This window comes from Coregonus lavaretus, assembly GCF_964263955.1.
Source record: "Coregonus lavaretus genome assembly, contig: HAP1_SCAFFOLD_997, whole genome shotgun sequence".
In the NCBI taxonomy this organism is placed as follows: Eukaryota; Metazoa; Chordata; class Actinopteri; order Salmoniformes; family Salmonidae; genus Coregonus; species Coregonus lavaretus.
In genome coordinates this window covers 1,278-145,456 of record NW_028161006.1, presented here as the reverse complement: position 1 = coordinate 145,456, position 144,179 = coordinate 1,278, and the positions used below count along the sequence as shown (strand labels likewise).

Sequence of the window (144,179 nt, the reverse complement as noted above, 5' to 3'; positions counted from 1 at the left end):
CATGTTGCAGTTGACATCAAAATTAAATTATGTGTTTAGTTAGTTGAACATCTGTAGATAATTTGTAAGAAACAAAAATATATAATAAAAAATTGAAGTTAGTTATACCAAATCAGTTTCCCCAAAACTCCACTTCCCACAATACATCACTCAGCCTTATGGAGGTGTGAGGTTAAGTAGATTCTGTCCAAACTCTTTCACATCCCAGACTTCTAAAGGAATTACTTTAATGTCTAATAAGTACAAGATGTGAGGCCAGGTCATTCTAAATGAGACGTTCGATAAGGAGAGTTAACGAACGCAGTCATAAGGCAGATACAGAGTCACCCTAATGAGAGTCTAATTAATTAACTCCATTAACAGAAGCCCAAAAAAGTATTTTAATTAAAATGAGAGACATAACTTACCTGGAGTCTCAGATAGTGACACATAGGCTACACTCGCTCTTTCACACTCTCTCTATTTCTCTATAACTCCTCAAATGTGTCTCACTCCATCGCTTCCTGTCTTTCTTTCTCTCCTCCTGGTTATGATGTATTGGACCTTTTAGCAGTAGTTTCTCTGAAGTCATTATGTCGTGTGTGTGTGTGTGTGTGTGCTCAGATTTATTGCTAGTATACTAGTGTGTGCCTGTGCTCGTGGTCATGTGTGTGTGTGTGTGTTTGTGTGTGTATGTGTGTGTTTGTGTGTGTATGTGTGTGTGCCTGTGCGCATGCCTGCCTGCACCACACTGTTCCCATGTCTCCATTTGGCTCTATTCCCAGTGATGGGCATATGCCCATGTCATCTTCTGCCCTTCAGAGGATTGGCCTAATGTGGAAATCAAGGGACAGTGAAATATGGAGCACTCCCACCAGCCATTTTTGACTTTGATTAACATGTTGTATCAACCAATTAATCAGTTTGCAGTGCAAATGATATCCTACTTTACCTATAAGCACTGATGGAGGAAATTACACTTTTGAACCCTGTGATTGGCTGGATTATCATAAACTGGCAATCCGTGACCCGTAAACTAAATCAGTGAGCCAATGAGAGCTGTTATTAGCTCTTCCATTGGGCCATATCCATTTGATTGATAGCTCATAGTAATCTTATATCGGAGTGGCTGCAGATCCGACTTTTCCCTAAATATCCCGAAGCTTCTGCAAATGTGTGGATCGCGGATAACGTTCTGTTTATTCTCTACATACGCACAATCTCTGCTCTACGCGTAGCGAACAGGCTACTCTGGTGAATAAAGAGATCAAAGCTGAATCAATGTCTGCAAGATCACATAATAATAGTATTCTACATTAACAGAACCGAATATAATAGTATAATATAACATTACTGTAAGACAAAAACACCACCGCATTTTTCTCTAATGTGGCCGAAACTCAACATCGCACGCCCACTAGGCAAAATACAGAGGCTATGCTACAAATTGTTAACACCATCTGCTCTAAAATGCACTCACAGCATAGTCGTGGTCAAACGTTTTGAGAATGACACATGTATTGGTCTTCACAAAGTTCGCTGCTTCAGTGTTATGAGATATTTTTGTCAGATGTTACTATGGTATACTGAAGTATAATTACAAGCATTCCATAAGTGTCAAAGGCTTTTATTGACAATTACATTAAGTTTATGCAAAGAGTCAATATTTGCAGTGTTGACCCTTCTTTTTCAAGACCTCTGCAATCCGCCCTGGCATACTGTCAATTAACTTCTGGGCCACATCCTGACTGATGGCAGCCCATTCTTGCATAATCAATGCTTGGAGTTTGTCAGAACTTGTGGGTTTTTGTTTGTCCACCCACCTCTTGAGGATCAACCACAAGTTCTCAATGGGATTAAGGTCTGGGGAGTTTCCTGGCCATGGACCCAAAATGTCGATGTTTTGTTCCCCGAGCCACTTAGTTATCACTTTTGCCTTATGGCAAGGTGCTCCATCATGCTGGGAAAGGCATTGGTCATAACCAAACTGTTCTTGGATGGTTGGGAGAAGTTGCTCTCGGAGGATGTGTTGGCACCATTCTTTATTCATGGCTGTGTTCTTAGGCAAAATTGTGAGTGAGCCCACTCCCTTGGTTGAGATGCAACCCCACACATGAATGGTCTCAGGATGCTTTACTGTTGGCATGACACAGGACTGATGGTAGCGCTCACCTTGTCTTCTCCGGACAAGGTGTTTTCCGGATGCCCCAAACAATCGGAAAGGGGATTCATCAGAGAAAATGACTTTACCCCAGTCCTCAGCAGTCGAATCCCTGTACCTTTTGCAGAATATCAGTCTGTCCCTGATGTTTTTCCTGGAGAGAAGTGGCTTCTTTGCTGCCCTTCTTGACACCAGGCCATCCTCCAAAAGTCTTCACCTCACTGTGCGTGCAGATGCACTCACACTTGCCTGCTGCCATTCCTGAGCAAGCTCTGCACTGGTGGTGTCCCTATCCCGCAGCTGAATCAACTTTAGGAGACGGTCCTGTCGCTTGCTGGACTTTCTTGGGTGCCCTGACGCCTTCTTCACAACAATTGAACCTCTCTCCTTAAAGTTCTTGATGATCCGAAAAATGGTTGATTTAGGTGCAATCTTACTAGCAGCAATATCCTTGCCTGTGAAGCCCTTTTTGTGCAAAGCAATGATGACGGCACATGTTTCCTTGCAGAGGAAGAACAATGATTTCAAGCACCACCCTACTTTTAAAGCTTCCAGTCTGTTATTCTAACTCAATCAGCATGAAAGAGTGATCTCCAGCCTTGTCCTTGTCAACACTCTCACCTGTGTTAACGAGAGAATCACTGACATGATGTCAGCTGGTCCTTTTGTGGCAGGGCTGAAATGCAGTGGAAATGTTTTGGGGGGATTAAGTTCATTTTCATGACAAAGAGGGACTTTGCAATTAATTGTGTTGTGTCGAGTAAACGTTGCTAATTATGCTGTGTGACCAAGGAGAACCGCTGACGCTGTATTTTCATCATAAAGGTTTATTCATAACAAAGGGTTACAGCGTCGATTTACAGATACCTGCAGATACCTGGAGAATAATCGCCCCATCTCAAATCTGATTATTCTGCTCTCCTTTGTCTCAACCTAGTATTTATAATCTTTACCCTGTTGTGGGTGGTTTCCCATACAGACCAATCACCTGTCTCCACACAACAGACTTCCTCTGTTCTATGGTGTGTCCCCACAAAACTGCTCCCCAGATGCTCCCTCTAAGCTGAATAAACATCCTCTCAGGTTCCACTTTGAAAACATTAGCAAAGTCATAATTCCTCAGATACTACATATTTCCCCCCTTCGAGACAAATTAAGTCTCGAAAACAAAAAGAATAGGATTATGACAAGTAACAATCTCTCTTATTGAGTACCTTTAACAATAAACCAAAAACAAATTTTTCTATGGAGTGTAAATACATTTCTATGAAATATGAACAAATCTTTATGGAGTGTGAATACATTTCTATGAAATATGAACAAATCTCTATGGAGTGTGAGAGCGAAAAACCTGTCTGGCAGCCTTTTTTCCAAATATCCATCCATCAATCAAGACAGTAAAATTCTCTCACGGCCCCTCTGCCCCAGGCAACCACCTAAGTACTCCAGATCAATTCATAAATCTTTATCAATGCCTTTGAAACTATGATGCAATTAAATACACATGAAAGCCTCAGCAAACAAAATACTATGAAAAAATTTCCACACTCAGGCTGGTCGACCCATCGAACCCTCCTGTGGATTCTCTCTATCCCTGCCTAGACTCCATATCCCTAAGCATTCACGAAATAAACAAAAACATCTGAGATCCCCACATGTACCCAATAACAGCAAATATCATTCTACAAAAATTAATACAGAAAGAATATGACACAAATTATATATTACACATGCAAATATGTCTATATATCATTGCAGACACTGGAATGTAGTCCACTACACTTCATCTCCTCAGCAGTGTCGACTTCCAATGCATCGTTGATGATGGACTCTGAACATTTCCACACCTTCCTTGTTCCACCTCCTCCAGTCCCTTCATATTGTCCTTTCATATTGTCCCTTCATATTGTCCTTGTTTGAATATTTGAATCCCCTCTACATATTCCCCCATATGCTTCTGGAAGAAAAGAAAAGACCAAACAGTATCTTTTGCAAAACAACACATTGAAATTAAAACATCAATATCAACTAAGAATATAAAAATGATATATAAAATGATATATAAATGAATCACATTCTATTTCCCCCCTTTGATTCATCACAAAATACTAAAATCACCCTAACATTTAAAAACATTTGGAAAATGATCGGACATTCAAAATTGATATCTATCTATCAATACTCCTTTGAGTCTTGACAGAAGGTTAAACCCTCTTATCGTTTCATTCGCAAAACCCTTCAAATTATAGGTAATATTATCTATGTTATCTTCTCAAAATGTTACACCATACCATGGAAAAATCCCCACTTCTCTCTTAGACTTATCCTCCAATGATAGGCTTCCCAGACTATGAAACTTCTCTCTTTCATAATCAGATTTATCTCTTTCCCCTTGCTTCCCCTCTTTTAATTTTAAAACCTCATATGGAAGCTTCAACATGTAACAACATCCTATCCATCCATAGGTAAGAATATATACTCTCTCACCACAAACCCCAGATGTTTCTCTAAAATCCCCAATAGTCACATTACCATTCAAAAACGTATCTCCTTACTAAATGAAACCTCAAAAGTTACATTATATTTCTCATTACTAACCTTATGTTCCTGCTTACCCCAAATCATCATATAATCATCACCATCTGATATTCCCCTAAACATCCCTTTCCATCATATGTTTTATTAGAACAAAAACAGCTTTTAGCCCTCACTGGTTTCCTCTCCAATGCTTCATAAAGCGCTGTTAACTGATTTTCCTTCCTATCTAACAAATTCACATAGGTTAATTCATTTAACCAAGAACACTTAAACCTAGGCCTAAACAAATGTTTCCACCACGACATTATTGTATCTGTTAATGATTGTTGCTGATACAACATCCCTTATAAAACATTAGATTTACACATACTTGATAGAAATTTTGCTACCTTCTAAAATTCAACCCCATTTTCTTTATGCTGAAATTCTCAACAGACATTTACCCTCAAGATTCCTCACTTATCTTACAGAATGAGTTAACTCCTTGAACTAAAGATTCCTACCTGCCCATCCATCTTTAATTTCCAAACAGAAGAATCAAATCCATATGCCTTCCATTTAGTTTCTCTCTTCCCTAACGAACTGTATTGATCAGATATATCTTCTCGTCTTCCATTAAAATCAAACAACTCATCCTGTACCTCCATGATAGTATCCTCCCTCTAACATTACTCAAAATAAGTTAGCAATCACTCATAACCCTCTTTAACTTCATATCGTTCTACAAAATATACTTCCTTTCACTAGGTGAAACAGCTTCTACTTCTTATCCTCATAACAACACTTCTTCTCCATAATTATCTCTCCATATGAGAGGAACATCACCTCTACACATTCCTTCTCTCACATCTACAAGGAAGATGAACTGTACCACCCATCCTAACCCTAATGACAGTCTTTTCCTCTAAAATTGGTGCTGGAGCGATTGGCTCCCTTGTAATCAAATGTTATATATTTATAGCTTTAATAACTGTCAATGTTGAAAGAGTTAAATTGCTTCTCACTGTTGTTATAATATGCTGAAGTGTTGATGTCATTGTTGTTGATTAATCTATTTTCCCTAAGGCTTTGAACTCTTTACTTGTATTTCCATCTATCACCACTAGTGTCAAATTATTTCATTATTTTAGACTATGTAGCTTATGGTTTCCTCCCTATTTTTTTCTTCCCCAAATTAATTAATTAATCAATTAATTTATTCATCAATTTATTTATTCATTTTATTTTATTTTACCAAATTATTGATTAGTGGCAATCTTACCACATCAAATCAGGAAAGTAAATGAAAGTAGTCAACTTCAGAGCAATCCAAAAAATAAAGACCTATAATCCTGCAACACTACAGTACTCACAAACCAATTGCTTAATAAGCACCCAATTACCTTAATTTTACAGAATAATGTCAGTACTCGATTCCCCTCATATCTAATCAAACCCACTCATGCACAAAAACTCCAATATGCAATTCTTATTTTCATCAATTGATCAGTCTTTTGCCAAGTCCTTGTCAAATTGTCATAACATCAAATATGCTAGGCACACAAAATATCCTGTATGGGAAGGTAGGTTTTTGTAAATAGAACAGTACTAGCCTTGATTTTGACTTGATCCTGTTGCAGCAGACTCTGTCGCGTCACACCCTGTCGCGTGATGTACACGTCAGCACTTCCGCTCTCTCTCTCTCTCCTCATTCCTCTTATCGTCTCTCATATGACAGAATAACAAAGAAACAGACAAGAATTTAGTAGTTTATGCAGTCACTGAGTTATTACAACATTTCAATATTCCTCCGTTCACATTCGCGCTAAGAATTAACTCAGGAATAATATAAATAGCTCAATAACATTGTATTTTATTTATTTAATTATTTTTATTTTTTAATCCGTCGACATATCTCTAGTTTATCAATTCGATAGGTCTCAAGAAAACAGTTTACTCTTCAAACAACAGCCGATGTAACAACCAGAATACACTATTAGTCTAACTCTTCTCCTCTCTCTTCGTCTGCGTCTCCCCACAGAGGAGTGTAGGCAGGGGAGTGGCATATTTGCCCTACGTAACTCTAGTCATAAAATCACGCGCATGCGTAGTTCAAACATCAATACGATTTCACAGTGGATGGAGCTCTCTCCCAGCTCTCTCCAAGCCAGACAACAGAAAGTTAACAGTCCCGCTGTACTTCTTCTCTTTTACCCCTCATAGACAAACAGTAACACTTAACAGAGCTCACAAACCATAGGACACAAATCCTACACTATTCTATAGACAATTTAAGAGGCTCAATCCATACCTATGGACCTCTAAGGTAACATGTAGCATGTAGCATGTATCATGTATCATGTAGCATGTAGCATGTAGCATGTTACCTCCATTGCGCCGTATAATTCCTTTGTTCTCTAAATTTTTGCTACCACGAGTTCCGCGGAAATTCAATGAGCGGTCACATCAAACATATACTTCGTCAACTATAAGATGAGCGGTAACTTGCAATCGAATATATATACCACAGCCTCAAGTCCCCTGGACTCACCTAACTACACCTAACGTGTTATTAGGATTTTTGGCCCATCATAATGATCGCCTCCTTTAAGAGGGCTACCGTAGATTCGCAATGTCCTAATTTGTACACATTTATCTTAGTTCCTGGCCTTATCTTTATTCTTCAATAGTTATAGACACTCCCCCTTTTTGCGTTGTTTACCAGCGCGAACAAATTTAGAACGGACTCCTATCCCACAGCATATCAGCAACGCACACGCAAGTTCTTTAATGGTGCATTCATTCAACGCCGACACACAGACACACGAACTGACCAGAGCCCAAAGTAGTGACAAAACTCACCCTTATCTGCCCGACTCCGGAGCGAAAGTCAGCTCGGCGCCCATGAATGGAACGCTGAGACAAAACGCAATTCCTTCCCAAATTCCTCGTCGCCATTTTGTTGTGTCGAGTAAACGTTGCTAATTATGCTGTGTGACCAAGGAGAACCCGCTGACGCTGTATTTTCATCATAAAGGTTTATTCATAACAAAGGGTTACAGCGTCGATTTACAGATACCTGCAGATACCTGGAAAATAATCGCCCCATCTCAAATCTGATTATTCTGCTCTCCTTTGTCTCAACCTAGTATTTATAATCTTTACCCTGCTGTGGGTGGTTTCCCATACAGACCAATCACCTGTCTCCACACAACAGACTTCCTCTGTTCTATGGTGTGTCCCCACAAAACTGCTCCCCAGATGCTCCCTCTAAGCTGAATAAACATCCTCTCAGGTTCCACTTTGAAAACATTAGCAAAGTCATAATTTCTCAGATACTACAATTGCAAGTCATCTGATCACTCTTCATGACATTCTGGAGTATATGCAAATTGCCATCATCAAAACTGAGGCAGCAGACTTTGTGAAAATTAGTATTTGTGTCATTCTCAAAACGTTTGACCACGACTGTACATAATTCAAAACAGCACTGTTGGCTACTTCGAAACAACAGTGTATAACTCAAGAAGATCTAAATGCATATCCCCATGAAACTGACTGAGTTTTATGCATAATAATTACATTAAAAAAATAAAAATAAAACTGATGACCATGCTTCATAATGTTTCTTACACAAGACATGTGTTAGTAAGATGTAATGTGGGATATTGCAAAATGTCATTACATTTTTGTGACCTGAGTCTTTCAACCAAAATATCAGATGAGACAAATATGTTCAGCTGCCCCTTTAAGGGTGGGAGGTTACCATGGTAACGGGGCCATTCGAGTCATGTCAGTGTGTCTGTGTGTGTGAGGTCTGGGGTGTGACTAGTAGCAGATGGCGTCTCTTCGCTATCAATTGAAGCAGCAGACTCAAACTAACATTGAAAAACAACCGTGCTTGTGAACAAAACAATGTAAATAGCCATAAAACAAGAGGACAAAGTCTCACTTTGTAGACTTGAGTAAATTAGACAAATTTGTATGCCTGTGCGCAGCGCCTCCAAAAATGAATCAATCATCACTTCACTCAGTGTGCACAGCTCACCTGCCAGACAGTGTTGCTGCGCGAGGTGGGATACAGGATTCGTATTTCTTTGTGTGATTAGCAGCTATGAAACAAAACACCATTCAAACAACAAAACATACTTTTTCTGCTATAAATCGCAACCCTCACATGTTCTCATACTTGACATAAAAATAAATAAATCCGCAAATGCGAATGTAATGTTCGCACTGTAGAGACCTGCAAATTGAACACCCGCCAACGTGGCTGGTGAAATAGACATTTTTACCTTCATTTGGCAGGTGGCGGGTGTTAATTTTAAGCCCTGGAAGGAAACCACAATAATGTGTGCTTAAAGTAGAGGTAAAGAAACACATGGAGAACGTGATTCACACATGTGCAGAAGCTTCGGAACCTTTAGTCCTGGGAAAAAGATAAGAGAAAAGTCAGATCCGCAGGCCTATATACATGTAGTTAGATTCAGAGGCCTCATTAGCTATTAATAATGTTCACCTTTAAACCCTGAGCCTACAGCTATTAATAATGTTCACCTTTAAACCCTGAACCTACAGCTATTAATAATGTTCACCTTTAAACCCTGAACCTACAGCTATTAATAATGTAAACCTTTTAACCCTGAGCCTACAGCTATTAATAATGTTCACCTTTAAACCCTGAGCCTACAGCTATTAATAATGTTCACCTTTAAACCCTGAACCTACAGCTATTAATAATGTAAACCTTTAAACCCTGAGCCTACAGCTATTAATAATGTTAACCTTTGAACCCTGAGCCTACAGCTATTAATAATGTAAACCTTTTAACCCTGAGCCTACAGCTATTAATAATGTTACTTATTTATACATTTTTTGTGTACTTTTTACCCCTTTTTCTCCCCAATTGGTAGTTACAGTCTTGTTCCATCGATGCAACTGCCGTACGGACACGAGAGAGGCGAAGGTCGAGAGCCATGCATCCTTCGAAACACGCCGCCCTGCTTCTTGACACACTGCTCGCTTAACCCAGAAGCCAGCCGCACCAATATGTCGGAGGAAACACCGTACAGCTGGCGACCGAAGTCAGTGTGCATGCGCACGGCCTGCCACAAGGAGTCGCTAGAGCGGGATGGGACAAGGACATCCCAGCCGGCCAAACCCTCCCCTAACCCGGACGACGCTGGGCCAATTGTGCGCTGCCTCATGGGTCTCCAGGTCGCGGCAGGCTGCGACACAGCCCAGGATCGAACCCGGAGTGTCTGTAGTGACACTCTAGCACTGTGATGCAGTGCCTTAGACCGCTGCGCCACTCGGGAGGCGCTAGTAATCATGTTAACATTTGAACCCTGAGCCTACAGCTATTAATCATGCTAACCTTTGAACCCTGAACCTACAGCTATTAATTATGTCAACCTTTGAACCCTGAGCCTACAGTATATCCTTTCCATTGAATACTTCCAGAACTAGAATATATATGATCCTGTACCCTTATTACTCCGAACCTACACCCCTTTCTCGTTGAAATCTCAGAGTGGGACGATATGGTAATCACAGGTCTAGGATCAGCTTCCCCTCCCCCAATCCTAACCTTAACCATTTGTAGGATAAACAGAAACCTGACCCTAGATCAGTGTATAGGGGTAACATAATGTATTTGTGTCCCACTGTGTTAATAAAATAAAATAAAATGTTATTTGCCACATGCACCGAATACAACAGGTGTAGACCTTACAGTGAAAAGCTTACTTACAAGCCCTTAACCAACAATAAAAGTAAAAAATAGATAAGTAAAAAATAAAAATAACATAATTAAAGAGCAGCAGTAAAATAAAATAACAGTAGGGAGGCTATAGACAGGGGGTACCGGTACAGAGTCAATGTGCGGGGTAATTGAGGTAATATGTACATGTGGGTAGAGTTAAAGTGACTACGCATAGATAATAAACAGAGTAGCAGCAGCGTAGAAGAGGGGGTGGTGTGGGGTGGGGGTACAATGCAAATAGTCCAGGTAGCCATGATTAGCTGTTCAGGAATCTTATGGCTTGGGGGTAGAAGCTGTTAAGAAGCCTTTTGGACCTAGACTTGGCGCTCCGGTACCGCTTGCCGTGCGGTAGCAGAGAGAACAGTATATGACTAGGGTGGCTGGAGTCTTTTACCATTTTTAGGGCCTTCCTCTGACACCGCCTGGTATAAAGGTCCTGGATGACAGGAAACTTGGCCCCAGTGATGTACTGGGCCGTATGCACTACCCTCTGTAGTGCCTTGCGGTCGGAGGCTGAGAATTTGCCATACCAGGCGGTGATGCAACCAGTCAGGATGCTCTCGATGGTACAGCTGTATAACTTTTTGAGGATCTGAGGACCCATGCCAAATCTCCTGAGGGGGAATAGGCTTTGTTGTGCCCTCTTCACGACTGTCTTGGTGTGTTTGTACCATGATAGTTTGTTGGTGATGTGGACACCAAGGAACTTGAAGCTCTCAACCTGTTCCACTACAGCCCCATCGATGAGAATGGGGGCGTGCTCAGTCCTCTTTTTTTTCCTGTAGTCCATTATCATCTCCTTTGTCTTGATCACGTTGAGGGAGAGGTTGTTATCCTGGCACCACATGGCCAGGTCTCTGACCTCCTCCTTATAGGCTGTCTCATCGTTGTCTGTGATCAGGCCTACCACTGTTGTGTCGTCGGCAAACTTAATGATGGTGTTGGAGTCGTGCCTGGCAATGCAGTCATGGGTGAACAGGGAGTACAGGAGGGGACTGAGCATGCACCCCTGAGGGGCCCCCGTGTTGAGGATCAGCATGGCAGATGTGTTGTGACCTACCATTACCACCTGGGGGCGGCCCATCAGGAAGTCCAGGATCCAGTTGCAGAGGGAGGTGTTTAGTCCCAGGGTCCTTAGCTTAGTCATGAGCTTTGAGGGCACTATGGTATTGAACACTGAGCAGTAGTCAAGGAATAGCATTCTCACGTAGGTGTTCCTCTTGTCCAGGTGGGAAAGGGCAGTGTGGAGTGCAATAGAGATTGCATCATCTGTGGATCTGTTGGGGCGGTATGCAAATTGGAGTGGGTCTAGGGTTTCTGGGATAATGGTGTTGATGTGAGCCATGACCAGCCTTTCAAAGCACTTCATGGCTACAGATGTGAGTGCTACGGGTCGGTAGTCATTTAGGCAGGTTATCTTAGTGTTCTTGGACACAGGGACTATGGTGATCTGCTTGAAACATGTTGGGATTACAGACTCAGTCAGGGACATGTTGAAAATGTCAGTGAAGACACTTGCCTGTTGGTCAGCGCATGCTCAGAGTACACGTCCTGGTAATCCGTCTGGCCCTGCGGCCTTGTGAATGTTGACCTGCTTAAAAGTCTTACTCACATCGGCTACGGAGAGCGTGATCACATAGTCATCCGGATTAGCTGATGCTCTCATGCATGCTTCAGTGTTGCTTGCCTCGAAGCGAGCATAGAAGTGATTTAGCTTGTCTGGTAGGCTTGTGTCACTGGGCAGCTTGCGGCTGTGCTTCCCTTTGTAGTCTGTAATAGTTTGCAAGCCCTGCCACATCCGAGGTGTGTCGGAGCCGGTGTAGTATGATTAAATCTTAGTCCTGTATTGACTCTTTGCCTGTTTGATGGTTCGCCGGAGGGCATAGCGGGATTTCTTATAAGCATCCGGGTTAGAGTCCCGCTCCTTGAAAGCGGCAGCTCTACCCTTTAGCTCAGTGTGGATGTTGCCTGTAATCCATGGCTTCTGGTTGGGGTATGTACGTACGGTCACTGTGGGGACGACGTCATCAATGTACTTTTTGATGAAGCCAGTGACTAATATGGTGTACTCCTCAATGCCATCGGAAGAATCCCGGAACATATTCCAGTCTGTGCTAGCAAAACAGTCCTGTAGCTTAGCATCTGCGTCATCTAACCACTTCCTTATTAACCGAGTCACTGGTGCTTCCTGCTTTAGTTTTTGCTTTTAAGCAGGAAACAGGAGGATAGAATTATGGTCAGATTTGCCAAATAGAGGGTGAGGGAGAGCTTTGTATGCGTCTCTGTGTGTGGGGTAAAGGTGGTCTAGAGTTTTTTTTCCTCTGGTTGCACATTTTACATGCTGTTAGAAATGAGGTAGAACGGATTTAAGTTTCCCTGCATTAAAGTCCCCGGCCACTAGGTGCGCTGCCTCTGGATGAGCATTTTCCTGTTTGCTTATGACCTTATACAGCTTGCTGAGTGCAATCTTAGTGCCAGCATCGGTTTGTGGTGGTAAATAGACAGCTACGAAAAATATAGAAGAAAACTCTCTTGGTAAATTGTGTGGTCTACAGCTTATCATGAGATACTCTACCTCAGGCGAGCAAAACTTAGAGACTTCCTTAGTATTAGATGTTGTGCACCAGCTGTTGTTTACAAATATACACAGACCGCCACCCCTTGTCCTTCCGGATTCAGCTGTTCTATCCTTCCAATTTAGCGAATATCCCGCCTGCTGTATGTTATCCATGTCGTCGTTCAGCCACGACTCTGTGAAACATAAGATATTACAGTCTTTAATGTCCCGGTGGTAGGATATTCTTGATCTTAGGTCGTCCATTTGTTTTCCAATGATTGTACATTGGCTAATAGGATTGATGGAAGAGGCAGATTACTTGCTCACCGTCGGATCCTTACAAGGCACCACGACCTACGTCCACGATATCTCAGTCTCTTTCCTCATGCGAATGACGGGGATTTGGGCCTTGTCGGGTGTCTGTAGAATATCCTTAACGTCCCGACTCGTTGAAGAAATAATCTTTGTCCAATACGAGGTGAGTAATCGCTGTCCTGATATCCAGAAGCTCTTTTTGGTCATAAGAGACGGGTGGCAGAAACATTATGTACAGAATAAATTACAAATAACATGAAAAAACACACATAATAGCACAATTGGTTAGAGGGCCGTAAAACGGCAAGACATCTCCTCCGGCGCCATTTTCCATCAGTGTTGCGAGTTAGGTTGTGTCCAGGGCTGCAGAAGTAATGGTTATGTCATCTTAGGTTATGAGGTATGTCCTCCTCTGTGGAGCATAGTGCTACAATGTTTTTATCTGAGAGTGTGGTGGGGACCAGGGGAGATAGCAGGGGGGAATAAGGACATGCGTTGGAGTTTAGAGGACATCTTGCCACTTGCAGTTATCTGGAGAGAGAGAGAGTGAGAGAGAGAGAGAGAGAGAGAGAGAGAGAGAGAGAGAGAGAGAGTGAGAGAGAGAGAGAGAGAGAGAGGAGAGAGAGAGTGAGAGAGAGAGAGAGAGAGAGAGAGAGAGAGAGAGAGAGAGAGAGAGAGAGAGAGAGAGAGAGAGAGAGAGAGAGAGAGAGAGAGAGAGAGAGAGAGAGAGAGAGAGAGAGAGAGAGGAGAGAGAGAGAGAGAGAGGAGAGAGAGAGAGAGAGAGAGAGAGAGAGAGAGAGAGTTAGTGGGGTGTAGGGGGGGGGGGGGGGGGATACAGGCTAATTAAACTAGTAGAAATTATTATTGAGCGCTTACTGTCAATGGTATGGTGACACTATCCTCTGTACACCACACTATTAAAAATCAATTTCAAGACATTTGTGGGAAATCCTATATTATATTTATGGTCAGTATAAATTGGTAGTAAAACATTGAGAATGTATCTGGCTTATACCCAGACACTAGGGAAGATGAGGTGATTGACTTAATATGACAGAAAGTAAGTGACTTTGAGCGCTATCTTCATAGCTATTGTGTGTGTATGTGTGTGTGTGTGCCGTGTCGTGCGTGCGTGTGTGTGTGCATGAGTGAGTGTCTGTCTGTCTGTCTGTGTCTTGAGCCTAATAGACAAAGTTTACATGCCACACTAATAATTCGATATTAAACTGATTATGGCAGTTGGCCCAGTATGGGCATTAGTCATGTAAACAACTTACTCTGCTTATTTAATTGGCGTAAGGTCAAAATCAACTTTAACATACGCAGATTAAGAAAACTGGTTTTCTGATCAATATTTTGATGATTAGGACATGTAAACACCTTAATCGGTGTTCCAGCGGTGTATTTGATCTGTGCATGTGCTAGCAGAGTTTGGAACATCTAAATGTATGCATCTTAGAAGTAGTTTTCACATACAAAATGTATACTGTATGTCCAAACTCAGAATGAAATATGCTTCCCAAAAATAACATGGCTGCTGTGGTAGAACGTTTATTTTGATTGCCTGAAACAGAGTAGTTAAGGGGGCTAAAGCCCAGAGGATAGTCCCCTGGGGAGATTCTCTCTCTCTCTCTGCTAGTCTGAGCTGCCTGTCTGGGCTTTTAAACAAGGGCTCAGGATGAAAACCAAGAAATAAGCTGAACTGGCCTTTTAAACCAGACATCAAGTTAGTTCAAGCAACTTTGCTCACTGTGTGGGCTGTTATGCGTCATCCTTTACATACTGTGCTGTGCTGGGAGGTGAAAGTGTAGGACTGTAAAGGTGTGTTTTAATTAGTTTTATTTTACCAGGTAGGTTGACTGAGAGGAACACATTCTCATTTACAGCAACAACCTGGGGAATAGTTAAAACGGAGAGGAGGGGGGATGAATGAGCCAATTGGAATCTGGGGATGATTAGGTGGCCATGATGGTTTGGGGGCCAGATTGGGAATTAGCCAGGACATCGGGGTTAACACCCCTACTCTTACAATAAATGCCATGGGATCTTTAGTGACCACAGAGAGTCAGGATACCCGTTTAATGTCCCATCTGAAAGACGGCACCCTACAAAGGGCAATGTCCCCAATCACTGCCCTGGGGCATTGGGATACTTTTTTTAGACCAGAGGAAAGAGTGCCTCCTACTGGCCCTCCAACACCACTTCCAGCAGCATCTGGTCTCCCATCCATGGACCGACCAGGACCAACCCTGCTTAGCGTCAGAGTCAAGCCAGCAGTGGGATGCAGGTGTGTGTGTGTGTGTGTGTGTGTGTGTGTGTGTGTGTGTGTGTGTGTGTGTGTGTGTGTGTGTGTGTGTGTGTGTGTGTGTGTGTGTGTGTGTGTGTGTGTGTGTGTGTGTGTGTGTGTGTGTGTGTGTGTGTGTGTGTGTGTGTGTGTGTGTGTGTGTGTGTGTGTGTGTGTGTGTGTGTTTGCGCGTGGCGGTTTAGTAGAATTACGACTAGAGTTGTCCTCTGCTCTGACTGATGATAATGGTCCCAGTGTTCAGTGAGGTGTGTAGTGGTCTCTGGTTTTGGATAACGTACACACACACACACACTCTCTCTCTCTCTCTCACACACACACACACACACACACACACACACACACTGTGGTTTCACTGCTCTATAAGGAATGGAAAAATCCCCCTGCGGCAGAGCACTACAAAGTGGAGAAGGGGTGTTGAGAGAGAGAGAGAGGCTTCACTTTTTGACAGCATCCCTACATGGGCAAACATGTATGGAAAGTTTTGTTTAAATTAAAAGGGAGACTGTCAAAAAGTGATTGTATTATCTATAGTTCTAGGATTTCAATAGGTTTCCTATGGAGGATTGACAGTATAAATTAAAACAACAGATATTCCCATTCAAGTCAACATTCTCTGATGTGTGGACCTCCAACCATCTTTGTGGTACCATTTGAAAGTAGACATTTCTATTGTTTTCCCATTTTAGTACATCTATCAGCCAAAACATGACACCCACCCTGTATACAAGAGCATGTTGTGTCTCAACCAATGGCGGGCACAACACAAACACCTCAGATGATGTAAATGGGGTCTAAGCTACAACATATGCGAATAAGAAAAAATCTGAGTTTACAATTTTAAGGTAAAAAAATGACCAACCATTTTAATTTTTTTCAAAAATGTATAAAACAGTTTCATCAACCTTGTTTGTAAGCTTTAAATTATATAAATCTCAACCGTTCATCTTTTCCAGTGATGGTTGTCTCAAGGTGTGGTGGGGTATGCAAAATAGGTCAAATTTGAGCCCCTTTATCTCTTGAATGTTCAGGTCCAAAAAGTCACTTTTTGAGCACTTCTACAATGGGCAAATAAGTATGGAAGGTTTTGTTAAAATCATAAGGGGTGCTGTCAAAATGTGATTTAATTCAAATGGAGTGAAGGCGCTGGTTCATGGGGATAGATGGTGAAGGAGAGAGAGAAGGTTCAAGAGGATAGACAGAGAGAGACTGTCAGAGAGAGAGAGAGAGAGAGAGAGTTTCTGGCAGAGAGTGGGGATTATGTTGCTATGTACAATTGGGAGAGGGAAGGTTCAAGAGGAGAGCGGGAGAAGGAAAGCAAGCGCCCAAATTGACTGTGTGACTGTGTACTGATGTGTTGATGCAGCTGGATCACTCTTAGCCAATCAGAACCCCTAATTTCCTTCCTCTCCGTCATACCGGCCAATAGCTATGGTTTTCTCCACACCATGGGGCTTGGAGTAGAACTTGTCCTTAGGCACAGATCTAGGATCAGATTACGCTCCCATATCCTAGACGTGACCATAAGTGAGTGAACGTGCTAAACTGCCACCAGGCCTTTGTGACTGATGGCACATAAACAAGGAAGAACAGCTTTTTATAAACTCTGCTTCTGAGCAGACAAGTGCTCCTCTCTCTCTCTCAACATCTCTCTTTCTCCCTCTCTTTTTCTCTCTTTTCCCCTTCTATCCCTTTTTCTCCATTCAGTTGAGGCAGTGTTCAGTGTGTGTGTGTGTGTATGTGTTTCCGTCCTTTTGAATGTGTGTGTGTGAGGTGAGCAGTCCTGACTGGTAGACTGGAGCGGGGTCTTGTGGTCTTGGAGGAATAGCACCTCCAGTGTGTTGCCCTTTCCTGGAACCAGACTAGAGGAACCGTACTGTAGGCTCCAGAGACCTACTAGGACAGTAGAGAGACTGTCTGTACTAGCTGCTGGAACGTTCCAGACTGAAATGAATTCAGTTAGGCTACAGCACTTGTGATGAAGGTATTTTGAATTAAATTACCTTGAAATCTTAGTAAATTAAGTAAATTATTTTCAGATAATGGGCAACGTTTTCGGAGTGCAAAAGAGCACAGATCTGTGCAAAAGAATACTGTAAACCTCATTATAATAATGGCAGCGTGAGTTCATTAGAAACTAAAATGACGCCCGATGTCCAGTGTAGGGACCTAATTTATGCTTTTACCGAGAAGTTCCCTTACCGGAAAAATATAAAGTTCTAGTTCTAGTTGAATTGAGTTGAGTTTTGTATGTATTTCATCAAGTGATAGTGTTGGTTTTGTAGATGACAGCAGTTGAAAGTACTCAAGTCTTTTCAACAAACATTTGACACAGGTCTTGTTTCCAGGGAAACTGGACTTTTATAGATGCTCGGCCAAGCTGACAGAACACACGCACACACGCACACAAACACACACGCACACGCACATGCACACACACACAGACACACACACACACTATTCAGATACACTGTCAGTCTGGGACTTTGTCGAATCAGCTTGGCCCAGAGTAGACATTTTCACATCTCGCTAACTGTCAATATGTCCTTGTCACAACCGATAAGTATGAAAGCAAAGGGAGTGTAAAAAAAACACAGGCATGCAAAAAATTGATGGTTGACAAGGTTTTCAGATCACTAAGATGCTAGCCTGGTCCCAAATCCACCTGAGGAATCCATGTAATAACAATACACATCTATGTCTCTGGAGGATTCCTCCAAAAGCAGAACACAACACCGCAGCAACCCGAACAATCTTAGTCAGACATTTTGGATCTTAAATAAGGCTTGATTTTGTGTACTTTTCCCAACCTTGTAAAATGTACTAATGTGGGAATAACTATATCCAGCCCATTTATTAAAATGTCCAGGCCTACATGTTACAGTAGTTTTCCCTCGGTTTTAATAACTGATCATGGGTGGTTTTTAATGAGCATTTTGGCCTTTCTAAAACCTTTTCTCAGGGGTATACTCTCAAACTCTCTTCTCTCTCCTCTCTCTTTCTCTCTCTCTCTCAATTCAATTCAATTCAATTTGCTTTATTGGCATGACGTAACAATGTACATATTGCCAAAGCATACTTTGAAGATTAAGTAATATATTTACAATATTAACATTATCAAAATAATTATCTCTCTCTCTCTACTCTCTCTCTCTCTCTCTCTCTCTCTCTCGCTCTCTCTCGCTCTCTCTCTCTCTCTCTCTCTCTCTCTCTCTCTCTCTCTCTCTCTCTCTCTCTCTCTCTCTCTCTCTCTCTCTCTCTCTCTCTCTCTCTCTCTCTCTCTCTCTCTCTCTCAGATCAATAAGCTTTAATAGAGCAATGATATAAACTTTGGCAATGCAGTTTTACACATGTATTGTTTCTTTCACCCTCTCCATCTCTCTCTCTCCCTCCTTCCGTTTGACACTCGTCTGAAGGGCTGAGGGAGAATTGGAGTGCTGCTAAGCTTTCCCCCAGCGTAGGTCATTAGAGAGAACAGACCAAAACTTTCAGATTGTTAAAGCAGCCGGGACTTGGTGTTTTGCCCCCGGGTAGCTTTTATTAAATAGGAAGTTGATAACTCCTACTATTATAGGTCACTGCACTGTTATGATGTGAGGCTTGAGTGAGGTTAGTCGGGATATTGCAATTTAGCGCAGAACATTTTCTTTCTTTTTTTCTTCTATTTTTCTTTGCTCTTTGTCCATCTCCCTCTTGCTTTCTCTCTTCTTCAGCTGTCTCTCACTGTCTCTCTCACTCACTCTCTTCATCTCTTGTTCTGTCCATTTATCTTTTTTTCTCCCCTCCTCTCTTTCAGCTCTACCTAGTCTTAACATGTTATTTCCTCTCAGACAAAGTCGTCTCTGGCTTTGAGCCAATTCTGTATTTAGAAAGATTGAAAAACGTTTATTTCTTTGTTTTCAACAGAAGATGAATGATTGTTACTTTCTTTCTTTCTTTCTTTCTCTCTCTCTCTCTCTCTCTCTCTCTCTCTCTCTCTCTCTCTCTCTCTCTCTCTCTCTCTCTCTCTCTCTCTCTCTCTCTCTCACTCTCTCACTCTCACTCTCTCTCAGTAGACTGCTAGTGGTATGCCATGCTCCTAAACGCCCATTGAGGGTCTCAGAGCAAATACAGGCCCCATTTAAGAGGTAAAGAGACTTCAACTGAAACCTGTCTCAGCAATTGATTTGAGCCACCGCTTTGCTTACTAAAGTCACTATAGTTATTAGAATCTCTACTATAGGATACTACATTTACGTTTGAGTTACATTTCACATTGAATGGGCACTCACAGACAATGAGAAATGGAGGGTCCAACCATTGTTAGAGATTGGAAAAATCTACCATTGCTTTTTCCATTACATTTTCCTAGTCAATGGACTTTGCCCAACTCCTGTCCCCAAGCGCTATTCTCAACACGCTTTTCTCATTCTCTGTCTGTCTCTGTCTGTCTGTCTCTGTCTGTCTCTGTCTGTCTCTGTCTCTCTGGAAGGCAATCTGTTAATGTCCCTAACAGACTCTAGATATGTGATCTCACAGACTTCGAGAGAATGAAGAATGGCCCTTGGTGTTTTTCTCATTCAGTGCTATAGTCATTTTATATTTAGTTCAGACGTTTGGCTGAATGTTGACCCCTCCATCTCGTTTCATTCTAGTGCCTTGCGGTGCTGCCGTAGCGTATGTGTTTTCTGTGTATTTCTCCAATGGGGTTTTAACAATAAAGGACTTTTTCATATGTGTTGTTGAGCTAAGGCATCTAAGGCAGCATTAGCCTGAAAACAGTGGGGAGCCCCAGCGTGAATGCCAGTGAGTAATGGTTCACTGTAGTTCAGGCTTTACTGCCGCAGGAAGAGAGGGAGCCCAGATCTTTAATTACAGTAACGCACCAACAATCAACACTACAGAATATCTGCCTTGGTACCATGAGTGAGATGGGAGCGAGAGGGAGGCCTTCATCTCTTCGCTGTTTCTTTGTTTTGCTCTTTCTTTACCTCTGTTTCTTGATGTTGCCTGTTCTTTCTTTTTTTTAACCTCTTTCCTTCTCCTTCTTTTTTATCTGTCTTTCTGTCTCTGTCTTCCACTCTGTCTGTCTTTCTGTCTCTCTTCTTTCTGTCTCTGTCTTCCACTCTGTCTGTCTTTCTGTCTCTCTTCTTTCTGTCTGTCTTCTACTCTGTCTGTCTTTCTGTCTCTCTTCTTTCTGTCTGTCTTCCACTCTGTCTGTCTTTCTGTCTCTCTTCTTTCTGTCTCTGTCTTCCACTCTGTCTGTCTTTCTGTCTCTCTTCTTTCTGTCTCTGTCTTCCACTCTGTCTGTCTTTCTGTCTCTCTTCTTTCTGTCTGTCTTCCACTCTGTCTGTCTTTCTGTCTCTGTCTTCCACTCTGTCTGTCTTTCTGTCTCTCTTCTTTCTGTCTCTGTCTTCCACTCTGTCTGTCTTTCTGTCTCTCTTCTTTCTGTCTGTCTTCCACTCTGTCTGTCTTTCTGTCTCTGTCTTCCACTCTGTCTGTCTTTCTGTCTCTCTTCTTTCTGTCTCTGTCTTCCACTCTGTCTGTCTTTCTGTCTCTCTTCTTTCTGTCTGTCTTCCACTCTGTCTGTCTGTCTGTTTTCTCCACACTGTGTTGTATAGACCAAGGCCTGTTAGTGAGATTGAGGAGAGATCCAGAAGTTTCTGAGTCTGGTGTGTGTCTCTCACCTACACACTTACATACACACACACATGGGTGAACACACACACACACACACACACACACACACACACACACACACACACACACACACACACTGAGACCCCTTTTTCTGGTGGAAACCAGAGCATTGACCTCAGTTCCACAGTGCTGAATGTAACAGGTGTTATTGTAGGGGTTAGGGTCTCTGAAGTCCCTCTGTCTGCCATTTAGCTGATCTCAAATCTGTCTTATCAAGTCTTATCAAGTGTTATGGCACAGGGTGGTCATCCACTCCTTGTCTGACTGGATAGTGTTTTGTGCCATCTTGCATTGTTATCCCATTTGCGTGTGTGTGTGTGTGTGTCTGTCTATCTGTCTGTGTGTCTGTCTGTGTCTGTGTCTGTGTCTGTCTGTGTCTCTGTCTGTGTGTCTGTCTGTGTGTCTGTCTGTGTCTCTGTCTGTATGTCTATCTGTGTCTCTATCTGTCTGTCTGTCTGTCTGTCTGTCTGTCTGTCTGTCTGTCTGTCTGTCTGTCTGTCTGTCTGTCTGTCTGTCTGTCTGTCTGTCTGTCTGTGTCTATGTGTGTCTGTCTGTGTGACTGTATATGCATGTGTGTATTGGTTTGTATGTGATTCCGTACCTACATACATTATGTGTACAAGAGACACATATTTCTCAGCAGGCAGCAGACATTCAGTTTAACTGGACCTGCAGACATTCAGTTGTAGATCCTACGCCTTGTAAGCTTGCTCTGCTGTTAATTTTAAAGCTGTGGAGCTGCCATCAGGCTACAGAGAGAGAGAGAGGGAGAGAGAGGTGAAGGATGGATGAGGAAAGGGGAAGAGGGGAGACGTTGATGAGTGTGTTTGTATCAAAGTCACGCCATGCTGTGACACAAATACCTTTGGCCTAATTCTCAGGTGCTGCATGAGTAAAAAAAGATAACACTTTATTTTGGATAGTCCACCATTAGATGCAGTAAAACAATTCTGTTGACTTGCATGACTTAATGTACAGCGTATTATTCAGAAACTATCCATTTAATTACAACTGCATTCAACTATTATTCAACCATAATGTGTTTTGGTAACTGGCTCCCCTTCAGTATATTGTGACACCCTCTCTTCTCACCTCACTCTCTCTCCATCTAGCTTCTATATATCTTCTTGTACTGTTGGTTCCTCTTCTCTTGTTAGCTAGCGTTCTCCACTTCAACTCCTCTTCTTTTTCTCATGTGCACAGATGGAGTGTGAAATTCCCAGCGGACTAATTTAGCATTGCCCCGCTCTCAGCATGGAGCATTTAACACACCTTCACACTCTCACAGTGCAAGTATTCTCTCTTCCTCTGTCTTCCTCTCTCTCTCTCTCTCTCTCTCTCTCTCTCTCTCTCTCTCTCTCTCTCTCTCTCGCTTTATTTTTATTTATTTTATTTTATTTTATATGCCATTTAGCAGACGCTTTTATCCAAAGCGACTTACAGTCATGCGTGCATACATTTTTGTGTATGGGTGGTCCCGGGGATCGAACCCACTACCTTGGCGTTACAAGCGCCGTGCTCTACCAGCTGAGCTACAGAGGACCACAGCTGAGCTACAGAGGACCACACTCGCTCACTCTCTTCCTCTGTCTTTCTCTGACATGTGCCTCTCCCTTCCTCTATCGCTCCCTCTCATTATTTATCTTTCTATACTTAGTAGACATGCCTCACACACACACACACACACACACACACACACACATACATACATACATACAGCTAGCCTTTACAGTTGGCCTTCCATTGCTAAGTATTTTCTGTGCGCTAGTAGCCACTAGCCAGCGCTGAGCTAAAGGCTTCTCGTAGGTCTGGCATCAAGATCAATGGACATAATGTGTTCTAATGGACCCTCAGGAGGACTTAGCCTTGGGGGCTGCTAGGAGGGGTGATTCTCACAGCACAGAGGAGAGGCTAGCCTTGAGCCATAGGTCACACATGCATGCACAAAGGTGCGCAAACACACACACACACACACACCCACGTAAGTATGCGCACACACACACATATGCACACACACACACATACAGTGATGGAAAAAAGTATTTGATCCCCTGCTGATTTTGTACGTTTGCCCATTGACAAAGAAATTATCTGTCACGATCGTCGGATATAGAGGACCAAGGCGCAGCGTGGTTGGTGAACATACTTATTTATTAAATGATACACGAACAAAACAACAAATCGATACGTGACGTCCACAGGTGCAAAACACAAACCAACACGGAACAAGATCCCACAAACACTGTGGGAAAACCACCTGACTAAATATGGTTCCCAATCAGAGACAACCAGCAACAGCTGATACTCGTTGCCTCTGATTGAGAACCACTCTGGCCAACATAGATATACAAACTAGACTAGACACAACGAGCACAAAACATAAACTCTACACACCCTGGCTCAACTTAAAAGAGTCCCTAGAGCCAGGGCGTGACAGTACCCCCCCCCCTAAAGGCGCGGACTGCGACCGCGCCTAAACATCACCGAACAGGGGAGGGCTGGGTGGGCATTCCTCCTCGGAGGCGGTTCCGGCTCCGGGCTTGACCACCACCCTCTACTAACCCCCCCGTAGTGCCCCTGGTCAGGTCTAGCCCCACTGGCTGGAGCTGGACTGGACTTCGGTGGAGCGGATTGCTCAGGCTCCGGTGTGGAGCAGCTGACCCGTACCTGGCCAGGCACTGGTGAAACGGGCACGGGCTGGCGATGCGCACCACAGGTTTGGTGCGGGGAGCAGGAACAGGCCGGACCAGGCTGGCGACGCGCACCATTGGCTTGGTGCGGGGAGCAGGAACAGGCCGGGCCGGGCTGGCGACGCGCACCACTAGCTTGGTGCGGGGAGCAGGAACAGGCCGGGCCGGGCTGGCGATGCGCACCACAGGTTTGGTGTGGGGAGCAGGAACGGGCCGGGCCGGACTGGCGACGCGCACCATTGGCTTGGTGCGGGGAGCAGGAACAGGCCGGGCCGGGCTGGCGACGTGCACCATAGGCTTGGTGCGAGGGGCAGGAACAGGCCGGGCCGGGCTGGCGACGCGCACCATAGGCTTGGCGCGATGGACAGGAACAGGCCGGACCGTACTGGGAACACACACCACTGGCCTTACACGGGGATCAGGAACGGGCCGGACCGGACTGGCAACACACTTCAGTACCTCTCGCCGTGCCTCTACATTTTCCTTCCCTCTATACACCAATGGCTCCCGTAACCCGGTGGCCTTCTCTCCTCGTCCACCAACTCGCCCCTTATCTGCCTCCAGTGGCCCCGTCGTCCCTGCCATGTGCCCCCCCTAAACATTTCTTGGGGGTGCCCCTCGCCTGTCCGACGACTGCCCGGTTGGCGCCGCTTCTCCTCTCCTGCCTGGGCACGCTGCTTGGTCCTGTATTGGTGGGATCTTCTGTCACGATCGTCGGATATAGAGGACCAAGGCGCAGCGTGGTTGGTGAACATACTTATTTATTAAATGATACACGAACAAAACAACAAATCGATACGTGACGTCCACAGGTGCAAAACACAAACCAACACGGAACAAGATCCCACAAACACTGTGGGAAAACCACCTGACTAAATATGGTTCCCAATCAGAGACAACCAGCAACAGCTGATACTCGTTGCCTCTGATTGAGAACCACTCTGGCCAACATAGATATACAAACTAGACTAGACACAACGAGCACAAAACATAAACTCTACACACCCTGGCTCAACTTAAAAGAGTCCATAGAGCCAGGGCGTGACATTATCAGTCTATAATTTTAATGGTAGGTTTATTTGAACAGTGAGAGACAGAATAACAACAACAACAAAAAAATGTGTGTCAAAAATGTTAGAAATTGATTTGCATTTTAATGAGGGAAATAAGTATTTGACCCCCTCTCAATCAGAAAGATTTCTGGCTCCCAGGTGTCTTTTATACAGCTAACGAGCTGAGATTAGGAGCACACTCTTAAAGGGAGTGCTCCTAATCTCAGCTTGTTACCTGTATAGAAGACACCTGTCCACAGAAGCAATCAATCAATCAGATTCCAAACTCTCCACCATGGCCAAGACCAAAGAGCTCTCCAAGGATGTCAGGGACAAGATTGTAAACCTACACAAGGCTGGAATGGGCTACAAGACCATCGCCAAGCAACTTGGTGAGAAGGTGACAACAGTTGGTGCGATTATTCGCAAATGAAAGAAACACAAAAGAACTGTCAATCTCCCTCGGGCTGGGGCTCCATGCAAGATCTCACCTCATGGAGTTGCAATGATCATGAGAACGGTGAGGAATCAGCCCAGAACTACACGGGAGGATCTTGTCAATGATCTCAAGGCAGCTGGGACCATAGTCACCAAGAAAACAATTGGTAACACACTACGCCGTGAAGGACTGAAATCCTGCAGCGCCCGCAAGGTCCCCCCGCTCAAGAAAGCACATATACAGGCCCGTCTGAAGTTTGCCAATGAACATCTGAATGATTCAGAGGAGAACTGGGTGAAAGTGTTGTGGTCAGATGAGACCAAAATTGAGCTCTTTGGCATCAACTCAACTCGCTGTGTTTGGAGGAGGAGGAATGCTGCCTATGACCCCAAGAACACCATCCCCACCGTCAAACATGGAGGTGGAAACATTATGCTTTGGGGGTGTTTTTCTGCTAAGGGGACAGGATAACTTCACTGCATCAAAGGGACAATGGACGGGGCCATGTACCGTCAAATCTTGGGTGAGAACCTCCTTCCCTCAGCCAGGGCATTGAAAATGGGTTGTGGATGGGTATTCCAGCATGACAATGACCCAAAACACACGGCCAAGGCAACAAAGGAGTGGCTCAAGAAGAAGCACATTAAGGTCCTGGAGTGGCCTAGCCAGTCTCCAGACCTTAATCCCATAGAAAATCTGTGGAGGGAGCTGAAGGTTCGAGTTGCCAAACGTCAGCCTTGAAACCTTAATGACTTGGAAAAGATCTGCAAAGAGGAATGGAACAAAATCCCTCCTGAGATGTGTGCAAACCTGGTGGCCAACTACAAGAAACGTCTGACCTCTGTGATTGCCAACAAGGTTTTTGCCACCAAGAACTAAGTCATGTTTTGCAGAGGGGTCAAATACTTATTTCCCTCATTAAAATGCAAATCAATTTATAACATTTTTGACATGCGTTCTTCTGGATTTTTTTGTTATTCTGTCTCTCATTGCTCAAATAAACCTACCATTAAAATTATAGACTGATCATGTCTTTGTCAGTGGGCAAATGTACAAAATCAGCAGGGGATCAAATACTTTTTTCCCTCACTGTAATGAGTCTGGGAATTCTGCCATTAGAGAAGTCTAGGTGGTTGGTAGCTGCTGTACTTAATTACAGCTACTGATAACAGTCTGCTGTAGCTTACAACAATTCTAATTTCTAAAGTGGAAGTTGGGAGAGTTTTATTCGGGTGGTTCAGTGAAACAATCATAGTTTCTGAGGTGGAAGTTGGGAGAGTTATATATTTATTTATTTTTTGGTGAGGGAGGCCTGCTCTCTCCTTTCCCTGATGTTCAGTGCATTTCATCCCGATCTCCTCTGCATTATTGTAGCCATCTGTTGCAGCCTGTCAACTATGCCTCTGCCTATCCCTGTTCTCTCCTCTCCGCACAGGCTACACAAACGCCCCACACCGCGTGGCTGCTGCCTCTCTAATCTGCTGGTCCCTGCACGCACCCCTCACCTGGAGTTCCAGGTCGCAGGCAGCCTCTGGAACTGCCGTTCTGCTGCCAACAAAGCTGACTTCATCCCAGCCTATGCTAATCTCCAGTCCCTCGACTTCCTGGCGCTGACGGAAACATGGATTACCACTGAAAACACTGCTACTCCTACTGCTCTCTCCTCATCTGACCATGTGTTCTCGCATACCCCGAGAGCATCTGGTCAGAGGGGTGGTGGCACAGGAATCCTCATCTCTCCCAAGTGGTCATTCTCAATTTTTCCCCTAACCCATCTGTCTATCTCCTCATTTGAATTCCATGCTGTCACAGTCACTAGCCCATTTAAGCTTAATATACTTGTCATCTATCGCCCTCCAGGTTCCCTTGGAGAGTTCATCAATGAGCTTGACGCCTTGATAAGTTCCTTTCCTGAGGATGGCTCACCCCTCACAGTTTTGGGGGATTTCAACCTCCCTATGTCCACATTTGACTCATTTCTCTCTGCCTCCTTCTTTCCACTTCTCTCCTCTTTTGACCTCACCCTCTCACCGTCCCCCCCTACTCACAAGGCAGGCAATACGCTTGACCTCATCTTTACTAGATGCTGCTCTTCTACTAATCTCACTGCAACTCCCCTCCATGTCTCCGACCACTACTTTGTTTCCTTCTCTCTCTCGCTCTCCTCCCACACTACTCACTCTGCCCCTACACAGATGGTAATGCGCCGCCGCAACCTTCGCTCTCTCTCTCCCACTACTCTCTCCTCTTCCATCCTATCATCTCTTCCCTCTGCTCAATCCTTCTCCCTCCAATCTCCTGATTCTGCCTCCTCAACCCTCCTCTCCTCCCTTTCTGCATCCTTTGACTCTCTGTGTCCCCTATCCTCCCGGCCGGCTCGGTCCTCCCCTCCAGCTCCGTGGCTCGATGACTCATTGCGAGCTCACAGAACAGAGCTCCGGGCAGCGGAGCGGAAATGGAAGAAAACTAATCTCCCTGCCGACCTGGCATCTTTTCACTCCCTCCTCTCTACATTTTCTTCATCTGTTTCTGCTGCTAAGGCCACTTTCTACCACTCTAAATTCCAAGCATCTGCCTCTAACCCTAGGAAGCTCTTTGCCACATTTTCCTCCCTCCTGAATCCTCCCCCCCCCCCGCCCCCCCCATCTCTCTCTCTGTGGATGACTTCGTCAACCACTTTGAAAAGAAGGTTGACGACATTCGATCCTCGTTTGTTAAGTCTAATGACACTGCTGGTCCTACTCACACTGCCCTACCCTATGCTTTGACTTCTTTCTCCCCTCTCTCTCCAGATAAAATCCTGCGACTTGTGACTGCAGGCCGCCCAACAACCTGCCCGCTTGACCCCATCCCCTCCTCTCTTCTCCAGACCATCTCCGGTGACCTTCTCCCCTACCTCACCTCGCTGATCAACTCATCCTTGACCGCTGGCCATGTCCCTTCCGTCTTCAAGAGAGCGAGAGTTGCTCCCCTTCTCAAGAAACCAACACTCGATCCCACTGATGTCAACAACTACAGACCAGTATCCCTTCTTTCTTTTCTTTCCAAAACTATTGAGCGTGCCGTCTTTAGCCAACTCTCTTGCTATCTCTCTCAGAATGACCTTCTTGATCCAAACCAGTCAGGTTTCAGGACTGGTCATTCAACTGAGACTGCTCTTCTATGTGTCACAGAGGCTCTCCGCACTGCTAAAGCTAACTCTCTCTCCTCTGCTCTTGTCCTTCTAGACCTGTCTGCTGCCTTTGATACTGTGAACCATCAGATTCTCCTCTCCACCCTCTCCGAGCTGGGCATCTCCGGCGCGGCTCACTCCTGGATTGCGTCCTACCTGACCGGTCGCTCCTACCAAGTGGCGTGGCGAGAAGCTGTCTCCGCACCACGTGCTCTCACCACTGGTGTCCCCCAGGGCTCAGTTCTAGGCCCTCTCCTTTTCTCCCTATACACCAAGTCACTTGGCTCTGTCATATCCTCACATGGCCTCTCCTATCATTGCTACGCTGACGATACACAACTAATCTTCTCCTTTCCCCCTTCTGATAACCAGGTGGCGAATCGCATCTCTGCATGTCTGGCAGACATATCAGCATGGATGACGGATCACCACCTCAAGCTGAACCCTGGCAAGACGGAGCTGCTCTTCCTCCCGGGGAAGGACTGCCCGTTCCATGATCTCGCCATCACGGTTGACAACTCCGCTGTGTCCTCCTCCCAGAGTGCGAAGAGCCTAGGCGTGACCCTGGACAACACCCTGTCGTTCTCCGCCAACATCAAGGCGGTGACCCGCTCCTGCAGGTTCATGCTCTACAACATTCGGAGAGTACGACCCTGCCTTACACAGGAAGCGGCACAGGTCCTAATCCAGGCACTTGTCATCTCCCGTCTGGACTACTGCAACTCGCTGTTGGCTGGCCTCCCTGCCTGTGCCATCAAACCCCTACAACTCATCCAGAATGCCGCAGCCCGTCTGGTGTTCAACCTTCCCAAGTTCTCTCACGTCACCCCCCTCCTCCGCACACTCCACTGGCTTCCAGTTGAAGCTCGCATCCGCTACAAGACCATGGTGCTTGCCTATGGAGCAGTGAGGGGAACGGCACCTCTGTACCTTCAGGCTCTGATCAGTCCCTACACCCAAACGAGGGCATTGCGTTCATCCACCTCTGGCCTGCTGGCTCCCCTTCCTCTGCGGAAGCATAGTTCCCGCTCAGCCCAGTCAAAACTGTTCGCTGCTCTGGCACCCCAATGGTGGAACAAGCTCCCTCACGACGCCAGGACAGCGGAGTCACTCACCACCTTCCGGAGGCATTTGAAACCCCACCTCTTTAAGGAATACCTGGGATAGGATAAAGTAATCCTTCTACCCCCCCCCCACCCCCCCAAAATTGTAAAGTGGTCATCCCACTGGCTATAGGGTGAACGCACCAATTGGTGAGTCGCTCTGGATAAGAGCGTCTGCTAAATGACGTAAATGTGCCCTTGAGCAAGGCACTTAACCCTAATTGCTCCTGTAAGTCGCTCTGGATAAGAGCGTCTGCTAAATGACTAAAATGTAATGTAAATGTACCTAGGAAAACATATCTAACCCTACTGTAGATTTTTGGGTGGATTTTGATGTCAACAGTAGACTGATTGGGCGAAAGGAGGTTAGGATATCTAGACCTAACTCCATATGAATTGATTACTTATTACATTTTGCAGTCTTGGGCTGCATCAGAATAGTCTAAAGTGGCTTCCTCTCCTTGTCTCCTGTCCTTCTTGATAGTGAAAAGACTTCATGAGTTTCCACTAATTCCATGAATTGGCGTTTAGCGGTCAAAGTCTACATTTGGCCATAATGGACTGTAATGTAAACGACACCAACCCATTATGGCTATGTATGATGATGTTTTGATTAACTGTGGTTATTGCAGGATATGAGCTCTGGTTTATAAAGATATGATGAGGACATTAGGTTGTGGCTGCAGTAATGGGATGCCCAGGCCTCCTGTGCCCGCTGTTTGCACCCAACTGGCACCACCGGTCTGGCAGCGAAGGAACAGCTGGTACCAGTCTGTCCTGACACACTCAGAGACTAGGGTTCTGGATAATTACTGCTCTGTTCTGGTGTGTGTGGTGGGTAGGCAGGGGGTGGCACACACACACACACACACACACACACGCACACACACACACACACACACACACACACACACACACACACACTCAGATATTTTATCTCTCGCAAATGTCAACACACTCTTGCATATGCACCACACCCACATAGGCACTCATATACATAAACATGCACACTCATATATATAAACATGCACACTCAGATACAGTGGGGAGAACAAGTATTTGATACACTGCCGATTTTGCAGGTTTTCCTACTTACAAAGAATGTAGAGGTCTGTAATTTTTATCATAGGTACACTTCAACTGTGAGAGACGGAATCTAAAAAAAAAATCCAGAAAATCACATTGTATGATTTTTAAGTAATTAATTTACATTTTATTGCATGACATAAGTATTTGATCACCTACCAACCAGTAAAAATTCCGGCTCTCACAGACCTGTTAGTTTTTCTTTAAGAAGCCCTCCTGTTCTCCACTCATTACCTGTATTAACTGCACCTGTTTGAACTCGTTACCTGTATAAAAGACACCTGTCCACACACTCAATCAAACAGACTCCAACCTCTCCACAATGGCCAAGACCAGAGAGCTGTGTAAGGACATCAGGGATAAAATTGTAGACCTGCACAAGGCTGGGATGGGCTACAGGACAATAGGCAAGCAGCTTGGTGAGAAGGCAACAGCTGTTGGCGCAATTATTAGAAAATGGAAGAAGTTCAAGATGACGGTCAATCACCCTCGGTCTGGGGCTCCATGCAAGATCTCACCTCGTGGGGCATCAATGATCATGAGGAAGGTGAGGGATCAGCCCAGAACTACACGGCAGGACCTGGTCAATGACCTGAAGAGAGCTGGGACCACAGTCTCAAAGAAAACCATTAGTAACACACTACGCCATCATCGATTAAAATCATGCAGCGCACGCAAGGTCCCCCTGCTCAAGCCAGTGCATGTCCAGGCCCGTCTGAAGTTTGCCCATGACCATCTGGATGATCCAGAGGAGGAATGGGAGAAGGTCATGTGGTCTGATGAGACAAAAATATAGCTTTTTGGTCTAAACTCCACTCGCCGTGTTTGGAGGAAGAAGAAGGATGAGTATAACCCCAAGAACACCATCCCAACCGTGAAGCATGGAGGTGGAAACATCATTCTTTGGGGATGCTTTTCTGCAAAGGGGACAGGACGACTGCACCGTATTGAGGGGAGGATGGATGGGGCCATGTATCGCGAGATCTTGGCCAACAACCTCCTTCCCTCCGTAAGAGCATTGAAGATGGGTCGTGGCTGGGTCTTCCAGCATGACAACGGCCCGAAACACACAGCCAGGGCAACTAAGGAGTGGCTCCGTAAGAAGCATCTCAAGGTCCTGGAGTGGCCTAGCCAGTCTCCAGACCTGAACCCAATAGAACATCTTTGGAGGGAGCTGAAAGTCCGTATTGCCCAGCAACAGCCCCGAAACCTGAAGGATCTGGAGAAGGTCTGTATGGAGGAGTGGGCCAAAATCCCTGCTGCAGTGTGTGCAAACCTGATCAAGACCTACAGGAAACGTATGATCTCTGTAATTGCAAACAAAGGTTTCTGTACCAAATATTAAGTTCTGCTTTTCTGATATATCAAATACTTATGTCATGCAATAAAATGCAAATTAATTACTTAAAAATCATACAATGTGATTTTCTGGATTACAGACCTCTACATGCTTTGTAAGTAGGAAAACCTGCAAAATCGGCAGTGTATCAAATACTTGTTCTCCCCACTGTACATAAACATGCACACTCATATACATAAACATGCACACTCATATACATAAACATGCACACTCATATACATAAACATGCACACTCATTCCATTACTCATACACTCACCACCTCAAAAAGCACATTCACTTTTCAGCTTCAACTTCCCTATTGTGCAAAACAAAACTATTAGTCACCACAAACACATTTCCACAAACCAACATGTCATGGGACAATGCACCTCAATGTTGCTGATATCCTGTTTGCTGGAAATAACCTACTTTATCTCTCTGGCGTGTTGTGTGTGTCTGTGTGTGTGTGTGTGTCTGTATCTAATTCTGTGTCTGTGTGTCTGTGTGTGTGTCTGTCTGTGTCTATGTGTGTGTGTCTGTGTATGTGAATGTGTGTGTGTGTGTGTGTGTACACACCCCTTGCCCTACAGCAACCCCTCCTGCTCCTTTTGTCCATGACTAGTTGACTCAGCGAACTCCATTTCCTCTCATCTCATCTCCTCTTGTTTACTCCACATAGCACTTTAGCTCCAAAGTCATTTTTAACTTTAAATACCATCTTGTTATTGCAGTGTTTTCTGGCCCAGTGTCTACCTACTGTACTTTAAACCAATACATTATTCCTGCTTTACAGGAGAATACATTGCATCAGCAACTATGTTGACAGTAATAGCCTTTCAGCCCTCCTATATGGGCCCTCACAGCAACAATATTACAGCCTATTAGTTAGCTATCTGGCTGACCCCACTGCTAGAGGCAGTGGTGGTGGATGGTTATCTATTCTAGTCTTGGTCAGTCTCTGTCTGGGGTACAGCAGATCTCCTCTCTTTCATGCTTCCTTTCTTTCCCTTCTCGTTATCACACATTTTCTCTTGTTCGTTCTCTCCAACTCTCCTCTTGAACCCTCTCTCTCTTTCTCTCTCTCTATTTTTCTCTCCCATTCTCTTTCTCTTTCTCACACACACACACACACACACACACACACACACACACACACACACACACACACACACACACACACACACACAATATCTCTCCCCGCTCTCTCAGCACCCGCTCTCTCTCTCTCTCTCTCTCTCTCTCTCTCTCTCTCTCTCTCTCTCTCTCTCAGTCTCTCACACAAACTCTCACGTCGCCCCTAACCCTGTTTCAAGGAGACCCCCTAGCAGCTGAACAAATGGAGAGAGGTAGAGGGACTGAGACTCTGAGGGAGCACCATCTGCCATAGGCCTCATAAGGGATACTTGTTAGGGGTACACTCGTTAGGGACAGCCAGCTAGCCAGGCCAATCTGTGACCAATGCTGTGCGTGGTCGTATGTATGTGTGACGTGTGTGTGTGTGTGACGTGTGTGTGTGTGTATGTGTGACGAGTGTGTGTGTGCTCTTTCATCAGTGTACTCTATCAGTCTTCCCTAGGATAATCTGATTCCCCTCTTCCTACCTCCCTCCTCTCCCTCCCCTCATCCCTCTATCCCTCCCCCCCTCCATCCCCCCTTCCCTCCCCTCATCCCTCTATCCCTCCTCTCCATCCCTCTATCCCTCCCTCCCCTGCCTCCCTCCCTCCCTCCCTCCTCTCCATCCCTCCCTCTATCCTTCTTCCCTCCCCTGCCTCCCTCCCTCTATCCCTCCTTCCCTCCCCTGCCTTCCTCCCTCCCTCCCTCTCTCCTCTCCATCCCTCTATCCTTCTTCTCATCTCTTTATCCCTCCCTCCCTCCCTCCCCTCCATCCCTTCCTCCCCTCCATCCCTCCCTCCCTCCCTCCCTCCCTCCCTCCCTCCCTCCCTCCCTCCCTCCCTCCCTCCCTCCCTCCCTCCCTTCCATCCCTTCCTCCCCTCCATCCCTTCCATCCCTACCTCCCTCCCTCCCCTCCATCCCTCCCTCCCCTCCATCCCTTCCTCCCCTCCATCCCTTCCATCCCTCCCTCCCCTCCATCCCTCCCTCCCCTCCATCCCTTTCTCCCCTTCCTCCCCTCCCTCCCTCCCTCCCTCCCTCCCTTCCATCCCTTCCTCCCCTCCATCCCTTCCATCCCTACCTCCCTCCCTCCCCTCCATCCCTCCCTCCCCTCCATCCCTTCCTCCCCTCCATCCCTTCCATCCCTCCCTCCCCTCCATCCCGCCAGGAAAGGTATTGATCCCTCCATCCAGGATGCCTGTGCAGAAATGTGATGTGAGGATAACAGGCCTAATGGTATATTCAGGAGCCACCTTGGCCCCTCTGCCCACCACACATGCACAACATGCTGCACATACACACACACACACACACACACACACACACACACACTAACCACATCCACACTTCTGATACTGGTTTTTAGTTTTTTTTGTGTTGAGTGAGTCTAACTTTGGTGTGTCAATAAGCATGTGGATGTAAGGACACGGCGTGTGTTAATATTAATATTGATACAGGTCAGGTATTTTGTATGTTAGTGGCAGATGTGCGCTTGTGTTCGTGTGTGTGAGTTGAGTGAGTGCACGTGTGGCCAATTTGGCCAGACATGCTGCAGACTGTGAGAGTGGTGTGCAATAGCGTTAGTGTCCGGTGTTTTCCCGTGTTTTAGTCTGCTCTGAGTGTGGGCTGTATCATGTTCACACACACACACACACACACACACACAAACACACACACACACACACACACACACAGTATTCTCTTACAACGAGTCAAGCATGGGAATATCACCACACCACAGATGGCTGCAGTGCAAGTCCCAAGGCCAATTGGAGTGAGGGGAGAATGTGTGTGTGTGTGTGTCTGTGTGTGTGTGTGTGTCTGTGTGCTCCTTGTTGTTCTATACTCTTTATGGATGGCACACACACACTCACATTCCTAATGGATCTCAACCTGACAGTCTCATAAAGAGATTCTCCGTATACTTTTTATACTTTTTAGCCAGTAGTTCTGAATGTAGCACTCACGAGCCAAAAGTGGTCCCCAAAAATTGCGTACCACGTCCCATTTGTGCAGATATGTGCTCCACATCATTGCTCTCTCTCTCTCTCTCTCTCTCTATGCTGTGGGTGCATTATGTGCGTCTTGCTAGCTGTCACTCATGACACCACACACTGACACATATACTGACACCACACACTGACACCACACTGAAAGCACACACTGACACCACTAACTGACACCACACGGACACACACTGACACCCAACGGACACCATACTGACACACACACTGACACCACACACTGACACCATACACTGACACACACACTGACACCACACTGACACACACACTGACAACACACACTGACACACACACTGACAACACACACTGACACACACACTGACAACACCAACTGACACCACACGCTGACACCAAATACAGGCACCACACATCCGTAAAGGACAGGGGGCAGACTTCACAAGACTCTTTCTCTCAAATGAGGAGGATGATGAAGGCTTTGATCAGAGTAGCTTGGTGGGCCACGATCCATCATTCCTAATATTCACATTCCTATTATTCACATTCCTATTATTTACATTCCTATTATTCACATTCCTATTATTCACATTCCTATTATTCACATTCCTATTATTCACATTCCTATTATTCACATTCCTATTATTTACATTCCTATTATTTACATTCCTATTCCTGTGTGTGTGTGTGTTTGAGCATGTGTGTGTCTGCACGTGTGGGTGTTTGCGTGTGTGCATGGGTGTTTGCACCCATGTGTGTTCTTATGTGTCGAAGTGTAAAGTTGAGTGGGTTGGCGTGTTTCAGTTTTAAGTGTGTGTCAGAAGTGTTGATATTGAGGACAGTGGGTATACAGAGTGGGTCATATGACCTCAGTCTTTGTTGATATGTGTGTTTATGGACCACTAATCTAGGATTACATTGTATTAGTCTGTTTCGGGCTGAGTACAGTGACTTAGTTTGTCGCTTTGTTTGTCGACTTAGTTTGTCGCTTTGTGTCAATAGCAAATCTCTCAGATGAGTTAGATCTTTCAACGTGTTATGACTATTTATTCATGTATTTTTAAAATGTTACTTTGTGTAAAAGTAACTGCCCTTATTCCACTAAGAAGTAAACAACAGGAACAGGAGAGACCGATAGAGTATCTACAATGATGATCTCACCAACCATCATCACTACCAGGCTCATGTTACTGTTAGACATATACATTCCATGTCCTGAAATGTGACTCTCTCACTACCTTGGCTGGATGTGTACATGTGTACTCTGATACTCCTAGTGTGAGTAGCTTAGTAGTGTGAGTAGTTTGGTTTCAGTATTTTCTAGTTTTAATACTGCTTTTGATACTTATCTTGAAAAGGGTTTCTCTTTGTCTAAATAACAGAAATGTTGACCCCATCCTTGTCACGATCGTTCATGAACGAGAAGGACCAAGGCGCAGCGTGATATGCATTCATATTTATTTACGTACTGAACACACAACAAAACAACAAACGAAACGTGAAGTCCAAGGTAGACAAATAACATACCTCACACGGAACAAGATCCCACAACCCACTAGTGCCAACAGGCTACCTAAGTATGGTCCCCAATCAGAGACAACGAGCTACAGCTGCCTCTGATTGGGAACCACCCTGGCCAACATAGATCTAAACGATCTAGAAACGAACATAGACAAACCCAACACAGAACATACACACCCTGACTCAACAAATACCAGTCCCTAGAGTCAGGGCGTGACAATCCTCATATGAATTCAGAGGATTTTACAGACGAATGGAAAAAGAGGCGGAAAAAACGTCTTCAGTCTTGATAAATCCCCTTGGTATTCAGTGAATATTGCATTGACCTGATCTGTTCAATAGAGAGAGAAAACATGTCTTCAGTCTTGATAATCCGCTATGTAGTGATGTCTGCAGTATTACATGTGTCGATTTTACCTGTTGTAGATGCTGACGTCAATCACTAAGTAATGATATAATTTTGATGATTGTCTATATGTTAAAGAAGGTAAGATGCATATTAGCTGATCGGGTCCTATTCTGGAGGGCTTTTGGAAAGGTCTTTAAATCCTAGGTGATGCATGCACAGGTGTGCGCAATCACAAACACACACACACAGACACACACACACACAGATATAGGTAAAAGGTTAGAGGTGAAGACAGATTGAAGACAGGTTTCTATTTCCCATAATCCTCTAAGGCACTAGACCTGAAGAACAATCCAATTAGAATCATCTTTGCTTGAATGACGTACTTTCACTAGCTATCACTAGCTTATATATCCATACATATGTATTGGCCTCTCATTGGTCAATACTAGCATCAGCAATCCAGGGTTTAAATACAGAGCATTTGGAAAGTATTTAGACCCCTTGACTTTTTCCACATTTTGTTACGTTACAGCCTTATTCTAAAATGTATTATTTCGGTTTTTTCCCTCATCAATCTACACTCAATACCCTATAATGACAAAGGAAAAACAGGTTTGTAGACATTTTTGAAAAAATAAAATAAAAAATGAAATATCACATTTACATAAGTATTCAGACCCTTTACTCAGTACTTTGTTGAAGCACCCTTGGCAGCGATTACAGCCTTGAGTCTTCTTGGGTATGACGCTACAAGCTTGGCACACCTGTATATGGGGAGTTTCTCCCATTCTTCTCTGCAGATCCTCTCAAGCTCTGTCAGGTTGGATGGGGAGCGTCGCTACACAGCTATTTTCAGGTCTCTCCAGAGACCGGCTTCAATTCCGGGCTCTGGCTGGGCCACTCAAGGACATTCAGAGACTTGTTCCGAAGCCACTCCTGCATTGTCTTGGCTCTGTGCTTAGGGTTGTTCTCCTGTTGTAAGGTGAACCTTCGCCCCAGTATGAGGTCCTGAGCGCTCTGGAGCAGGTTTTCATCAAGGATCTCTCTGTACTTTGCTCCGTTCATCTTTCCCTTGATCCTGACTAGTCTCCCAGTCCCTGCCGCTGAAAAACATCCCTCAGCATGATGCTGACACCACCATGCTTCACTGTAGGGATGGTGCCAGGTTTCCTCCAGACGTGACGCTTGGAATTCATGCCAAAGAGTTCAATCTTGGTTTCATCAGTCCAGAGAATCTTGTTTCTCATGGTCTGAGAGTCCTTTAGGTGCCTTTTGGCAAACTCCAAGTGGGCTGTCATGTGCCTTTTACTGAGGAGTGGCTTCCATCTGGCCACTCTACCATAAAGGCCTGATTGGTGGAGTGCTGCAGAGATGGTTGTCCTTCTGGAATGTTCTCCCATCTCCACAGAGGAACTCTGGAGCTCTGTCAGAGTGACCATCGGGTTCTTGGTCATCTCCCTGACCAAGGCCCATCTTCCCCATTTGCTCTGTTTGGCCGGGCGGCCAGCTCTTAGTGGTTCCAAACTTCTTCCATTTAATAATGTATTTTTTATATTTTTTATTTTACCTTTATTTAACTAGGCAAGTCAGTTAAGAACAAATTCTTATTTACAATGACGGCCTACACCGGCCAAACCGGGATGACGCTGGGCCAATTGTGCGCCGCCCTATGGGACTCCCAATCACGGCCGGTTGTGATACAGCCTGGAATCGAACCAGGGGGTCTGTAGTGACGCCTCAAGCACTGAGATGCAGTGTCTTAGATCGCTGCGCCACTCAGGAGAATGATGGAGGCCACTGTGTTCTTGGGGACCTTCAATGCTGCAGAAATGTTTTGGTACCCTTCCCCAGATATGTGCCTCGACATGATCCTGTCCTGGAGCTCTACGGACAATTTCTTCAACCTCATGGCTTGGTTTTTGCTCTGACATGCACTGTCAACTGTGGGACCTTATATAGACAGGTGTGTGCCTTTCCAAATCATGTCCAATCAATTGAATTTACCACAGGTGTAGAAACATCTCAAGGATGATCAATGGAAACAGGATGTACCTGAGCTCAATTTCGAGCCTCATAGCAAAGGGTCTGAATATTTATGTAAATAAGCTATTTCAGTTTTTTGTAATACATTTTGAAAAAAATCTAAAAACCTGTTTTCGCTTTATCATTATGGGGTATTGTGTGTGGATTGATGAGGATTTTTTATTTATTTAATCAATTTTAGAATAAGGCTGTAGAATAATGCACTGCATATATAGCACTGGTCTGTGTCTCTGCACATAGACAATCATATAATAAGAGTAAAATAATGCATACAGACACCTACAAAATAACACACAGGGCATTTACACACATTCTCTCTCACTTTCTCTCTCACTCTCGCTCACACACAAACAAACACATACACAAACACACACACAAACACACCAGAACCAGGTCTTGATGAGGTTGGTCCTTTGCGTAATGTAATATATTCCAGAGCCATGTATTATGTGTTTTGCAGCGATGCAGCATGCTGTCTCCCATCTAGATGGGCTCTGTAATCACTTAATACACAACCGTCCAGTGATTAACATCATTAAGATACAGGAGATAAATAATTATGCAGAATGATAATTAAAACTCCACATTAGGAATGGGGAGGTGTGTGTGTGTGTGTGTGGGGGGGGGGGGACTAGATTTTGCAACTAGCTCTCACGGTCAAACGTCAAATTTCTAAGTTGTTGCGAACGTCAAATTTCGAAGTGTTTAAGGTTAAGTTTAGGTATTAATCTGAATTTTTAAGGTTAGGGTTAAGTTTAGGCATTAACTCCGAAATCTTAAGGTTAGGCATTAACTCTGAATGGTTAAGGTAAGGATTAAGGTTTGGGATACGCTTAAAACAAAAATCTCAAAAATAACTTTCTATTACTGGATATGAGCTTGCAACCTTTGGAATCAGAGGCAGATGCTTACACCCATGCGCCATCCCCAACATCCGAGCAAAACAGAAACCTACTTTAAGGTAACAGCGCTCACTGTTGCCCCTAGTGGTGGTTTCTACGTCATCTCCCGACATCCTCAAGACATGGATGGACGTCGAATACTGACTTGTTTCATGGGTGACCTGGCAGAGATTTTGTGTGGGAGCGTTAGCTTCCTCTCTCTCTGTCCATCTGTCTTCATCTGCATCTACGCAAATCACACACAACCTCAAACAGTAAAAATTAGGAAAACAAATGGTAACATACTCTGTCACACACACAAACACACACATACACATCTTCTTCACCATACTGTACCAAATTTTGGCAAGGCATTCTCTGAGTGATCGCTCATGCTGTCTCTTTGGGGTTTTGCCACACTCTAGAAAACAAGCGAGTGGACCTGAGAGAGCAAGACAGACAGAGAGAGCAAGACAGACAGAGAGAGCAAGACAGACAGAGAGCAAGACAGACAGAGAGAGCAAGACAGACAGAGAGAGCAAGACAGACAGAGAGAGCAAGACAGAGAGAGAGCAAGACAGAGAGAGAGAGCAAGACAGACAGAGAGCAAGACAGACAGAGAGAGCAAGACAGACAGAGAGCAGAAGAGAGGGAGTGAGAAAACCACCGATAGAGATGGGAAAAGGAGAAATACTCTTAACACAGTATTGCAATATGTCGACATCGTCCCCTTGCAGTCCCTAACACTATCAATGCTTTAGAGAGGCCAAACTCAGGTGTTGAGCCTGTGTGTCATCATATCTGTGACCAAAGTGGGATTTTAACATAGTTTCCCGAGCTTCATGCTATTAGACAGTCTATCTCATATCTACACTTTCATCTCTCTCCTGGCACTTTACTCCCTACTTTCCTCCCTACTTTCCTCCCTGCTTTCCTCCCTGCTTTCCTCCCTACTTTACTCCCTACTTTCCTCCCTGCTTTCCTCCTAACTTTCCTTCCTGCTTTCCTCCCTGCTTTTCTCCCTGCTTTCCTCCCTACTTTCCTCCCTGCTTTTCTCCCTACTTTCCTCCCTACTTCTCTCCCTTTCTTCCCTGCTTTCCTCCCTACTTCTCTCCCTGCTTTCCTCCCTGCTTTCCTCCCTGCTTTCCTCCCTGCTTTCTTCCTTACTTTCCTTCATGCTTTCCTCCCCGGTTTCCTCTCTGCTTTCCTCCCTGCTTTCCTCCCTACTTTCCTCCCTACTTTCCTCCCTGGTTTCCTCCCTACTTTCCTCCCTGCTTTACTCCTTACTTTCCTCCTTACTTTCCTTCTTTCTTTCCTCCCTACTTCCCTCCCTACTTTCCTCCCTGCTTTCCTCCTTACTTTCCACCTTACTTTCCTCCTTAATTTCCTCCCTGCTTTCCTCCCTACTTTCCTCCCTGCTTTCCTCCCTACTTTCCTCCCTGGTTTCCTCCCTACTTTCCTCCCTGCTTTACTCCTTACTCTCCTCCCTGCTTTCCTCCTTTCTTTCCTCCTTACTTTCCTCCTTACTATCCTCCTTACTTTCCTCCTTACTTTCCTCCCTGCTTTCCTCCTTACTTTCCTCCCTACTTTCCTCCCTGCTTTCCTCCTTACTATCCTCCTTACTTTACTCCCTACTTTCCTCCCTACTTTCCTCCCTGCTTTCCTCCTTACGTTCCTCCATACTTCTCTCCCTGCTTTCCTCCCTACTTTCCTCCTTACTATCCTCCCTGCTTTCCTCCCTACTCTCCTCCCTGCTTTCTTCCCTGCTTTCCTCGCTGCTTTCCTCCCTACTTCTCTCCCTACTTTCCTCCCCTGGTTTCCTCCCTACTATCCTCCCTGCTTTCCTCCCTACTTTCCTCCTTACTATCCTCCCTACTTTCCTCCCTACTTTCCTCCCTGCTTTCCTCCTTACTTTCCTCCCTACTTTCCTCCCTACTTTCCTCCCTGCTTTCCTCCCTACTTTCCTCCCCGCTTTCCTCCCTACTTTCCTCCCTGCTTTCCTCCCTGCTTTCCTCCCTACTCTCCTCCCTGCTTTCCTCCCTGCTTTCCTCCCTAATTTCCTCCCTGCTTTCCTCCCTACTCTCCTCCCTGCTTTCCTCCCTACTTTCCTCCCTACTTTCCTCCCTGCTTTCCTCCCTACTTTCCTCCCTGCTTTCCTCCATTCATTCCTCCCTGCTTTCCTCCCTGCTTTCCTCCCTACTTTCCTCCTTACTATCCTCCCTACTTTCCTCCCTACTTTCCTCCCTTCTTTCCTCCTTACTTTCCTCCCTACATTCCTCCCTCCTTCCTCCCTACTTTCCTCCCTGCTTTCCTCCCTGCTTTCCTCCTTACTTTCCTCCCTGCTTTCCTCCCTGCTTTCCTCCCTACTTTCCTCCCTGCTTTCCTCCCTACTTTCCTCCCTACTTTCCTCCCTACTTTCCTCCCTGCTTTCCTCCCTGCTTTCCTCCTTGCTTTGCTCTTTACTATCCTCCCTACTTTCCTCCCTACTTTCCTCCCTGCTTTCCTCCTTACTTTACTCCCTACTTTCCTCCCTGCTTTCCTCCTAACTTTCCTTCCTGCTTTCCTCCCTGCTTTTCTCCCTGCTTTCCTCCCTACTTTCCTCCCTGCTTTTCTCCCTACTTTCCTCCCTACTTCTCTCCCTTTCTTCCCTGCTTTCCTCCCTACTTCTCTCCCTGCTTTCCTCCCTGCTTTCCTCCCTGCTTTCCTCCCTGCTTTCTTCCTTACTTTCCTTCCTGCTTTCCTCCCCGGTTTCCTCTCTGCTTTCCTCCCTGCTTTCCTCCCTACTTTCCTCCCTACTTTCCTCCCTGGTTTCCTCCCTACTTTCCTCCCTGCTTTACTCCTTACTTTCCTCCTTACTTTCCTTCTTTCTTTCCTCCCTACTTCCCTCCCTACTTTCCTCCCTGCTTTCCTCCTTACTTTCCACCTTACTTTCCTCCTTAATTTCCTCCCTGCTTTCCTCCCTGCTTTCCTCCCTGCTTTCCTCCCTACTTTCCTCCCTGGTTTCCTCCCTACTTTCCTCCCTGCTTTACTCCTTACTCTCCTCCCTGCTTTCCTCCTTTCTTTCCTCCTTACTTTCCTCCTTACTATCCTCCTTACTTTCCTCCTTACTTTCCTCCCTGCTTTCCTCCTTACTTTCCTCCCTACTTTCCTCCCTGCTTTCCTCCTTACTATCCTCCTTACTTTACTCCCTACTTTCCTCCCTACTTTCCTCCCTGCTTTCCTCCTTACGTTCCTCCATACTTCTCTCCCTGCTTTCCTCCCTACTTTCCTCCTTACTATCCTCCCTGCTTTCCTCCCTACTCTCCTCCCTGCTTTCTTCCCTGCTTTCCTCGCTGCTTTCCTCCCTACTTCTCTCCCTACTTTCCTCCCCTGGTTTCCTCCCTACTATCCTCCCTGCTTTCCTCCCTACTTTCCTCCTTACTATCCTCCCTACTTTCCTCCCTACTTTCCTCCCTTCTTTCCTCCTTACTTTCCTCCCTACATTCCTCCCTCCTTCCTCCCTACTTTCCTCCCTGCTTTCCTCCCTGCTTTCCTCCTTACTTTCCTCCCTGCTTTCCTCCCTGCTTTCCTCCCTACTTTCCTCCCTGCTTTCCTCCCTACTTTCCTCCCTACTTTCCTCCCTACTTTCCTCCCTGCTTTCCTCCCTGCTTTCCTCCTTGCTTTGCTCTTTACTATCCTCCCTACTTTCCTCCCTACTTTCCTCCCTGCTTTCCTCCTTACTTTCCTCCCTACTTTCCTCCCTACTTTCCTCCCTGCTTTCCTCCCTACTTTCCTCCCCGCTTTCCTCCCTACTTTCCTCCCTGCTTTCCTCCCTGCTTTCCTCCCTACTCTCCTCCCTGCTTTCCTCCCTGCTTTCCTCCCTAATTTCCTCCCTGCTTTCCTCCCTACTCTCCTCCCTGCTTTCCTCCCTACTTTCCTCCCTACTTTCCTCCCTGCTTTCCTCCCTACTTTCCTCCCTGCTTTCCTCCCTTCATTCCTCCCTGCTTTCCTCCCTGCTTTCCTCCCTACTTTCCTCCTTACTATCCTCCCTACTTTCCTCCCTACTTTCCTCCCTTCTTTCCTCCTTACTTTCCTCCCTACATTCCTCCCTCCTTCCTCCCTACTTTCCTCCCTGCTTTCCTCCCTGCTTTCCTCCTTACTTTCCTCCCTGCTTTCCTCCCTGCTTTCCTCCCTACTTTCCTCCCTGCTTTCCTCCCTACTTTCCTCCCTACTTTCCTCCCTACTCTCCTCCCTGCTTTCCTCCCTGCTTTCCTCCTTGCTTTGCTCTTTACTATCCTCCCTACTTTCCTCCCTTCTTTCCTCCCTGCTTTCCTCCTTACTTTCCTCCCTACTCTCCTCCCTGCTTTCCTCCCTACTTTCCTCCCTACTTTCCTCCCTGCTTTCCTCCCTACTTTCCTCCCTACTCTCCTCCCTGCTTTCCTCCCTACTTTCCTCCCTGCTTTCCTTCCTGCTTTCCTCCCTGCTTTCCTCCCTAATTTCCTCCCTACTTTCCTCTCTACTTTCCTCCCTGTCCACAACTTTTTAGATTGCTGGCATAGTAAAAAGAACAGAGGGAAGGTGGCATGAATAAGTAAGACAAGATAAGAGATGCACAGATTCATACACACACATAACCACACACACACACACACACACACACACACACACATACAGTACACACACATAACCACATAGACAAACACACATAAAAACAGTACACACACGTATGCACTTTACATACAAACAAGCTCTACCATAGCTGTCAGCATAGATGATTCCACCCTCGGTCCCTTTTTGATGATGTAATATTGCATGATTTTTGATAAGCTTTATCCCAGATGGATCACTTTCCACAGATTTGGCACTGCCTCTCAGTAGGTAGTGTTTACAATACATTGGATTGTCTTTGTACCTTTCCAGCTTTGTACCTTTCCACTTAAAGTGCCTGCTGTCAGATATATCCCATCTCAAGCCTGGGTTGCTGTACGGTTAATGAGGTGTGTATCAGGGCTAGGTGCTATCAGGGATTACGCCAGGGTTTAGGTTCTGATAGCGTTAGTGAAACATGAGTCCCATGTTTCATGGGATTTCGCTTTTTTCTGCTCTCTCTCCCATCCGCTTCAATGTGACGCGATGTCCAGAGCTGCATGTGTGCCCTTAAGCAAGTACGTGCGTGTCCCGTATGTTTGTGTGTGTGTGTGTCCATCCCAAGGTGTGTGTATGCATGTCTTGTACTGTGTGTATCCATGCATGGGCATGTACAGTTGAAGTCGGAAGTTTACATACACTTAGGTTGGAGTCATTAAAACTCGTTTTTCAACCACTCCACACATTTCTTGTTAACAAACTATAGTTTTGGCAAGTCGGTTAGGACATCTACTTTGTGCATGACACAAGTAATTTTTCCAACAATTGTTTACAGACAGATTATTTCACTTAGAATTCACTATATCACAATTCCAGTGGGTCAGAAGTTTACATACACTAAGTTGACTGTGCCTTTAAACAGCTTGGAAAATTCCAGAAAATAATGTCATGGCTTTAAAATATTCTGATAGGCTAATTGACATCATTTGAGTCAATTGTAGGTGTACCTGTGGATGCATTTCAAGGCCTACCTTCAAACTCAGTGCCTCTTTGCTTGACATCATGGGAAAATCAAAAGAAATCAGCCAAGACCTCAGAAAAAAATTGTAGACCTCCACAAGTCTGGTTCATCTTTGGGAGCAATTTCCAAACGCCTGAAGGTACCACATCCATCTGTACAAACAATAGTATGCAAGTATAAACATCATGGGACCACGCAGCCGTCATAAAGCTCAGGAAGGAGACGGGTTCTGTCTCCTAGAGATGAATGTACTTTGGTGCGAAAAGTGCAAATCAATTCCAGAACAACAGCAAAGGACCTTGTGAAGATGCTGGAGGAAACAGGTACAAAAGTACCTATATCGACATAACCTGAAAGGCCGCTCAGCAAGGAAGAAGTCACTGCTCCAAAACCGCCGTAAAAAAGCCAGACTACAGTTTGCAACTGCACATGGGGACAAAGATCGTACTTTTTGGAGAAATGTCCTCTGGTCTGATGAAACAAAAATAGAACTGTTTGGCCATAATGACCATCGTTATGTTTGGAGGAAAAAGGTGGATGCTTGCAAGCCGAAGAACACCATCCCAACCGTGAAGCACGGGGATGGCAGCATCATGCTGTGGGGGTGCTTTGCTGCAGGAGGGTCTGCTGCACTTCACAAAATAGATGGCATCATGAGGAAGGAAAATTATGTGGATATATTGAAACAACATCTCAAGACATCAGTCAGGAAGTTAAAGCTTGGTTGCAAATGGGTCTTCCAAATGAACAATGACCCCAAGCATACTTCCAAAGTTGTGGCAAAATGGCTTAAGGACAACAAAGTCAAGGTATTGGAGTGGCCATCACAAAGCCCTGACCTCAATCCTATAGAACATTTGTGGGCAGAACTGAAAAAGCATGTGCGAGCAAGGAGGCCTACAAACCTGACTCAGTTACACCAGCTCTGTCAGGAGGAATGGGCCAAAATTCACCCAACTTATTGTGGGAAGGTTGTGGAAGGCTACCTGAAACATTTGACCCAAGTTAAACAATTTAAAGGCAACGCTACCAAATACTAATTGAGTGTATGTAAACTTCTGACCCACTGGGAATGTGATGAAAGAAATAAAAGCTGAAATAAATAATTCTCTCTACTATTATTCTGACATTTCACATTCTTAAAATAAAGTGGTGATCCTAACTGACCTAAGACAGGGGATTTTTACTAGGATTAAATGTCAGGAATTGTGAAAAACTGAGTTGAAATGTATTTGGCTAAGGTGTATGTAAACTTCCGACTTCAACAGTACTTGCGTGGGTGTGTGTGTGTCCGTCCGGAGAGGGGGCATCTGGCAGCGAGCAGCAGCAGTATAACCCTGCTCTCTTTTATTAGAGAGCAGCGGGAAGAGGGGAAATGAAAAAAAGGAAGGAGGAATGGAGGAGGGGAGGAATATGAGTCAGAGCAGCTTAGAGAGGGAGGTCAGTGACCTGAAAACACCTGCTCTGCATCCCAAATGCAGTAGTCCAGTACTTTTGAGGCTGTCCCTGGCAGATTTATATCACACAATGAATCTACTCTGTTGTTCGCAGTATATCCTTGCAATATGTCATAAATATATGTATTATGTTATTCGTATGCTTTCTGAGAACAGTAGCTCTGACCTTGACAATCTGTCCTGTTCCTAGTGGATTTATGACTGTGGAGACTCACGAGAATCTCATAAATATTTATTTTATATTTCTATTACATTTGTGTAGAGATAACTCTATCTTGCCATTAATCCATTCCTAGATATAACTTCTCTATTTCTAGGAGATCAGTGGAGGCTGCTGAGGGGAGGACGGCTCTTAATAATGGCTGGAACGGAGCAAATGGAATGGCATCAAACACATGGAAACCATGTTTGATGTATTTGATACCATTCCACTTATTCCACTCCAGCCATTACCACAAGCCCGTCCTCCCCAATTAAGGTGCCACCAGCCTCCTGTGATGGAGATATACTCAGCCTTATAATGTAATGCACACAAGAAAATCTATTTTTCTGTCAGGTTGTGTAGCTGTCGAGACTGTTAACACAATCTATTAAGTCATGATTACACATTACACTAGCCTCATGACAGAGATGTTACCATTCAACATCAGCATCATACCAACTACAGTAACATGTCTTCTAGACCAGAGCTCGCTTTAGCCTGGTCCCAGATGTGTGAGTGGTGTCTTGGCAACTCCTATGGTCATCGTCACGCTAAAGGAGTTTGCAAGACAGCACACACAGGTCTGGGACCAGGCTACTGTTGCTTTGGCCAACAATCTGTGGGTTCAGTGAGGTGATTCGTCCATTATGATCGATACGTATCATTCCAGGCCATAGAGCCTATTGATCAAGCTGTTAAGATGGGTAATGACTTGAAAAGTGCTCCAGCAGGACCACAGTAAAACACTGCTTTAAAAGCTGCATAAAGTCACCAAGGAAGTACTGTCCTATGTTGTCCATGTGTTCTCTCTGTATGTCTCATAAAGAGCATATAAAGATGCCATAGGGTGACATTTATAGTTGTGGTGTGTCGTCAATGTGTTTGTGTTACCTGACTATCCAACTGTGTCCCATATCTTTCCTCTCTCTCTCTCTCTCTCTCTCTCTCTCTCTCTCTCTCTCTCTCTCTCTCTCTCTCTCTCTCTCTCTCTCTCTCTCTCTCTCTCCTCCAGCCCTGTTTATTTCTCTCTTTCTTCCTCTCTCGCTCCCTCTCAAATTCCAATTCTAACATGCTTTGTTGGCATGAAACAAGCAGTGAATGTATTGGCCTTCAAGGAGTCAAAACCATGTAATATTTTGCAAAATTGCAAATCACAGAAGAAAGTTAATAAGATTCAAGGAAACTCTTAACACTTTTATTTAACAAACCTCTCTCTCTCTCCTATCTCTCTCTGTAGGTGATGTGGTGGACATTTACCAGCGGGAGTTTCTGGCCCTGAGAGAGCGTCTGCACTCTGCCGAGCAGGAGAACCTGAAGCGATCCAAGGAGCTCAACCTGGTGCTGGACGAGATCAAGAGGGCCATCGCCGAAAAGCAGGCCCTTAGGGACATCAATCGCACCTGGGCCAGCCTCTCTGGTAAGAGGACAAACTAATTAGAACCAGTCAGAACCAGAAAGAGTTAGTCAGAACCAGTCAAAATCAGTCAGCGCTAGTCAGAACCAGTCAGAACCAGTCCGAGGTAGTCAGAACCAATCAGAACCAGTCAGAACGAATCAGAATTAGTTGAGCGATTTTCCACCAATCAGTAACAATTTAAGTAACTGTATGTCTCAATCAATCAATCAATTATATTTATTTATAAAGCCCTTTTTACATCAGCAGATGTCACAAAGTGCTATACAGAAACCCAGCCTAAAACCCCAAACAGCAAGCAATGCAGATGTAGAAGCACGGTGGCTAGGAAAAACTCTCTAGAAAGGCAGAAACCGAGGAAGAAACCTAGAGAGGAACCAGGCTCTGAGAGGTGGCCAGTCCCCTTCTGGCTGTGCCGGGTGGAGATTATAACAGTACATGGCCATTAAGGCCAGATTTTCTCCAAGATGTTCAAACGTTCATAGATGACCAGCAGGGTCAAATAATAATCACAGTGGTTGTAGAGTTTGCAACAGGTCAGTACATCAGGAGGAAATGTCACTTGGCTTTTCATAGCCGGGCATTTAGAGGTTGAAATAGCAGGTGCGGTAGAGAGAGAGAGTTGAAAACAGCAGGTCTGGGACAAGGTAGCACGTCCGGTGAACAGGTCAGGGTTCCATAGCCGCAGGAAGAACAGTTGAAACTGGAGCAGCAGCACGACCAGGTGGACTGGGGACAGAAATGAGTCATCATACCAGGTAGTCCTGAGGCATGGTCCTAGGGCTCAGGTCCTCCGGGATGGGAGGGAGAGAGGGAGAGATGTACACATACATCTATAAGAACACAATACACAATTTAGACTATTGCTTAATTTTACAACTCTCTGTAAGGGTGGACTATCCACAATACATGGGTGAACGTTCCTAAAGTAAGACTAACCATTCTAAAAGGATGGGCTGCACTCTAAATGAACCCTTCTGTAATCAATAAGCAATGCTGGTCTGTACATTATATGAGTAGTTGTGTTTTAACTAATACATGAGAATGGTTTGCAATCAATACGTACAATCAATAGGTTCAGTCAGTCAGAAAGGATTAGGTTGAATTATATATGAATGGTATATCCAGTCAGTGATGTCAGAATGCAGAATGCTACTCCGATGTATATTAATGACCCCCTCAGTAGCATCCATTCTCTTTTTTAACCATAGCAATTATGACTTCTGACCTGTTCTTTTGATCCGCTTCCGACCTGTGTGTGTGTGTGTGTGTGTGGGTGTGTGTGTGTGCATGCTCCGCGTCTGTGCATGCATTCGTCCGTGTGTGTGTGTGATAGATGAGACCAAGCTGAAGCTGTGGAACGTGACAACCAGTAAGAATGTGCTCCAGTTGCCCAGTATCTTCCATCACCTGCCCCATCTCCTGGCCAAGGAGAGCAGCCTGCAGCCTGCTGTGCACGTGGGCCAGGGACGCACCGGGGGTCAGTACACACACACATGTTCATCCCCATCCTTTCTTGGTTTCACCTCTTCCCACCCTTCCTCTGACAACAGTACCAGTGTGCTCTGTCCAGCATTGGTTATTTTTCCCTTCAGCACCTCCCTCTCTGGCTCTCTGCCCCACTTTGGCTGTGCCAGTAGCCCAGTAAGACTTCTCCCTCCCTGGAGAGATAGCCTCCTGACCCCCTCCCCCCCATAAACCTCCACTCCCCTGGAGAGGCCGTCCAAACTCTCCAGACAGTCAGCTAGACTCTCAGAGGGGCCAATAATTAATCTGGTGTGTGTGATTTATGTTTAGGCCACCAAACCCCATCTAAATGGATTACGCGGGCCAAGTCCATGAGGGTACCTCGTAGAGTGCTAGCCAGGACGTTACCATTAGCTCCCCTCTAGTAATTGGAGTACGTTTTATGGCCGTTATAAATGGAGAAGACAGCCACTAGGGTCTACTTATGTTAGCTCACAATGGGAGAGGAGGGGAGGGTGAGGAGCAGTACAGGGTTGTCGAATCAGCTGTTGCTGCACCAACACGGCTATTGACTTGGACTTCCTCCCTATGGGAATGGGAAGTTGGTAAAAATACCTGAATTGTAGTTTGGCCTTGACTATGTATTCTTCTCTTGCTTTTCATCACTCATTGCAGGGCATTGTTATTTTTCACTTGGATGTACAGAATGTGTTGACAACATTGTGCTATTGTGCTTGTAAGACCTTCCACTATTCTCCCATACCCCTACTCCCTCCAGCCCTTCTCTCATTTCTCTCTCTCCTGGTCTAGTTAGCTTTCTTTCTCACCTTCTCTTCTCCCCCCTCTCTTCTCAGCTTCTCTTCTCCCCCCTCTCTTCTCACCTTCTCTTCTCCCCCCTCTCTTCTCACCTTCTCTTCTCCCCCCTCTCTTCTCACCTTCTCTTATTCCCCCTCTCTTCAGAAAACAAGTGATTCTGTCTCTGTTGTGAAATATATACTGACTGGCTCATTCCACCCAAACTAGCACATCATTGGTTCCTTCCCTCCCTGTACTGACTGTGATTGGTTTGTGTGTGTGTCTGTCACAGTGTCGATCGTGATGGGCGTGCCCAGTGTGAAGAGGGAGGTCCACTCGTACCTGACGGACACCCTCAGCTCTCTGATGACAGAGCTCAGTGCGGCAGAGAAGGAGGACTGTGTCATCGTGGTCTTCATAGCTGAGGTGAGATAAAACCAGAGATGTTTGTGTCTGTTTGTGTTCTGCTCTGACGTCTCGACCCTCTGTAGTCCCTTCAGGAGCTTCTGAAGTGAACTCTGTTCGTGTGTGCATTCGTGCGTGTGTGAGTGTGTCTCCACATGTATTTGTATTTATTAACGATCCCCATTAGTTCCTGCCAAGGCAGCAGCTACTCTTCCTGGGGTCCAGCAAAAATAAGGTAGTTATACAATTTATAAAACATTACAATAAATTCACAACAGATTTCACAACACATTAAGTGTGTGCCCTCAGGCGCCTACTCTACTACCACATATCTACAACACAAAATCCATGTGTACTTGTGTGTATAGTGCGTATGTTATCATGTGTATGCATGTGTCTGTGTCTATGTTTGTGTTGCTTCACAGTCCCCGCTGTTCCATAAGGTGTTTTTTATCTGTTTTTTTTTTATATCTAATTTTACTGCTTCCATGAGTTACTTCATGTGAAATAGAGTTCCATGTAGACTTGGGGACTGTGAAGAGACCTCTGGTGGCATGTCTTGTGGGGTATGCATGGGTGACCGAGCTGTGTGCCAGTAGTTCAAACAGACAGCTCGGTGCATTCAACATGTCAATACCTCTCACAAATACAAGTAGTGATGAAGTAAATCTCTCCTCCACTTTGAGCCAGTAGAGATTGACATGCATATTATTCATGTTAGCATATTATTCATGTCTGTGTACATCCAAGGGCCAGCCGTGCTGCCCTGTTCTGAGCCAATTGCAATTTTTCTAAGTCCCTCTTTGTGGCACTTGACCACACGGCTGAACAGTAGTCCAGGTGCGACAAAACTAGGGTCTGTTGGACCTGACTTGTTGATAGTGCTGTTAAGAAGGCAGAGCAGCGCTTTATTATGGACAGACTTCTCCCCTTCTTAGCTACTGTTGTATCAATATGTTTTGACCATGACAGTTTACAATCCAGGGTTACTTCAAGCAGTTTAGTCACCTCAACTTGCTCAATTTCCACATTTTTCATTACAAGATTTAGTTGAGGTTTAGGGTTTAGTGACTGATTTGTCCCAAATACAATGCTTTTAGTTTTTGAAATATTTAGGACTAACTTATTCCTTGCCACCCATTCTGAAACTAACTGCAGCTCTTTGTTAAGTGTTGCAGTCATTTCAGTCGCTGTAGTAGCTGACGTGTATAGTGTTGAGTCATCCGCATACATAGACACATTGGCTTTACTCAAAGCCAGTGGCACGTCATTAGTAAAGATTGAGAAAAGTAAGTGGCCTAGACAGCTGCCCTGGGGAATTCCTGATTCTACCTGGGTTATGTTGGAGAGGCTTCCATTAAAGAACACCCTCTGTGTTTTGTTAGACAGGTAACTCTTTATCCACAATATAGCAGGGTGTATAAAGCAATAACACAGAGAGTGTTTTTCCAGCAGCAGACTATGATCGATAATGTCAAAAGCCACACTGAAGTCTAACAAAACAGCCCCCACAATCTTTTATCATCAGCCAATCATCAGTAATTTGTGTAAATGCTATGCTTGTTGAATGTCCTTCCCTATAAGCGTGCTGAAAGTGAGTTGTCAATTTGTTTACTGTAAAATAGCATTGTATCTGGTCAAACACAATATTTTCCAAAAGTTTACTAAGGGTAGGTAACAGACTGATTGGTCGGCTATTTGAGCCAGTAATGGGGGCTTTACTATTCTTAGGTAGCGGAATGACTTTTGCTTCCCTTCAGGTCTGAGGACACACACTTTCCAGTATGCTTAGATTGAAGATATGGCAAATAGGAGTGGTAATATCGTCCGCTATTATCCTCAGTAATTTTCCATCCAAGTTGTCAGACCCCGGTGGCTTGTCATTGTTGATAGACAACAATAATTGTTTCACCTCTTCCACACTCACTTTACAGAACTCAAAATTACAATGCTTGTCTTTCATAATTTGGTCAGAAATACTTGGATGTGTAGTGTCAGCATTTGTTGCTGGCATGTCATGCCTAAGTTTGCTAATCTTGCCAATAAAACAATTGTTGAAGTAGTTGGCAATAGAAGTGGGTTTTGTGATGAGTGAGCCATCTGATTCAATGAATGATGGAGCTGAGTTTGCCTTTTTGACCAACATTTCATTTAAGGTGCTCCAAAGCTTGTCATTTGTCTTTGTTTCATAGTGTAGTTTCTTCTTCTTTTTATTCAGTTTAGTCACATGATTTTTCAATTTGCGGTACGTTTGCCAATCGGATGTGCAGCCAGACTTATTTGCCATTCCTTTTGCCTCATCCCTCTCAATCATAACATTTTTAGTAACTGAGATAAGCAATTTCATAAATGTGTCAAGTGCAGCGTCTGGTTGCTCCTCATTACACACCACGGACCAACAAATATTCTTTACATCAACAACATAGGAATCACTACAAAACTTACAGTGCCTTGCAAAAGTATTCATCCCCCTTGGCGTTTTTCCTATTTTGTTGCATTACAACCTGTAATTTAAATTGACTTTTCTAATTGGATTTCATGTAATGGACATACACAAAATAGTCCAAATTGGTGAAGTGAAATGAAAAAAACAACTTGTTTCAAAAAATTCTAAGAAATAAATAACGGAAAAGTGGTGTATTTACCCCCTTTGATATGAAGCCCCTAAATAAGATCTGGTGCAACCAATTACCTTCAGAAGTCATATAATTAGTTAAAGTCCACCTGTATGCAATCTAAGTGTCACATGATCTGTCACATCATGTTGGTTAGGACATCTAAGTAATTTTTCCAACAATTGTTTACAGACAGATTATTTCACTTATAATTCACTGTATCACAATTCCAGTGGGTCAGAAGTTTACATACACTAAGTTGACTGTGCCTTTAAACAGCTTGGAAAATTCCAGAAAATGATGTCATGGCTTTAGAAGCTTCTGATAGGCTAATTGACATCATTTGAGTCAATTGGAGGTGTATCTGTGGATGTATTTCAAGGCATACCTTCAAACTCAGTGCCTCTTTGCTTGACATCATGGGAACATCAAAAGAAATCAGTCAAGAACTCAGAACCTCCACAAGTCTGGTTCATCCTTGGGAGCAATTTCCAAACGCCTGAAGGTACCACGTTCATCTGTACAAACAATAGTATGCAAGTATAAACACCATGGGACCACGCAGCCGTCAAACCGCTCAGCCTGTTTTGAAAGGCCCCAGACTCTGCAACACCACTAAGCAAGCGGCACCATGAAGACCAAGGAGCTCTCCAAACAGGTCAGGGACAAAGTTGTGGAGAGGTACAGATCAGGGTTGGGTTATAAAAAAATATCTGAAACTTTGAACATCCCACGGAGCATCATTAAATCCATTATTAAAAAATGGAAAGAATATGGCACCACAACAAACCTGCCAAGAGTGGGCCGCCCACCAAAACTCACGGACCAGGCAAGGAGGGCATTAATCAGAGAGGCAACAAAGACACCAAAGATAACCCTGAAGGAGCTGCAAAGCTCCACAGCGGAGATTGGAGTATCTGTTCATAGGACCACTTTAAGCCGTACACTCCACAGAGCTGGGCTTTATGTAAGAGTTGCCAGAAAAAATAAGCAAAAGGCATGTGGGAGACTCCCCAAACATATGGAAGAAGGTTCTCTGGTCAAATGAGACTAAAATTGAGCTTTTTGGCCATCAAGGAAAGCGCTATGTCTGGCGCAAACCCAACACCTCTCATCACACAGAGAACATGTTTTTATCAGTAGGGACTGGGAAACTGGTCAGAATTGAAGAAATGATGGATGGCGCTAAATACAGGGAAATTATTGAGGGAAACCTGTTTCAGTCTTCCAGAGATTTGAGACTGGGACGGAGGTTCACCTTCCAGCAGGACAATGACCCTAAGCATACTGCTAAAGCAACACTCCAGTGGTTTAAGGGGAAACATTTAAATGTCTTGGAATGGCCTAGTCAAAGCCCAGACCTCAATCCAATTGAGAATCTGTGGTATGACTTAAAGATTGCTGTACACTAGCGGAACCCATCCAACTTGAAGGAGCTGGAGCAGTTTTGCCTTGAAGAATGGGCAAAATTCCCAGTGGCTAGATGTGCCAAGCTTATAGAGACATACCCCAAGAGACTCAAATCAAATCAAATCACATTTTATTTGTCACATACATGTGTTTAGCAGATGTTATAGCGGGTGTAGCGAAATGCTTGTGCTTCTAGCTCCGACAGTGCAGTAATATCTAACAAGTAATATCTAACAATTTCACAACATATACCCAATACACACAAAACTAGTAAGGAATGGGATTTAAGAATATATACATATATGGACAAGCAATGACAGGGCGGCATGGACTAAGATACAGTAGAATATTATAGAATAGAATGCAGTATATACATATGAGGTGAGTAGTGCAAGATATGTAAACATTATTAAAGTGACTAGAGTTCAATTTCTTAGTGGCCAGTGAATTCAATTAGCAGCAGCAGCCTCTAATGTGCTAGTGATGGCAATTTAACAGTCTGATGGCCTTGAGATAGAAGCTGTTTTTCATTCTCTCAGTCCCAGCTTTGATGTAGCTTTACTGACCTCGCCTTCTGGATGATAGCGGGGTGAACAGGCAATGGCTCGGGTGGTTGATGTCCTTGAATAAATGTTTGGCCTTCCTGTGACATCGGGTGCTGTATGTGTCTTGGAGGGCGGATAGTTTGCCCCCGGTAATGCGTTCGGCAGACCGCACCACCCTCTGGAGAGCCCTGCGGTTGTGGGCGGTGCAGTTGCCGTACCAGCCTGTGATACAGCCCGACAAGCTTTCCACCTTCTCCACTGCAGTCCCGTCGATGTGGATAGAGGGGTGCACCCTCTGCTGTTTCCTGAAGTCCACGATCATCTCCTTTGTTTTGTTAATGTTGAGTGAGAGGTCTCATCATTGTTGGTAATCAAGCCTACGACTGTTGTGTCGTCTGAAAACTTGATGATTGAGTTGGAGGTGTGCTTGGCCACGCAGTCATGGGTGAACAGAGAATACAGGAGGGGCTGAGCACGCACCATTGTGGGGCCCCAGTGTTGAGGGTCAGCGAAATGGAGATGTTGTTTCCTACCTTCACCACCTGGGGACGGCCCGTCAGGAAGTTCAGGACCCAGTTACACATGGCGGGGTTCAGACCCAGGGCCTCAAGCTTAATGATGAGCTTGGAGGGTACTATGGTGTTGAATGCTGAGCTATAGTCAATGAACAGAATTCTTACATAGGTATTCCTCTTGTCCAGATGGGATAGGGCAGTGTGCCGTGTGATGGCGATTGCATCGTCTGTGGATCTATTGGGGCGGTATGCAAATTGGAGTGGGTCTAGGGTGACAGGTAAGGTAGAGGTGATATGATCCTTGACTAGTCTCTCAAAGCACTTCATGATGACAGAGGTGAGTGCTACAGGGCGATAGTCATTTAGTTCAGTAACCTTTGCTTTCTTGGGTACAGGATCAATGGTGGCCATCTTGGAACAGCAGACTGGGAAAGGGAGAGTGTCACGATCGTCGTAAGAACCGGACCAAGGCGCAGCGTGATATGCGTACATCTTTTAATGAGTACTTTTCAACAATTAACAAAACAACAAAACGATACGTGAAGTCCTAAGGTTAACAAAACACAAACCTCTCCGGAACAAGATCCCACAAATGACAAGTGCAAAACAGGCTGCCTAAGTATGGTTCCCAATCAGAGACAACAAGCCACAGCTGTCTCTGATTGGGAACCACCCTGGCCAACATAGAAATAAACGATCTAGAAAGAAACACATAGAAAACAAAACATAGACACTACACACCCTGGCTCAACATTTAAGAGTCCCCAGAGCCAGGGCGTGACAGAGAGATTGAATATGTCCATAAACACACCAGCCAGCTGGTCTGCGCATGCTCTGAGGATGCGGCTAGGGATGCCGTCTGGGCCGGCAGCCTTGCGAGGGTTAACATGCTTAAATGTCTTAATCACGTCGGCCATGGAGAAGGAGAGGCCACAGTCCTTGGTAGTGGGCCTCGTCAGTGGCACTGTGTTATCCTCAAAGCAGGCGAAGAAGGTGTTCAGCTTGTCTGGAAGCGAGACGTCGGTGTCGGCGACGTGGCTGGTTTTCCTTTTATAGTCCGTGATTGTCTGTAGACCCTGCCACATATGTCTCGTGTCTGAGCCGTTGAATTGCGACTCCACTTTGTCTCTATACTGATGTTTTACCAGTTTAATTGCCTTGCGGAGTGAGTAGCTACACTGTTTCTATTCTGCCATATTCCCAGTCACCTTGCCATGGTTGAATGCGGTGGTTCGCACTTTCAGATTTGCGCGAATGCTGCCATCTATCCACGGTTTCTGGTTAGGGTAGGTTTTAATAGTCACAGTGGGCACATTATCACCTATACACTTCCTGATAAACTCAGTGACCGTTTCAGTGTATACGTCTAAATTATTTTCAGAAGTTACCCGGAACATATCCCAGTCCGCGTTATCAAAACAATCTTGAAGCGTGGATTCCGATTGGTCAGACCAGCGTTGAATAGTCCTTAGCACGGGTACTTCCTGTTTGAGTTTCTGCCTATAGGAAGGGAGAAGCAAAATGGAGTCGTGGTCAGATTTGCCGAAAGGAGGGCCGGGGAGGGCCTTATAACCATCCCGGAAGTTTGAATAGCAATGGTCAAAGATTTTAGCAGCGCGAGTACAACAGTCGATATGTTGATAGAACTTCGGCAGCCTTGTCCTCAAATTTGCTTTGTTAAAATCCCCGGCGACAATAAATGCAGCCTCAAGATATGTGGTTTCCAGTTTGCATAAGGTCCAGTGAAGTTCTTTGAGGGCCATCGTGGTATCGACCTGAGGGGGGATATACACGGCCATGACTATAACCGAAGAAAATGATCTTGGGTGATAATACGGTCGGCATTTGATTGTGAGATATTCTAGGTCGGGTGAACAGAAGGACTCGAGTTCCTCTATGTTACTACAATTACACCATGAGTCGTTAATCATGAAACACACACCTCCGCCCTTCTGCTTCCCGGAGAGATATTTATTCCTGTCTGCGCGATGAACTGAGAACCCATCTGGCTGGACCGATTCCGACAGAATATCCCAAGAGAGCCATGTTTCCGTGAAACAGAGGATGTTACAGGTCTTGATGTCTCTCTGGAAGGAAATCCTTGCCCGTAGTTCGTCGAGCTTGTTAACCAAAGACTGAACATTAGCGAGTAAAATACTTGGAAGCGGTGGGTGGTGTGCGCGCCTCCTAAGTCGAACCAGCAGGCCGCTCCGAGTGCCTCGCCTCCGCCGGCGATGTTTTGGGTCAGCCGCTGGAATCAGTTCAGTTGCCCTTTGGAGAGCAAACAAAGTATCTGCTTCGGGAAAGTTGTGTTCCTGGTCATAATGCTGGTGAGCTACCACCGCTCTGATATCAAATACTGATATCCGGCTGTATGTAATGATGCAAAACACTTTCTGAGCTAATAATGTAAAAAATAATACATAAAGAAACAAAATACTGCAAAGTTTCCTAAGAGCTAGTCGCGAGGCCGCCATCTTGGTCGGCGCCTTTTGCAGCTGTAATTGCTGCAAAAGGTGGCTCTACAAAGTATTGACTTTGGGGGGGTGGTGAATAGTTATGTACGCTCAAGTTTTCTGTTTTCTTGTCTTATTTCTTGTTTGATTCACAATATAAAATATTTTGCATCTTCAAAGTGGTAGGCATGTTGTGTTAATCAAATGATACAAACCCACAAAAAATATATTTTAATTCCAGGTTGTAAGGCAACAAAATAGGAAAAATGCCAAGGGGGGTGAATACTTTCGCAAGCCACTGTATTGTATGACCTCCTATACACTGTGTTAGGCCCAGCCGTTGGAACCTTGGTTTTCCTAGATATGGCGACTATATTGTGATCACTACATCCGATGGATTTGGATACTGCTTTAAAGCAAATTTATGCAGCATTAGTAAAGATGTGGTCAATACATGTTGATGACTTAATTCCTGTGCTGTTTGTAACTACCCTGGTAGGTTGACTGATAACCTGAACCAGGTTGCAGGCACTAGTTACAGTTTGAAGCTATCTCTTGAGTTGGCAGCCTGATGAAAGCAAATATTTAAATCACCCAGAAAATATACCTCTCTGTTGATATCACATACAGTGGGGAAAAAAAGTATTTAGTCAGCCACCAATTGTGCAAGTTCTCCCACTTAAAAAGATGAGAGAGGCCTGTAATTTTCATCATAGGTACATGTCAACTATGACAGACAAATTGAGGAAAAAAAATCCAGAAAATCACATTGTAGGATTTTTAATGAATTTATTTGCAAATGATGGTGGAAAATAAGTATTTGGTCACCTACAAACAAGCAAGATTTCTGGCTCTCACAGACCTGTAACTTCTTTTTTAAGAGGCTTCTCTGTCCTCCAATCGTTACCTGTATTAATGGCACCTGTTTGAACTTGTTATCAGTATAAAAGACACCTGTCCACAACCTCAAACAGTCACACTCCAAACTCCACTATGGCCAAGACGAAAGAGCTGTCAAAGGACACCAGAAACTAAATTGTAGACCTGCACCAGGCTGGGAAGACTGAATCTGCAATAGGTAAGCAGCTTGGTTTGAAGAAATCAACTGTGGGAGCAATTATTAGGAAATGGAAGACATACAAGACCACTGACAATCTCCCTCGATCTGGGGCTCCACGCAAGATCTCACCCCGTGGGGTCAAAATGATCACAAGAACGGTGAGCAAAAATCCCAGAACCACACGGGGGGACCTAGTGAATGACCTGCAGAGAGCTGGGACCAAAGTAACAAAGCCTACCATCAGTAACACACTACGCCGCCAGGGACTCAAATCATGCAGTGCCAGACGTGTTCCCCTGCTTAAGCCAGTACATGTCCAGGCCCGTCTGAAGTTTGCTAGAGTGCATTTGGATGATCCAAAAGAGGATTGGGAGAATGTCATATGGTCAGATGAAACCAAAATATAACTTTTTGGTAAAAACCCAACTCGTCGTGTTTGGAGGGCAAAGAATGCTGAGTTGCATCCAAAGAACACCATACCTACTGTGAAGCATGGGGGTGGAAACATCATGCTTTGGGACAGTTTTTCTGCAAAGGGACCAGGACGACTGATCCGTGTAAAGGAAAGAATGAATGGGGCCATGTATCGTGAGATTTTGAGTGAAAACCTCCTTCCATCAGCAAGGGCATTGAAGATGAAATGTGGCTGGGTCTTTCAGCATGACAATGATCCCAAACACACCGCCCGGGCAACGAAGGAGTGGCTTCGTAAGAAGCATTTCAAGGTCCTGGAGTGGCCTAGCCAGTCTCCAGATCTCAACCCCATAGAAAATCATTGGAGGGAGTTGAAAGTCTGTGTTGCCCAGCGACAGCCCCAAAACATCACTGCTCTAGAGGAGATCTGCATGGAGGAATGGGCCATAATACCAGCAACAGTGTGTGAAAACCTTGTGAAGACTTACAGAAAACGTTTGACCTGTGTCATTGCCAACAAAGGGTATATAACAAAGTATTGAGAAACTTTCGTTATTGACCAAATACTTATTTTCCACCATAATTTGCAAATAAATTCATAAAAAATCCTACAATGTGATTTTCTGGATTTTTTTCCTCATTTTGTCTGTCATAGTTGACGTGTACCTATGATGAAAATTACAGGCCTCTCTCATCTTTTTAAGTGGGAGAACTTGCAGAATTGGTGGCTGACTAAATACTTTTTTCCCCCACTGTACATTATCAAGCATTTCACACATGTTATCCAGATACTGACTGTTAGCACTTGGTGGTCTATAGCAGCTTCCCAAAAGAATGGGCTTTAGGTGAGGCAGATGAACCTGTAGCCAAATTACTTCAACAGTATTTAACATGAGATCCTCTCTAAGCTTTACAGGAATGTGGTTCTGAATATAAATGGCCACACCTCCACCTTTGGCATTTCTGTATTTTCTGTAGCTCTAATAACCATGTATCATCAAAGGTGTTATCTAAGTGAGTTTCAGAGATTGTCAGAATATGAATGTCATCTGTTACCAGCAAATTATTGATTTCATGAACCTTGTTTCTTAAGCTACAAATGTTAAGGTGGGCTATTTTTAGCACTTTTCTGGGATGCTTGATGGTTTTTATTGCTTTACTGGGAAACTTAGCAGAGGTAGACATGCTCATGTTATTTATGTTAGTGCAGGGTGAGCTGCACACAGTGGACTTCCTAGTAGGGCACACCGCCTCAGTGATAACAGTATTACTCTGGTTCATAGGCACATGATTACTGCATGCAATAGCTGTGGGATCAGCAGAGGCATTCAGGGCAGTAAGAGGGACATACATTAGGTTACTTACATTGTGTCTTCCAATGCCCTGGGATTATGTACATTTGCTGAAGCATTATGACAACTCAGCGATACAATGGTAGGGATTAAATTAGCTGGGCTTGGGTCATTGATAAGTAATTGTCTCAACACAGCCTTATAATGCAGTGAAAGGATGCAGGAACACAAATTATTTTGGTGGATCCCATCCTCCTTATAATACAAGCTTTGTTTCCAGAAGGTATCAAAATTGTCAATGAATGTTACACTCACAGAGCTGCAATCATCTTGTAGCCAGTTATGGAGGGCTAAAAGTCTGCTGAACTGTTCAATGCCATGATTTAGGGAGGGCAGAGGGCCAGATATTATGGGGCGTTTGTTGGTGTCAAGTAGTGACCCAATCAGTTCTTTAAAATCCATCTTCAGCTGTTCTCATCTGCCCTTCATAATGTCATTGAATCCCACGTGAACTATGATAGACTCAATTTCCTGATGCTGGTTTAAAATGTTTGGGAGTAGCTTATTGATGTCCTGTAAAGTTTTTGCTCCAGGGACTGAGACATTTCTCCCCATTGAACTGCCCAATACAATGGCCAGAGAAGGGAATTGAGAAATCTACCCATTCCCACCCCATTTCCGTGTGTGCGTGGATGTTTGCCTGCATGTGCACTCGCTCATGTGTGTGTCTGTATCTCTGTATAAAGGTCAGGGATCTGAAGAGCTAATGAGTGACGGTACCCGAGGCTACTGACACTAGCACACACACATCCCCTCTTGATCCCTGAATAGCTTAGACACTAACCATCGCTAACTCCAATAACCCTAAAGCTATCATTCCCATATGACAGATGCTAAGCTAATTAGCGATAGTGAACAGGCTAGCCTCACAGATAGGCCTATGTGTTTTCACTGGAGCTCATTGTGAAGAAACCCTAATCATGTAAAAGGGTTGTTTAAGTCCAAAGGACACATTACTGTGGTCCTCTGTAGCTCAATTGGTAGAGCATGGTGCTTGTAACGCCAGGTTAGTGGGTTCGATCCCCGGAACCACCCATACGTAAAAATTTATGCACACATGACTGTAAGTCGCTTTGGATAAAAGCGTCTGCTAAATGGCATATTATTATTATATTATTATTACTAGAAGGAGCCCTGTGGTGATGGATGTGTGTGTCAAATCAAATCAAATCAAACTTTATTTGTCACATGCGCCGAATGCAACAAGTGTAGACCTTACCGTGAAATGCTTACTTACAAGCCCTTAACCAACAATGCAGTTCAAGAAAGAGTTAAGAAAATGTGTGCAGGGGTACAGAACGCCGAGGTAATTTCTACATGTAGGTAGGGGTAAAGTGACTATACATAGATAATAGACAGCGGGTAGCAGCAGTGTAAAAACTAATGGGGGTGGGGGGTCAATGTAAATAGTCAGAATGGCCATTTGATTAATAGTTCAGCACTAACTTTAAGCATCAGTTGTCAGAGCACCTTACTGATCACTGCACCTGTACACAGCCCATCTGAAATTAGCCCACCCAACTACCTCATCCCTATATTGTTATTTATTTTGCTCTTTTGCACCCCAGTATCTCTATTTGCACATAATCTCTTGCACATCTAGCATTCCAGTGTTAATACTATTGTAATTATTTTGCACTATAGCCTATTTATTGCCTTACCTCCATAACTTGCTACATTTGCACACACTGTATATATATTTTCTGTTGTATTTTTGACTTTATGTTTTTTTACCCCATATGTAACTCTGTGTTGTTTTTATCGCACTGCTTTGCTTTATCTTGGCCAGGTCGCAGTTGTAAATGAGAACTTGTTCTCAACTGGCTTACCTGGTTAAATAAAGGTGAAATAAAAAAATTAAAAAGTCTTATGGCTTGGCGGTAGCTATTAAGGAGCCTTTTGGTCCTAGACTTGGCGCTCCGGTACCGCTTGCCGTGCGGTAGCAGAGAGAACAGTCTATGACTTGGATGATGGGAGTCTTTGACTACTTTTTGGGCTTTCCTCTGACACCGCCTAGTACATAGGTCCTGGATGGCAGGAAGCTTGGCCCCAGTGTTGTCCTGGGCCATACGCACTACTCTCTGTAGCGCCTTATGGTCAGATGCCGAGCAGTTGCCATACCAAGCGGTGATGCAACCGGTCAGGATACTCTCGATGGTGCAGCTGTATAACTTTTTGAGGATCTGGATACCCATGCCAAATCTTTTTAGTCTACTGAGGGGGAAAAGGTGTTGTTGTGCCCTCTTCACGACTGTCTTATTTTGTTTTGACCATGTTGTTCGTTGGTGATGTGGACACCAAGGAACTTGAAACTCTCGACCCGCTCCGCTACAGCCCCATTGATGTTAATGGGGGCCTGTTCGGCCCGCTTTTTCCTGTAGTCCACGATCAGCTCCTTTGTCTTGCTCACATTGAGGGAGAGGTTGTTGTCCTGACACCACACTGCCAGGTCTCTGACCTCCTCCCTATAGGCTGTCTCATCGTTGTCGGTGATCAGGCCTACCACTGTTGTGTCGTCAGCAAACTTAATGATGGTTTTGGAGTCATGTTTGGCCACGCAGTCGAAGGTGAACAGGGAGTACAGGAGGGGACTAAGCACGCACCCCTGAGGGGCCCCAGTGTTGAGGATCAGCGTGGCAGACGTGTTGTTGCCTACCCTTACCACCTGGGGGCGGCACGTCAGGAAGTCCAGGATCCAGTTGCAGAGGGAGGTGTTTAGTCCCAGGGTCCATAGCTTAGTGATGAGCTTTGTGGGCACTATGGTGTTGAACGCTGAGCTGTAGTCAATAAACAGCATTCTCACATAGGTGTTCCTTTTGTCCAGGTGGGAAAGGGCAGTGTGGTGTGTGATTGAGATTGTGTCATCTGTGGATCTGTTGTGGCGGTATGCGAATTGGAGTGGGTCTAGGGTATCTGGGATGATGCTATTGATATGAGCCATGACAAGCCTTTCAAAGCACTTCATGGCTACCGACGTGAGTGCTACATGTTTGTGAATGTGTGTGTGTGTGTGTGTGTGTACGCACGTGTGTGTGCCCTTCCCAGTGTATTGCTCTCCCCTGCTGTCAGTGTGTGACCATAGGAATATTCAAAGCAGTTGCATTTGCTAAGCTACGGTAATAAAGCACAGAACTAAACAAATATAATGCATACCATTTTGCTCCATTGTCTTGTGGTGGGTTAGTTGAACTAGCTGACTACATGTTGCAACACAGGACTAGAAAAATAGTTTAATGGATGAGTTGGGCTACTACGGTATGGCCTTGGTCCTCTGGTTAGCTAGTACTTACATCACTGTACTAGATATGATTCTACTTGACTGTTGCACATTATAAACTGGGTTGTTCGAGCCCTGAATGCAGATGGGCTGAAAGCCATGGTACAGTATATCAGACCGTATACCACAGGGTATGACACAAAATTAATTAGTAACCAGTGTATAGTAGCAATAAGGCACCTCGGAGGTTTGTGGTATATGGCCAATATACCACGGCTGTATCCAGGCTGTATACCACACCCCCTCGGGCTTTATTGCTTAATTATACAACGGGTGGTTTGGAATTCCCATTGTTAGAGTCTATCCTGCCTATTATATACTAGACAAGATACACATGGCCACATTCATAAAAAGTGCCATCGTTTACGTCAATACCTAACAACGCATTACTACTACTTCTACTACTACTACTACTACAGATCTACTGTCTCATCTGCCCAGCCATGCAATTTATTAACTTGATCTCCACTGTAAAAAGCATCCTGACATTATCTCCGACATTTGCAACATTGTTTCAATATTGAAATTCGATCTCCAGCTGTCCCATAGTAATGAACGTCTCGGGAGTTGGGACGAGACAGACAGGCAGCTTTTTTCAGCTAGTCGAAATCATTAATCAGCATAATTTGTATGGATATATACAAACAAATATCAATAGAAAAACAGTTAAAACTAAACGAAATGCAGCTAGTTTGCTGTCTTTCCAGCGTCAGTCGGAAGTGATTGTGTTAGCTGTATAGTTGGCTAGCTAGCAAGAGGGGTAAGAGCCTCCATTGCAACCATTTTTGTTTACCATAGCAACCTGCAAAGTCCTGGAACTATCAACCAGGCTTGGGTAGTTTTGCTTTACATTGCAGTCAATACAAATAGAACTAACGACCAGAGAATGCCTTACATTGCATCTGACAACCAGTGTTAGTGAATGTAGCATCACATTTTGTTGAAAAATTGATGGTTTGGGAAATAATCTTGCATTTTAATGCTGGTAACTCGTTATATAAAAGCAATAATACACTCGAGTTCATGTGTTATAAGATTTTTATCATGCAGATCCACTGCATGGCTGCATGGTCACCAATTGAATGTCTCAGAGCTGAGGAAGGGGGGTCTGCTGTTGTAGAGAGCCAGCCTCTTGGAGAGATTAAAACAGTCAGGTGTTCCTGCTTTTTTCCCTTTCTATGTCTTCTTCTTCTTCTTCTTCTTCTTCTTCTTCTTCTTCTTCTTCTTCTTCTTCTCTTTCTCTCACTTCTCCTCTTCTTTCCCTAGACCTTGCTTTGTCTTTGACATGGGAGATGAAGTAATGCTTAAACAAATCCCTACCTCCATCCCTCTATTCCTCTCTCGGCCGGTTAATTTGGGGCGCAGAGGATGCGGTCAAAGTGATCCCAGGTGTTTCCTGTTGGCCATCTGATCTCTTGCTCCTCTCTATCCACTTCCGATGCTCCCTCCATCCTTCCCTCCACCCGTAAACCTTTCAGGATGGAGATTCATAGTCAGGGAATTTGGAATCATTTGTTGTTTAATGACCAATACATTTCCGATACATTTTTAGAGTTGGTCCTTCAGAAGGGCATGACTAGGCAAGGCAACAGCCAAAGAAAGATGGCATAAGCTGTTAGTTATACAATATTAGTTGGTATTGCGTCATGTTACTGTGCATTACTTTGCTGAAGCATACCCTCTTGAACAAGCATACCCTCTTGAACAAGCATACCCTCTTGAACAAGCACAAGATCTATATGGAAGTAGTCAAGCAGAAGTAGTCCCGGCTCAAACATTTGGTTTTATTCGGGGGGTTTTCTCATGTTTTGCAGACGGACCAACAGTACGCCAACAGCGTGGCTGACAACCTCAAGCGCCTGTAAGTACCGTGGCATGATGGGATGCTGTTTCCATGGAGACCCGTCTATTTGGGCTTCCATCACACACACACACACACACACACACACACACACACACACACACACACACACACACACACATACACACACACACACACACACACACACACTACAAATAAGCAACCTAAATAGAATTCACAACCACAAAGGACTCAACAACAGGGAAACAGGTCTCCTTGGGAATGCCTTTCTGTTGTAACACTGTTCCTATCTGTTTACCCTAAGGGCTGTAGTATAAATCTGAGTGCCTTCACAATCCATGGGGGTTCTCCTACTTTACTTTGACTCCACAATGCTTGAGGCACTTGTTTGCTCTACATTGGAACTATGTGGATATAGGAAATGTTAATATACAGTGAAATATTTAGTCAGACTATTAATGTTTTCACGTGTGAGTGAGAATATGTACTTTCTAAACTTAATGATAGTGTGTATTCAAAATGTTAAAATACCAAATATTTTTCTTATAAAATAGTGATGTGAATAATATAAAATACTGGCTGATAAGTAATCCTATTTGCATTCACTCCAGCACTAGAGAGGAAATGAACAACAGTTTCATATTAAATAATCACATCATCATCCATATAAACACATGCTTTTCTGTTTACTGGCTTTTCTGATCTGAACGCAACATCTGGAGAGAGACAGAAACAGATCTGTCACATTTTCTTTCTTTCTTCTTTCTCTCTCTCTCTCTCTCTTCCCCTCTTTCTTTCTTTCTTTCTTTCTTTCTTTCTTTCTTTCTTTCTTTCTTTCTTTCTTTCTTTCTTTCTTTTTCTCTCTCTCTCTCGCTCTCTCTTCCTCTCACAGACACAAACACACACACAAACACCACTCACTTTCCATCCTGTTATTAGTTTCCTCCTAGCACCTTCTCTAGACATACAGAATCCTCCTCACAAACTGCCCACATTGCAGGTTTTAGCGCCTGCTGTTTTAGATAGTCCTGTTTGTCTTTTCCTGCCGAGGTGGCCATTTTGACCAAAGATGATACCAGTTGTCACTTCGTCACTGTCACTGCCTACATCCCCTAAGGGGTCACCTCACCTCAGGAGACAGGGTTTGCATCCCAAATGACACCCTATTCCCTATATAGTGCACTACTTTTGACCAAAGCCTAGTGCTGAGCGATTAGTGCTTTTGTAGGTTGGTTTCGGTTTCGGTTCGATTATAAAAAATACAGTGGGGAAAAAAAGTATTTAGTCAGCCACCAATTGTGCAAGTTCTCCCACTTAAAAATATGAGAGAGGCCTGTAATTTTCATCATAGGTACACGTCAACTATGACAGACAAAATGAGGAAAAAAATTCCAGAAAATCACATTGTAGGATTTTTAATGAATTGATTTACAAATTATGGTGGAAAATAAGTATTTGGTCAATAACAAAAGTTTCTCAATACTTTGTTATATACCCTTTGTTGGCAATGACACAGGTCAAATGTTTTCTGTAAGTCTTCACAAGGTTTTCACACACTGTTGCTGGTATTTTGGCCCATTCCTCCATGCAGATCTCCTCTAGAGCAGTGATGTTTTGGGGCTGTCGCTGGGCAACACAGACTTTCAACTCCCTCCAAAGATTTTCTATGGGGTTGAGATCTGGAGACTGGCTAGGCCACTCCAGGATCTTGAAATGCTTCTTACGAAGCCACTCCTTCGTTTCCCGGGCGGTGTGTTTGGGATCATTGTCATGCTGAAAGACCCAGCCACGTTTCATCTTCAATGCCCTTGCTGATGGAAGGAGGTTTTCACTCAAAATCTCACGATGCATGGCCCCATTCATTCTTTCCTTTACACGGATCAGTCGTCCTGGTCCCTTTGCAGAAAAACAGCCCCAAAGCATGATGTTTCCACCCCCATGCTTCAGAGTAGGTATGGTGTTCTTTGGATGCAACTCAGCATTCTTTGTCCTCCAAACACGACGAGTTGAGTTTTTACCAAAAAGTTATATTTTGGTTTCATCTGACCATATGACATTCTCCCAATCCTCTTCTGGATCATCCAAATGCACTCTAGCAAACTTCAGACGGGTCTGGACATGTACTGGCTTAAGCAGGGGGACACGTCTGGCACTGCAGGATTTGAGTCCCTGGCGGCGTAGTGTGTTACTGATGGTAGGCTTTGTTACTTTGGTCCCAGCTCTCTGCAGGTCATTCACTAGGTCCCCCCGTGTGGTTCTGGGATTTTTGCTCACCGTTCTTGTGATCATTTTGACCCCACGGGGTGAGATCTTGCGTGGAGCCCCAGATCGAGGGAGATTATCAGTGGTCTTGTATGTCTTCCATTTCCTAATAATTGCTCCCACAGTTGATTTCTTCAAACCAAGCTGCTTACCTATTACAGATTCAGTCTTCCCAGCCTGGTGCAGGTCTACAATTTTGTTTATGGTGTCCTTTGACAGCTCTTTGGTCTTGGCCATAGTGGAGTTTGGAGTGTGACTGTTTGAGGTTGTGGACAGGTGTATTTTATACTGATAACAAGTTCAAACAGGTGCCATTAATACAGGTAACGAGTGGAGGACAGAGGAGCCTCTTAAAGAAGAAGTTACAGGTCTGTGAGAGCCAGAAATCTTGCTTGTTTGTAGGTGACCAAATACTTATTTTCCACCATAATTTGCAAATAAATTCATAAAAAATCCTACAATGTGATTTTTTGGATTTCTCAATTTGTCTGTCATAGTTGAAGTGTACCTATGATGAAAATTACAGGCCTCTCTCATCTTTTTAAGTGGGAGAACTTGCACAATTGGTGGCTGACTAAATACTTTTTTTCCCCACTGTATAATCAAGGATTTCGGTTTCAATAATTTTTTTAAACATTAAATGCACTATGCATTATGTGTGTTGAATGCTGTAACAACAGAGAATAAAACAATTAATACAAGTCCCATGATGGTAGTGACTGTCATTACTGCTAATGACTTATTAACCATAATTGATTTACTTTAATAAAATATTTCAGTTGCTGTGTATATTACATTCGTTTTAATTGATTACTTTATTATTTCAATCCAAAACATAATGTAATCTCTATAGAGCTGCTGCGTATGCTGTCTGACAAAATCACTATTTTAGTTCTCCAAAGTAAAAAAGGTATACTTTTATGACTGCTGAATACCAACTATCAATCACTTAGATCATGTATTTTCAGGTAGAGATACCTCGTGAAGCAACTGCTCTCTATCCCTCTAGATCGCGCATTCTTCTCACTTCTCCCTCTCCGTGTCTCTCCCACACTAACCTAACATAGCAGGCGTAAAAGAAACACTAAAACTGGAGAAAGTAGGTGCGCAGTGGATAATGGTCATTATAGTTAATTGCCACGTTTTCTGCACTAAACTATGTAGAATTCTGGCCTGTTGGAAGCTACAACTCCAGAGAAACTGTGCATTGAGCTCACAGAAAAAAAACTGAACTATATGGAATTCAAATAATTTAACCGACGTCGGTTAACTGCAATTTCTGTTAATCGCTCAGCACTACCAGAGCCCTCTGAAAAAGTAGTGTACTACATAGGGAATATGTGCCATTTGGGATGGAGATGGCTATGGGTGTGGACGGAGGGAAGGGGGAAGTGAAGAGGAGAGGAGGGAGGTTGAACGTCCCCCCTGTCACCTTGACATTCTCTCAGGGAGATTGAAGACCCAGGAGAGAGAGGTTGGTTGTGTGTGTGTGCACTATTGTGAGTTAGTGTGTGTGCGTGTGGGTGTGAGTGTGTGACTGTGTGGTTCTTCAGGCACATGCACCTCTCCTGTCCTGGCAGATTGACAGGGGTTAATGATTACACACTTGAACCCTGACCCCTGGGGGGGGGGGCTCCTGTCTCCATCTCCCCCGGTTACCACCCATCAACCACCTGACCAGAGCAGAAGTCAATAGTGTTTGTGGACAGGGTGGCAGGGACCCACATACTATTGTGTGTGTCCGTCTGCCTGTCTGCCTGCCTGTCTGTCTGTTTGTTGTGTTTGTGTGTGTCTGTCTACCTGCCTGTCTGTCTGTCTGCCTGTATCTATCATAACTGTCTTTGTGATAGTTGTAGATAGTAGTAGTTGAGATTTTTCAACTCTCTCTCTCCCCCTCTCCCCCCTCCCTCCTCCTTCTCTCTCTGGCAGGTTTCCAGTGGAGATCCAGTCAGGTCTTCTGGAAGTCATATCTCCGTCTGTCCACTTCTACCCCGACTTCTCCCGCCTCAAAGAGTCCTTCGGAGACCCCAAGGAGAGGGTCAGGTAAGACTGCAGCCTTCTCAGCAGTTTTCACAATTGTCTGAGCGTTCAACTGCAGTTCAGTTCAGGAGACAAGTTGAAGTGTAACGCACGTCTTGAACCTTGGCCCATTGTTTGGTTAGAGGATTCTAAGACAATTTGTTAAAATGGAACTGAGCCACAGGAGGTTGGTGGCACCTTAATTAGGGAGGACAGGGTTGTGGTAATGGCTGGAGTGGAATTGGTGGAATGGTATCAAATACATCAAACATGGTTTCCATGTGTTTGATGCCATTCCATTTGCTCCGTTCCAGCCATTATTATTAGCCGTCCTCCCCTCAGCAGCCTCCTCTGAACTGAGTGTGTGAGTGTGCGTCTGAGAGTGTGTGTGTGTGTCATCTTGTTGAGTCTGACATTAGGAAGCTCTCCACTGCTCTGTCCTTGTGTGACTTGATGACATCACTTCAGTGTCACCCCTTCCCTTTTTTAGCACTCTTCTGCATGTTTGAATATGTAATGTGCATGACTTGTGCGTGCATTAGTCTCTGTGTGTGTTTGTGCCTGCCTGCCTGCCTGCCTGCCTGTCTGTCTGTCTGTCTGTCTGTCTGTCTGTCTGCCTGCCTGCCTGCCTGCCTGTCTGTCTGTCTGTCTGTCTGTCTGTCTGTCTGTCTGTCTGCCTGTCTGTCTTACTGACTGTCTATGTACAGTATGTATGAACAGTGCCTTCAGAAAGTATTCACACCCCTTGACTTTTTCCACATTTTGGTGGGATTTAAATGGATTTGTCTTTCTTTTTTACGATCTGGACAAAATACTCTGTAATGTCAAAGTGGAAGAAAAACTCTAACATTTGTAAAAAAATATATGAAAAAGAAAACACTAATATATATATATATATATATATATATATATATATATATATATATATATATATATATAGAGTACCACAGTATGAGTCATAATACCCATAAAACCTAGCAGTCAAACAAGGTAATGGTTCCAATCGTTTTTCCACCATTCATTTTTCCCATAGGGGATTTTAGAAACACTTAAAATAAGGGCTGTGCTTCGTGTAGGCTTACCCTGGCGTAATGTTTTGTTAACCATGTAAATCTCTCTAGGACAAGGTGACTTTTATCAATATATTAGACTGTATTTACCCCCCGAAATGAAATGCTAATTAGCTGCTAATGTGGCTATCATAAAGAACTACAAATGCCATGAGGATCTGAACAAGACTGCAAAGGTAAGAATCTCTGGATTAACTATCTAATGTTAGCTAAATTAAGTAATGGCTACATTTCTTTAAATTGACAATTCTGTGAACTGTCTTGTGCAAGTTTTAAATTGATACAATACCTATTAGCAAAGGTGTCAGCTAGAGATGACGTGCAGGAGCTTGCAGGGATTTGTAGTCTTGCATGATGTCTACTTTGATGGTAATTAGCATTTTCGAATCTGAGAGTAAATAGAGCGAAATATATTAATAAAAGTCAGCTTGTCCTAGAGAGATTTACATGGTTATCAAAATGTCACGTCATGGTAAGCATACATTGTGTTTCTAAAATTCCCTATGGGAAAAATGAATGGTGGAAAAATGATTGGAACTATTTCCCTGTTTGACCGCTAGGTTTTATGGGTATTATGACACCTCCACTGTGGGGCTCTATTCAACCCCCTGAGTCAATACATGTTAAAATCACCTTTGGCAGCGATTAAAGCTGTGTGTCTTTCTGGGTAAGTCTCTAAGAGCTTTGCACACCTGGATTGTACAATATTTGCACATTATTCTTTTAAAACTTCTTCAAGCTTTGGCAAATTGGTTGTTCATCATTGTTAGACAGCCATTTTCAAGTCTTGCCATAGATTTCCAAGCCGATTTGAGTAAAAACTGTAACTAGGCCACTCAGGAACATTCAATGGTAGAAATATCTCAGTCCCTGGAACAAAAACTTTGTGCTATCCAGGACCACAAGAATAAGACATCAATAAACTGCTCCCAAACATTTTAAACCAGCATCAGGAAATGTAGTCTATCATAGTTCATGTGGGATTCAATGACAGCTGAAGATGGATTTTAAAGAACTGACTGGGTCACTACTTGACACCAACAAATGCCACATAATATCTGGCCCTCTGCCCTCCCTAAATCGTGGCATTGAACGGTTCAGTAGACTTTTAGCCCTCCATAACTGGCTATGAGACTATTGCAGCTCTGTTGATGTAACATTTATTGACAATTTTGATACCTTCTGGAAACAAAGCTCGTATTATAAGGAAGATGGGATCCCCCCAAATCATTTGGGTTCCTGGATCCTTTCACAGCATTATAAGGCTGCGTTGAGACAACGACTTATCAATGACCCAAGCCCAGCTCATTTAATCTCTACCATTGTGTCGCTGAGTTGCTTCAGCAAATGTACGTTATCCCAGGGGCGTTGGAAGACACAATGTAAGTAACCTAATTTATATCCCTCTTGCTGCCCTGAATGCCTCTGCTGATCCCACAGCCTTTGTATGCAGTAATCATGTGCCTATGAACCAGAGTGATACTGTTAGCACTGAGGCGGTGTGCCCTAGTAGGAAGTCCACTGTGTGCAGCTCACCCTGCACTAACATAAATAACAAGAGCATGTCTACCTCTACCTAATCAAGCATCCCAGAAAAGTGCTAAAAATAGCCCACGTTAACATACAGTATCTCACAAAAGTGAGTACACCCCTCACATTTTTGTAAATATATGAGTATATCTTTTCATGTGACAACACTGAAGAAATGACACTTTGCTACAACGTAAAGTAGTGAGTGTACAGCTTGTATAACAGTGTAAATTTGCAGTCCCCTCAAAATAACACAACACACAGCCATTAATGTCTAAACCGCTGGCAACAAAAGTGAGTACACCCCTAAGTGAAAATGTCCAAATTGGGCCCAAAGTGTCAATATTTTCTGTGGCCACCATCATTTTCCAGCACTGCCTTAACCCTCTTGGGCATGGAGTTCACCAGAGCTTCACAGGTTGTCACTGGAGTCCTCTTCCACTCCTCCATGACGACATCACGGAGCTGGTGGATGTTAGAGACCTTGCACTCCTCCACCTTCTGTTTGAGGATGCCCCACAGATGCTCAATAGGGTTTAGGTCTGGAGACATGCTTGGCCAGTCCATCACCTTTACCCTCAGCTTCTTTAGCAAGGCAGTGGTCATCTTGGAGGTGTGTTTGGGGTCGTTATCATGTTGGAATACTGCCCTGCGGCCCAGTCTCCGAAGGGAGGGGATTATGCTCTGCTTCAGTATGTCACAGTACATGTTGGCATTCATGGCTCCCTCAATGAACTGTAGCTCCCCAGTGCCGGCAGCACTCATGCAGCCCCAGACCATGACACTCCCACCACCATGCTTGACTAGGCAAGACACACTTGTCTTTGTACTCCTCACCTGGTTGCCGCCACACACGCTTGACACCATCTGAACCAAATAAGTTTATATTGGTCTCATCAGACCACAGGACATGGTTCCTGTAATCCTTGTCCTTAGTCTGCTTGTCTTTAGCAAACTGTTTGCGGGCTTTCTTGTGCATCATCTTTAGAAGAGGCTTCCTTCTGGGACGACAGCCATGCAGACCAATTTGATGCAGTGTGCAGCATATGGTCTGAGCACTGACCACACCCCCACCCCTTCAACCTCTGCAGCAATGCTGGCAGCACTCATACGTCTATTTCCCAAAGACAACCTCTGGATATGACGCTGAGCACGTGCACTCAACTTCTTTGGTCGACCATGGCGAGGCCTGTTCTGAGTGGAACCTGTCCTGTTAAACCGCTGTATGGTCTTGACCACCGTGCTGCAGCTCAGTTTCAGGGTCTTGGCAATCTTCTTATAGCCCAGACCATCTTTATGTAGAGCAACAATTATTTTTTTCAGATCCTCAGAGAGTTCATTGCCATGAGGTGCCATGTTGAACTTCCAGTGACCAGTATGAGGGAGTGTGAGAGCGATGACACCAAATTTAACACACCTACTCCCCATTCACACCTGAGACCTTGTAACACTAACGAGTCACATGACACCGGGGAGGGAAAATGGCTAATTGGGCCCAATATGGACATTTTCACTTAGGGGTGTACTCACTTTTGTTGCCAGCGGTTTAGACATTAATGGCTGTGTGTTTAGTTATTTTGGGGGGACAGCAAATGTACACTGTTATACAAGCTGTACACTCACTACTTTACATTGTAGCAAAGTGTCATTTCTTCAGTGTTAGATATACTCAAATATTTATGAAAATGTGAGGGGTGTACTAACTTTTGTGAGATACTGTATGTAGTTTAAGGATCAAGGTTCATGAAATCAATAATTTGCCAGTAACAGATGACATTCATATTCTGACAATCTCTGAAACTCACCTAGGTAATACCTTTGATGATGCAGTGGTAGCGATACATGGTTATAAGATCTACAGTAAATACAGAAATGCCAAAGATGGATGTGTGGCCGTTTATATTCAGAACCACAGTCCTGTAAAGGTTAGAGAGGATCTCATGTTAAATACTGTTGAAGTAATATGGCTACAGGTTCATCTGCCTCTCCCAAAGCGCATTTTGGTTGGAAGCTGCTATAGACCACCAAGTGCTAACATTCAGTATCTGGATAACACGTGTGAAATGCTTGATAATGAATGTGATGTATGTGATATATATTTTCTGGGTTATTTAAATATTGACTGGCTTTCATCAGGCAGCCCACTCAAGAGAAAGCTTCAAACTATAATTAGTGCCTGCAACCTGGTTCAGGTTATCAGTCAACCTACCAGGGTAGTTATAAATGGCAGAGGAATTAAATCATCAACATGTATTGATCACATCTTTACTAATGCTGCAGAAATTAGCTTTAAAGCAGTATCCAAATCCATTGGATGTAGTGATCACAATATAGGAGCCATATCTAGGAAAACCGAAGTTCCAAAGGCTGGGCCTAATATAGTGTATAAGAGGTCATACAATATGTTTCGTAGTGATTCCTATGTTGTTGACACTACACATCCAAGTATATCTGACCAAATTATGAAAGACAAGCATTGTAATTTTGAATTCCGTAAAGTGAGTGTGTGTGATGCGTGATTTGAAGGAGTCAGGCGCAGGAGGGTATATCACAGTATACAGAGTTTATTCCGTAATCCAGCGTAACCAGTCCAGTGCGCAAAACAGGGCATTTGGAACAAACATGCTCACGGGGAAAATACCCCGGCAATACAAAATACTGAGCTCAACCGAGCTACTAATCCTCATAATGAACAATCACCCACAAGGACAAGGGGGGCAGATGGAACACTTAAACATGTACTAATGACAGGAATATGAACCAGGAGTGTGTAATTAACAAGACAAGACAAATGGAATGATGAGATATGGAGCGGCAATGGCTAGAAGGCCGGTGACGATGATCGCCGAAGCCTGCCCGAACAAGGAGGGGAGGCAGCTTCGGAGGAAGTCGTGACAGTGTGGAAGAGGTGAAACATTTTTTGTTTTCTATCAACAATTACAAGCCACCGGGGTCTGACAACTCGGATGGAAAATTACTGAGGATAATAGTGGACGATATTGCCACTCCTATTTTCCTTATATTCAGTTTAAGCCTACTAGAAAGTGTGTGCCCTCAGGCCTGGAGGGAAGCAAAAGTCATTCCACTACCTAAGAACAGGAAAGCCCCCTTTACTGGATCAAATAGCCGACCAATCAGCCTGTTACCAACCCTTAGTAAACTTTTGGAAAAAATTGTGTTTGACCAGATGCAGTGCTATTTTACAGTAAACAACTTGACAACAGACTTTCAGCACGCTTATAGGGAAGGACATTCAACAAGCATAGCACTGACACAAATGACTGATGATTGGCTGAGAGAAATTGATGATTAAAAGATTGTGGGGGCTGTTTTGTTAGACTTCAGTGCGGCTTTTGACATTGTCGATCATAGTCTGCTGCTGGATAAAATGTATGTGTTATGGCTTTACACCCCCTGCTATATTGTGGATAAAGAGTTACCTGTCTAACAGAACACAGAGGGTGTTCTTTAATGGAAGCCTCTCCAACATAATAGAATCAGGAATTACCCAGGGCAGCTGTCTAGGCCCCTTACTCTTTTCAATATTTACTAAATTCATGCCACTGGCTTTGAGTAGGCTGGTTGAGTGAAGTCAAGTCAGTTGTGTGTGTCTGTGTGTCTGTGCTACTGTTCATAGCTCTTCTATTCCTAACTCAGCCATCGTTATTTAATTACCAAGGCAAAGGAATCCATAGACTCACTTTACCTCTTGCACCACTTAATCTCTAGAATAGAATAGTCACGATATAATAAGCTCCTGCTTAGCTGACTTTGTACCTATCTACTTTGGCTACTTTGAAATATGCTTTAAGATAGAAATACATAAGAATAATATCAAGCTGTGCAAAGGTGTAGTAAATGTGAAGTTCCTCTCCCCAACTCCTTTCATCCTCCACTCCTCCTCTCCCGTTTCCATGGGTGTGCCAGGCTCTCCATCTCACCTGTGTGTGTAATCCAGGGAGATTTGTTCAGATTAGAGGCTTTCGACACTCTGACAGGATTACTAGTCTGGGAAGGGGAGGGCACTCTCGTCAATCCTAAATCCCGCCAGATACAAACATTTATCCCTACACTCACACACGAGAGAGAGAGAGAGAGAAGGATCATTCATTAATGAGTGAAAAATAAGTGGAAGGGAAAGAGTAAGATAAAAAAAATGAACAAATGACGCGGAGATGAGAGGAGAGGTACTTTACTGAAGACCGGTAGTGATTACAGGTCAGAGATGAGAGGAGAGGTACTTTACTGAAGACCGGTAGTGATTACAGATCAGTGATGAGAGGAGAGGTACTTTAATGAAGACTGGTAGTGATTACAGATCCAAGATGAGAGGAGAGGTACTTTACTGAAGACCGGTAGTGATTACAGATCAGTGATGAGAGGAGAGGTACTTTACTGAAGACCGGTAGTGATTACAGGTCAGAGATGAGAGGAGAGGTACTTTAATGAAGACCGGTAGTGATTACAGATCCAAGATGAGAGGAGAGGTACTTTACTGAAGACCGGTAGTGATTACAGGTCAGAGATGAGAGGAGAGGTACTTTACTGAAGACTGGTAGTGATTACAGGTCAGGGAAGAGAGGAGAGGTACTTTACTGAAGACTGGTAGTGATTACAGATCCAAGATGAGAGGAGAGATACTTACTGAAGACCGGTAGTGATTACAGATCCAAGAAGAGATGAGAGGTATTTACTGAAGACCGGTAGTGATTACAGATCCAAGATGAGAGGAGAGGTACTTACTGAAGACCAGTAGTGATTACAGATCCAAGATGAGAGGAGAGGTACTTTACTGAAGACCGGTAGTGATTACAGATCAGAGTGACACAAACAAACATCGGAGAGGGAGGGAGGGAAATCATGAAAAAGGAAAGGCGAGCTTGATGAACACAGGAGTTAGCCACTGCCTGTCCAGGTGTTGAGTGTCTGGGTGTGGGGATGTACAGTACATTCGGAAAGTATTCAGACCCCTTGACTTTCACCACTTTGTGTTACGTTACAGCCTTATTCTAGAAATTTTTGCAAAGGTATTGAAAATAAAAAACTGAAATATTACATTTAAATAAGAATTCAGACCCTTTACTCAGTACTTTGTTGAAGCACCTTTGGCAGCGATTACAGCCTTGAGTCTTCTTTGGTATGACGCTACAAGCTTGGCACACCTGTACTTGGGGAGTTTCTCCCATTCTCCTCTGCAGATTCTCTCAAGCTCTGTCAGGTTGGATGGGGAGCGTCGCTGCACAGCTATTTTCAGGTCTCTCCAGAGATGTTCGATCGGGTACAAGTCCGGGCTCTGGCTGTTCCACTCAGGGACAATCAGAGACTTGTCCCGAAGCTACTTCTGCGTTGTCTTGGCTGTGTGCTTAGGGTCGTTGTCCTGTTGGAAGGTGGACCTTCGCCTCAGTCTGAGGTCCTGAGCGCTCTGGAGCAGGTTTTCATCAAGGAGCTCTCTGTACTTTGCTCCATTAATCTTTCCCTCGATCCTGACTAGTCTCCCAGTCCCTGCCGCTGAAAAACATCCCCACAGCATGATGCTGCCACCACCATGCTTTACCGTAGGGATTGTGCCAGGTTTCCTCCAGACGTGACGCTTGGCATTCAGGCCAAAGAGTTCAATCTTGGTTTCATCAGACCAGAGAATCTTGTTTCTCATGGTCTGAGAGTCCTTTAGGTGCCTTTTGGCAAACTCCAAGCAGGCTGTCATGTGCCGTCTACTGAGGAGAGGCTTCCGTCTGGCCACTCTACCATGAAGGCCTGATTGGTGGAGTGCTGCAGAGGTGGTTGTCCTTCTGGAAGGTTCTACCATCTCCACAGAGAAACTCTGGAGCTCTGTCATAGTGACCATCGGGTTCTTGGTCATCTCCCTGACCAAGGCCCTTCTTCCCCGATTGCTCAGTTTGGCCGGGCGGCCAGATCTAGGAAGAGTCTTGGTGCTTCCAAACTTCTTCCATTTAAGAATGATGGAGGCCACTGTGTTCCTGGGGACCGTCAATGTTGCAGAAATGTTTTGGTACCCTTCCCCAGATCTGTGCCTCGACACAATCCTGTCTCGGTGCTCTACAGACAATTCCTTTGACCACATGGCTTAGTTTTTTCTCTGACATGTACTGTCAACTGTGGGGCCTTACATAGACAGGTGTGTGCCTTTCCAAATTATATCCAATCAATTGAATTTACCACAGGTGGACTCCAATCAAGTTGTAGAAACATCTTAAGGATGATCAATGGAAACAAGATGTACCTGAGCTCAATTTCGAGTCTCATAGCAAAGGGTCTGAATACTTATGTAAATATAATATTTATGTTTTTTTTTATTTTATAAATTTGCAACAATTTCTAAAAACCTGTTTTCGCTTTGTCATTATGGGGTATATTGTGTGTATTTATTTATTTTTAAATCCATTTTAGAATAAGGCTGTAATGTAAAACAAAATGTGGAAAAGGGTAAAGGGTCTGAATACTTTCCGAATGCACTGTATATGCTGCAGTAATGAGAGTTAATTCATGAGCCCCACTTAAGATAAGGGCCCGTACCTTGCTGAGGTATTTAACTAGTCACATACACACCTGTACACAAACACACAGACACACACACACACACACACACAAACACACACACACAGACACAGACAGGCACGCACACACTCATACACACACACACTCACAGATTGACAGGCCAAGGCCAGTAATAATCGTGGTTGTCACAAGTTCTGGGTGAGAGCATCTAACAGGACAGATCTCTGTCTGAGTAGAGAAACACACCACTGTTCATACACAAGACTTCTGATGCCGAGAGAGAGAGAGAGAGAGAGAGAGAGAGAGAGAGAGAGAGAGAGAGAGAGAGAGAGAGAGAGAGAGAGAGAGAGAGAGAGAGAGAGAGAGAGAGAGAGAGAGAGAGAGAGAGAGAGAGAGAGAGAGAGAGAGAGAGAGAGAGAGAGAGAGAGAGAGAGAGAGAGAGAGAGAGAGAGAGAGAGAGAGAGAGAGAGAGAGAGAGAGAGAGAGAGAGAGAGAGAGAGAGAGAGAGAGAGAGAGAGAGAGAGAGAGAGAGAGAGAGTAAATGGGAACAACAAAACCAAAGACGGTGGCAATTAACCAGCGCTAAAGCGAGAGAGACAGTTAGGATGTGTGATGGAATCACAATAAGATGGAATGGATAAAGGAAAGGGAACATTTCAGAGAGAAAGAATGGTTAAGATTGAAAATCCAGAGAAGGAGAGAAAGTGACAGAGAGAGTGAGAGTTTTTCAGATAGAAAATGATAAAGAATGATAGGGAGAGAGGAAGAGGGAGAGAGACGATGATGAAGAGGAAGAGGGAGAGAGACAATGATGAAGAGGCAGAAGGAGAGAGACAAAGAGAGTGTGTCTCAGACCAACTGTCATCACCGTCATGTCTTCCAGATGACTGACCAGTGATCAGGACTAGAAGTGGAACATCAGCAGTAAGACAGCCAGGACAGGGTGTCGCTCTCAGGTCACCACGGCGACTGGGGCGATGTCACACACACAGATCATCAGCTGCCCAGTCCTGTCTGCCTCTAGTGTTGTCTTAGTGGTAGTTCTGTTTAGTCATGCAATGTAGCTCTGGCTTTGGTCCAATGTCCACACTAGTGGATGGCTAAATCTAAGTGCATCGCACCTGCTCTCCTAAGACTTAAGTACTGTTGCCCCGGATCCATACACTGTGTTACAATGCGGAGGGTTGTGAGTTTGCGACCAGGTCAGGATGGAATTACTCTGTCACACAGGCATACAACTTAGAATGAGGAAGTGTATTCGACTCGTTGTCCCCATAGCCTATTGCAGTGTTTAGTTGAATTTCATTCTTGTCACCAGTGATATACTGTAATATACGTTATATTATTGGTTATATTTTATGTTGTAAAGTTAAAATGCAGTGGTAAGCTAAATCCCAAGAATAAAATCTAAATGCAATGGATGTGTTAAGGCTGCAGCCAGCAGCTGTGCAGATGTTCCATTCAAAGTTAATTAACTTCATCTTGAGAGAGAGAGAGAGAGAGAGAGAGAGAGAGAGAGAGAGAGAGAGAGAGAGAGAGAGAGATAGAGTCAGTGTGTTAATTCATTCATTGCTCCCTCTATTCCTCTCCTTTCTCCGTATCTTCCTCTCCTCTTTCTCTCTACCGCTCCAGTAATGGCTCCTTCAGGACAGTGCCAGGCTTGGTCTGTGTGTCAAAGCTGATGGGGCCCTCGAGGCCCCCCTTGTCTCACCCTCCTTCCTCTCCTCCTTCCTCTCCTCCCTCTATCCCTCTCTCTTTGATGGAGTCAGCCCAATCATGGGGCCCTGGGAGATGAACCGTGACTTATGAAATATCAACCGCATACGGGGACCACGTTGCAACCGCAGTCAGCCTGTGGTTGTGAGGGGGATGGAGGGGGAAGGGAGTTGGATTGGTGGGTGGATGGATGGATGGACGGAGGGAGGGATGGATGGAGATAGATGAAGAGGAGGTGGAAGGAGATTAAAGAAATGACTGTAACACTCTCTCCAGCTCTATATTAATACAGTATACTGTGCTGAGATGTTTTCCATTTGATTCTCACACACTGTCCATTAGCTTCAGAATGCAACACAGCTCTTATTTCATCACTGTCCATTAGCTTCAGAATGCAACACAGATCTTATTTCATCGCTGTTCAACAGCTTCAGAATGCAACACAGATCTTATTTAATCACTGTTCATTAGCTCCAGAATGCAACAAGGATCTTATTTCATCACTGTTCAACAGCTTCAGAATGCAACACATATCTTATATAATCACTGTTCATTAGCTCCAGAATGCAACACAGATCTTATATAATCACTGTTCATTAGCTCCAGAATGCAACACTGATCTTATTTCATCACTGTTCATTAGCTCCAGAATGCAACACAGATCTTATATAATCACTGTTCATTAGCCCCAGAATGCAACACTGATCTTATTTCATCACTGTTCATTAGCTCCAGAATGCAACACAGATCTTATTTCATCACTGTTCATTAGCTCCAGAATGCAACACAGATCTTATTTCATCACTGTTCATTAGCTCCAGAATGCAACACTGATCTTATTTCATCACTGTTCATTAGCTCCAGAATGCAACACAGATCTTATTTTATCGCTGTTCATTAGCTTCAGAATGCAAAACAGATCTTATTTCTTCTTAACTCAATACTATAAAGCTGGAAGTGAGTATTTTCGAACAGAGAGTGCAAGGTTTCCCCCTAAAGACAAACTCATGGCAGATCAAGCTAATGGACTAATTGTTCCCAGATCAACTAGGCAGAGTAAAGCAATGGCAGATCAACCAGGCAGACGAATCAATCCCACATCAGGCAGACAGACGGACAGAGAGACGAATCAATATCAAATCAGCCCAGATACGCTAAACTATTATTGTCACGCAAAGAATCTGTCTGTCTGTCTGTAAAATGAGATGGTAGGCCTATTTAATTTAATTTATTCGTATAGTAATGTGTTTGTATAGGGTGTATATTTCATCTGATTAGTGTGTAAATGGATTTAATTGGTTTGTGCATTGGTGAGGATCATGTACAGTGAGGGAAAAAAGTATTTGATCCCCTGCTGATTTTGTACGTTTGCCCACTGACAAAGACATGATCACTGTTCACAGTGGTCCTCTGTAGCTCAACTGGTAGAGCACGGCGCCAAGGTAGTGGGTTCGATCCCCGGGACCACCCATACACAAAAATGTATGCACGCATGACTGTAAGTCGCTTTGGATAAAAGCGTCTGCTAAATGGCATATTATATTATGATCAGTCTATAATTTTAATGGTAGGTTTATTTGAACAGTGAGAGACAGAATAACAACAAAAAAATCCAGAAAAACGCATTTCAAAAATGTTATAAATTGATTTGCATTTTAATGAGGGAAATAAGTATTTGACCCCCTCTCAATCAGAAAGATTTCTGGCTCCCAGGTGTCTTTTATACAGCTAACGAACTGAGATTAGGAGCACACTCTTAAAGGGAGTGCTCCTAATCTCAGCTTGTTACCTGTATAAAAGACACCTGTCCACAGAAGCAATCAATCAATCAGATTCCATACTCTCCACCATGGCCAAGACCAATGAGCTCTCCAAGGATGTCAGGGACAAGATTGTAGACCAGAAAAACGCATGTCAAAAATGTTATAAATTGATTTGCATTTTAATGACGGAAATAAGTATTTGACCCTCTGCAAAACATGACTTAGTACTTGGTGGCAAAACCCTTGTTGGCAATCACAGGGGCCAGACGTTTCTTGTAGTTGGCCGCCAGGTTTGCACACATCTCAGGAGGGATTTTGTTCCACTCCTCTTTGCAGATCTTCTCCAAGTCATTAAGGTTTCGAGGCTGACGTTTGGCAACTCGAACCTTCAGCTCCCTCCACAGATTTTCTATGGGATTAAGGTCTGGAGACTGGCTAGGCCACTCCAGGACCTTAATGTGCTTCTTCTTGAGCCACTCCTTTGTTGCCTTGGATGTGTGTTTTGGGTCATTGTCATGCTGGAATACCCATCCACGACCCATTTTCAATGCCCTGGCTGAGGGAAGGAGGTTCTCACCCAAGATTTGACGGTACATGGCCCCGTCCATCGTCCCTTTGATGCGGTGAAGTTGTCCTGTCCCCTTAGCAGAAAAACACCCCCAAAGCATAATGTTTCCACCTCCATGTTTGACGTTGGGGATGGTGTTCTTGGGGTCATAGGCAGCATTCCTCCTCCTCCAAACACGGCAAGTTGAGTTGATGCCAAAGAGCTCGATTTTGGTCTCATCTGACCACAACACTTTCACCCAGTTCTCCTCTGAATCATTCAGATATTCATTGGCAAACTTCAGACGGCCCTGTATATGTGCTTTCTTGAGCAGGGGGACCTTGCGGGCACCGCAGGATTTCAGTCCTTCACGGCGTAGTGTGTTACCAATTGTTTTCTTGGTGACTATGGTCCCAGCTGCCTTGAGATCATTGACAAGATCTTCCCGTGTAGTTCTGGGCTGATTCCTCACCGTTCTCATGATCATTGCAACTCCACGAGGTGAGATCTTGCATGGAGCCCCAGGCCGAGGGAGATTGACAGTTATTTTGTTTTTCTTCCATTTGCGAATAATCGCACCAACTGTTGTCACCTTCTCACCAAGCTGCTTGGCGATGGTCTTGTAGCCCATTCCAGCCTTGTGTAGGTCTACAATCTTGTCCCTGACATCCTTGGAGAGCTCATTGGTCTTGGCCATGGTGGAGAGTATGGAATCTGATTGATTGATTGCTTCTGTGGACAGGTGTCTTTTATACAGGTAACAAGCTGAGATTAGGAGCACTCCCTTTAAGAGTGTGCTCCTAATCTCAGTTCGTTAGCTGTATAAAAGACACCTGGGAGCCAGAAATCTTTCTGATTGAGAGGGGGTCAAATACTTATTTCCCTCATTAAAATGCAAATCAATTTATAACATTTTTGAAATGCGTTTTTCTGGATTTTTTTGTTGTTATTCTGTCTCTCACTGTTCAAATAAACCTACCATTAAAATTATAGACTGATCATTTCTTTGTCAGTGGGCAAACGTACAAAATCAGCAGGGGATCAAATACTTTTTTTGTATCTTATGTGAAGGTCTGTGCTTTGCTTTGGTGTCATGTTCTGAGGGAGACATTGATGCGATGCAATTTGTTGATTTGATGCATTTCATAACGTTAGCACCCTATAGTCTTCAGTATGACTCTGTAGCTGCCGCAGCACTGGGCTGGTGGCTTAGCAGCACAATAGAAGAAGTGGTCTGATGACACAAACAGTCTATTGAGATTAAAGGCTGTCTGTCCGGCCCGCTCAATCAGAGCCCCTGGATCGATTCGCTCCGGGAGCCATGTCTTACTCACCCCTCGTCCTCTCTCTCCTCTTCTCTCTCTCTATCTCTCTCTCCTCTCACTCTTCTCTCTCCTCCCTCTATCATCGGTGGAGAATCCCAGCCCTGGCCAAGGAGAATGAGACAATGTTTCAAGTGGCCCTGTACCAGGGGGGACTGCAGGATGGATAGGCTGCCTGTAGGGTGGTGTATAAAGTGTGGTGTGTGTGTGTAGACATTCTGTACTGAACTGTTTCATCACTAAGTGCAAATGTGTTTAATTGTCTGTGTGTGTCAACTGAAATTGGGGCGGCAGGTAGCTTAGTGGTTAAGAGCGTTGTGCCAGTACCCGAAAGGTCGCTGGTTCTAATCCCAGAGCCGACTAGGTGAAAAATGTGTTGATGTGCCCTTGAGCAAGGCACTTAACCCTAATTGCTCCTGTAAGTCGCTCTGGATAAGAGCGTCTGCTAAATGACGTAAATGTAAATTCAGGACAAAACAGACTGCATTTGCAATCTTGCTCCTTGGCCTGTATTCTGAGAGAAGCAGAGTAAACCAGGTCCGTGTTCGATAAAGGTTGCTTGTTTGTGACATGTAGACAGGTTGTGGTGAGCTGCTGTTTCATAATGCATGAGGAGGAGAGGACGGGCGGAGCAGTTACACATCCCTCACATCAAATGGAGTGAGAAAAGATTGGGGGGGAAAGGAAGATAGAGTGAGGAAAGACAGAGAGTGGAGGAGGCAGGAAGCCAGGTTGAGGGAGGAAGCACTTGGAGAATCATATGTACAGTTGAGTCATTAAAACTCGTTTTTCAACCACTCCACAAATTTCTTGTTAACAAACTATAGTTTTGGCAAGTCGTTTAGGACATCTACTTTGTGCATGACACAAGTGATTTTTCCAACAATTGTTTACAGACAGATTATTTCACTTAGAATTCACTATATCACAATTCCAGTGGGTCAGAAGTTTACATACACTAAATTGACTGTGCCTTTAAACAGCTTGGAAAATTCCAGAAAAAAATGTAATGGCTTTAGAAGCTTCTGATAGGCTAATTGACATCATTTGAGTCAATTGGAGGTGTACCTGTGGATGTATTTCAAGGCCTACCTTCAAACTCAGTGCCTCTTTGCAACTGCACATGGGGACAAAGATCGTACTTTTTGGAGAAATGTCCTCTGGTCTGATGAAACAAAAATATAACCCGAGTGGCGCAGTGGTCTAAGGCACTGCATCGCAGTGCTAGCTGTGCCACTAGAGATCCTGGTTCGAATCCAGGCTCTGTCGTAGCCGGCCGCGACCGGGAGACCCATGGGGCGGCGCACAATTGGCCCAGCGTCGTCCAGGTTAGGGGAGGGAATGGCCGGCAGGGATGTAGCTCAGTTGGTAGAGCATGGCAACGCCAGGGTTGTGGGTTCGATTCCCACGGGGGGCCAGTATGAAAAATAAAAAAAATAATGTATGCACTCACTAACTGTAAGTCGCTCTGGATAAGAGCGTCTGCTAAATGACTAAAATATATATATAACTGTTTGGCCATAATGATCATCGTTATGTTTGGAGGATAAAGGGGGGACATGCAAGCCGAAGAACACCATCCCAACCGTGAAGCGTGGGGGTGCTTTGCTGCAGCAGGGACTGGTGCACTTCACAAAATAGATGACATCATGAGGAAGGAAAAATATGTGGATATATTGAAGCAACATCTCAAGACATCAGTCAGGAAGTTAAAGCTTGGTCGCAAATGGGTCTTCCAAATGGACAATGACCCCAAGCATACTTCCAAAGTTGTGGCAAAATGGCTTAAGGACAACAATGTCAAGGTGTTGGAGTGGCCATCACAAAGCCCTGACCTCAATCCTATAGAAAATGTGTGGGCAGAACTGAAAAGGCGTGTGCGATCAAGGAGGCCTACAAACCTGACTCAGTTACACCAGCTCTGTCAGAAGGAATGGGCCAAAATTCACCCAACTTATAGTGGGAAGCTTGTGGAAGGCTAACGGAAACGTTTGACCCAAGTTAAACAATTTAAAGGCAATGCTACCAAATACTAATTGAGTGTATGTAAACTTCTGACCCACTGGGAATGTGATGAAATAAATAAAAGCTGAAATAAATAATTCGCTCTACTATTATTCTGACATTTCACATTCATCAAATAAAGTGTTGATCCTAACTGACCTAAGACAGGGAATTTTTACTAGGATTAAATGTCAGGAATTGTGAAAAACTGAGTTTAAATGTATTTGGCTAAGGTGTATGTAAACTTCCGACTTCAACTGTATGTGGCTTAATGAATACTTGTAGTATATAATTTACATAGCCTGCAAATGAATGCTTATAGTAAAGGTATAGAAAAACATGTAAACATCTGAATATAACACAGAGACATACAGTAGATAAGTATTCTGTGTATATAATTGGATATGATATGTGTATTGATGTTGTATTGGTGTGTATTGATGTTGTATTGATGTTGTATGGATGTTGTATTGATGTTGTATGTATGTTGTATTGATGTGTATAGGTGTGCATTGGTGTGTATTGGTGTGTATTGATGTGTATTGATGTGTATTGGTGTGTATTGATGTGTATTGATGTGTATTGATGTGTATTGATGTGTATTGGTGTGTATTGATGTTGTATTGATGTTGTTATGATGCTGTTAAGGTGTTGTATTGATGTGGATTGATGTTTTATTGGTGTGTATTGATGTGTATTGATGTTGTATTGATGTTGTATTGATGTTGTATTGATGTTGTTATGATGTTGTATTGGTGTTGTATTGATGTGTATACAGGACTCATCTGTAAAATAGACCTTGGTCTCAGCATAACTCTCTGTCAAAGTAAAGTTTAAGTAAATACGCAAACACAGTTAAACAATAACAATAAATAAATAAATATCTGCAGAATGCACCACCATGACAACTGCCCTAATACTCTCTCTCGGTGAGGACATTAAACGAGCACCTAGGAACGTGACCCTGCATTTTAAGTGCTCATCTGTCGGGGACGCCCTAGGGTGCACTTGTAAAAAGGACCACCTGCTTGCTTCTCAAAAAGACAAGGAAATGTATTTAAGCTAAATACTACCGTATAACTCCCTTTGTCAACTAACCATGCGGCAGGCATTGCTGATTGATATTGTTATTGAATTGGGGTGGTTAAGTTTGTGGTTAGAAGCTTTTTATTAATTGTCAAAACTCTATCTCCCTGGGTGATATTTGGGGAGGTTTAGCTGTTGAAATTGAATAATGGAGTTTAGCCCTGCGCAGGGTGTGTGTGTCCTGTGTACTGTGTGTGCATGTGCATACAGTGGGGAGAACAAGTATTTGATACACTGCCGATTTTGCAGGTTTTCATACTTACAAAGCATGTAGAGGTCTGTAATTTTTATCATAGGTACACTTCAACTGTGAGAGACGGAATCTAAAACAAAAATCCAGAAAATCACATTGTATGATTTTTAAGTAATTAATTTGTATTTTATTGCATGACATAAGTATTTGATCACCTACCAACCAGTAAGAATTCCGGCTCTCACAGACCTGTTAGTTTTTCTTTAAGAAGCCCTCCTGTTCTCCACTTATTACCTGTATTAACTGCACCTGTTTGAACTCGTTACCTGTATAAAAGACACCTGTCCAAACACTCAATCAAACAGACTCCAAACTCTCCACAATGGCCAAGACCAGAGAGCTGTGTAAGGACATCAGGGATAAAATTGTAGACCTGCACAAGGCTGGGATGGGCTACAGGACAATAGGCAAGCAGCTTGGTGAGAAGGCAACAACTGTTGGTGCAATTATTAGAAAATGGAAGAAGTTCAAGATGACGGTCAATCACCCTCGGTCTGGGGCTCCATGCAAGATCTCACCTCGTGGGGCATCAGTGATCATGAGGAAGGTGAGGGATCAGTCCAGAACTACACGGCAGGACCTGGTCAATGACCTGAAGAGAGCTGGGACCACAGTCTTAAAGAAAACCATTAGTAACACACTACGCCGTCATGGATTAAAATCCTGCAGCGCACACAAGGTCCCCCTGCTCAAGCCAGCGCATGTCCAGGCCCGTCTGAAGTTTGCCAATGACCATCTGGATGATCCGTCTCTCACAGTTGAAGTGTACCTACGATAAAAATTACAGACCTCTACATGCTTTGTAAGTAGGAAAACCTGCAAAATCGGCAGTGTATCAAATACTTGTTCTCCCCACTGTAGGTGTGATCATGTATATGTTGTATGTTTGTGTGTGTGTGTGTGTGTGTGTGTGTGTGTGTGTGTGTGTGTGTGTGTGTGTGTGTGTGTGTGTGCGTGTGTGCAGGCTTCACTGTTAACCCACACACTGAGATCTGAGAAAGTTTTACAGTTCTTTGGTAACATTTCCGAGGGTCTGTGTTTTCGTGTGTGTTATATCTGACAGTTTGTCACAGTGGTATGTTTAAGATGTAAGGAAGCTTGCAGCTGCTGCCTGTCAGGTCTAACACAGTCTAGTGTGTACAGGGTGGTCCACCGCCTTAAAGTGATCCTAGGCAGGGCTACAGAGGCACAGAACAGTACAGACTTGTGTTCCTTATACACTTTGACTTAAAGGGACATTACACTTTCAAATCAAAGTTTGTCAAATGTCTAATGTCAAGATGTCCCACGACACTGGTTGTGTAGATACAGTGGGGAGAACAAGTATTTGATACACTGCCGATTTTGCAGGTTTTCCTACTTACAAAGCATGTAGAGGTCTGTAATTTTTATCATAGGTACACTTCAACTGTGAGAGACGGAATAAAAAATCCAGAAAATCACATTGTATGATTTTTAAGTAATTAATTTGCATTTTATTGCATGACATAAGTATTTGATACATCAGAAAAGTATAACTTAATATTTGGTACAGAAACCTTTGTTTGCAATTACAGAGATCATACGTTTCCTGTAGGTCTTGACCAAGTTTGCTCACACTGCAGCAGGGATTTTGGCCCACTCCTTCATACAGACCTTCTCCAGATCCTTCAGGTTTCGGGGCTGTCGCTGGGCAATACGGACTTTCAGCTCCCTCCAAAGATTTTCTATTGGGTTCAGGTCTGGAGACTGGCTAGGCCACTCCAGGACCTTGAGATGCTTCTTACGGAGCCACTCCTTAGTTGCCCTGGCTATGTGTTTCGGGTTGTTGTCATGCTGGAAGACCCAGCCACGACCCATCTTCAATGCTCTTACTGAGGGAAGGAGGTTGTTGGCCAAGATCTCGCGATACATGGCCCCATCCATCCTCCCCTCAATACGGTGCAGTCGTCCTGTCCCCTTTGCAGAAAAGCATCCCCAAAGAATGATGTTTCCACCTCCATGCTTTACGGTTGGGATGGTCTTCTTGGGGTTGTACTCATCCTTCTTCTTCCTCCAAACACGGCGAGTGGAGTTTAGACCAAAAAGCTCTATTTTTGTCTCATCAGACCACATGACCTTCTCCCATTCCTCCTCTGGATCATCCAGATGGTCATTGGCAAACTTCAGACGGGCCTGGACATGCGCTGGCTTGAGCAGGGGGACCTTGCGTGCGCTGCAGGATTTTAATCCATGACGGCGTAGTGTGTTACTAATGGTTTTCTTTGAGACTGTGGTCCCAGCTCTCTTCAGGTCATTGACCAGGTCCTGCCGTGTAGTTCTGGGCTGATCCCTCACCTTCCTCATGATCATTGATGCCCCACGAGGTGAGATCTTGCATGGAGCCCCAGACCGAGGGTGATTGACCGTCATCTTGAACTTCTTCCATTTTCTAATAATTGCGCCAACAGTTGTTGCCTTCTCACCAAGCTACTTGCCTATTGTCCTGTAGCCCATACCAGCCTTGTGCAGGTCTTCAATTTTATCCCCGATGTCCTTACACAGCTCTCTGGTCTTGGCCATTGTGGAGAGGTTGGAGTCTGTTTTATTGAGTGTGTGGACAGGTATCTTTTATACAGGTAACGAGTTCAAACAGGTGCAGTTAATACAGGTAATAAGTGGAGAACAGGAGGGCTTCTTAAAGAAAAACTAACAGGTTTGTGAGAGCCGGAGTTCTTACTGGTTGGTAGGTGATCAAATACTTATGTCATGCAATAAAATGCAAATTAATTACTTAAAAATCATACAATGTGATTTTCTGGATTTTTGTTTTAGATTCCGTCTCTCACAATTGAAGTGTACCTATGATAAAAATTACAGACCTCTACATGCTTTGTAAGTAGGAAAACCTGCAAAATCGTCAGTGTATCAAATACTTGTTCTCCCCACTGTATATTCCTCTACCCCAAATACATACAAAGGATTAACACAAAATAAAACCAGGAAAACCAGGGAAATAGATGGTGCTAATCTTTTCCATTCATTTGGGGTAGAGGCATATAGCTGGATCTACACAACCAATGTCATGGGACGTGGTTTCATCTTGGCAAGAGTCCACTTTTGAGGTTAAAAACAATCGGACACATTTTCATTAATGAGTGCAATGTCGCTTTATTAAAACATGGAATGAGGAAGGGTTGAGTAACTCCCCAGATAATGTGAATAACTTTGAGATGGAATTAAAGTGCTATATCATTATCATTAATCTCTAATTTGACCTTTCACATCGTAATGGCACATTAGGGGAAAACACATCACTATTTGTTGAAACCCAGTGATACCGATAGCTTAAGGGGTGGTAGGGTATGAATGGATCTCTTTGTGTCTTATCATGGACCTTCCCATGGTGCATGTACCATCCATTTACCTGGTGGATAAAAAGGCACTAGGGAAAATAACCACATAATCTTTATTGTGCATTTGATGTGGTGCGTCATCAAGCCTATCTCCCGGGCACAGCTGAGATTCATAAAGCTTATCAAGCAATTAGAAAGACAGCAACTATTGGATTTGAATGTTTACACAGCTTTCAACGGCAACGATGGTTTGCATATCTCAATTTGGCAGAATTTTACCTTAATCAAGCCTAATTGTGATGTTTTCTTTTATAGGCATAGATTTCAATGTGTACTCAGAGTACATTGTAGAAATCATTGACTACCTTGTTCACCTCCAACAATAGCTGTATCTTATGAGTCACAATATAAATTATTTAGGCTACTATTTCAGTCTAGCAAAAGACTACGTATCTCTCTGAATCCATTGCACATGGTGTTATTGTAAGATTTGAATGGGCAAACAGATATTAGGACTTGTGCTGCCGGAGGGCTGTCTTTTATTGGATGAAACGATGAGAAGTAAGTTGAGTTCAGGGGCATTGTTCTCCTGGTGTAGTAGTTGCTGCCTGTTGTATGGCTGATCTAATCAGTGTGTTGTTCTTTTTCCTGTGTGGTGATTTGTTGTGTGTAGGCCGTGGGCTCATATTTTCCATGCCCTTTTGTTTATACAAGCTACTCTGTGTCTGTGTCTCATCCAAAATGTGTGTGTGTGTCTGTGTGTATGCGTGTGTGTGCGCATGAGGATCATATGTTTAGTTCCCATAGGCATAGATAATCGAATCACTTACTTCCTGGATGGCATGTGTCAGTAAATGGGGATAGCTTTCACACAGATTATCATATGACTGGCTTGTTTTGATAACCCATGGACCGTGTGTGTGTGTGTGTGTGTGTGTATGTGTGTGTGTGTGTTAAGTCAGTAACTTGGCACAGGGTTGTTTTCCTTCCTCTCCATTTGCAACATCTCATTGATATCCAGTGACAAAGACAACCTCATGTTCTGCTCCTAATCTGAACCAGGAGCCACTAATCCACCTCCAGCTGCTCCTCTTACAGGAGGACAGAGGGCCTGGGTTACTGACCTGCTTAGAAGAGAAGGTTATGGTTAACGTATATATATTGACTCAAACAACAATCCGAGTTCCTACGTTATGAATTCAGATGCAGAACATGTGTCCGAGTTATGCTAGAGTGAGACACTGTGTCTTCGCTGGCTGTGCCCAGGCCTGAATGTCCCTCTGTGTGATGTCAGGTAGCATGGGCTCTAGTTTGAATGTGGATCATGCGTTGATGCTGGAGTGTGTGTGTGTGTGTGTACGAGTGCAGTGCCTGTGTGCATCCATGTGCGTGTGGGTGTATGTGCGTGTGGGTGTATGTGTGTGTGTTTGGGTTTGTGAATCTAACCGCATCCTCCATCACTCTCCTCTTCCTCTCCAGATGGCGGACGAAGCAGAATTTGGATTACTGCTTCCTCATGATGTATGCCCAGTCTAAAGGGACCTACTATGTGCAGGTACGAAACCTCAAGCCTCCAGTATGCATCTGTTTACTGTGTTTAGAAGTTAGCACATTCTGCAGTGTGAAATGAGAATCTGGACGTGTATAGACACTATGAACTGTTTGTTCTGGGAATAATAGTTGTCAGTGCTTGGAACTACATTGCTCACAGGGCAGCCATTGCACATAACCTTTGGGCAGGTGGCACTCCACTTACTTCAGTTTCCACGCTAGACCTATCGTGAGGGTGACATGCCATAAATTAGCCTCAGTTGTCTCCCACAGCCGGGGCTGCATTCGTGAGAGCCGACGAGCGCTTGCGTTTTGACATTAACACTCGATGTGGTTGCGTATTTTGACAGCGCTACTCGCTCTGAACTTCAAGGAGGTTCTCCTCTGGTGAAGGGCAGGGTAATTACTTCCACATTAGTTCCCAGCCGGGGAAGGAAATGGAAAGATGCAAACTCTGTCAGGCAGATGCAGACCAGGGGCAGATTACGAGAGAGCATTGTGATTAGGTTGGGATTTGGTTACCGTCTTTCTGCTGCTGTAAGACATCAGTCTTCTCTCATTCCTACCCATAATGTATGAGGATATGTTGACACACCACTAGGCCTCCATCAAAGCGTCTTCGGAACAAGAAGACAATCTGTATCCATTGAAGATGAGACTGAGGGAATGCAACGCATGTGTAGCATATGGCTCAGGCACCAACGCTTGTTCCATGTGACATTGTGTGCTTTGATGAGAGCACAGAAACATTTGGTTCTGTGCTGCTCTGACATATTGTCTGAATGACTCCCGTCCCCTGGAGAGATGTGTTCTGAACTCATTCACAATGTGCCATTGTACTCCTTAGAGAAGACAGGAGGCCATGTTAAAATAGCTGTAAAAACAGGGGCTACTCACCTTTCAACATCCCTTTTCGACTTCCAAAACCTAGATGTTCCATATTCGTTGAAATTGTCAGTGTAGAATATATTAAAACAGACTGGTTCAAATACAGGTTTAAATCCACACCTGCAACACAGTCCAACACATGTAACAGGTGCTTGAACAAACAGCTGCTCCTCATTACCGGGCAGACTTTAGCCACTGGGATGGAAACTGATGGAAACAGCCATGTTTATTTCGCCACCGGCTGGGGATAGAATAATGGCCATCTGTTGCAGCCCAATGTATCATCCTGGCGTGGCATGCGACTCACAAAAAATGTATCCGGGCTGTCTCCACCTCGGAACCCACTCACAGCGGGAGAAGAGGGGGTGAGAGGGAAGCAGGGTGAGATGGGAAGTGACAGGAGTTGCGTGGTCCCAGTGTTGGAGAGGAGAGGAGAGCATTATGTGACAGTTTATTTCTTCAGAATTACCTCATCTGTTTTGTGACACACAGAGCAGCTGTCACTCCTCTCACCAGGGCAGGCTGTCCAGATGTCTTTTTTCTTTATATTTATGTTAATTTGTTGCAGTGACTGGGAGGTCTTTTGTAGTTGTGTGTTTCATCTCCTGTTCAAGTCAACTGACTCGTTTGAAGCTAATTTTAAAGCTGTTTTGTAAGAGGATAAAGGACATAGTGTTAATTGGTTTAGAGTGTACAGATGAAGTAATTGTACTTGGAAATATATGCTGAATCATACAAATGTGTATTACAGCATTTCACACTGTCATCTATTTTGTGTAATGTTTTGACCCCTTCCAGAGTTTTCAATTATTCAGAAGTCAAGGCCATATGGCTGCAATTACAAAAACCCATTGCTACAAATTACACCTATTAGTATTTAATAAAATGTAATGACTGGGAATTGTCTCGTTAATAACCCTTTAATAAAGGAAATAAATGTTTAACTATTTTCCTCCCCTTTTCTCTCTCTCAGCTGGAGGATGACATTGTGGCGCGTCCCAATTACTTCACCACGATGAAGAACTTTGCCCTGCAGCAGCCTTCCGAGGAGTGGATGATCTTGGAGTTCTCCCAGCTGGGCTTCATCGGTAAGCCTCAGCCTGTGCCAAAAGAGCTAGCCTAGTGCTACTGTTGATTGTCTCAACGACTCAGGGTGTTTTCACATTTGGTCCCTTTCAGATAATTTTTTTGAACTCAGTGTGGTTCGCTTAATTTTTTGTGCGGTGTGAACACTCCAAAGGAACTCAGACCCCTCAAAAGAGCCCCCGAAGTGAACCGAACTGAGACCATCTCGAGAGGTGGTCTGACGGCGGTTTGCTTGAATTCCGCGGTCCGGTTCCCTTTTTTAGGACAATGTGAACGCAAAGCTCCCCGGGTTCGCTTGTCATTATTCCCGCACCACACACTAGACTACTGCAACAGTGTTTCCCCTGCCATAAACCCTTACATTGGTGCCACAAAAGAGAGAAGATGATGATGTGCAGGTTCGCAGGAAAAAATGTGTGCTGTTTTTGGATATTGATTAGCGATTGTCAAGGACGCACATAAATTCCAAAAACATTTTTAGTTTAGGTTATGTGATCTATAGGCTAAGAGAGCTTCACAAGCTGTTTATTGATTGTGGGGTTTGAATAGTGTGAGAAGACAACATATTTAGTAAGAATCACAACATAGAGTACAAAATATATTCTAGCTCTTAAAGGGGCAGTAGCCTACCTTGGTTGTACAATTTTCAATTACAGCATTATTTATTCTGCAGTTATTCTATTGCTATTTATTTATTTACCAATCAAATGTACATGTTAATAGTATCTTCTTATTACAATTATTATGTCTCATATTTTAACTAAATGCTATCTATTAGCTTCCAAAATGTAAGTAGGTATATCTAGCTGTCCGATAACGCATTCTGATTGAATGGCTTGTCCTGCACTTGGAAAAATATCTTGGTTCCTTTCTAAGCATAGCAATGTAAATGCAAAGAGGACTCGGTTCACAAAATAGTTGAAGTGAACTGGCAAAAGAGTTGAGTCCTCATTCAAAGGCAAGGGCGGTGTGAATACAAAGAGAACTGAGTTGTTTTTGAGTTCACTTTAAAGAGGACTGAGATCGGTTCTTTTAAAGAGGACTATATGTGAAAACACCCTCAGTGTCACCAAAGCAGTGTTACTACAGCCTAAAGTGCTAGCCCTAGCACATTACTTTTGAGTGCCTATGTGTGCTAAAGAGCTATGTCTAGGGGATGGCTGCTGTTTTATGGACTCTTAACCAACCGTGCTATTTTGTGTGTTTTTTCGCATTGTTTGTAACTTGTTTTGTACATAATGTTGCTGCTACCGTCTCTTATGATCGAAAAGAGCTTCTGGACATCAGAACAGCGATTACTCACCTTGAACTGGACGAATAATTTTTCTTTAATGAGTCGGACGAGAGGGATTTGCTCCAGACACCCGACAGGGCCCTCATCCCCGTCATTCGTAGTAGAAAGAAAAGGAGATATCGCAGAAGGAGATCGGGGTCCCTGGTAAGGAGCCGGCGACGAGTGGCTAATCTGCCTTTGCCATCGATACTATTGGCCAATTTACAATCACTTGATAATAAAGTGGACAAACTACAGGCACGAATATCCTACCAAAAGAACCCTGTAATATCTTATGTTTCACCGAGTCGTGGCTGAACGAAGACATGAATAACATACAGCTGGCGGGTTATACACTGTATCGGCAGGATAGAACGGCAGCCTCTGGTAAGACAAGGGGTGGCGGTCTATGTATATTTGTAAACAACAGCTGGTGCACGATATCTAAGGAAGTCTCGAGGTTTTGCTCGCCTGAGGTAGAGTATCTCATGATAAGCTGTAGACCACATTATCGACCAAGAGAGTTTTCATCTATATTCTTCGTAGCTGTCTATTTACCACCACAAACCGATGCTGGCACTAAGACCGCACTCAATTAACTGTATATGGCCATAAGCAAACAGGAAAACACTCATCCAGAGGCGGCGCTCCTAGTGGCCGGGGACTTTAATGCAGGGAAAGTTAAATCTGTTTTACCTCATTTCTACCAGCATGTTAAATGTGCAACCAGAGGGAAAAAAACTCTAGACCACCTTTACTCCACACACAGAGACGCGTACAAAGCTCTCCCTCGCCCTCCATTTGGTAAATCTGACCATAATTCTATCCTCCTAATTCCTGCTTACAGAGCAAAAACTAAAGCAGAAAGCACCAGTGACTCGGTCAGTAAAAAAGTGGTCAGATGAAGCAGATGCTAAGCTACAGGACTGTTTTGCTAGCACAGACTGGAATATGTTCCGGGATTCTTCCGATGGCATTGAGGAGTACACCACATCAGTCACTGGCTTCATCAATAAGTGCATCGATGACGTCGTCCCCACAGTGACCGTACGTACATACCCCAACCAAAACCCATGGACTACAGGCAACATCCGCACTGAGCTAAAGGGTAGAGCTGCCGCTTTCAAGGAGCGGGACTCTAACCCGGAAGCTTATAAGAAATCCCGCTATGCCCTCTGACGAACCATCAAACAGGCAAAGCGTCAATACAGGACTAAGATCGAATCGTACTACACCGGCGCCGACGCTCGTCGGATGTGGCAGGGCTTGCAAACTATTACAGACTACAAAGGGAAGCACAGCCACGAGCTGCCCAGTGACACAAGCCTACCAGACGAGCTAAATTACTTCTATGCTTGCTTCGAGGCAAGTAACAATGAAACATGCATGAGAGCATCTGTTGCGGACGAATGTGTGATCACGCTCTCCGTAGCCGATGTGAGTAAGACCTTTAAACAGGTCAACATTCACAAGGCCGCAGGGCCAGACGGATTACCAGGACGTGTACTCCGAGCACGTGCTGACCAACAGGCAAGTGTCTTCACTGACATTTTCAACCTCTCCCTGTCTGAGTCTGTAATACCAACATGTTTCAAGCAGACCACCATAGTCCCTGTGCCCAAGAACACTAAGGTAACCTGCCTAAATGACTACCGACCCGTAGCACTCACATCTGTAGCCATGAAGTGCTTTGAAAGGCTGGTCATGGCTCACATCAACACCCTTATCCCAAAAATCCTAGACCCACTCCAATTTGCATACCGACCTAACAGATCCACAGATGATGCAATCTCTATTGCGCTCCACACTGCCCTTTCACACCTGGACAAAAGGAACACCTATGTGAGAATGCTATTCATTGACTACAGCTCAGCGTTCAACACCATAGTGCCCTCAAAGCTCATCACTAAGCTAAGGACCCTGGGACTTAACACCTCCCTCTGCAACTGGATCCTGGACTTCCTGACGGGCCGCCCCCAGGTGGTAAGGGTAGGTAACAACACATCTGCCACGCTGATCCTCAACACGGGGGCCCCTGAGGGGTGCGTCCTCAGTCACCTCCTGTACTGCCTGCTCACTCATGACTGCATGGCCAGGCATGACTTCAACACCATTATTAAGTTTGCCGATGACACAACAGTGGTAGGCCTGATCACCAACAACGATGAGACAGCCTATAGGGAGGAGGTCAGAGACCTGGCAGTGTGGTGTCAGGACAACAACCTCTCCTTCAATGAGAGCAAGACAAAGGAGCTGATTGTGGACTACAGGAAAAGGCGGGCCGAACAGGCCCCTATTAACATCGACAGGGCTGTAGCGGAGCGGGTCGAGAGCTTCAATTTCCTTGGTGTTCACATCACCAACAAACTAACATGGTCCAAGCACACCAAGACAGTTGTGAAGAGGGCACGACAAAACCTATTCCCCCTAAGGAGACTGAAAAGATTTGGCATGGGTCCTCAGATCCTCAAAAGGTTCTACAGCCTCACCATCGAGAGCATCCTGACTGGTTGCATCACTGCCTGGTATGGCAACTACTCGGCCTCCGACCGCAAGACACTACAGAGGGTAGAGCGTACGGCCCAGTACATCACTGGGGCCAAGCTTCCTGCCATCCAGGACCTCTATACCAGGCGGTGTCAGAGGAAGGCCCTAAAAATTGTAAAAGACTCCAGCCACACTAGTCATAGACTGTTCTCTCTGCTACCGCACGGCAAGTGGTACCGGAGCGCCAAGTCTAGATCCAAGAGGCTTCTAAACAGCTTCTACCCCCAAGCCATAAGACCCCCCCCCTTTTACACTGCTGCTACTCTCTGTTTATTATCTATGCATAGTCACTTTAATAACTCTACCTACATGTACATATTACCTCAATTACCTCAACTAACCGGTGCCCCCGCACATTGACTCGGTACCGGTACCCTGCTGCTCTTTAATTATTTGTTACTTTTATTTCGTATTATTTTATATTGAATTTGTTTGTGATTTTTTTGGTATTCTTTCTTAAAACTGCATTGTTGGTTAAGGGCTTGTAAGTAAGCATTTCACTGTAAGGTCTACACCTGTTGTATTCTGCGCATGTGACAATTTATTTTGATTTGATTTGATTTGATTTCCCAAAATTCCAAGGTTTTCCAGAAATCCTGGTTGATTTCTTGCTTATTCACTCCTGATTCCAGGAATCTTCCAACCATGTTTTTTGGAAAACCAGGGAATTCTGGGAAAGTTACCAGATTTTTGCCACCCTAGCTATGTCACCAATAGACTAGAGCAACAAGAGCTAGCCCTAGCACAGTACTGTTAAAGGCCAATGTCACCTACTACAGCCAGAAGAACTAGCCAGGTGCTCTAATACTGAACATTAAAGATTTATGACTTAAGATTCTCACCAAGGCAACCCCAAAAGAGGGTCTAACTTTGAACCTCTAAGTAGGACACTGATACTTGAACATTGGGCTCGAAAGCCAGTAGGTTATTCATACGCATAATCCTGACAAATGGCAAAGGTAAGCTATTTTAGTCAGAAGGTTATAATCAAATCTACAGCTTGGCAGGAAAGTTGTTTCTAAGCTCCCTCCAACTCGTCAGAACTACATTTAAAAGTACCCACTTTGAATTAAAGCCAGTGAAATTAATTGAAGCATTAACCTGCATTTGATCTCTGCTCTAATTATACTGCAGAGAGTAATCAATTACTTATATCTTCCGGAATCTATCAGTGTGGGGTAGCTGGCATGTGAAAATACAGCGCTCTGTTGACTGGAGCTGAAGGAAATTGAATTGATTTTAGAGTCAAGGCCACAGTCTCGGTTAGTGAAAGCAGTTCCAACTTCCAATTAATGTGAACTGAAGGGGAAGAAATTCTAAATGCGGCCAAAACTTTTCAGTGGTCGTGTTATCTTCGGTGAGAAAATGGGGAACACATGTGGTGTGTTTTCGAGGCTCATGCGGAGCTAGTTGTTTCCGACCCAAAGTAAAGAGGTTTTGACAGCCAGCACAGGGCCGGCTCCCAAGGTAAACGGAACCAAAGAATCCCCATTTCGCAGAGTTTGACAAGTGCCGGACACAGGCAGACCCCATGGGGTCTATCATGTAGACAAGCTTTCTAACTACACCCACAAACTCAATATCAGAGTCAATTGTGTATTTTGATTAAAACAAATAGTGATATACATTATCCTTACCCCTCAGCACTCATCTATGACTGAAAAAAAATGGTGCAGCTTGATTTGAAATGACGAGCGGAAAATACCCAAATTAACCCTTCTCTGATGGTCTGTTTTTGTCATGGGACTCATAATAGTATGGCTGAAGCTGAATTCCACTTTATGATTGTGGCCTTTGACATTTTGGACATTTCCATTCAGAGCTTAAGAGGGGTCTGGTGTCTTGTGACTCTCTGCTGATCAGTAAAGAACAAATTACAGCATCCACTGAAAAGCCCCCAAGAGGCCACCACTGCCACACATTCATACAAGCCATTGTATGTGCCTGTGTGTCTCTGTTGTGTGTGTGTGTGCTCACACAAGTGACAACTGAGAACAGTTTTGTTCTCTGATGAATGTGAAAGAAGAGTATTGCACTGGTGTGTATTCATGGATGCCAAGGGAAGCCAGGCTTCCCCCAAAAAATTATCTCACCGGAGAAAACATCAGAGGAAACGAAACAGCGCCCCTCTGTCTCAGTACAGTGAGGGAAAAAAGTATTTGATCCCCTGCTGATTTTGTACGTTTGCCCACTGACAAAGAAATGATCAGTCAATAATTTTAATGGTAGGTTTATTTGAACAGTGAGAGACAGAATAACAACAACAAAATCCAGAAAAACGCATGTCAAAAATGTTATAAATTGATTTGCATTTTAATGAGGAAAATAAGTATTTGACCCCCTCTCAATCAGAAAGATTTCTGGCTCCCAGGTGTCTTTTATACAGGTAACGAGCTGAGATTAGGAGCACACTCTTAAAAGGAGTGCTCCTAATCTCAGCTTGTTACCTGTATAAAAGACACCTGTCCACAGAAGCAATCAATCAATCAGATTCCAAACTCTCCACCATGGCCAAGACCAAAGAGCTCTCCAAGGATGTCAGAGACAAGATTGTAGACCTACACAATAATAATAATAATAATATGCCATTTAGCAGACGCTTTTATCCAAAGCGACTTACAGTCGTGCGTGCATACATTTTTGTGTATGGGTGGTCCCGGGGATCGAACCCACTACCTTGGCGTTACAAGCGCCGTGCTCTACCAGCTGAGCTACAGAGGACAAGGCTGGAATGGGCTACAAGACCATCGCCAAGCAGCTTGGTGAGAAGGTGACAACAGTTGGTGTGATTATTCGCAAATGGAAGAAACACAAAATAACTGTCAATCTCCCTCGGCCTGGTGCTCCATGCAAGATCTCACCTCGTGGAGTTGCAATGATCATGAGAATGGTGAGGAATCAGCCCAGAACTGCACGGAAGGATCTTGTCAATGATCTCAAGGCAGCTGGGACCATAGTCATCAAGAAAACAATTGGTAACACACTATGCCATGAAGGACTGAAATCTTGCAGCGCCCGCAAGGTCCCCCTGCTCAGGAAAGCACATATACATGCCCGTCTGAAGTTTGCCAATGAACATCTGAATGATTCAGAGGAGAACTGGGTGAAAGTGTTGTGGTCAGATGAGACCAAAATGGAGCTCTTTGGCATCAACTAAACTCGCCATGTTTGGAGGAGGAGGAATGCTGCCTATGACCCCAAGAACACCATCCCCACCGTCAAACATGGAGGTGGAAACATTATGCTTTGGGGCTGTTTTTCTGCTAAGGGGACAGGACAACTTCACCGCATCAAAGGGACGATGGACGGGGCCATGTACCGTCAAATCTTGGGTGAGAACCTCCTTCCCTCAGCCAGGGCATTGAAAATGGGTCGTGGATGGGCATTCCAGCATGACAATGACCCAAAACACACAGCCAAGGCAACAAAGGAGTGGCTCAAGAAGAAGCACATTAAGGTCCTGGAGTGGCCTAGCCAGTCTCCAGACGTTAATCCCATAGAAAATCTGTGGAGGGAGCTGAAGGTTCGAGTTGCCAAACGTCAGGCTTGAAACCTTAATGACTTGGAGAAGATCTGCAAAAAGGAGTGGGACAAAATCCTTCCTGAGATGTGTGCAACCCTGGTGGCCAACTACAAGAATCGTCTGACCTCTGTGATTGCCAACAAGGGTTTTGCCACCAAGTACTAAGTCATGTTTTGCAGAGGGGTCAAATACTTATTTCCCTCATTAAAATGCAAATCAATTCATAAAATTTTTGACATGCGTTTTTCTGTATTTCTTTGTTGTTATTCTGTCTCTCACTGTTCAAATAAACCTACCATTAAAATTATAGACTGATCATTTCTTTGTCAGTGGGCAAACGTACAAAATCAGCAGGAGATCAAATACTTTTTTCCCTCACTGTATGTGTAGCGTATCTATCTGATGCTGTCTGGTCACATTGTTGCCGTTCGTAGTAGCATTGAATGCAAGGGAAGCCAGCGAGCATTTGGCCTCCCTTGATTAAAATATAATAATAGCCAATCAGCGTTGAGCTAAACTGAGTGAGCTCAGCTATGAATGGTCCTGGCGCACCAAAAAAAGGGTTAAGGGATGCCAGTTTGGATTTAGCTTCAGACCAATCACATCACAAACCAAATGTCAATAAAAAAAATGGAATTGCTGCATCTCGTTGTGTTGTTGTTCTCCGTAGGCTGGCTAGCTAGCTAGCTAAAATCGGCCCTCTCCTAAATTAGCCATGAAGATAGGGATTTTGACTTTTTTTTTGGGGGGGGGGGGGGGGGGGGGGGGGGGGGGGGGGGGTGGTAGATCAGCTTTAATATTGCAGATAGATTGTAACTTCCATCATTGTAATTGTCTGCATCACTTCCAATCCCCCATATGTTTTTTTTTTCTCGCTAATATATATATATATACAGTTGAAGTTGGAAGTTTACATACACCTTAGCCAAATACATTTAAACTCAGTTTTTCACAATTCCTGACATTTAATCCTAGTAAAAATTCCCTGTCTTAGGTCAGTTAGGATCACCACTTTATTTTAAGAATGTGAAATGTCAGAATAATAGTAGAGAGAATTATTTATTTCAGCTTTTATTTATTTCATCACATTCCCAGTTGGTCAGAAGTTTACATACACTCAATTAGTATTTGGTAGCATTGCCTTTTAAATTGTTTAACTTGGGTCAAACGTTTAGGGTAGCCTTCCACAAGCTACCCACATTAAGTTGGGTGCATTTTGGCACATTCCTCCTGACAGAGCTGGTGTAACTGAGTCAGGTTTGTAGGCCTCCTTGCTCGCACACGCTTTTTCAGTTCTGCCCACAATTATTCTATAGGATTGAGGTCAGGGCTTTGTGATGGCCACTCCAATACCTTGACTTTGTTGTCCTTAAGCCATTTTGCCACAATTTTGGAAGTATGCTTGGGGTCATTGTCCATTTGGAAGACCCATTTGCGACCAAGCTTTAACTTCCTGACTGATGTCTTGAGATGTTGCTTCAATATATTCCACATAATTTTCCTTCCTCATGATGCCATCTATTTTGTGAAGTGCAACAGTCCCTCCTGCAGCAAAGCACCCCCACAGCATGATGCTGCCACCCCCGTGCTTCATGGTTGGGATGGTGTTCTTCGGCTTGCAAGCAGCCCCCTTTTTCCTCCAAACATAACGATGGTCATTATGGCCAAACAGTTCTATTTTTGTTTCATCAGACCAGAGGACATTTCTCTAAAAAATACGATATTTGTCCCCATGTGCAGTTGCAAACCGTAGTCTGGCTTTTTTATGGCGGTTTTGGAGCAGTGGCTTCTTCCTTGCTGAGCGGCCTTTCAGGTTATGTCGATATAGGACTTGTTTTACTGTGGATATAGATACTTTTGTACCGGTGTCCTCCAGCATCTTCACAAGGTCCTTTGCTGTTGTTCTGGGATTGATTTGCACTTTTCGCACCAAAGTACGTTCATCTCTAGGTCATGGTGTTTATACTTACATTTACATTTACATTTTAGTCATTTAGCAGACGCTCTTATCCAGAGCGACTTACAGGAGCAATTAGGGTTAAGTGCCTTGCTCAAGGGCACATTTACGTCATTTAGCAGACGCTCTTATTCAGAGCGACTCACAAATTGGTGCATTCACCCTATAGCCAGTGGGATAACCACTTTACAAATACTTGCGTACTATTGTTTGTACAGATGAACGTGGTACCTTCAGGCATGTGGAAATTGCTCCCAAGGATGAACCAGACTTGTGGAGGTCTACAATTTTTTTCTGAGGCCTTGGCTGATTTCTTTAGATTTTCCCATGATGTCAAGCAAAGAGGCACTGAGTTTGAAGGTAGGTCTTGAAATACATCCACAGGTACACCTCCAATTGACTCAAATGATGTCAATTAGCCTATCAGAAGCTTCTAAAGCCATGACATTTTTTTCTGTAATTTTCCAAGCTGTTTAAAGGCACAGTCAAATTAGTGTATGTAAACTTCTGACCCACTGTGATACAGTGAATTATAAGTGAAATAATCTGTCTGTAAACAATTGTTGGAATAATTACTTGTGTCATGCACAAAGTAGATGTCCTAACCGACTTGCCAAAACTACAGTTTGTTAACAAGACATTTGTGGAGTGGTTGAAAAACGAGTTTTAATGACTCCAATTTAAGTGTATGTAAACTTCCGACTTCAACTGTATCTCTGTCCTCTTTGTCCGAAACGGTGTACACGTTCGAGTTGGACTTTGTCAACAGCATCGAGTGGGATTTGAAGCGCTGTAAGAAAGAAGTCCTTCACAATTTTTTCGTTAACCCCTCCTTCTTTTTCTTGGATACCCGTAAGTACTAGATTTTCTCTCATCGATCCAGTCTGTATATCTAGTAAGGCTTCTCTCAGAAAGTTGTTCTCCTTTTTAAGTTCCTTAACATCCGTTTCTATCTTAGTGACTGTCCCTTTTAGCTTTTTTGTATCTTTCTCCATTATCGCAGCTTTTTCGTCACTCATTTCAAGACTCGCCTTCAACTCCTTTACATCCTTCCTTACCAACTCTAGTATGTCCAGTTTGTCATTTATCGACTTCAACGGATCGCTTTCCACACTTACCAGTCCCAGTGGTGACAAGCGCATTGTTGCCCATGAAAGGAAGTTAGGCTAGCGAGCAAGCATTTTAGCCAGGTAGCCAAGGACAACTAAAAATAAAAGTGTGTACTATATGAAGAGTCATAGACCGTTTAGGCAACATGAAAGAGAGGAGGATGGCATTGGCATTTCTCTACAAGTAGAGTGAGTCAACGTGTTTTTTCTACTTGCACGCACGCACGCACACACACCACACACACACACACACACACACACACACACAAATCAGAACGATGGACAGCCACATCATATTTAGCTTACGTTGATTGGACTAAATCGTTTTTGGTATCTTTTAGTTGTCACTGTATTAGACTAAGCATAGGTGATTTGATGATGTTAAAATTTTGAAATTGAAATGGTGCTGGAATAGTGGAGGCAGCTCTTGTTTTCTTTGCGACTTGCGGTAACTCTCCTTGGTTCTAAATCAATAGTTGTTCAGTATTCCTGACCATGCTGTAGGTCATGTAACTGTTTGTTACATGCAATATGTTTTGTGGACTTCACCGGACAGATGTTGCTCTCCGGTTTTGTAATGAAACAAAACCGGCCTTAGGCCTATATATATTACGGTGGAAAGGCATATGAACTAACAGGTTATAGAGCAGCCAATGCAAAAAAAAATAATCTGGATTGGCTTCCCCGGTGATTTTACCCACACACCGCTACTGGAGTATTGGAAGACGCGTCAGTGAAGTGGTTGCCATGGACTAAGTATTATGAAGACACAATACACTAATAACCTGAGTGTCATCCTTCAGTAGCCGTTTACAAGGGTGACATTTGACCATAACACTTTGAGACTGAGTAGAGAGGACCCATAGATATATAATATGTTACAGTATATGTCTATGAGAGAATCACCCTAAATGTTTCACCAAATAGGGGACTGTTCAAAGCTCTCCCTCTCTCCTCCATGATTCACAAGACACATGGCTTCTTTCTCTCCATTTCTCTCTCTGACACACACACACACAGAGAATCCCCCTCACACACACACACTCTCACGTACACAATTACACTGCATGTGCCACACTCTTTCCCATGAGCCTCTGCTGCTCCACTTTGCTCTAATAGGTCCCAGAGCGCTGTTCGTGGCCCAGCTTAACCAGGGATTGATGCCTACTCTGCTCTCCCACCACGCCATCCCTCCAGCCACATCTCCACCAGCAAAGACCTCCCTCATTACTGGGCCCTGTCTATGGAGGCTCTCACACTCAACTGTGTGTTGGAATCTCCCTCCAACTATAGGACCAAAAGGATGTATAGGGACTAGGGAGTAGGATGTATAGGGACTAGGGAGTTGGATGTATAGGGACTAGGGAGTTGGATCTATAGGGACTAGGGAGTAGGATGTATAGGGACTAGGGAGTAGGATGTATAGGGACTAGGGAGTTGGATCTATAGGGACTAGGGAGTAGGATGTATAGGGACTAGGGACTAGGATGTATAGGGACTAGGGAGTAGGATGTATAGGGACTAAGGAGTAGAATGTATAGGGACTAGGGAGTAGGATGTGGGGGGGTGTTACAAATGCACGGAGGCTTGTTGTGCAATTAAACTGAACGTCTTTACTTCAGGTCAACATGTTAACAGCTCGTACAAAACTCACTCATCCAATCCTCACACCTCCGTACACGCACAGCGTGCCTGATACATTCTTAAAGCAACAGTATTCAATATTCAACTGAGCTACGACACCTTCTTACTAAACACAACATTCCCCCCCCCCCTCCCCCCCAACCCTCCCCACTCTAGTTCACATAGTCTTTAAACCACGAGGGAGGAGTTGGGGTCTCTCAGTGTTCAGAGGTACGGCTGGTGGTAGGGGAACTGCAGGCATTTGTAGGGGTGGAGGTGCTCCTGCCCATGGTGAGATGTGGACAGACGGGTCAGGAAAGGATCCCCCACAGGCGAATTGACCTTTTTGAGGCGATTTGCATGCCAGCGGGATCCATCCTGAAGTTGGAATGTTGCAGGCCCTAGCTGTCGTTCCACTCTCAGGGGCTTGGACCAAAATGAGGAGAGCTTGTTCCGATGGTTGTCAGTCCTGATCCACACCCAGTCCTGGGCCTTCAGGCTTGGTTGTTTCACTCTGTGAGATGTGTCATAACGTTGTTTCATCCGTTGCTGTGCTGCTCCAACATAGGCTTGCCTTGCTGCAGCAAACTTGTTATTTTGTTTTGGGCAGAGGCAGTCCAAGGGGAGTTTCAGTTCCCTGCCAATCATCAGGGAGGCAGGAGACACCCCAGTTGTGGAGTGCTTGGTAGCCCTGATGTGGAGTAGTGTAAGGCACAGAGCCACATCAAATGGTCATCCCTCAGCCAAGTAGGCCCGTAATCCTTCCTTCAGGGTCCTGTTCAAGCGTTATTTACATTTACATTTACGTCATTTAGCAGACGCTCTTATCCAGAGCGACTTACAAATTGGTGCATTCACCTTATAGCCAGTAGGATAACCACTTTACAATATGTTTTTTTTTTTTTGGGGGGGGGGTGGTTGGGTGGGGTAAGGGGGGGGTAGAAGGATTACTTTATCCTATCCCAGGTATTCCTTAAAGAGGTGGGGTTTCAAGTGTCTCCGGAAGGTGGTGAGTGACTCTGCTGTCCTGGCATCGTGAGGGAGCTTGTTCCACCATTGGGGTGCCAGAGCAGCGAACAGTTTTGACTGGGCTGAGCGGGAACTGTGCTTCCGCAGAGGTAGGGGGGCCAGCAGGCCAGAGGTGGATTAACGCAATGCCCTCGTTTGGGTGTAGGGACTGATCAGAGCCTGAAGGTATGGAGGTGCCGTTCCCCTCACAGCTCCGTAGGCAAGCACCATGGTCTTGTAGCAGATGCAAGCTTCAACTGGAAGCCAGTGGAGTGTGCGGAGGAGCGGGGTGACGTGAGAGAACTTGGGAAGGTTGAACACCAGACGGGCTGCGGCATTCTGGATGAGTTGTAGGGGTTTAATGGCACAGGCAGGGAGCCCAGCCAACAGCGAGTTGCAGTAATCCAGACGGGAGATGACAAGTGCCTGGATTAGGACCTGTGCCGCTTTCTGTGTAAGGCAGGGTCGTACTCTCCGAATGTTGTAGAGCATGAACCTACAGGATCGGGTCACCCCCTTGATGTTAGCGGAGAACGACAGGGTGTTGTCCAGGGTCATGTCAAGGCTAGGTCAGGTAGGACGCAATCCAAGAGTGAGCCGCGCCGGAGATGCCCAGCTCGGAGAGGGTGGAGAGAAGGATCTGATGGTTCACAGTATCAAAGGCAGCAGACAGGTCTAGAAGGACAAGAGCAGAGGAGAGAGAGTTAGCTTTAGCAGTGCGGAGAGCCTCCGTGACACAGAGAAGAGCAGTCTCAGTTGAATGACCAGTCTTGAAACCTGACTGGTTTGGATCAAGAAGGTCATTCTGAGAGAGATAGCAAGAGAGTTGGCTAAAGACGGCACGCTCAAGAGTTTTGGAGAGAAAATAAAGAAGGGATACTGTTCTGTAGGTGTTGACATCAGAGGGATCGAGTGTTGGTTTTTTGAGAAGGGGTGCAACTCTCGCTCTCTTGAAGACGGAAGGGACATAGCCAGCAGTCAAGGGACATAGCCAGCGGTCAAGGATGAGTTGAATACCCCCCCCCCCCCCCCCCGTTTACTTGAGGGTTGTACACAGCCGTCCGGATGTGCTTGATGGATTGCTTTTCAAGGTACACAGACAGCTCATTCGAGACAAACTGGGGGCCATTGTCTGTCGTAATGGTGCTGGGCAAATCCCACTGACAGAACAGCTTATCCAGTGTTTGGATGATCATCTGTGAGGAGGTAGAGGACAACGGCACGGCTTCTGCCCATTTCGAGTGCAAGTCATGAATGACCAGTAGGTATCTTGCGTGTGCTGGGGCCCCATGCAACTCTCCACAGATATCAACCTCCAGGTGGTCCCAGGGAGCCTTTGGCCATTCCACTAGTGTCAGGGGTGCAGGAGTGGATCTGCCCGATTTCCCACTCATCAGGCATGCTGTGCAGTCCTTCACAACAGACTCAATGTATCTGTTAATATTTTGCCATCAGACTGTGTCCCTGCATCGTTGCGTGGATAAGAGCGTCTGCTAAATGACTAAAATGTAATGTTGCTTCACCTTAACGATGCCCAGATGCCCCTCCTGTGCCATGCGAAGCACTCGCGCTTTCAGGACCTCTGGAATCAGTGTGCGATGTCCTCTGGCGATGCACACTTCCTCCCAGCATGAGAGCTCATCTCTCACCCTGTAGAATGGCAGTAGGTCTCCATCCACCATAGTAGGCCATCCTTCCCTGATGTAGGTGCGAAGCCTTGTGATCAGCTCGTCATCCTGTGATGCCTGTCTGAGATCCTGCATTGTGACTGTAGCTTCCAGTGGGCCATGTAATATGTGGATCCCATCCTCATTGCCAAATGTTACAAATGCACAGAGGCTTGTTGTGCAATTAAATTGAACTTCTTTACTTCAGATCAACATGTTAACAACTCGTACAAAACTCACTCATCCAATCCTCCCACCTCTGTACACGCACAAAGTGCCTGATACATTCTTAAAGCAACAGTATGCAATACTCAACTGAGCTACGACACCATATTTCAGAACACAACAGGGGGTTAACAAAGCTCCGATTGCTATTCACTTTCAATTGAGTAGAAATTGTAGACTGAGATTGCTTGGCGTAGGCATTCTACCATTCCACTTATCAAACATAATGCGAAAGCGTGTCAAATAAGCTTCTGACGGATGCCGTATCCGTTGCTGTTACTTGCTGTGCTTAGCTAAGCGTGTAAAGTTTGCCCGTCAGGTGCGGCGTCTCTTTCTCTTTCCCCCTCTTTCTGTCATTCTCTTGCTCTCCTCCCCATCTCTCCCTCTCTCTCTCATTCTCCTCTGTCTCCCCTGCATCTCTCTCTCTCTCTCGTTATCTCTTCTTTCTCTCTCTCTATCCTCCTCTCCGCTCACATTTAATTGGAGCGCATGGTCCTCGCGGGTAGCCCGGGACAGCGGGCCCAGTTCGACAACCGTGACTGAATGGCGCTATGAGGCACGCTCGCCCCAGAGTTTTGATAAGCCGACAGGCTCGCTTCTCCCAACCGTCACAACGAGCAGCTCGCCGAATCATGGCCGCCGGGCTGTCAACAGCATTGGTCACGGAAAAAGACCCCAACCTCAGTTCTCCATTCCTCCTTTTCGGTCTGAGGATTAGGAGAGAGGAAGTAGGGAAGGGAAGAGACTGATTTGAGATCTCATGTCAAGATGTAGCCTTATTGAGCGTTTGAACAAGTTCAAAGTTGTCACCTTTTAGAGATTTTAAACATAAGAGGTAGTTCAAAGGAGGAATAGTTTTTTCTCACATTTTTTCTTCTTATTCCCTAAAGATGGAGAAATTAATTTAGACAATAAGGTTTGCCTGGTTTGTGCACATGTATGCAATCTCCAAAAATGAACTCCTATACTCATCATGTGTCATTACAAAGTCATAGAGCTACACAGCCTCTGTTTTAGGCTTAGTGCAGTCAGCTTTTGACTGCCTCAAAACACATTTACATAACATAATTAGCCGTCACTGTGACGATAATGATCCAAGACACACCATAATAATATTACCCTCACAGGAAAAGCCTTGCAGCGCTAAATACATCATTCCGGCGAGGCGACAGGAGGATTTGTGAGCAATAATCTGATGGGCTGTGCTCCGATGGGGCTCTCTCAGGTGTTTTTAGGAGCGCTAGCTAGTGGTTAACGACTGCTCCCCTCTCTCCCCTCTGCTCTCATTAGCATTCCGCAGCTAACCAGCGTGACAGGGCTAGCAGCGGGCACAATCAGGAAGAATGAGGTGGCAGCCATCTACGCGTATGGCTGTACATACGAGTGCAAGGAAAGAGGGGGTTGTTAGAGAGAGACAATTGTCGTATGAGAACAAGCAGAGAGAGAGAGAGAGAGAGAGAGAGAGAGAGAGAGAGAGAGAGAGAGAGAGAGAGAGAGAGAGAGAGAGAGAGAGAGAGAGAGAGAGAGAGAGAGAGAGAGAGAGAGAGAGAGAGAGAGAAGAGAGAGAGAGAGAGAGAGAGAGAGAGAGAGAGAGAGAGAGAGAGAGAGAGAGAGAGAGAGAGAGAGAGAGAGAGAGAGAGAGAGAGAGAGAGAGAGAGAGAGAGAGAGAGAGAGAGAGAGAGAGAGAGAGAGGAGAGAGAGAGAGAAGTTGATCATGGATACAGACACACATTAGACCTTGAATTGAAGCCAAACATTGTAGAAAATGGAAAGATGAAAGATAGTTAAATGGCTCTCCATAAAATACAGATGGAAATTGAATGTTTTTAACATTTAACCTGAGCATTGTCTTATAAGACAGCATTCAAAGGCTGTTTTGTATAACTCAGCATTGAAGTTATGGTGTGTGGCTGTCTATAGAGGTTATCCCCAGGTGTGTGTGTGTGAAATTCTTAAATTGGTAAGCTGCCCTGTTCTGAGAACAGTCACTAGATCAGTCAGTAGAGTCAGTCTAAGTGAGTCACTGGGTCATACTGGTCTCAGATCAGGGATTCAGTGAGCCTACTGTTTCTGTGAGTCACCTGCCTGATGTAGTGACTGACTCAGGAAGTCACACACCTGCCTGATGTAGTGACTGACTCAGGAGGTCACACACCTGCCTGATGTAGTGACTGACTCAGGAGGTCACACACCTGCCTGATGTAGTGACTGACTCAGGAGGTCACACACCTGCCTGATGTAGTGACTGACTCAGGAGGTCACACACCTGCCTGATGTAGTGACTGACTCAGGAGGTCACACACCTGCCTGTAATGAATGTTAGGCATATCTGTTTGCCCCTCTCTCTCTTTACTTATCACTCTCTCCCTCCCCAATGCCCCACTTTCCCTCACTCTCTCCCTCTCTACCTATCTTACAGTCCATCTCTCCACTCCTACACCCCCCATCAGGTTCTATAATTACATTTTACATTTACATTTACATTTTAGTCATTTAGCAGACGCTCTTATCCAGAGCGACTTACAGGAGCAATTAGGGTTAAGTGCCTTGCTCAAGGGCACATTTACGTCATTTAGCAGACGCTCTTATCCAGAGCGACTCACCAATTGGTGCGTTCACCCTATAGCCAGTGGGATGACCACTTTACAATTTTTTTTGGGGGGGGGGGGGGGTAGAAGGATTACTTTATCCTATCCCAGGTATTCCTTAAAGAGGTGGGGTTTCAAATGCCTCCGGAAGGTGGTGAGTGACTCCGCTGTCCTGGCGTCGTGAGGGAGCTTGTTCCACCATTGGGGTGCCAGAGCAGCGAACAGTTTTGACTGGGCTGAGCAGGAACTATGCTTCCGCAGAGGAAGGGGAGCCAGCAGGCCAGAGGTGGATGAACGCAATGCCCTCGTTTGGGTGTAGGGACTGATCAGAGCCCGAAGGTACAGAGGTGCCGTTCCCCTCACTGCTCCATAGGCAAGCACCATGGTCTTGTAGCGGATGCGAGCTTCAACTGGAAGCCAGTGGAGTGTGCGGAGGAGGGGGGTGACGTGAGAGAACTTGGGAAGGTTGAACACCAGACGGGCTGCGGCATTCTGGATGAGTTGTAGGAGGTTGAACACCAGACGGGCTGCGGCATTCTGGATGAGTTGTAGGGGTTTGATGGCACAGGCAGGGAGGCCAGCCAACAGCGAGTTGCAGTAGTCCAGACGGGAGATGACAAGTGCCTGGATTAGGACCTGTGCCGCTTCCTGTGTAAGGCAGGGTCGTACTCTCCGAATGTTGTAGAGCATGAACCTGCAGGAGCGGGTCACCGCCTTGATGTTGGCGGAGAACGACAGGGTGTTGTCCAGGGTCACGCCTAGGCTCTTCGCACTCTGGGAGGAGGACACAGCGGAGTTGTCAACCGTGATGGCGAGATCATGGAACGGGCAGTCCTTCCCCGGGAGGAAGAGCAGCTCCGTCTTGCCAGGGTTCAGCTTGAGGTGGTGATCCGTCATCCATACTGATATGTCTGCCAGACATGCAGAGATGCGATTCGCCACCTGGTTATCAGAAGGGGGAAAGGAGAAGATTAGTTGTGTATCGTCAGCGTAGCAATGATAGGAGAGGCCATGTGAGGATATGACAGAGCCAAGTGACTTGGTGTATAGGGAGAAAAGGAGAGGGCCTAGAACTGAGCCCTGGGGGACACCAGTGGTGAGAGCACGTGGTGCGGAGACAGCTTCTCGCCACGCCACTTGGTAGGAGCGACCGGTCAGGTAGGACGCAATCCAGGAGTGAGCCGCGCCGGAGATGCCCAGCTCGGAGAGGGTGGAGAGGAGGATCTGATGGTTCACAGTATCAAAGGCAGCAGACAGGTCTAGAAGGACAAGAGCAGAGGAGAGAGAGTTAGCTTTAGCAGTGCGGAGAGCCTCTGTGACACATAGAAGAGCAGTCTCAGTTGAATGACCAGTCCTGAAACCTGACTGGTTTGGATCAAGAAGGTCATTCTGAGAGAGATAGCAAGAGAGTTGGCTAAAGACGGCACGCTCAATAGTTTTGGAAAGAAAAGAAAGAAGGGATACTGGTCTGTAGTTGTTGACATCAGTGGGATCGAGTGTTGGTTTCTTGAGAAGGGGAGCAACTCTCGCTCTCTTGAAGACGGAAGGGACATGGCCAGCGGTCAAGGATGAGTTGATCAGCGAGGTGAGGTAGGGGAGAAGGTCACCGGAGATGGTCTGGAGAAGAGAGGAGGGGATGGGGTCAAGCGGGCAGGTTGTTGGGCGGCCTGCAGTCACAAGTCGCAGGATTTTATCTGGAGAGAGAGGGGAGAAAGAAGTCAAAGCATAGGGTAGGGCAGTGTGAGTAGGACCAGCAGTGTCATTAGACTTAACAAACGAGGATCGAATGTCGTCAACCTTCTTTTCAAAGTGGTTGACGAAGTCATCCACAGAGAGAGAGATGGGGGGGGCGGGGGGGGGGAGGATTCAGGAGGGAGGAAAATGTGGCAAAGAGCTTCCTAGGGTTAGAGGCAGATGCTTGGAATTTAGAGTGGTAGAAAGTGGCCTTAGCAGCAGAAACAGATGAAGAAAATGTAGAGAGGAGGGAGTGAAAAGATGCCAGGTCGGCAGGGAGTTTAGTTTTCTTCCATTTCCGCTCCGCTGCCCGGAGCTCTGTTCTGTGAGCTCGCAATGAGTCATCGAGCCACGGAGCTGGAGGGGAGGACCGAGCCGGCCGGGAGGATAGGGGACACAGAGAGTCAAAGGATGCAGAAAGGGAGGAGAGGAGGGTTGAGGAGGCAGAATCAGGAGATTGGAGGGAGAAGGATTGAGCAGAGGGAAGAGATGATAGGATGGAAGAGGAGAGAGTAGTGGGAGAGAGAGAGCGAAGGTTGCGGCGGCGCATTACCATCTGTGTAGGGGCAGAGTGAGTAGTGTGGGAGGAGAGCGAGAGAGAGAAGGAAACAAAGTAGTGGTCGGAGACATGGAGGGGAGTTGCAGTGAGATTAGTAGAAGAGCAGCATCTAGTAAAGATGAGGTCAAGCGTATTGCCTGCCTTGTGAGTAGGGGGGGACGGTGAGAGGGTGAGGTCAAAAGAGGAGAGAAGTGGAAAGAAGGAGGCAGAGAGAAATGAGTCAAATGTGGACATAGGGAGGTTGAAATCCCCCAAAACTGTGAGGGGTGAGCCATCCTCAGGAAAGGAACTTATCAAGGCGTCAAGCTCATTGATGAACTCTCCAAGGGAACCTGGAGGGCGATAGATGACAAGTATATTAAGCTTAAATGGGCTAGTGACTGTGACAGCATGGAATTCAAATGAGGAGATAGACAGATGGGTTAGGGGAAAAATTGAGAATGACCACTTGGGAGAGATGAGGATTCCTGTGCCACCACCCCTCTGACCAGATGCTCTCGGGGTATGCGAGAACACATGGTCAGATGAGGAGAGAGCAGTAGGAGTAGCAGTGTTTTCAGTGGTAATCCATGTTTCCGTCAGCGCCAGGAAGTCGAGGGACTGGAGATTAGCATAGGCTGGGATGAAGTCAGCTTTGTTGGCAGCAGAACGGCAGTTCCAGAGGCTGCCTGCGACCTGGAACTCCAGGTGAGGGGTGCGTGCAGGGACCAGCAGGTTAGAGAGGCAGCAGCCACGCGGTGTGGGGCGTTTGTGTAGCCTGTGCGGAGAGGAGAGAACAGGGATAGGCAGAGGCATAGTTGACAGGCTGCAACAGATGGCTACAATAATGCAGAGGAGATCGGGATGAAATGCACTGAACATCAGGGAAAGGAGAGAGCAGGCCTCCCTCACCAAAAAATAAATAAATATATAACTCTCCCAACTTCCACCTCAGAAACTATGATTGTTTCACTGAACCACCCGAATAAAACTCTCCCAACTTCCACTTTAGAAATTAGAATTGTTGTAAGCTACAGCAGACTGTTATCAGTAGCTGTAATTAAGTACAGTACAATAATGACTGTTAGTGGAACTCCTCTCACATGACCACCTGACCTTTCACCCTCTCTCTCCCTCTGTCTCGACCCATCTCTCTCTGCCTTTATGAAATGGCCTCTAATGCATTAATCAGTATTAATCTGACAATTAAATTACATTAGATTAAATTCAGCACTCAAGGGTCCGTGTGCAATTCTATTTTATTCTGATTTAATTTCAAAGCACACTGGCTAAGTTTAGCCTCCGTTCTAGGTCCTTGTTGCACTCTACTTTCTACTTCCCTTTTAACCAATTCCAAATTGTCACGGATTCAGCCGAGGCTGCTCCTCCTCCTTGCTCGTCAGGCTTCGGCGTTCGTCGTCCCCGGAGTACTAGCTGCTACCGATCCATGTTTCGGTGTTTGTCTTGTTTGGTCATTATTGTTTACACCTGTTTCTGATTATGTTGCATTGTATTCCCTTGAAATACCCCTGTCTCTCATAGTTTATTGTGTGTGATTGTTTTTCGTGAGGTCGGCAAGTATTGTTTCCTCCCTGTTAGGAGGTATTTTGGTTTTGTACTTTCTATACTGTGTTCAGTAAAGTACGTCTGCCAGTAGCTCGGTGTCCTACGCTTGACTTCGTTACAGCAAACACGTCAGCCTGACAGAATCACACACCACACATGGAGTCAGCAGGAGCGGCGGTGCCAGCTGGATCAATGGAGGAACGCGTCGAACAACAAGCGGCCATGATCCAGGCTCTCGGCACCGCCATGGAACGGGTGGTGAGCACTATGGAGCGATGGGAAAGAGGGGGTCTGCCTACACCTCCTCCAAAGATACCACCACCATCGGCGATGCCCATCGCTTCACCTCCGGGGTCCAGTGGGATTCGGCTCTCGCTCCCGAGGGCTTATGATGGCACAGCTGCCGGGAGTCAGGGTTTCCTGCTCCAGGTTGAACTCTACCTGGCAACCATCCACCCGGTGCCCTCGGGATACGAGAGCGTGTCCGCCCTCATCTCCTGTCTGTCCGGCAAGGCGCTGGAGTGGGCCAACGCCGAGTGGGGGGGAATAGACGCCGCTACTGTCAACTATGCAGAGTTCACCCGCCGCTTCAGGGCAGTATTCGATCATCCACCAGAGGGTAAAGTGGCGGGTGAGCGTCTATTCCACCTCAGACAGGGGAGGAGGAGCGCACAGGAGTTCGCACTGGACTTCCGGACGCTGGCTGCCAACGCGGGATGGAATGAGAGGGCCCTCATCGACCACTACAGATGTAGCCTGAGGGAGGACGTGCGTCGGGAATTGGCCTGCAGGGACACCAACCTCAGCTTCGATCAACTGGTGGACATGTCAATTCGCCTGGATACCCTGTTGGCTACCCGCGGACGTCCGGATTCAGGGCCGTCCATTCCATCCCCCAGCACTTCCGAGCCGACCCCTATGGAGCTTGGAGGTGCTGGAGCTAGGGAGACCAGGAGAGAGACCAGGAGAGAGGCCGTCCCCTGCACCAACTGTGGCCGCAGAGGACACACTGCTGGTCGGTGCTGGGGAGGGTCTCCTAGGAATCGAGGCAGTAGGCAGCGCACTGATGAGTCATTCCAGGTGAGTAGGCACCCAACTCACCCAGAGCTCTCTGTTGCGCATATGTGTATTAAAGTGGTGTTTCCCGAGGTTTCTCCTCATTCCCAGCATAAGGCGCTAGTAGATTCAGGCGCAGCTGGGAATTTTATCGATCGCCAGTTCACCTATAAGTTAGGGATTCCTATTGTACCTGTTGATGTGCCCTTCCCCATCTATGCCCTAGATAGCCACCCTTTGGGGTCAGGATTGATTAGGGAAGTCACAGCGCCTCTCAGGATGAAAACGCAGGAGGGTCATGAGGAGATAATCTGTTTGTATTTGATTGATTCTCCTGCGTTTCCCGTGGTGTTGGGGCTTCCCTGGTTAACATCTCATGACCCCAACATTTCATGGCAACAGAGGGCTCTCAAGGGATGGTCTGTGCTGCTCGAGGTTCGTGATCGATTGATATATTGGGCTCACATGTCACCCTCCTCTGGTCATCCTGGTATTGGTCGGACAGTGCACTGCCTTAGTGGGAAGTACTGGTGGCCCAGGACGTGAGGGTTTATGTTTCCTCCTGCTCGGTGTGCGCCCAGTGTAAGGCGCCTAGACACCTGCCCAGAGGGAAGTTACAACCCCTACCCGTTCCACAATGGCCGTGGTCTCACCTATCGGTGGATTTTGTCATGGACCTTCCCCCCTCCCAGGGGAACACGACGATCTTGGTCGTTGTGGATCGGTTTTCGAAGGCCTGCCGTCTCATTCCTATGCCAGGTCTCCCTACAGCCTTACAAACTGCTGACGCCCTGTTTACACACGTCTTCCGGCACTACGGGGTACCTGAGGATATAGTGTCTGATCGGGGTCCCCAGTTCACCTCTAAAGTCTGGAGGGCGTTTATGGAACGTCTGGGGGTCTCGATTAGCCTTACCTCAGGTTTTCACCCCGAGAGTAATGGGCAGGTGGAGAGAGTGAACCAAGATGTGGGTAGGTTTCTGAGGTCCTATTGCCAGGACCGGCAGGGGGAGTGGTCGGGATATATCCCCTGGGCAGAGATAGCCCAAAACTCACTCCGCCACTCCTCCACTAACCTTACGCCTTTTCAGTGTGTGCTAGGTTATCAGCCGGTCCTGGCACCTTGGCATCAGAGCCAGATCGAAGCCCCTGCGGTGGACTCGTCCACCGCAGGGGCTTCGTTGCAGATGGACATAGCCCGTTGCGCATGTCCATCTGCAACGGGCTATCAGGCGGCAAAAGGCGAGCGCGGATCGCCACCGCAGTGAGGCTCCGGTGTATGCACCGGGAGATCGGGTCTGGCTCTCGACCCGAAACCTGCCCCTTCGCCTGCCCTGCCGGAAGCTGGGTCGGCGGTTTGTGGGGCCATTTAAAGTCCTGAGGAGATTGAACGAGGTATGTTATAGGTTACAACTGCCCATTAATTACCGCATTAACCCTCGTTCCATGTGTCTCTCCTCAGGCCGGTAGTAGCTGGTCCACTCCAGGAGAGTGAGGTACGAGAGGTTCCTCCGCCCCCACTGGACATCGAGGGGGCTCCGGCGTACTCAGTCCATTCCATCTTGGATTCGAGGCGTCGGATGGGGGGCCTGCAGTATCTCGTGGAGTGGGAGGGTTACGGTCCGGAGGAACGGTGCTGGGTCCCTAGGAGGGACGTCCTAGATCCCTCCATGTTGAGGGATTTCCACCGGAGTCATCCGACCCAGCTCCGCGTCCTCCTGGCCGTCCCCGAGGCCGGGGTCAGCGCACGGCTGGAGCCGCGCGTCAAGGGGGGGGTACTGTCACGGATTCAGCCGAGGCTGCTCCTCCTCCTTGCTCGGGCAGGCTTCGGCATTCGTCGTCCCCGGAGTACTAGCTGCTACCGATCCATGTTTCGGTGTTTGCCTTGTTTGGTCTTTATTGTTTACACCTGTTTCCGATTATGTTGCATTGTATTCCCTTTAAATACCCCTGTCTCTCATAGTTTATTGTGTGTGATTGTTTTTCAAGCTGTTGTGTGCTAGTATTGTTTCCTCCCTGTTAGGAGGTATTTTGGTTTTGTACTTTCTATACTGTGTACGGTAAAGTACGTCTGCCAGTAGCTCGGTGTCCTGCGCTTGACTTCGTTACGGCATACACGTCAGCCTGAGACAAATGGCCCCCCTTCTAATACATCTGAAAGGATTTAATTGTCCAACTAGCAGAGGGCAAGGTAGTTATAACCATATTTCAAAAACCTGTCCAATCCTTTCAGACCATTCAGATTTTCACAAAGGGCCTTGGGATAGGAGATAAGGGATATTTTACAATTGGGAAGTAGTGTTTCATAGGCTCAAGATATTATGAAACATTTAGAAATGGACAAGGTACAAGCTGAACAACCTTTGGCGCTATTTGAGGATGTCACGCGTTGTAACTGAGTGGTATATCGTCTCTCCTCAGGTAAGATGTTCAAGTCCGTGGACCTGTCACTGATCGTTGAGTTTATGCTAATGTTCTACAAGGACAAGCCAATTGATTGGCTGCTGGACCACATCATGTGGGTTAAGGTGTGCAACCCGGAGAAGGACGCGGTAAGTTCAACACCCCCCCTCCCCACCATGGTAAACCTAGGCCCAGTTCGAAGTACACCTTTCCTTATATCTTGTGGTAAGCACTATCCTGATACAAGCTGTTCTTCAGACCCAGTCATGTTAGATCAGTGATTACTTCAAGGGAGGGGGAAAATGATGTGTTACAGAGTATCCAAGCAGGTAGTTACATGTAAATACTATGACTTTCCAAAATGGTCTCAGTCTCAGAAAATGGTGCAACTCCCACACACTCATACTCTCTTTCTTTCTCCCTCCTCCTCTTTCCCACCTCTCCCCTGCCTGTCACACACAGAAACACTGCGACAGGCAGAAGGCCAACCTGAGAATTCGCTTCAAGCCCTCTCTCTTCCAGCATGTGGGCACCCACTCTTCCCTGGCCGGAAAGATCCAGAAACTCAAGGTATGGAGGTGTGTGTGTATATACATGGGGCTTACTAGCATCCTCTCACTGTGCATGTGTCATCATATCTACTACAGTCTGTGTATGTTCAAATATTAGTTTTCAAGTCTCTGAGTCCTGCAGTACTGTTATACATATCAAGTCACCATACAGACTCCAGATGGGAGCTGTAAAGACTGTGTTTAATGTCTCTGATTACTGTGTTAAGAGCAATTGATATCAGCCTGAAGACTGCTACTGAAGTCTAACCCAAGGCAGGACAATGTTACAAGTCATCTCTCATTGATTTGTTGTGACATTATCCAGTGTTAGACATATACTATTCTCTTTTATCATGAAATTGCACATTCTCCATGTGGAATTTCATCATTTTGGCCAACAATAAATAATGTAGTTACTCTCAACCCCAAAGCCACTTGGAGGAGAGATGAGAGAGTAAGTCATGTAAATGGAATAAACAGAGGATTTTAAAAAAATATTATTTTACCCCAATTGGTAGTTACAGTCTTGTCCCATCGCTGCAACTCCTGCATGGACTCCGGAGGGGTCAAAGGTCAAGAGCCATGCATCCTCCGAAACACAACCCTGCAAGCCACACTGCTTCTTGACACACTGCTCGCTTAACCCGGAAGCCAGCCGCACCAATGTGTCGGAGGAAACACTGTACAGCTGGCGACCGAAGTCAGCGTGCATGCGCCCGGGCCCGCGACAAGGAGTCATTGGAGCGTGATGGGACAAGGACATCCTGGCTGGCCAAACCCTCCCCTAACCCGGACGACGCTGGGCCAATTGTGCACCGCCTCATGGGTCTCCCGGTCGCGGCCCATGCCTTAGACCACTGCGCCATTCAGGAGGCCCATAAATAGAGGATATAAATGAACATTTAAGTCATGCTTCCAAATCTCAAGTTAGAATTCATCCCTGTCTTTATAACTGCACCCTCAAAGTCAAGATGAGAGCTTAGCGATATCTAGAAACAACTTCATGTCTTTTCCCTAAACCCCCCTCTTTGGGTCTAATTGTTCATTCCAGGACAAGGACTTTGGCAAGCAGACCCTGCACAAGGGCCACGCCAACCCACTGGCGGAGGTGACCACGAGCCTGAAGACGTACCAGCACTTCACTCTGGAGAAGGCCTACCTGGGAGAGGACTTCTTCTGGGCCTTCACCCCAGTGGCTGGGGACTTCATCCGCATCCGTTTCTTCACGCCGGTCCGCATCGAGAGGTGTGTGTGTGTGCTCACATGCTTGGATACACACACTTACATGGACCCACACACACATAAACACACACACATGCATGTGCACACATACATGCGCACGCACACATGCACAAACACACACACGCTGTGCTAGTGGACAAAGACGATCTCCACACAGATCTCCACACATGTCCCAGACTGTCGCTCTCCCTCTCTCTCTCCCCCCCCCCCCCTCTCTCTCTCTCTCTCCCTCTCGCTCCCCCTCTCCCTCCACTAGTCCCATGTGAATAATCTGCATATGCATTACATAAATATACATATTTAACACTAATGTAGATGACATGCATATTCAACAGGCATGGGAGCCCAGTCACAGATCAGATGTGTTCACGTTTTTCCTCCAGGACTTCACATTACTGTCAAGGCAGATGGTCTATCTGCTGCTGGATCCCTACATATAAAGGCTCTGTGGTCACCACTGTCTTCTAATGGTGACGCTGTGGCTCTGTGGTCACCACTGTCTTCTAATGGTGACCCTGTGGCTCTGTGGTCACCACTGTCTTCTAATGGTGACGCTGTGGCTCTGTGGTCACCACTGTCTTCTAATGGTGACGCTGTGGCTCTGTGGTCACCACTGTCTTCTAACGGAGACGCTGTGGCCCTGTGGTCACCACTGTCTTCTAATGGTCAAGCTGTGGCTCTGTGGTCACCAGTGTCGCCTCAGTTGTCCAGGCTGCTGTTAGATACTTGGTGGGACATGCATTTGTACAAAGCAAAATGTAGATGGCGTTTGAACTGGGTGATTGGTTGGCTGGCTGGCTGGCTGGCTGGCTGGCTGACTGATAATGATGATGATGATCAAAGGAGCCTGAGCAATGGAGCAAACGGAGCAGCTGTATCCCCACTTTCAAAATAGGGGTGCAATCGTTTGTTTTTGCTCCCTCAATTTTTTACCAGAAAATGATCATGATCAATTGGGTAATTTATCATTTTCAATGATTAGTAATGTTTTGAGCTAGAATGTATTAAAATAGATATGCCCATTTTATATATAATATAATAATTAACAGATTGCATATCCCCTGTCCCCCGTCGCCTCAAGATGAATGGTTTTGACCACTGGAAGGTTTTGCTTCGCTCCCGCACGGCACTGTTTTGGTTCAGTGCAGTTAGAAAGCACTAGTTGCACCACTGGTGTATAAAATGAAAAGGCACCTGCAAAATTGTTAATCTATTTTGTTGTGCTGTTATTACATTTATATTGTTGTTTCCCATTCGATGGTGTTGGTTCAATGGTGTTGTTCCATGTCATTTGAGCTGCGTGCACCACGAGCAAATTCATTGTATCATTTCACTTTGCCTGTTAGAACCATGATGAGCACGGGCACATCTGATTAGGCTTCTCTGTATCACACTCTGAGTAGCCTTCCATCAGTCTACCAAAGGTTGCACCTTAGCAGAACACTGCATGTCCGGTAGCTCGCGGGCTGTCAATGAGTAGCTCGCTATTTAAAAATAATCAGTAGGCCTAATGATTCAATCTGTGAAATAACCCCCCCCATTCTGCATTTTGTCATATTTATTTTCCCAACATCAATCGGTTAAATCACATAGTTAAAATGTTTTCATTCAGTTACAAAACTAACAGTCCTAGGTGAGACACATATGCAAGTGCACCGTGGACGCTTTGCAGTTACAATGTAGCCAAGCTGTGTCTTTATGTGTCTGTGCCAAATGAAAAAGTACAGGATAATTTGTATTTCGATAAAACAAACAGCTCTGCTTGGCTTGGTAAGTAATATCGACCAAATAAGCCATTTCTAGTCTTTGCATCAAATATGTATGCTGCTGAGACAAGTTAATTTTAAACATTTTCATGGCGCCAAAAAAAAGTGGGCACCCATGATGATGATGATGATAGTGGTGGATCAATTTGTGTTGAATATCAAATTGACATCTCCCCATTTGTTATCCTCTCTCTCTCTCTCTATCTTTCAAGGTATTTCTTCCGTAGCGGGAACATTGAGCACCCAGGGGACAAGCTGTTCAACACCACTGTGGAGGTGCTGCCTTTTGACGTGAGTCTCACCGCTATTCACCCGATTCAGTCCCAGAACATTATTACCATTACATAAGCTTTACCATATATTATCTTGTAATACGAGGCTCACCACTATAAGCCTGATTCATCCTGTCACAGGATTGCCAGTAGCACTTTACATTACATAGACCTTTACTATAGTAATACCACTGGAAATATATATAATTACAGTGATTTATACAACGGGTGGGTCTAACCCTGAATGCTGATTGGTTAAAAGTGCATTCCAGATGGTGTCTATTCCAGTTTCCACCCTTAAAATGCCTATTTACTCTGTTCCATCTGACTACGCAATCCACTGTCTCATCAGCCCAGCCAGGCAATTTATAAACGTGATCTCCACTATAAAAAGCATCTAGACATTATCTCACATTTCTTTTAGACTAACATTTAGTTTTCAACAGCAGATATTTGTATAAACCTTGCTGTCTGTCTCTCTGACATTTGCAACATTGTTTCAATATTCAAATATTATCTCCAGCTGTCCCATAGTAATGAACGTATCGGGAGTCGGAACGAGACAGACAGGCAGGCAGCTTTTCTCAGCATTTCTAAATCATGAATCAGCTGGCATCATTTAATGGATGAGTGAGGGAAAAAAGTATTTGATCCCCTGCTGATTTTGTACGTTTGCCCACTGTCAAATAAATTATCAGTCTATAATTTGAATGGTAGGTTTATTTGAACAGTGAGAGACAGAATAACAACCAAAAAATCCAGAAAAACGCATGTCAAAAATGTTATAAATTGATTTGCATTTTAATGAGGGAAATAAGTATTTGACCCCTCTGCAAAACATGACTTAGTACTTGGTGGCAAAACCCTTGTTGGCAATCACAGAGGTCAGACGTTTCTTGTAGTTGGCCACCAGGTTTGCACACATCTCAAGAGGGATTTTGTCCCACTCCTCTTTGCAGATCTTCTCCAAATCATTAAGGTTTCGAGGCTGACGTTTGGCAACTCAAACCTTCAGCTCCCTCCACAGATTTTCTATGGGATTAAGGTCTGGAGACTGGCTAGGCCACTCCAGGACCTTAATGTGCTTCTTCTTGAGCCACTCCTTTGTTGCCTTGGCCATGTGTTTTGGGTCATTGTCATGCTGGAATACCCATCCACGACCCATTTTCAATGCCCTGGCTGAGGGAAAGAGGTTCTCACCCAAGATTTGACGGTACATGGCCCCGTCCATCGTCCCTTTGATGCGGTGAAGTTGTCCTGTCCCCTTAGCAGAAAAACACCCCCAAAGCATAATGTTTCCACCTCCATGTTTGACGGTGGGGATGGTGTTCTTGGGGTCATAGGCAGCATTCCTCCTCCTCCAAACACGGCGAGTTGAATTGATGCCAAAGAGCTCCATTTTGGTCTCATCTGACCACAACACTTTCACCCAGTTCTCCTCTGAATCATTCAGATGTTCATTGGCAAACTTCAGACAGCCCTGTATATGTGCTTTCTTGAGCAGGGGGACCTTGCGGGCGCTGCAGGATTTCAGTCCTTCACGGCGTAGTGTGTTACCAATTGTTTTCTTGGTGACTATGGTCCCAGCTGCCTTGAGATCATTGACAAGATCCTCCCGTGTAGTTCTGGGCTGATTCCTCACCGTTCTCATGATCATTGCAACTCCACGAGGTGAGATCTTGCATGGAGCCCCAGGCCGAGGGAGATTGACAGTTACAGTGAGGGAAAAAAGTATTTGATCCCCTGCTGATTTTGTACGTTTGCCCACAGACAAAGAAATGATCAGTCTATAATTTTAATGGTAGGTTTATTTGAACAGTGAGAGACAGAATAACAACAAAAAAATCCAGAAAAACGCATGTCAAAAATGTTATACATTTATTTGCATTTTAATGAGGGAAATAAGTATTTGACCCCCTCTAAATCAGAAAGATTTCTGGCTCCCAGGTGTCTTTTATGCAGGTCATGAGCTGAGATTAGGAGCACACTCTTAAAGGGAGTGCTCCTAATCTCAGCTTGTTACCTGTATAAAAGACACCTGTCCACAGAAGCAATCAATCAATCAGATTCCAAACTCTCCACCATGTCCAAGACCAAAGAGCTCTCCAAGGATGTCAGGGACAAGATTGTAGACCTAAACAAGGCTGGAATGGGCTACAAGACCATCGCCAAGCAGCTTGGTGAGAAGGTGACAAAAGTTGGTGCGATTATTTGCAAATGGAAGAAACACAAAAGGACTGTCAATCTCCCTCGGCCTGGGGCTCCATGCAAGATCTCACCTCGTGGAGTTGCAATGATCATGAGAATGGTGAGGAATCAGCCCAGAACTACACGGGAGGATCTTGTCAATGAGCTCAAGGCAGCTGGGACCATAGTCACCAAGAAAACAATTGGTAACACACTACGCCGTGAAGGACTGAAATGCTGCAGCGCCCGCAAGGTCCCCCTGCTCAAGAAAGCACATATACAGGCCCGTCTGAAGTTTGCCAATGAATATCTGAATGATTCAGAGGAGAACTGGGTGAAAGTGTTGTGATCAGATGAGACCAAAATCGAGCTCTTTGGCATCAACTCAACTCGCCGTGTTTGGAGGAGGAGGAATGCTGCCTATGACCCCAAGAACACCATCCCCACCGTCAAACATCGAGGTGGAAACATTATGCTTTGGGGATGTTTTTCTGCTAAGGGGACAGGACAACTTCACCGCATCAAAGGGACGATGGACGGCGCCATGTACCGTCAAATCTTGGGTGAGAACCTCCTTCCCTCAGCCAGGGCATTGAAAATGGGTCGTGGATGGATATTCCAGCATGACAATGACCCAAAACACACGGCCAAGGCAACAAAGGAGTGGTTCAAGAAGAAGCACATTAAGGTCCTGGAGTGGCCTAGCCAGTCTCCAGACCTTAATCCCATAGAAAATCTGTGGAGGGAGCTGAAGGTTCGTGTTGCCAAACGTCAGCCTCGAAACCTGAATGACTTGGAGAAGATCTGCAAAGAGGAGTGGGACAAAATCCCTCCTGAGATGTGTGCAAACCTGGTGGCCAACTACAAGAAACGTCTGACCTCTGTGATTGCCAACAAGGGTTTTGCCACCAAGTACTAAGTCATGTTTTGCAGTGGGACGAAATACTTATTTCCCTCATTAAAATGCAAATCAATTTATAACATTTTTGACATGCGTTTTTCTGGATTTTTTTGGTTGTTATTCTGTCTCTCACTGTTCAAATAAACCTACCATTCAAATTATAGACTGACCATTTCTTTGTCAGTGGGCAAACTTACAAAATCAGCAGGGGATCAAATACTTTTTTCCCTCACTGTATACAAAGACATTTTAATCAACAAAAGGTCAAACGAAACGAAGTGCAGCTAGTTTGCAGTCTTTCCAGCTTCAGTTTGAAGTGATTGTGTTAGCTGTGTTGTTGGCTAGCTCCTCTGAACAACAGTGTCCTGACGAGAGAGCACATTTTCTATGCCAGGCGACATCGCGCCTCATTAGCTCATTGTTATGGATCTATCCAAATAAATGTCACTAGAAAACAGCTTAAACAAATGCAAATGCAGCTGTTATTATTCTGGCTGCACTGTGTGACATGACTGTAAGTTAGCCGTAGTTGACTAGCTAGCAAGCAAGGGATAAGAACGTTGCCAGCCAGTATGGCAATGGAACATTTAGAACGAACGACTGGGTTGCGTCCATAGATACAGAACAAAAATACTGGGTTGCGTCTCTGGCAACTGAACCAATAGAACGAATGACCAGCCGGCTTGGGTAGCAACCCTAGATTTGTGTCGGGACTATATCTTGCAGAAGGATGAAATAGTATGAATAAATTAATCAAAATAACGTTTTTAATGAAAATATGTCAACCATTATTTTAATATGTTGGTAACCCGTTGTATAAAAGTGATAATGCCCTCGAAGCTGGTGTTTGGAGGATATATTGGCACGGTTTGCTGGCCCTCGACTTCGTCCCGGGCCTAACAACACCGTGCCAATATATCCTCCAAACACCAGCTTCGAGGGCATTATCACTTAATTATACCATGGCATTGTTTAATACTCCTTTCTGATTGGCTTGAAGGGCACTCTAGAGCGTGCATTATTTCCCTAAAACACACAGTATATTTGCACGGTAGAATTCAATGGCTATAGTTAATTTTTACATGTTTTGTTTGAGCTGCTTTTGAAAGCAAAAGTCTAATTGAAAACAGTATTGGTATTTGTTGAATTCAAATTTCATAATAGCAAGCTAGGACTGATGGTTTGGTAAGTCTGTTTGTTTGGTTACCAAGGCAACTACTGTAGCTATCTAGTAAACTTGCTAGCTACTTCAGTGGATGTTGAACACATTTCTACCTGCAAATGAACAAAGCTCTAGTGGCAAATGTGTTAAATTATAGACAAAAAGGGATAGTCAACTCGGGGCTCTATGCGTTCTCTGGAAAATAATGCAACTCCGTGGAAGGTCCGCTAGCGCGTCGTGGAACACACCTTCCATATTGTTCATTATTTTCCATAGAAAGCATAGCCCCTCATTATCCCTTACATACACTGAGCATACCAAACATTAGGAACACCTTCCTAATATTGAGTTGCCCTCAGAACAGCCTCAATTCAACTCTACAAGGTGTCGAAAGCGTTCTACAGGGATGCTGGCCCATGTTGAATCCAATGCTTCCCACAGTTGTGTCACGTTGGCTGGATGTCCTTTGGGTGGTGAACCATTCTTGATACACACAGGAAACTGTTGAGCGTGAAAAACCCAGCAGCGTTGCAGTTCTTGACACAAACCGGTGTGCCTGGCACCTACTACCATACCCTGTTTGAAGCATTACATATTTTGTGTCAAGAACTGTGTCAGTTGTCCATGTGTCAGTTGTCTCAAGGCTTAAAAATCATTCTTTAACCTGTTTCCTACCCTTCATCTACACTGATTGAAGTGGATTTAACAAGTGACATCAATATCATAGCTTTTACCTGGATTCACCTGGTCAGTCTATGTCATGTTTTCTACACTCAGTGTATATTACTATGAGGTATGTTTTGTTATCATTACATACAGTGGGGAAAAAAAGTATTTAGTCAGCCACCAATTGTGCAAGTTCTCCCACTTAAAAAGATGAGAGAGGCCTGTAATTTTCATCATAGATACACGTCAACTATGACAGACAAATTGAGAAAAAGAAATCCAGAAAATCACATTGTAGGATTTTTAATGAATTTATTTGCAAATTATGGTGGAAAATAAGTATTTGGTCACCTACAAACAAGCAAGATTTCTGGCTCTCACAGACATGTAACTTCTTCTTTAAGAGGCTCCTCTGTCCTCCACTCGTTACCTGTATTAATGGCACCTGTTTGAACTTGTTATCAGTATAAAAGACACCTGTCCACAACCTCAAACAGTCACACTCCAAACTCCACTATGGCCAAGACCAAAGAGCTGTCAAAGGACACCAGAAACAAAATTGTAGACCTGCACCAGGCTGGGAAGACTGAATCTGCAATAGGTAAGCAGCTTGGTTTGAAGAAATCAACTGTGGGAGCAATTATTAGGAAATGGAAGACATACAAGACCACTGATAATCTCCCTCGATCTGGGGCTCCACGCAAGATCTCACCCCGTGGGGTCAAAATGATCACAAGAACGGTGAGCAAAATCTCAGAACCACACGGGGGGACCTAGTGAATGACCTGCAGAGAGCTGGGACCAAAGTAACAAAGCCTACCATCAGTAACACACTACGCCGCCAGGGACTCAAATCCTGCAGTGCCAGACGTGTCCCCCTGCTTAAGCCAGTACATGTCCAGGCCCGTCTGAAGTTTGCTAGAGTGAATTTGGATGATCCAGAAGAGGATTGGGAGAATGTCATTTGGTCAGATGAAACCAAAATAGAACTTTTTGGTAAAAACTCAACTCGTCGTGTTTGGAGGACAAAGAATGCTGAGTTGCATCCAAAGAACACCATACCTACTGTGAAGCATGGGGGTGGAAACATCATGCTTTGGGGCTGTTTTTCTGCAAAGGGACCAGGACGACTGATCCGTGTAAAGGAAAGAATGAATGGGGCCATGTATCGTGAGATTTTGAGTGAAAACCTCCTTCCATCAGTAAGGGCATTGAAGATGAAACCTGGCTGGGTCTTTCAGCATGACAATGATCCCAAACACACCGCCCGGGCAACGAAGGAGTGACTTCGTAAGAAGCATTTCAAGGTCCTGGAGTGGCCTAGCCAGTCTCCAGATCTCAACCCCATAGAAAATCTTTGGAGGGAGTTGAAAGTCCGTGTTGCCCAGCGACAGCCCCAAAACATCACTGATCTAGAGGAGATCTGCATGGAGGAATGGGCCAAAATACCAGCAACAGTGTGTGAAAACCTTGTGAAGACTTACAGAAAACGTTTGACCTGTGTCATTGCCAACAAAGGGTGTATAACAAAGTATTGAGAAACTTTTGTTATTGACCAAATACTTATTTTCCACCATAATTTGCAAATAAATTCATTAAAAATCCTACAATGTGATTTTCTGGATTTTTTTTTTTCAATTTGTCTGTCATAGTTGACGTGTACCTATGATGAAAATGACAGGCCTCTCTCATCTTTTTAAGTGGGAGAACTTGCACAATTGGTGGCTGACTAAATACTTTTTTTCCCCACTGTATATTCAGCCATATATTGTTACATACAGGGACTCAAGATCATATACTTTCAGAAGATCTCTATTATTTTGTGTTATTTCTATTGAGATACAGCCCATTTCTTGTAAGGCCACACTGGGTACATTACTCTTCTTCAAGTGGAAAGACATATAATTCTCTCAATTGGAAAGACATATGAAGTCAGCTTCCATCAGGTTGACATAGGAGGACGTAAGCCATGTTTAATGCGAGCACCCACAGTGTTAAGCCCCAGAGGACACAGAGAAAGGACAGAAGAAATAGAGGGAGAGAGAGGCAAAGAGGTGAGAAATTACTCAAGACAGAGTGAGGTTCTCTCTCAAAACAAAAGGGAGAGTACGAGAGAGATATTGAGGAGAAAGAAAGAGAGAAGAAGAGGACTCCTGGGCGGTGGTAATCAGATCCGTCTCCCGCCGGCCACGGTTTGAGAGCTTTCGCCTTAAAAAATATTTCATCCGGCAGGGTGGCTAGGCGAGGCGGGGATTTCAGATTAGGTTCTGCAAACTGCCGCTCGCCGCGACAGATGAATAGCTGGATCTTTTACCCCTGTCTCTCCTCCCTCTCAGTCTATCTCTCTTTTATTATTTATTCTCCCTCCTGCACTCATTCAATCTCTCCCTACACCTGACTGTCATTGAAACCCTGTAATGCTGCAAGAGGGTGGAGGTGTTGCTGTTTTTTTTTTGTTGTTGTTGTTCCTCCTATGGGAAGAATATCCGCTAATGATGGGTAGAAGTGTTGCTTGTCTTTAGACTTACAACAAGTTATGCCTGTCATAGAATGGAGAAGAGAGGATTGAGGAAAGAAAGGTAAGGAAAGATAGAGAGAGAAGACAGATGAGGAAAGATAAGAAGAAGACAAGAAGATGATTAACCAGGAGGAAGAAATCAGAGAGAGAGAGAGAGAGAGAGAGAGAGAGAGAGAGAGAGAGAGAGAGAGAGAGAGAGAGAGAGAGAGAGAGAGAGAGAGAGAGAGAGAGAGAGAGAGAGAGAGAGAGAGAGAGAGAGAGAGAGAGAGAGAGAGAGAGAGAGAGAGAGAGAGAGAGAGAGAGAGAGAGAGAGAGAGAGAGAGAGAGAGAGAGAGAGAGAGAGAGAGAGAGAACCTCGCTGTCAGGTGCAGTTAAACGGTGGGAGGAGGGATATGTCATATCTGTACAGTGTAGCGTACAGATGTAGGATCTTAATTTGATCGTTGTTTTGTTACTGAGGAAATACAGATGAGCTTTGTGATTTACATAAATTCACAGAAAACCCACACTAACATACAGTTATATTAACAGTATTGCACTTTTTATGTAGCCTACTTTTGGCCAGCTAATAGCCTAACCACCGATCAAGCAACATTATGGACTAAACGTTCAAATCCTCTTGCTGCGTTCAAATTATTTTGCTGTGACAATATAGGTCAAATTAAGATGCTACATCTGTAATCACTTGTGTGATCTGACCCGCATTGATTTCTGTTTAGAGGACCAACAGAAAGGGAAAATTCTGCCACAGAAGGTCAGCTTGTTTTCCCTCACTCCGTCCTCCCGTACTTTCTCCTTCATTGCTTTAGATAAGCGAGTCAAACAGATATTTCTCCAACAGTATGATTGGCTGTGACACAGCAGCAACACTAAAGAGTCCCGCTCTATTAACTATGATGACTCATTTATATTTTTCTCACTTTTATGTTGTAAGACAAGAGGTCAAAGTTAGGTGGATCTGAGTTCACGACTAGTGCCGTGAGGTGAATGTACTGTGTGTGTGTGTGTGTGTGTGTGTGTGTGATCTACTAACTTAATCTGGAGATGAAAGGAGGACAGTACCAAGAAGTTTGCTGTTGTGAATACATTGGTTGAAGATGTATACAGTAGATTGAAGCTGTGATCTGAGTGCAGATCAAACAGGGTTTCTGCCTGCATTGATCTTGGTGTGCATGTGTTCCTGTGTTGTGTTCCTCACACACCTCTCTCTCCTTCTCCTACAGAATATCCAGTCAGAAAAAGAGGCCTTGAAAGAGAGGAGAGAGAAAACACCAAAATACCACAGAACAGAGGACGGCTTTATCAGAATAGGTGAGTATATCGCTTTCCGTTGCAAAACAGTTCCCCTCTAATGAAAATGACCCAGAAGTCAATTAGCGCCATGCTACCAAAGACATGTTTCAATAGGTGGTTATTAGTACTGGGGATGTATTTACCAGAAGTGTTAAGAACTAGTACTGCAGACAGAATCACCCAAAGCCAAACAAAAGACTCCACTATCATAACAATGATGTCATCTTTTTAGAGAATCCAACACTGTACTCCCTGCCAAAATATCCCTCCAAAATTCTTTCCCTTTTGTTTTCACCCATCCATTCATCAGTCCCCTTCATCTAACAAAAACCTTGTGCCAGATTCTAACCGGTACTGGCAAACAGGAACAGTTCACATGGACTAAGACAGGCCCTGACAAATTACACACACACAAACACACACACACACAAACACACACACACACACACACACACACAGGCCCCTGACAAATCCATCTCACTCAATTACTGAGGGCTCCAACACATGATTAGCTGCTGCACCGTCTAGGACTTTCACAGGACGACGGGAGGAGTGGATAAGGCTTACCTTCATAGTTTTTAGCGGACCTTAGGTGCTCTTTCTGAAATTGCGTGAAGTGCAAGACAAGTGTTGCACCGGTGCGCTTTAAAATGATAGCATGGTACTCATTGAAAATAATTGGATTAAATGACCTTACAGTGTTTTATATCATGTTGAAATAGGAAGATGGGTAAAATGTAGTTAACATAAGGTAGAAAGAAGGGTTTGAGCTCAATTCCATTACAACTGAGTCAGTGGCAAAGTGTTAGATACACCATCGTTCCTTCCTTAATTACAGATCTGAGGGGTGGATTTGTTAATGCAATAGGGCAGAAACCTTTCTTTCATGTACACTATTATATATCCATTGACATACAGATTATTGATGTATTCAATGAAGGAAGGAAGGAAGGAAGGAAGGAAGGAAGAAAGGAAGGAAGGGAGTAGACAACGAGTGAGGGTGCATGTTCTGAGTATTCAAACACATCCCCAGGCCAGTGATTGCTGTCTCCGTAACACAGAGACAGGCTTTCATCCCCTTGAAAGAGGTACTCCTTCTGACAGCATATAAATTACTACAAGCACTCCCGCTCATTCATAAATATTTCAAGGGGGAATCAATATCAATCTGGCACAGTAGTTCACGTTTGGACCAAATCAATTAATTGTGCGATATTGCTATCAAATGTTCACCAGGTTCTTCTCCCTCCAGCTCTACTTTCAGGTGTAGTGTAACCTAAACCATATAACTCACTCTATCACTGTGGAACAAGATTGATAAGAGAGATAATTCATTTTGTATAGGTAACATTTCTGTAGTAGAGCAACAAAGAAAGCATAGCAAGCTGAACACATTTTATGTTTGTATTTGATACCACCTCCTTGGCTTGAACCAATTGAAACGTCAACACAACATATCTTGACTAATGTGAACTCTGTTAGAATTTAGGAGCCCATGCAGTATTTATTGAGGTACAAATGCAATACAATGCTGCATCATGACTACAGTGTTTATTGACAAAGTCAATAGACCCTTTTTCAGTACACGACACACTGACGTCACGCACAGATGCGCGCGACTCTTGGCTGCAGTAAGCAAGCCATCGCCATCTGCGTCCATTCAACATAGCCTAGATTTACGTTTTTATTACTTCTAAACAAAATAACTTTTTGGGGTTCTCATACGCTTACAATTATGTTTTGATTCTTGCTTGAACAGTCGTTAAGATTGTTTGTTTGTGATCTTTGCAAAATAACTATTTTGGATGCAGCAGTTGTTAGCTAGAATGCTAACACTCATTGATATACTGTAAGCTGTAGCAAAAGCTAGCCAAAGAGCCATTTTACTGGTTGAAGTTGAAGTGTTTTTTAAATATAATGCAGTTGATTTGCGACGATGACACAAACATTATATTAAGCAGGACATTCATACGAGCCTTAAAATCCAATTATAATCAAATTACAATCCATAAGCAACATGTAAATAGAGGCTTTTTGGGCCAGTTGCTGGCATTCTATAAGAAATCCCCCTTGTTCTGCCACCAGTTTGTGCGCATCGCCTTTGTGCGGCAATGTTTGTAAACACAGAAAGGGGTCTATAGATGTCCAGCCACAGTCCATTGGTTATATTAGTCTGATATATCGATCCTCTCTCTCGCTGACCTCTAGGAGTGTTCCATAATGGGATCGCCGAGGGGGAGGTGGATCCCACATTCGGGCCCCTGGAGGCCCTTCGTCTCTCTGTGATCACAGACTGCCCCGTCTGGGTCATCTTGAGCGAGGTAAGCCGGCCCAGCCATCACCCGTTCACCACAGAACCTTGGGAGCCTTGTCTTATAAAGAATCCCTTGTATTTTAGGCAACTTAAAGTGATAGTTCACTGAAAAATCTAAGTTGGTCCGATGTTTTCAGGCCTCAAAAGTGGTCTAATGTCAAGTTGAATATATACCTCAAACAGATGTCTATGATTTTGCCTCAAATGCTATTTCTCTTGCACTTCAGATATTCATCAAGAAAGCAGAGTGAACGTCAACACCCCGCAGCAATACCTCAGTCATCCGTTCGACCGTTCGACAGAGGAACGGAGCCTTTGAAAGCTAAAGCTATACTCATTCCCTGGCTTTTGGCAATTAGTTTCTCGAGGGTAGTCGGAGTGCGCCATCTGCTGGCGAGATCTTGCCATCGCAGGGTCCTTCTGAGACTGTCAGCCCAGTCCACCGTTGACAGACCGCGTGGGAAGATTTTCCCAGACGCGTAATCGGAAAACGCGCCCTGCGTGGACTACACACAGACGACGCTGTATTTAGGAAACTGTATTTATGTGTACATAAAGGTTTATGTTTTAAATAACTGTAATTACACTGGTAATTGTAAAATAGCTCGCAAGATTGTTTAGCTCCTTTTGATGACATTATGACAATGAAATGTTGCTGCTTCGGAATCAAAGACTAAATTGCCCAACTTCAATAACTGATAATCATGTTTGACAAATGTTACTGGTTTTACCCAAATATATTCATAATAGGCAGAATCTACCGCACACCCAGAGCTGAATTGTGAAGGTGCTGGAGGCAAAAGGCAAAACTGGAGAAACAGGAAATAGTCTCTGCACACACATTTATTTAATTGTGGCTGAGCTTTCGGACAGTCGACCAAATGTATTCATAAAATACGGATGTAGGTGGATATAGGCCTAATATGCATATGTATGTAACACAATCATATGAATGATCTCTATTATGTGTGTTGATATGTATTTACAGTGAGTGAGTGTCCACAAAAGTCAGTCAGAAACGTAGCCTTGGCCTATACAGTGTAGAAGGAAATAGAACATTAGCCAGAAAGTACACACATGTCTAATGTTTGAATAAAATATCTTGATATGGTCAATTCTAAAGCCAGAAAGTCAATGTAGGCACATTATGATTATGGTTAGAACATCTGTTTGAGACTTATTTCATGAACCATCTTTCCTAACATTGTTTTTTCCCCTCTCCGCCTATCAATTTGCCTTAATGTGACATGAAGTTAACCAGGTTGTGGGGATAAATCAATGTATGGCAAGGCCAGTCACAAGCTCCTCAATTGCATTAGCTAGGAAAATGGAAAAGACAGCGGCCTCAATAATACAGGAAACATTTCTGATTTAGCTGTTGGATTTTCTCTGTCTACCACATATCAGATACACATGGTTAGTTGTATCCAAGGAGCCACATATCAGAAACACACATGTGGTAATTGTCTGGACTAGTCTGATGTTAGAGAAATATGTAGCTCTAACCAATGCATGAAGAATCATCTTTACTGTCAATAGAATCTATGTGTCTCATAATGACCATGAAGAAATCAAGGAAGGACCCCTCTCTTCTCTTCAAGTGAGGTCTCATGCGAGAGTGAAACTGTCCAATATGACAACCCCTCTCATTCCACATATTCTGCACTACTACTATATTGAATTGAAGGTGGAATTTATTAAAGTATTGTAATTATCCCGACACCAGACTTATACATCTTCCAAATAGGCTCTGTGAAGGCAAGGGCCCAACTCAACTTCTATGCATTGCTTAGATGCAAAGTATTTTGCAGTTAAAGGGACATATTCATTTTATTTTGCACACTTGGATCCAAAAACCATTCCTTTATCAGAGCCCAACCACAAAACCATTGAAAGCCCTTGATCGAAATCTGTTGGCACAGAACAAGAGTATGGGATTTCAGCCAATACAAGTGTACTGAAAGAGAAATTAAACTTGGGGACCTAAAGCAGAAGCGAGGCCGCTTTTCTATCGAATACAGAAGGCCTAGATTCTGATTCTGCTCAATGTTAACACAGTTTCTCAGCAACAACAGACCTAAACTGGTTTTCTGTTCATTGGGGTGTGCACTCCAGTAAACAATCTGTTTTAGGAGCCCCTTTGATGCTAGCGGTATGGCTGCTATACAGTAGCAGGTGCGTGGGGGCATTAAGTCAACACAGGGCAATGGCCAGAAAAATCTGAACTGTACCTAATGACTCTGACCTGCCCTCTGCTAAGGAGGAGAAAGAGTTTTCTTTTCTTGTAAGGTGCACTGGAATGCATTGCTATTATATGTTGTATTTTGTATCATTTAGATAAACTATATTTAATGATGTTATCTTCTATCCAATCTGTGAATTGTAATAAAGACCGAATTTCAGTTGACATGGGTTTGTTTTTGTTTTTGTTTCAAGTTATTTTCTCTGGTCAATTCAATGCAAATCGGAGTAATCTCGCCGAGGGCTATATGTGGATTATTCTGCTCTTGTGGATGGTGGGCTACGCTACTTGTCTGCTACCAAATCACATGTACAAGGGTCACATTCCTTACATACTTCATCAATGGACCATTTGACTGCAAAATTCCATAGATTTTTTGACACCATAGGCTTTGGTGCTCCGTAGGATGCAAGAGAGTAGGCCTATGTGTAGTTATGACATTGGCCTAGATTCAATTCGAGTGCCCCTTTTCTGCTATGTAACTTTGAAAGGCAATGTCCGCATTCACGCTAAACGCTGCATAAACTATGTCGGCTAAATCGGAAAATTACCTTTAAATGTCCATTGCGCTATATCCGGTCTTTTCGTGGGTCGGATTGAATGAATCTAGGCCATAATCTTTTGTGATAATATTGTAGGGTAGGCTATTTGATATTTTCATTTAGCAGCATACAGTCAGGGCACTTCAGAAAAACAGGATGTATAGAATACAGCATTAATTTTCAAACGTGATCATCCATACAATATAAAGCGCTTTGAGCACATGTAAAAGCACTACATAAATCCAGTCCATTATTATGGAGTTCAAACACCCCCAAATTTGGATGGGGACATGCAATATTCATTTGTTGTTGTTTATGATCAGAAAAAAAATACTGCATCCAAATGAATGCATCCATCAACAGGGATTTAATTTATATTGTACATTATTGGATCAGCCTACACCATATTCAATAAACCTCACATTCAGAATGATCAAATCGGTGCTTTAGTTGATCAATTAATTTGCAAAGTGTTTTACTATTTTACTCGAACCTCTCCTTTTACTTTGCTCCAGCTGTAGCTAACTTCACAAAGTACATAAATCATTAATTGATGATAAACTTCAAAAATCATCAATCATTGTCACTGCTACAAATTTATATTTGAGCCTTGTCTTACTATAACCAATCAGCATGCATTTCCTCTTACAGCTGGACAAATCATCGCCGTCCACGAGGTTGAGTTTGGGGGCGGAGACCATTCATTGTGATGGACGTGTTGCACAAGCAATCAAATAACTATAATTGCCGGAAAATATCAAAATGTTAAAGTCAGCAACCAATCAGCAAGTGGGGAAGGTGGTGCTACTAATCCAGTGTGCATGCCCCAAAGTCACACGTGATCCGGCTGTAGTTCAAAGTGGTCACATCGGAATCAGGAGGTAAGTAATGACGAACAAATGTCACTTTTTACAAACATACATCGCTAAACTATAATTTCAGTTTAAATTGACATAGCATGTTCAGCTGCATGCATACAGGCCAGTATCGTTTAATTGCAATACATTTATCTTACTGAATAAGATCAAGAACCCATGCGTGGTCTTAGCATGGACTGGCTAGCTGACGGCCAGCTAGCAAGGCTAGCTAACTTGGTTTGCAATTAAGATAACAAATTAACGTAATTGTTCCGTATATTGTCATATAACACTGTCAGTTGCACACTTAGCTCGTGTGTCCATTTTGCCGACGGTTTCGCAGTGTGAGACATGTTGGAAGTGTTTGTCATTTAGGTAACGTTAGCTAAATAGGCTACATGGGATGGGACGTTGAGGCATCGAACGTGGATAGCAAGCAATACCAGCCTCGAGTTAAAGCAAGGACATTGACATATTGCCTTGCTGTGAAAATATCGGAACGTTTTTGTATCAAACATTACGTAGGTATATTATAGTTGACTAACATTAGAAAGAAATCAGTAAGAAATGTGGTGATGCAGCAATGTGTGCCATTGTGCGAAACAAATCTATTGTGATTAATTTGCCATTGCTATTTAAATCTCGTTCACAAGTAAACGAATGGACTCGTGATAAGTATTCTGCCCTAATTATGTAACTATGTTTCTTTTCGTTTGCGATTAGCTTTTCCTGTTTTGGATATAGTGGGTGACATTAGCATACTCACTTCAAAAGGGGGTTATCAAGATGAGTAGCTAGCTACAGATACATTTCTTATATCTGAAAGAATTTTCCGTAGGCGCTACATGAAGCCTGCTTGTAGGAATTGCTACATGTTTTATAGGAAAACCTTGTTACCCCTGTTCTACCATGGGAACGGGTGTTACTGGTGAAGCACGCAGAAGTCTGACCAGTTTTACAAACCCTGTTCCGCCACTGAAAGAAACCGGAAAATGCAACAGCTAGATAGAGGTCATACAGCGCCCTCTTGGAAATGTGTTTTTTACATTTTGCTTACCCGAATAAGGGAATTGGTCAGGAGTCTTCGTATTGGTTTGACTTCCTGAGTTGTGCGTCGTTCTTGTGGCTGGCGACGAAAATATCCCTACCGCAACATAGCCAGCTTCACCCCCCAAAAAACATTTCCCTGCCAACAAAGGCGTAAGTATAATCTCTAGGAACTCTACTTAACAGACGTAAAGTGAAATGTTTCCCTCGCTATCAAATAAATGTCTGAATCCAACTTTTGTCCGAACCACACCATATTCCTGCTGTGCGTGGTCTAATGGCAGCCCGCTGTCTAACTGCAGGAATATGGTACAGTTCGGACAAAAATTGGATTCAGACGCTTATTTGATAGCGAGGGACACTACACATATCTGGTAAATCGAGTTCCTAGAGATTATCCATATGCCTTTATTGACAGGAAACTCAGGGAGTCCAACCAATACAGACCCCGATGTTGTGTCCCAAAGCTAGAATTGGTGTGTGTCTTATTGAATGGTTGACACATTTCTAGCTAGCTACCGTGAGAAATGTAATTCATCTTCTAGGGATGAATGTAAATTATGAATTTCTCTGAATGTGCGTAGGAAGTTGTACATTCATTGTTTACCCTGGTTAAATAATAACTTATCAGTTCTCTGGTGGGTAGTATTTATGGGCACACAAAGAGCTGTTAGATTTTAAGATTAGACATTAACAAGGTAATTGCATTTAAAATCCACTCTCTTGTTGACCTAATCTAGTAACTAACATTGAATGGTACAATAGACTGATACACATGCTTCAAAATATAATATTAGCTTTTATTTGGTGGTCTTACATCTTCCATTCTCTTTTTGAGATGGTCAAGGCACATGGGGGTCCTTATCCTATCTGCTTAAACCCATGACACACCCCTACTCAGATCCCTACTGTATGACCTAGACTGGGCTTCATAGCACAGAGTAGGCTTTCCAGTATCGGAGGCTGCATGTTTCTTATCCATGAGGGGACACACTGTGAAAGCACTGTTTGACATCTTGCGCAAGATGTCTCCTACTTCGACGGTATACACTGAGTAAACCATATGACCTCAGCATTAGAAGACGGCACTGTTTTCCCCAAATACAGAGTGACCTGGATGGAATGAATTCAGAAGACTGGCAGGCAGATAATACTCTTTGCTGTGTTGCTTGAGCGCTGATTGATTAGTCTACAGTCCCCTCCCCCTCCTTGTATTTGCTCTGTCCCTCACTAGGACATGTGACCGCTGAGGCATGATGTGAATGGGGGAAGGGGCTCCACTTGGCAGCACAGCCAGGGGCTCCCCTGTCTCCCCTCCTGTGTGTGGTGTTTTGTTTGCCCCCATGATGTTTTCAGCCTGTGATGAGAAAGTTACATTTGGCACTACTCTCACGTTTATCCTTCCGGCCCACCCACCCCCGGCCCACAAAACGCATCTGCCCTAGCCCGCCAGGCAGCAGGCACCCTTCAAGCTCCTGTGTCCCCCAAAACAGAGAGACTGTGGGTAGGGCTGGCAATATATCAAATTAATGTTTTTGCGTGATATTCCAAATGCCTGTATCACAAGAATCAAGGTTTTGTTATTTTTATGAGTGTTTGTCTGCTTGTTCTCATGTTGTATTTTTGGCCTCGTCTCTTTCGCTGCTGTGTGCGCCTTCCCATTTACACCAGAGATCTGAATATAATGAAGATGAGATGCACGTCTCCGCCCTAACAATGTGAGTCGTTGTCCCGAAGTCGGGAAGGCAGGCTTTATGGTTTACCCACACACCAAGCCCCTCCCCCTACCTCTCATGCCAACAAAGTTGAGAAATCACATCTTCTCTCTGCTATTAGAGGTTTGGTCCAATAGAATCGGTCATATGGACACCAAAACACATTGAGACATTATTCTACTGTAATAGAGGAGAAGTTAACTTTTCTGACGATACCCTTTTTGTGTCTCAACTACTCAAATTGTGCTCAGAGCAGACACTACTAAAACAAGAGTATCAATGGACATTGATTCTGGAAAATCAATTCTCAGTTTGTAGCTCGCGGCATTAGGGTACCACGTACCGCTAGCAGCATTTTAGCCAAAGACTGTTATACTACCTGTCTAGTCTGTGTTTTATAAATGTGCAATTAGCATAAAACACAGTCATATAAGGAATTGGCAACTCGTTCTCATTCTGAGAAATAAGGTACACTGCATGACCAAAAGTATGTGGACACATGCTCGTCAAACATCTCATTCCAAAATCATGGACATTAATATGGAGTTAGTCCCCCCCTTTGCTGCTATAACAGCCTCCACTCTTCTGGGAAGGCTTCCCACTAGATGTTGGAACATTGCTGTGAGGACTTGCTTCCATTCAGCCACAAGCGGGCACTGATGTTGGGTGATTAGGCCTGGCTCACAGTGGCCGTTCCAATTCATCCCAAAGGTGTTCAATGGGATTGAGACCAGGGCTCTGTGCAGGCCAGTCAAGTTCTTCCATACCTATCTTGACAAACCATTTCTCTATGGACCTCGCTTTGTGCACGGGGGCATTGTCATGCTGAAACAGGAAAGGGCCTTCCCCAAAATGTTGGAAGCATAGAATTGCCTATTTGTATGCTGTAGTGTTAAGATTTCCCTTCACTGGAACTAAGGGGCCTAGGCCGAACCATGAAAAACAGCCCCAGACCATTATTCCTCCTCCACCAAACTTTACAGTTGGCACTATAGTAGCGTTCTCCTGGCATCCGCCAAACCCAGATTTGTCCGCCTGCCAGATGGTGAAGCGTGATTCATCACTCCAGAGAACACATTTCCACTGCTCCAGAGTCCAATGTTGGTGAGGTTTACACCACTCCAGCCGACGCTTGGCATTGTGCATGGTGATCTTAGGCTTGTATGTTGCTGCTTGGCCATGGAAACCCATTTCTTGAAGCTCCCGACGAACAGTTCATGTGCTGACGTTGCTTCCAGAGGCAGTTTGGAACTCGGTAGTGAGTGTTGCAATCGAGGACAGACAATTTTTACGCGGTTCTGTGAGCTTGTGTGGCCTACCACTTCGCGGCTGAGCCGTTGTTGCTCCTAGACCTTTCCACTTCACAATAACAGCACTTACAGTTGACCGGGGCAGCTCTAGCAGGGCAGAAATTTGACAAACTGACTTGTTGGAAAGGTGGCATCCTATGACGGTGCCATGTTGAAAGTCACTGAGCTCTTCAGTAAGGCCATTCTACTGCCAATGTTTGTCTATGGAGATTGCATGGCTGTGTGCTCGATTTTATTCACCTGTCAGCAACAGGTGTGGCTAAAATAGCAAAATCCACAAATTTGAAGGGGTGTCCACATACTTTTCTATATATAAGTCTAGGCCACTTCATTTCAACATCTAAACAAAGTGGCCAGGCTAACATGCTTTTCAAACAGTTTGAAACAGACAGAAGGGTGTGTTCATAACAATGCAACTGTTCAACCTTGTTAGCTAGCAAATAGATCCAAGTTGGCTAAACTGGAAATATAAAGATTAGCTGGCTAATCACTATCACGTGGGCTTTTCGAGATTGTTGATTAGACCTGTGTTAATTTTCTATAGCCTAATGCCTGCTATGAGAAGTTAGTGATTATTAGTGAATGTGCATTATGCATGGTTCTAGTTAAATTTGTAACAAAAAGGGGTATTTTCATAGACTTGCAAGCCAGATCAGTTTTTAATGCCAAAAAAAGCAGGTTAAACTATTTTGATAAAATAATTACATTATTATTGGGTCTTATGGTTGTGGAAGGCTTATATTTAGCCTAGGTATAACTTCACAAGCCTATGATTTTTAGGCCATATCTTCCAGGCCTAACTGTGGGCCTAGCGAGTCAACTATGACCCCTTTGCCTCACCAACCCCCAAAAGTCCTTTATCTTAACCCCTCACTTGGTCATCAAGGAGTTACATGCATGGTGCTTTGGTGGTGAGCTTCCCTCTGGTTATCCCCTCTCTGTTGGCAGCTTGACTTGTTGCAGGGGAAACACTCTAGTCACAGACGCATGGCAGAGTCCTCTATTGGAGAACACA

The 144,179-nt window shown here is 44.6% G+C and overlaps 1 protein-coding gene across 1 annotated transcript; it reads left to right on the top strand.

The window, feature by feature from the left end:
• Window positions 1-47,988: 47,988 nt before the first annotated feature.
• Window positions 47,989-137,858, top strand: LOC311121214 (alpha-1,3-mannosyl-glycoprotein 4-beta-N-acetylglucosaminyltransferase B-like; the record flags this gene model as incomplete). Its single annotated transcript, XM_084195729.1, has 15 exons — window positions 47,989-47,992; window positions 48,526-48,705; window positions 50,039-50,182; window positions 51,257-51,390; window positions 66,828-66,874; window positions 71,027-71,140; window positions 93,717-93,792; window positions 95,650-95,764; window positions 120,598-120,728; window positions 121,042-121,149; window positions 122,182-122,375; window positions 124,351-124,429; window positions 133,068-133,155; window positions 135,346-135,458; window positions 135,679-137,858. 15 exons carry the CDS (start codon window positions 47,989-47,991, stop codon window positions 135,700-135,702), a joined length of 1,551 nt encoding a protein of 516 aa, XP_084051855.1. The 3' UTR covers window positions 135,703-137,858.
• Between the last annotated feature and the right edge of the window lie 6,321 nt (window positions 137,859-144,179).